The sequence below is a fragment of the Myodes glareolus genome, chromosome 13 (assembly GCF_982192425.1).
Source record: "Myodes glareolus chromosome 13, mMyoGla1.1, whole genome shotgun sequence".
Taxonomy (NCBI): domain Eukaryota; kingdom Metazoa; phylum Chordata; class Mammalia; order Rodentia; family Cricetidae; genus Myodes; species Myodes glareolus.
The window spans coordinates 66,727,175-66,871,353 of NC_142038.1; the positions used below are offsets into that span (position 1 = coordinate 66,727,175).

General features: G+C 41.2%; 2 protein-coding genes and 1 long non-coding RNA gene across 3 annotated transcripts; 1 reads left to right on the forward strand and 2 right to left on the reverse strand.

Annotated features, from left to right (window-relative positions):
• The first annotated feature begins 9,385 nt into the window (after positions 1 to 9,385).
• On the forward strand, positions 9,386 to 59,329 carry LOC146891822 (uncharacterized). The gene is made up of 2 exons (XR_015005430.2): positions 9,386 to 9,629; positions 58,893 to 59,329. It is a non-coding gene; the product is annotated as an uncharacterized LOC146891822 (long non-coding RNA).
• Dsg4 (desmoglein 4) lies at positions 14,685 to 38,639 on the reverse strand (the record flags this gene model as incomplete). Its single annotated transcript, XM_085676505.2, has 15 exons — positions 14,685 to 17,650; positions 20,451 to 20,659; positions 21,910 to 21,973; positions 22,112 to 22,251; positions 24,233 to 24,538; positions 25,259 to 25,477; positions 27,780 to 27,919; positions 29,143 to 29,414; positions 31,311 to 31,496; positions 32,266 to 32,400; positions 32,650 to 32,816; positions 34,649 to 34,793; positions 35,098 to 35,253; positions 37,071 to 37,202; positions 38,598 to 38,639. Coding segments are annotated over 15 exons (3,084 nt in total), but the record flags the coding sequence as incomplete, so codon positions are not given.
• Positions 59,330 to 64,966: 5,637 nt separating the features above from the next.
• On the reverse strand, positions 64,967 to 96,194 carry Dsg1 (desmoglein 1). The gene is made up of 15 exons (XM_048442347.3): positions 95,993 to 96,194; positions 86,759 to 86,794; positions 86,160 to 86,288; positions 84,789 to 84,944; positions 82,933 to 83,077; positions 81,115 to 81,281; positions 79,707 to 79,841; positions 79,222 to 79,407; positions 77,196 to 77,455; positions 76,726 to 76,865; positions 74,912 to 75,247; positions 72,410 to 72,546; positions 72,013 to 72,088; positions 70,037 to 70,245; positions 64,967 to 69,053 (listed from the first exon to the last, which is right to left on the reverse strand). Exons 1-15 carry the CDS (start codon positions 96,038 to 96,040, stop codon positions 67,971 to 67,973), a joined length of 3,243 nt encoding a protein of 1,080 aa, XP_048298304.3. The 5' UTR covers positions 96,041 to 96,194; the 3' UTR covers positions 64,967 to 67,970.
• Positions 96,195 to 144,179: the final 47,985 nt, after the last annotated feature.

Consider the following 144,179-nt stretch of genomic DNA (forward strand, 5'->3'; position numbering starts at 1 on the left):
GGTCAAGCCCTTGCCTAGTGTCCCTGGGGCCCTGGATTCCATCACATGTAGTAGGAAAAGACAAAGCTGTGTGACTTGATTTTTAAGTACTGCTAGATCCTCAGAGCCAGTGGTGTCCCCAGTCATTGATGAAGAAGGTTTGATGATTAGACTGCAGTATACACAGATAAGAACTACCAGAAAATATTAGTGAATCCTTCTAGCTTGCCATATTTGTATGGGGTAGTTGGTTGTGATTGTTATGAAAGTGATGGGTGTTCTTTCACATGTCCAAGCCATCCCCTCTCCCCTCATTATCCTCCTCCTTTTTCTTTGTTTTTGTTTTTGAAATAGAGTTTCTCTGTGTAATAACCCAGGCAGTCCTAAAACTTGCCTTGTAGATGAGGCTGGCCTTGAAGTTCCAGAGAGTCACCTGCCTCTGTCTCCTGAGTCCTAGGATTAAAGGTGTGCCACCACCACCTGTCCATCTTCTTTACTGAGGGGTAAAACCCAGTGTGCTAGCGTGGGTTTTCAGTTCCTGTCACAGCTGATTTTCTCTTGCCGACAACTCAGGGTGGATGAGACAGAGCATTTAGGTTTCCTAGGGCGGGGATTGGAAATGACAGAGCTAAGTTAGAGCATGACACCTACAAGCCGTGGAAGTCCTGTCTCCGTGCAGTGCACTACAGACCATGTAGAAATCTCCAGGTGGTTTAGATTTAGGATGAGGTCAGGCAGTAAGGGTTAATATAGGATGGGAGTCACATGATCATGTCGGATCATGTCCGTCATTGCCAAGGATGTACTTCACCCTATGAAGTTTACCTCTCAATCTAAGACATTTTACCCAAGTAGAGGATCTGAAGTTAGTTAGCCCAGGTTAGCCTGTACCTCGTTGTTTTTACTGTTTCTGTTCCAGGTGTTATGATTATAAATCTGGACCATTAATGCCCAGCTAGAGTTTCATTTCATCAATCAGCTCATGGCTTGCTACTGGGAGATGCTGGCGTGACAATGTAGTTTTAATTTTTCTCATGACATTTTTGGAGGATTTTTTTTTTCAGAATCTAAATTGTCAAAGGTAGCTTAGCGTTTTCTTAGAAAACTATATCCTACAATATTAGTCTTAGGGTTATACAATACACAGGAAGGGGGTAGGCACATCTGCAAACAGCAGAGTCTGCATCAACTTCATTCAAAAAACAGTAAGTTTTGCAGCCACCAAAACAGCCTGGGCCAGCTTTAGCCTTGATGCAGGGCTGTCTGTTCAATTAGTTCACCATAGTGAGAAAGTCTATATGAAGGTTCAAGAATATTATGTGTATACTGAACTCACAGACTTGGTCTAGAACTTTAAAGAAAACTGGAATTTTAAAGTTAAAAATTATGTCATTCTTGTCATTACGTCTGTGGGTGTAAACTGCTATCAGCAACATCTGGGACTGCCTTGCTATGCTCATGTTGTATGGTAGATGTGTTATAGATGCTGCACACACTTCTGTGCATAGTCTTTGAAAATTTAGCTTTGACAGAAATAATGTAAAGTACATAGGAACTGTGTGTATGGAAACATAAATCATCATTATTATAATATGAAAGAGCTGGGGAGACCTCATTGCCTACTCCCAGGAGGAAAGAGTCCTTAAGATGGTTGTTATAAAGAAGGCTTAATGTCAGAGGTAAGTGCGAGCTTGTATACACAATAATCCCAATTTAAAAGACACAGTTGAGGTGGATATTAAATGTAGTGACAAAGTTTCATTTTATAGGGACAACCTGCCTTCTGAAGGGTAAAGTCGTGCCAGCATTGGTTGAGAAAGCTACCTTAAACACTTAGACGTTTCTAGGTGCTGGGATATGATGTCCACTCTGTCCTTACATGTCTTAGCTATAATAAGCATATATTGTACAAGCAGGATGATCAATAACTACTAGAGAGGAAAATAGCCTGAAGTCTCAGCTGTGTTTTCTTTTAACTTCTATGATCATTAGAAGGAGAATGGACCCCTAGGTTCATATATTTGAATTCTTGGTTCTCAGTTGGTGGAACTGTTTGGGAAGGTTTGAGAGTGTCAGGTCCAAAAGAAATCCAGGACAGATAAATAGTTAACAGTGGTATTTATTAGCATATTAAAGCCTATGTTGGTCTCCAGGTTCTCTCAGAAATTGAGTCAAATAAATTTGTTTAGGGGAGTGTGGTAGCTTAATGTAGAACAATTAGTTCCCATAAGCCCACAGGCAGTGGCACTATTAGGAGGTGTGGCTTTGTGGAGTAGTTATGGTCTTTTTGGAGAAAGTGTGTCACTGTTGGGGTAGACTTTCAGGTCTCCTATGCTGTGACCTGCAAATCAAGATGTAGAACTCCCAGCTACTTCTGCATCACCATGTCTGCCTGCATGCCACCATGTTGTACCATGATGATAATGGACTAAACCTCTGAAAATGTAAGCCACCCCAATTAAATGTTTAATATATTTTGATCATATTCACCTCTCCACTACCCTCTTTTGTTCCCTTCTTTTCTCATATGTGACACCTGATTCTTGCTGTATAGTCATCTGATTAGGTTCCTTGTATGGTGGAAAATGTGCCAACCACTTTGAGTCTATCTGATTTTTCTTAACATAATGAAAACCAACTGTGTTAATTTTTTTTTTGAAAATGACATTACTTGGTTCTTCAAGGATAGATCCTATGGAGTCTAAATGTCTCCTTTTCCTTATCCATTCATCTGTTGCTGGGTATGTAAGCTGATTTTATGACTGTTGTAGATACTGTAATACTAGACCTGTTTGTGCAGGTATATCTGTTTTACAATGGCTTTGATTGCTTCAGATGTGTACCAGGAGTAGCATAGCTGGGTCACATGGTCAATCTAGTCTTAATTTTTTGGTGGATCTCATCAAAGGTGTTTGTAATAACTGTATTAATATAGATTTCTACCCAGCATCTTGGAAGGAGTATTCCACACTCTCAGCATCCCTTTTCCCAATAGCTATCTATTTTTCTATTTCAGATTAATATAGACTTATCATAGCATATCACAACAAATTCAGACTTCTGAGTATTTTTCATCTGTTTTATTTATTAATTTTTAAATTAATTAATAAAACCTAAAATCTATCTTTTCTCATTTTACAGAACAGTCTCAGTTCTCGCTCCCTTCCTTCCTCTTGCTTCCTCTATCTTTCTCCCCACCCTGACCCCCATAGTGATCCAATAAGATACAGGGGATACTCCAACTTTTTTGGTATCTGTTCAGATTTGCTTTGCTACCAAGTATGTGGTCCAGTTTTAGAGGTGGTTCCCTGAAGAGCTGAGAAGAAGGTATACTCTTTTTGTGTTTGGGTGAAATGGTCTATAGATGTCTGTTAAATCCATTTGAGTCATGACATCTGTTAGTGTTGACAGAGGTTGCTCATTTGTTTCCCAGCCACCCAGACCAGAAATAATAAATAATAAATAAAACTTTATTAATTGCAACACTGCTTGGCCAATGACTATAGTATATTCCTAGCTACCACTTACATCTTAAATTAAACCATTTTTATTATTTTATATTTGACTGTGAGGCTTGTAGTTTATTGGTACTCGTCCATGGGCATCTTTCTCCTCCAGTGGCTACACGGTTTCTCATTGACTCTGCCTACTCTTTCATCCTTTATCTGCTTGAAATTCCTGCCTTGCCCTATTCTGCTAAGCCATTGGCTGAAACAGCTTATTCATTAATTAATAAAAGCAACATGTATGCAAAAGGATTTCTCACACCATTTTCCCTATTCCATTAAAATAAAAAGGAAAGTTTTAATTTTAACATAGTAAAATTACATATAACAAAACAGGTATTAAGCGAGAATTGCAGTTACAAAATTTATATCTACTTTATCTTTTATCATAACTAAGGAAAACTATAACTATTCCTCAACTCCATCAAAGACTCCAGAAGGATATAATATTACCTAAGTAAACAGGAAGTGCATTGTAAACAGCTTCCAAAACTCTAAAATTAACAGAGACATCTTTCTGCCTAGACAGTCACCCAAAGTTCTTCTATAACATTGGGGCACCCATCTCCAGCCTACAGGCCCATGGTATTGGGCAGACTTTTCCATGAGGCAGGAAATTTTAAAGACAGTTCTGTCTATATTGACAGCTTGTCTGTCACTTTCTTTTGTGTCCTGCAGAATGTCTGGCAGACTCTTTCATGAAGCAGTCTAATCTTTAGGGACGTTTAGCAGTCATTTTTCTGTGGGTCCTGCATGTTCAGTTCATACAGCACAACATCAAGCAGTCCAAGAAAGAGCAGTTTATTGCCCAAATGGCTAGAAAACTTCATAAGGAGCCTCTGTAGTGTCCATCATCCTCTTGAAGTAGATTAGTGCTGCTGGGAGCAGATGTGTCTCATTGTCATGAAAAGTCACAAGTTCTTAAACATTTCAAATGTTGTGTTCTGTTAATCTTTGAAAGGTTTGAAGAATGACTATCTATCTGAAATACATCTCTGTACATTTATAAAACCTAACTAACGTGACTACAAGTTTGATTATTATAGATGACTATTATTCCATATTTTTAGTAATATATTATATTTTTAAAGGAGATACACAAACACAATACCTTAATCAAGAGCAGAAATATACATATAACAAAATTGACCTTAAAATTTTATCAATAGACCAAAATCCATACCAATGCCAAGTATTCATCTCTACATCATATACTCCTTTAAATGTAAACAAACATTTATAAACAATATTTGGGAATTTGGGCATAGTTCTCTCCAAACTACTTTTTGCTTTTTGTTGGGCAAAGTAATTTTAGGGGTTTGTTCCATCAAATCACTATTAGTCTGGAAGGAATTCACAAGTTTTCATCATCTGTAGAAACAAAAACAGAACCTCTTTTCCAAAGCAACATATCCTTAGACCCAAATTTTGAAGTCAAGATACCTTTAAAACATATGTGTTGGTTTAGCTTAGCAGTATGTACAATGAAATGTCTCTCTGTACTTAGCTCATTCACAGCCAAAAAATTCAAAGAAAACACAATAATATACATAGTCCAGACTTTCTATGTATATTTCATCTTTATATGACTTATTCTTTTACTCCTTTAATCTACAGCTGTCTGTACTCTGTCTCTTTAAGAACTTTGTTTTATTTTTTCTATATTCTTTTTCTTCTCTCTCTCAAGCTTACATACATTACAACGCTGTGACTCATATAGAGATCTTTTTCATCTGAATCTCTCTTTATTATGTATCTGTAATCCTTTCCTGACCAGGACCACTTCTTAAAATGCTAAGTGGTATGGTTAGGACTAGGGCTGCTTTGCCTTTTGGCTCCACCCAGTCCAACATGGTGGATGGCTGTTCAGTGCCAGCTCTGCGAGTCATGCTCACAGCCCTATTTTCAGGCTCTCAGTAGGTCTATGTTGCCATTAAGCAAGTTGTAGCACTCTGCTCACAAACCCCATTCAAATGCTCAGTCTCCTGAAAGAGCCAGAGCTGTTCATGCAACTAGCACAAACCAGGAAGCCCACCCCTAAGAAGCTGCACAGCTTTTTGTTGCTGATGCTGAGTCACAAAGACCTCTCTTAAAGGAGCTGTGGTGCCCCTGATTGATACCAGCAAACAGAGTCCATTTGAAAAAAAATGCTGGCTACCAAGAAGCTATGCTTAACTCTGTTCTTTTGTGTCTAGAATTCCTTTCCAACCTTTCTCAGGTTTGACGTGGATGTAGTCGGTCCCATGTTGGCATGCCATGTTAGTTCTTTTATTTCTCTGCTAAGTTTCTGTCTGGAAGGCCTTTCCATTGGTGAGAGTCAGGTGTTGATGTCTGCTACTATTAGTGTGAGTGGTTTGACGTGCAATTAAGCCTAAATTTTTCTTTTACATATATAGGTGCTCTTGTATTTGGGGGCATAGATGTTCAGAATTGAGACTTCGTTTTGATGGATTTTTCCTGTGATGAGTATGAAGTGGCCTTCTCCATCTCTTATGATTGATTTTAGTTTGAAGTCTATTTTTTTTAGATATTAGAATAACTGCACCCACTTGTTTCTTAGGTTCATTTGATTGGAAAAATCTTTTCCCAATCTTTTACTTTGAGGTAGTGTCTATCTTTAAGGTAGAGGTGTGTTTCTTGTATGCAGAAGGATGGACCCTGTTTTCATATCCAGTCTGTTAGCCTGTGTCTTTTAATAGATGAATTAAGTACATTGATATTAAGATATATTAATGGCCAGTGATTGTTAATTCCTGTCTTTTTTTTCTGGTGGTAGTGTTTATGTTTCTTTTTCTTTGATGTTTGTGGGTGTCATATTATCTGTTGCCTATGGTTTTGAGGGTATAGTTGGCTTCCTTAAGTTAGAGTTGTCCTTCTAATATTTTTGTAGGACTGGATTTGTGGATAGGTATTGTTTAAATCTGGGTTTATCATGGAATATCTTATTTTCTCCATCAATGTTTATTAAAAGCTTTGCCAGTATAGCACTCTGGGCTTGCATCTGTAGACTCTTAGTGTCTGCAGCAATCTGTCCAGGATCTATTGGCTTTCAGGGTTTCCATTGGGAAGTCAGATGTAATTCTGATAGATCTGCCTTTATATGTTACTTGACCTTTTTCCTTTGAAGCTCTTACTTTATTCTTCAATTCTTTTCTTTTCTTTTATTTATTTTATTTTATTCTTTATTCTGTAAGCTTAGTGTTTTAATTATTATATGGTGAGGGGACTTTTTTTGGTTTAGTGTATTTGCTGTTCTGTAAACTTTTTGTACCTTCATAGGCATTTTTTTCTTTTTAGATTGGGAATGTTTTCTTCTATGATTTTGTTGAATACATTTTCTGTGCCTTTGATCTGGAGTTCTTCTCTTCTGTCCCTATTTTTCTTAGGTTTGATCTTTTCATGGTGTCTCAGATTTCCTGGATGTTTGGTGTTAAGGATTCATTGGATTTAACATTTTCCTTGACAGATAAATCTATTTCCTTTACCATATATATCTTCAACTCCTGAGATTCTCTCTTCCATCTCTTGTAATGTTGGTTATGTTGGCATCTGTAGTTCTTGTTTGTTTACCCAGATTTTCTATTTCCAGAATTTCCTCAGTTTATGTTTTCTTTATTGCTTCTATTTCAGTTTTCAAGTCTTAAACTGTTTGAACTGTTTGCTTCACATGTTAGGTTGTTTTTTTTCTTGGTTTTCTTGCCTTTCTTTAAGAGATTTACTGATTTATTCCATTTTTGTTTGTCTTTTCCCTCTATTTCTTTAAGAGAAATTTTCATTTCCTCTTTAATGGTCTCTATCATCTTCAGAAAGTTATATTTAAGAACTTTTTTCTGCTTCTTCTGGGTTAGGATGGTCAGGTTTTCCTTTTGTAGGACCACGAGGTTCAAATGTTTCCCTATTGCTCTTTAGGTTGTTGAATATATTCTTACATTGGTGCCTGCCCATCTCTTCCTCCAAGGGGTGCAGTTGGGGGTTGTGCTTCAGGGGGTCTCTCTTCCTCCAGTTGGTACAGGTGGGGCCTGTGGTTTAGGTTGTCACTCTTCCTCCTGGTGAAGATAGGGCTGTGCCTCTGGTAGTCACTGATGTGGCTCTGGGGGCTCCTCTCCAGGTGCATTCAGGGTCAAAGCTCCAGTGGTTGTAAGTGCAGTGTGGGGGATGGTTGCAGTTGTGGTGAAGCTTCCCTGGGGTCTCTGGGGTTTTGGTGTGAGAGGTCCTTTTGTCTAAGTGTTGATTTTATTGGTTCATGAATAAAGAAACTGTCTTGGCCTGTTGATAGGGCAGAACTTAAGTAGGTGGAGAAAACTGGACTGAATGCTGGGAGAAGGAAGGTGGAGAGAGAGATGCTATGGAGCTGTGGCCAGAGTCAGACATGCCAAAGCTTTGCTGGTAAGCCACTGTCATGTAGTGATACACAGATTAATGGAGATGGTTTAAATTAATATGTAAGAGTTGGCCAATAAGAAACTAGAGCTAATGGGCCAAGTGGTGATTTAATTAATACAGTTTTCTGTGTGGTTATTTTGGTTCTGGGTGACAGGGATGAACAAGTGGCCTCTATGCAACAAATTGGCATCCTTGCAACAGAGTTTGGTGGTTGAGGGTTGGGCATGGGATGTTCTTCTGTGGGTTAGGGCCTGGGGAGCAGGGCTATCCAACCTGGGACTCAGATACTCACTTCTCCAGGGGCAATCAGGGGCAAGGCTCCAGTGGTCAGAGATGCAGTGGGGGATGGCTGCAGGTGTGAAGAGACTGGTCCCAGGTCTCTGGGTCTTCACTGTGTGGATTTGGGGCATGGAATGTACCACTGTGGGCTAGGGTCAAGATCACTGGGCCCTTCAGCTATAAACTCAGACTTTCACCTCTCCAGGGGCAGCCTGGGCCAAGGCTCCAGTGGTCAGAGATGACCCTGTTTTATGTTTTAAGAGAATGTTTCATATAGTCCAGGGTAGTGTCAAATTTACTATATAGCCACACTATGCTATTTCTGATCCTCTTGCTTCTATCTTCTGAATAGTTACAGATGTATACTAAAGCAATTGGTTTTATGTAGTGGTGAATATTGAACCTAGGGCTTTATTTGAGCATGCCTGGCAAACACTCTACCAACTGTCTGTTTCCTGCCTGCATGAGCTGGGCAGCTCTGCTCAACAACATGGTCTTCATGGCAATCCTCTGCTCTGCCACTGACCCAGAAGCATGGAGCCCTGTGACTGCCGCCAAAGTAAATCTCTCCTTCTTTTAAGTAGCTATGGCAGGTGTTATGTTGCTATGATGACACAGCGACTAACACAGTTACAGCCGGAGTCAAAGGTCATTCTTCAAGTTGTTTTTCTCAGGTGCACATGGCTGAAAATGACTGGATTCTGCTTCTTTACTGCCCCCTGCAGTAAAGAAGGCCTTGATGTCTAATTCAATTTATTTTTCTGTCTCTGGCAATTGGTTCACAGACAACTAACGGCAATACTAAACAAATGAAAAACCCAACCAATGGCAATGTGAAAGCACATGATTATTGGGACTTCTCATGGTCACAGTGCTTCTCATAACAATTTTATCTTTCTTAACCTCCTTCATTCATAAAGGAAAATTATAAGCGATTTAAAGAGGGAATTTTGAGAAGTGGTTAGCATACCATGACACACAAAACAACAAATTCTTGGTTTTGCTACTCTGCTTTTTATAACTTTACCTTTTCTCATGTTCCTCACACCTGGTGACACACACCTCACTGATACCAAAGTCTCCACCCAGTCAGTGCCTCCCTATTAAACTCATAATGAAGTTGTCCTAGTCAATATGTATTTGATGATCACATGCTTGCACTGTGACCTTTGCCCTAACACTCACTGTGACTCACTAGAGATATATACCACCTCTCTTAAACACACTCAGCATCTCTCTCACCGAGAAACCAGTCATCTGGTGCTCACAGGGTGGGCCAGCCTATGGATTTCTAACCAAAGTATGATCTTACTTAAAAACTTTTTATTTTAAAAATATTTTTATTCAGTTTTAAAATTATGTGTATGCATGTGTGTCTGTGTGTGGGCCTTTATAGGCACATGAGTTCAGTGTCTATGAAGATTAGAAGAGAACATCAGACACCCTGAAGCTGGAGGTATGGGTGGTTGTGAGCTACCTGAGGTGAGTCCTGGAAACTGAAATTGCCCCCTGTATCGTGCTCTTACCCACTGAACCTCTCTCTCCAGCCCACATCAACCTTTTTAATGCTTTGAGTTGATGTTTCAAGGCAACAACAGCACATACAGATAGGCTTCAAATTTAATGTTCTATTTCCATGAAACTAGCTTTAGTCTCATAATTTGTTGGCCTTTCTTTGCTACTTCTTACAATTTATGTATAGCATATTCCCTGTGGCCTCATGTGTTCGGATACCTAGTCCCCAGCTAATAGTACTGTTTGGGGAGGTTGTGAAACCTCTAGGAGGTAGGGTCTAGCTGTAAGTAGATTTCTGGGATGTGGGGCTGAGGGGACTGAGATATAGAGCTTGGCATATTTTTTTAGAACTACGTTATTTGGTAAATTCTTATCCAAATACAATCAATAGAGATCATATCCACTTCCCCCTATTCCTCTGATTCCTTTCAGTTTCCTCCTGGCATTCTCCTCCCAACTTCACGTCTCTTTTTCCTCCTCCTTCTTTCACAATCCATGGAGTACCATTACCAGTACCATTACATGGCATAGGGCCAGCCTCTGGAGGATGGGCAACCTACCAGGGACCACAGCATGAAAGAAAACTGGCTTTCCCTTCCCCAACAGCTATTACTGGCCAGACGCTTATCAGTCAGAGCAGGGTCTACCCTATTCAAACTGGAGTATTGACTGGCTTTATCTTGTGCAGATCATTTAATTTTTTTCTGGTTATAAACTGATTGGCCTAGTAGCTCAAACTTCTTATTAACTCTTATAACTTATATTAGCCCATTATTCTTCTCTATGTTAGCCACGTGGCTTGGTACCTTATTCAGCAAGGCAGTCACATCTTGCTTCTTCTGTGTCTGGGTCATGACTGCAGACCAAGCTTTTCTCTTTCCAGAATTCTTCTGTTCTTGTTGCCCTGCCTCTACTTCCTGCCTGATTGTCCCACCTATACTTCCTGCCTGGCTACTGGCCAATCAGCATTTTATTAAAATACAATTGACAGGGTACAAACCATTGTCCCATAGCACTTCCTCCCTTTTCTTTAAAACAACAACAACAACAACAACCAAGAACTCTGAACCTAATATTCTTTGTTTAGCTTTTCTTCTGACCATTATTTATAACAACTTATAACCAACATTCTAAACAAAGGAAAATAACCATAGTCCATTTGGGGGGGGGAAATGTGGGTATAGTTTTCCAGGCTACTTTCAGCTGGTTGGGGGCACTGATAATCTTATGGGGACCTAAAGAAAATTTAGAATTATGATCAAGTCCTGACTGGAGTATCCTGTGAGTCTTGATCATCTCAGGCAACAGTCTTGAATCTGTTCTGGATGTAGAACTCAGACATCTGGGCCATCTGTTCCTACCAGAGATTTCTCAGGTGGTCTTCCTTGATCAAACCTAATTTTTCTTAACTCAGAATGAATCCACAGCCTCTCATTTCCTGTGGAAACAAAAGCAGATTCTCTTCTCCAAAGTAACATACTTTTGACTTCAGTTTTGAAGTCAAGGTATTTTCAAAGTACTATGCGTTCCAAGAGTTCTATGTCTCTGAGTTGCTTTCTTTATCATATTTATTTTATTTGTCTATACCTTAAGTTGCTTTAAAAAGCATTAGAAGTTATTTTTCATAGCTTTATCATTTTTTTTTTCTTGCCTGAGGGTCAGCTTCTCCTGAGATATAGTTGATGTTGCGAGCTGTGGATATATGGCTTCTTGGTAAGAGTGACCTTGATGCAGGAAGATCATTCCAAAGGGTGCCATCTAGAGGCAGCACAGGTGAACTGCAGACACTTGCTTTTAGAAAGAACTGGACTGTGTTATAAAATTAATGATTGCAGGTGGTATACTAGACATACAACACTGGAGATACAGAAAACAAGAAGAGCATTGTCTTTGTTTTCTATCAGCACACAGGCTAACAGATATAGGCAAGGCAATGTGGTTAGTTAGATATAGGCAAGGGAACACAGAAGGAGAACTGGGTAAGCAAGGAGACAGGACAGTGATTTCCCTTCTTTTTAAATTATAGTTATCCTTCTTTTCCTCCTCCTTTTCTTTTTCTTCTCTCCCTCCCCCCTCCTCTTTTGCATTTTGATATAATGTCTGACGCAGCTTGAACTGACTTCAAAGTCCATTTGTAGCTGAGGATGACTCTGAACTCCTAATCTTTCTGCCTCCGCCTCCCAAGTGCTAGGATTATGAGCATGTACCACTATGCCTAGCTGATATCACCACTAAGGTGAGTATATCCATTTGACAGTCCAACATGGATACGCTCACCTCAGCTATGATCTAAAGGATGTCCTAAGATTGAAACGTTGCCTTATCAGGTCCCAATCACCTCAGAAATAATCACCAGCCTGTCTGCCGAGTAATCCAATCATGCGATTGTCTCTGTATTAAGGTATCAAGGGCACACCAACTATCACAATGAATTTAGAAGACTGTCCAGGGTCATCTCGTCAAACAAGACTAGGTCACTGCGTGGCACATGAATGCCACTGGCTGTCTGTGTTTTCACTGAGTTAAACCCAGCCCCACATTGAGATACCAGGACCTCTTTGATCTGCCTTTCAAATATCTTTCCAGAATTAGGGTCACAATGTGAATAAAGTATCAGGAGAAAAGATGACCTAGGTTTGCTGTAACTTAAACTCATTCATGAAAAGAACATTTTTTCCTAGTTTTAAGTTATTCATCCATGACACTGATATAAATCATGCCACACAGTGTTGTTTCGCTATTCAAATAAGATAATGTATTTTGAGTAATTGGTATACTAATTATAATTAAAAATGACTGCTGATGTGATAATTTATAATCCCTGCACTGATTCACACTTCACCTTTGTATTTGTCGTTGGGAATATTCTGTGGTTCAGGCTCATGTACTTTCTTGATTCTTGTTAGGCAAAATTCCACTTGTCCTCATCATATTTGATTATCTTTATGAATCCTTTCTCCATAGCCAATGAGATTATTTATTCTTTACTAGTCTGTTGCAGAAGTAAGAGTGGTAATTTTGTTTTATTTTTTAAAAGGGATGTGAAGAAATGGTACTTAACTGTCTCTTCAGGGTCACAGCAGTTTATCTTTTTTTCTGTTGACTTGTTACTTTGTACTGGCCATTCATAAACAAAACGGTGATTCTATTGATGTTAATTATTCAGAATAATAATAACACGTGTTCGCCATGTCCTGAACATAACACTTGATGGTAAAGAGAAGCATTGCCTGTTTACTGTCATTACACAACAGTAAAGAGTTTCAGGATGCTTATCTGCATTCATGTGTGAATACTACCTACACCAACAGTCAAATAAAACACTTTCATTCTTTCAGTTCATATGCTTTTATTGAAGAAAAATACAAAAATAAGCATATTTAGTACTGTGTTGTGATCAGAAATATCTACTCCCAAAGGGAATTTTTTGAAATAAGTTTTTGAATAAATTTATAAATATTGTCATATTCTAAGTGAGTTCTTTTTTTTCCCAATTTTTTTTACAAAAGAGCCCATTTACTAATTAGTAATTCTATCTCCTCAAGCACTGTCAAACAGATGTTCTTATGCTTATTTATCAAAATGTATTGCTTAAACTTTCCTGTTTTTTTGTCAGGCCTTAATGTGAATGTGATAGCAAGTTCACCTCCTAAGCAAATGCTCCAACTGTTACCTTGCTTTATCCTTTTCATTTGCCTGAGATCTTCTAAAGAGCCCTATTTCAGAAATTTGAGTTGTGTGTGATAGGATTTGACTACCTCAGTGTGGCAAATGGCTTTCAACTGGCCGATAGTGCAGAGAGAGCAAGGGAGATGCTGTGGATCTTGAATCGCAGGCAGTGTGGCATGGAGGAAGGACCAGCACAGGCTGCATCTCCTCTTTTGGAAGCGCGCTGGTAAAGTGAAAGAAGGAAACAGGCACAGAGACATTCTCTCTTCGTGATGGGGTCTATTTTGTTTTTACTCCTCAAATTTCATAGCTGAATGAAAAAAAAAGGAAATAAAAAAGAGGATATGACTGCTCCTAGTGTGATGGAGGAGAAAGTTTCTTGTGGATAAAAGGCAGAGCATAGCCAGAGGCAAGGACATCTGGGAGAGTGCAGAGTGGATGTGACCAGAAAGAGCTGGGCCCTGTGTGTGTGTGTGTGTGGGGGGGGGGGGGGGTTGGGGAGTGAGCGCAACCAGGACACCAAGAGACCAAAAAGGCATAAAGAAGAAAAAGAACTGGCATAGTCAAAATGTCTACATTATATAGGGAAAAACAGCTGAGTGGAGAGCATCCCAACCCCTGGGCCAGAGAGTTCGGGGTAGAGGGTAGGGTATTCCATTTATACCTTATAACAGGTAGTGGGGGGACACTGGGAGAATCTGGCAACCAGGTACACTTTGATATGTTATATAGGTGCCTCAATTAGCAATTTGTCCCAGTTTGTAAAGTAGTGTTTTGAATGTTAGCTTTATATTTAGCTATTCACTAGTTGTTTTTTGATTTATAGAATCTTTGACTCAGTAGGATGCAAGCATCAAGAGAAAAATACCCATGTTGGGATGTGCCTCAAAACTTAGCACATGGGAGCCACTCTGTGGTCAGCTACCACCTGGGCATTACCCATAAGAGGGCTACGCAATTCAAGCTTCTGGACTGCTCCACAGAGCGCACAAAAATATAGAATAGTAGCCAAATCTTTGATGGAAATAACTCGATGGTTATCCCAGTATGCGATGTTTGAAAACAATTATAAAATAGTGGAGGGGCATAACTACCTAGTAATGGGGGAAGACTTCCGCTACCATGGTGTGTTAGCGACGCTGCACTTCAGCTGTATGAATTCTGGAGCCTGTCCTGGAACTAGCTCTTGTAGACCAGGCTGGCCTTGAACTCACAGAGATATGCTTGCCTCTGCCCCGCTGAGTGCTGGGATTAAAGGGGTGCACCACCACCGCCTAGCTTGAATCCTGCCTTTTAAAGAAAGCTTTTTTATGCTCTCGTTAATAAACAGCAAAGTTCATAGAATAGACAAAATTGGAATTTCTCCATTCTTTTAATTTTTATTAAACATTTGCTTTGTGCATATGGAGGTCAGAGGCTAACTTTCGGGAGCTGGTTCTCTCCTTCCACCGTGTGGGCTCTGGAGCTTGGACTTAGCTCATCAGTTCTGGTGGCATGTACTTTCACCTGTGGTGCCATCGCACCAGCCCCAGATGATCTTCCACTCTGATGTAGTTAGAGTATCAGAGCACCGGCCAGGGGATCTGCGCGACGGGATCAGTGTTTTACACCAAAACTAACAGGCTTTGGCTACTCTACCTCTCCATTTCTCTTTTCTATACAAAATTAAGTAAAAGCTCATGGCAGATACTTCAAATACAATAATTTTTAAATAAATGAAAAGCTGAAAAGCAAGAAAGTCTCCACTATTTCCTTCTAAAAGGAATAAGCCCTGAAAAGAAGTTTATTTCATTTACATTGTCTTTCCAGTCATAGTATAGTTTCCACTGTATAGTTTACATATTTTACAGAGTTAAATAAAACTACCATGATAATTTCTTCTTAAGTCAGATGAATGCATACTGACTACGAGAAATCTGCGTCAGTGTTTCCATTTCATTCGTTCAGCATCGTGAGCAATATTAGCAAGAGAAACACAGTTTAATGGATGGGCTGTTCTCTAATTATTCTTGGAGGCATTCAAAATAATACCTTTAAGTTTTCCCGTTAACTCTAGAAACAAACGCAAAGCTTGAGGCAAGCATGTCTGTGCTCTTTACTTCCACATTCACAGAACCAAGAGAGCTGAGACAAACGCTCCAAACCTAGCAGTTCCCAAATAAATATCGCTAAAAACATAATAGTTATATATGTGTGTCTGGAGAACTTCTGATGGTCAAATGATTCCGTGACTCAGGCCTAAGAAACTGCTTAAAATAATACGTCATTTTTTTTTGTTGACATTATTAGCAAAAGTAAGGAAAAATTCCTTGTAATGGGAAAATACTAATACATCCTCAAAAATCAGTTTCTATTAAGAGTTGTCATTTTTGTGTGATTTTAAATTAATTTGCAATTAATATAAATCAATAAACTACAATAAAATTTATATATAAATATACTGTATATATTTATATATATCCTTTTGAGGAGTGATTCCATTAACACACTCCTTTCTCTTCCTTCCTTCCTTCCTTCCTTCCTTCCTTCCTTCCTTCCTTCCTTCCTTCCTTCCTTCTCTCTCTCTCTCTCTCTCTCTCTCTCTTTCTCTCTCTCTCTCTTTCTCTCTCTCTCTCTCTCTCTCTCTCTCTCTCTCTTTCTCTCTCTCTCTCTTTCTCTTCCTCCCTCTCATAGTTTTATTTTATGTGTCTGAGTGTTTTACCCGAATTTGTGTATGTGTACCATATGCATTCTTGGTGCCCAATGAGATCAGAAGCGATCTTACTGAACTGGAGGTACAGATGGTTGTGAGTCACCATGTGAATGCTGGGAAATAAGCCTGGATTCTCTGCAAAAGCAGCAAATGCTCTTAATCTCAAACTCTGATCTCATATAAGGAATACTTAATGTTATGATAATGCTTAATGTTGTTTCTTGCAAAACTCTTTGAAAACACAAATGAGTTCCTATCTGTTCACACATGCTCCACATTCCTTTTCACTTTCCTTTCAGAAGTTTATGTGTCTTTTGGGTCAGTTAAATTTTATCTCTGGTGCTGGGGATTAAATCTACAGCTTTATGCATGCTAGACTCAGCAAGTACTCTACCACTGAACTACACCTGCGGTCCTGAAGTAATTTTTTGAGACAGGGTCTCACTATATAGCCCTGACCTGAATTTTAAAAAATAATCAAAATGTTTCTTTAAAGGAAATTATGGGAAGAAGATGCAGATAAAATTTCACAACATCTTTCCAAAGTTTTTGATTCTGTCATGGAACTTACAGGATTGGCCCCATGAGCTGTGTGCTACTTGTTAGACAACACCTACAGGATATAGCACCTTTAATTCTAGGGGTATTTTTGGCCCATACTGAGAACCCGAAAGAACTAAAGAGGCTTATATAAAGTGTATATTTATATTTATCCTCCAAAAGCTGTCATCAAAGAGCCCTGTTGAACCTAGAATGTGTGAATGTTGACTGAATGTTAAAATATTGAATACAGCACATTAAATATCTTTGATGTGTAGGTTGCTAGTTATTAAAGCACAAAATCTCCATGAAGGACTCACTGTTGGGAGTAATGTATGTTGCTGTACCTTGTTACTCGATGTTGTGACGTCACTGGGGAGCTGGAGCCTATGGTTTGACTTATGTGAATGTCTGGGCTCACCATTTGCGTCACTTGAATTTCTGGCCCTACCAAAATCCCTCCGCTCATCATTGGTCCCATACACGCTTCAGTCATGTTACTGTTGCCCATGTCAGGCACACCAGGGCTAGCCACCACTCTCTCAGCATAGTATACATTGTGTGTGTTGGCTATCTCAGCAGGCACACAAATGTTCCCTTGAACATCATAGACAGGTGCCATTACAGTTTCGGTCACGACTACATTGGGTGGAAGCTGAGAATCAAAAACAATCGTTGTTGGCTGTACACAGGGATCAGCAGTGGTATAGGTCTCAGTCACGATGATGTCTCCATGAATCATGGGTTCAGAGGCTGCTTCCATTTCTGCTTGGAATTCAGCCTCCAAGAGAGTCATTCCTGAAGATTCGTTGACAAAGTAATTAGGCCCGAGCAAGGGGAGGTCAGTACTGATGGGTATACAGGCCTGGTGTGAAGGGAACGGCTCGATTTCTGTGTCCAAGCAGATTTCGGCTAGAGTCCTGAATTTTGGATCTAAAGTCTCCATGTAGCTTTCATCTAAGTCATCCACAATCCAGCTGCAGCAGCCAATGGAGCCCACGGGAGACTCCACTCCCTCGTGATCGTATATGAGCAGGCAGTCGTTGGCCGGCCGGCCTTCGTCTTCATCCGCGTAAGCATATGCTTTCTGAGAGGGGAGGAGAGATAGGAAATTAGAGATTTCTTTCCTTTACAACAACCAATGAAGAACAACGGCAATGTGCCAGAGACTTCTGAACCAAACGTTCTGTGGACTAAATTGAGGAATAAAACAATACTTGGATGTATTACTAAATTATTGTGTTTTTGACTGGAGATCATTGTTTGTGTTAATGGGGCATAGAATTTGAGGAATATGTGTGAATCTCTCTAATTGGAAAACTAATAAATGCTGTGTTTTGAATCAGATGATATACACATCTTTTGGATTTATAGTTCTTTGCTTCTGAGGTGACATAGAAATAAAATGTATTTAATTATGTTCAAAGTATTTATTTGTTTATTTTTAAATCTTTATTTATTTATTTATTTATTATGTATACAATATTCTGTCTGTGTGTATGTCTGCAGGCCAGAAGAGGGCACCAGGCCTCATTACAGATGGTTGTGAGCCACCATGTGGTTGCCGGAAATTGAACTCAGGACCTTTGGAAGAGCAGGCAATGCTCTTAACCACTGAGCCATCTCTCCAGCCCCAAAGTATTTATTTTTAAATGTTTTTACACTTATACATTTATTTTGTACATTTATTTGTTTGCATGCATGTGTGTGGCCATAGAACTCATATGGAGGTCAGAGGATGACTTTCCTACTGACCTGCAGATCCTGGGAACGAACTCAGGTTGTCAGGCTTGTCACCAAACACCCTTACATGCTGGCTCAGTTTGCTGGTCTCCAGATATTTACGTGAAGAGAGAGACATTAGATGAATTTGGAGCAAATACATATACAAAGATAGAAATCTCTCTAAATGCCGGACTTTCTCAGAATGTTCTTGAAGTTCTGTGTAACTTAGCCATTCAAAGATGATGTCAGGTTTGAGTGATGGCCCTTGTGGCATTTTTCAAATTACTCTTATTGAGACAGTCTCACTGTGGAGCTCCATTCTCCCACTAAGTGAATGAGTGTATATCATCAGCCCTCAGATGATCCGGACTTGCCTGGATGACTAGGCAGCGACTGCAGTGTACGGTCTTTAATATATAGTTAGGACTTTCTGAATGACCTAAAATATTTCTGGATCCATATAAGTTGAGCCTACTTATTGACTAAATTGATTAGCAGTATTGATCCATTATTAATAATCAGTATATTTATATATAATTTATATGAATTTTACAATAATATTTAATCACTACATTTTTTGCTTATTTTGATAATTTCATACATGTGTACCAAGTATTATGATTGTTTGCCCTCATTCCTCTCTCTAATCCCATCCAACTGCCTCTGAATCCCCTTGTCTTCCTAACTAGTCTCTTTGCTGCTTTCATGACTTTTTTTTCATTTACTGAGTTTGGGTTGCTTGCATCAAGCACGGGTAATGACAGTGCTATTTACTGGAGTGCAGACTACTCACTGGTGAGTCCATAACTGAGGAAAATGTCCATTTTCCCCTCTGCTGGCGGCCATTAACTGCCAACAGTTCTTCAAGTGTGGGTGGGGCCATGAGGGTACCTCCCTGTTTGTCCATGATGGAATGTTGAAGGGCCTGGCCCTGTGCACAGATGCACAGGTGCTGTGTGTAGGTTAAACTACAGCATCCTTGGACATTTTCTTTCAAAGAGCAAAGGAGAAATTCATGTACTAGCATTTGAGGAATACGTTGGTCGAATGGAGATAATAAAAAAATGTATTGCTAATCAAACAAAATAAAGTTTCTCAATATGAAAAATTATTTACTCTTTTAAAATTTTTTCTCAGTTTTTTAAATGAGCATTTTGCCTGCATGTGTATCTGTGTACTGTGCATGTGCCTGGTGTCAGAATAGGGTGTCAGAAACCCTGGAACTGGAATTAGGGATGCTTGTGAGTCTCCATGTGGATTCTGGGAATTGAACTCAGATCCTCTGGAAGAGCAGTCAATTCTTTTAACTTCTGATCAAGCTCTTTAGCCCCAAATTATTTACTACTTATGGTACCCTATTAGATCAACATAGTTTCTTGGAGCATTTCTTTGGCATTCTGGTATAAATATATGGGCCCTAGACTGAGAAGAGGAACCCTGGGTTCTTATCTGTTAGCTTTAATCTATCACCAAGTTGAGATAACGCATAATCGAGCTTTAAATCCCTTTGTTTCCAGTCTTGTCATAACAATAATACTAACAATGGTAATAACAACAACTGCTATTTTTTATATTCTTATTATTATCATTATTCTGAGACAGGTTCTATCTCAGGCTGACTTAGTACTATGAGGTTGAGGGTGACCTCAAACTTCTGATCCTCCTGCCTCCACCTCCTAAATGTTAGGATTACAGGTGTGCATCACAAAGTCTGGTTTGTGATGGGAATTGAACCCAGGGCCTGTGTGTATTAGGCAGATCTCTACTAACTAAGCGGTATCACTGCCCTGTCCTGTCTGTTCCCTCTTTTCATTGGCTCCACTTGGAGAACAAGAAAGGCATCCTAGAAGACATTAATTCAATTTTGATTTTCTTTCTCAGCATCCTTTTGTTCTGTTGTTGCTATGGCAACAAAATGGAGAAATCAGAAGAAAACAGAAGGGAAGATGTTAAGGAAAGGGAAGCAAGGGATGATGGGGATGTTAGTCTTTTCACAATAGTTAAATGTGAAACACTATTGCAAATTGATTTTGTGTCTTTTAAGAGTTGGAAGTTTTTAGAATTCAAGATTGTAATAGGGTTAAAAAGCAGCTGAATGTATTTTTAGTCCTAAAGCGATGCCTTTTAAGTCTGTGTGTAAACTGCCTGTGTGTAAGGCTTACCTCGGAGAAGTAGCTGTCCAGGAAGGCCATGTTCATGCCCGTGTCTTGGTATTCCCGAAGCGTTCCAATGGTTGAGCTTCTCTTCCTCAGGGTCCCTGCTGCTGCTCCAGCCACCAGGCCTGCGGCTGTCCCAATGCCTGTATTGAGCTCCACTCCTGACACACCCCCTTCCACTGTTCCTCCACCAGCATAAGTATTGGTGTAGATTTCTGAAAAGACAGGGTGTTTCCATGACAATGCCCAAATTACCTGGATGGCTTATCTTACAACCTCTTCCCCACCACCAACACAGCACAGAAGTGGTTCTAGAAGGACAGGCAATGAGTGGCCACTTGCGGAATTTTCCAGACTTGATAAGAGTTAGTGATACTGGAGAAGACAGCTGTGGCACACGGCTCATTCTCATGCACACAACCTTGGCCTGGGTATTTAAAGATACAGAATGCAGAGCCAGCTGCTGGGTTTGTCTGTGCAGGCACAGGAATTCCTATGCCCTTGCCCACTTAAGAGGACACAACCCATGTCCTGAAGCAAGAACTAGGCTGCTCCCAGAAGCCAAATCTCTGATCCTCATTTGCACATGTGCTGGAGAGCTGGCTCACTTGGGGACAGCGTGCATTCTTTACATGGAAGTACCAGGCTTTGGGTACAAAGGAATCATCTCTGAAAAGTCTCACATCTGCTCTACAGCTGGACAACCCCTGTTTGGTTCAGTCCTTCCCAACTGTGAAGTACTTCCAAGTACCCTGAGCTGCGTGGGCCTGCCGATGTAAGGATGGTGTAAGATGCTGGTGTGGGGAAAGTTCATGTGAACTACAAGGACGTTCTTCAGCTTGTTGTTCAAAGAACACATTTGCTGCTGTTCTTCTCTTCCCTTTTCTCTAAATAACTTTTATTATAGATAATCACTGCAGCAACCTGCACCCCTTTCCAGGCACTATCCAAGTCATATACATTGTAGCACACAGGAAAATACATACATATGCACACACATCACACTTATTACCTGCATGTATATATATTCTATATAACATGTGTGTGGTTTTAAAGAGATCTTTAAATCAATGCTGCGTAAAGAATTTTTAAAGAAATCTTATTATATAGAATTACAATTATAGTATCAGTTGTTATGTAACCGTTGTCTTAAGGAGAAGGACCTACGTCCAGAGAGGCTGGGTCTATTAGAGACTTCTTACTAGTAAGTGGCAGAACTAGGAAGAAAATCGCAAGGATGCTTTCCGGCTCTGACTGTTAAGTTGCAGCATTTTGAGTTATTTATCCGTAACTTCAGATAGAAAAGTTGAGTGGTCACCCCAGACACGTTATTTACCCTCTGAATGTATTCTCAGGCAATGAGATTCACATGTACGCTAATGTGTAAGGTATTTTCACTTGAGATTGGTTTGATAGAATAATTTTGTAAATCATAGAAAGGAAAGCAGAACTGATGTCAACTGACCGGAGGAATCAATGCGGTCTTGGGTGTTAGAGGCTGTCATGGGTACGCATATATTGGACACATCCTGAAAGAAAAAAAGATTTTAAAATAAATGTTTTATGTTCTTCATTTAAAAGCCGAGACTTTGTTTTTGCCTTGTATGGAATTGTCGGGGCTGACTGAATTCCCACTGAAACCCTGCACTTCTGTAGAAAGCACTCACCCTGTCTTCGGGGTGGGCTCCCTCTATCCGCCAGGGCTGCATCACTCCTTCGCCTCCCTCGGGCACAGGGGCAAACCTGGTCCCCAGGCCTTCTGGCTGTCTTCTCTTGCAGCAACACATAAGCAGTAAAAGAGGAGACACTGGCCAAGAAAGGGATGAGAGTCAACCTCAACTGCCCCGTTAGGAAATCACATTTTTTTTTTTGTGATACTATAATTGGAATGGGGTAAATATAAGGGCAACAATATATCAGATGTCCCCTCATCAGAGAAACAGTGTCAAACACAATTGTCCATGTTTATAGATACAAACACCAAACCACAGGGAACCTGAGACTGGAAGGGGAGAGGCTGTGGGGCTCTGCAATCCAGACTTTACCAAATGATTTGAAGGAAGAACCAGTTCTCTCTGGAGTCCAGGCTTTCTGAACCAACTGATGACTCGGTTCTCTGACTCCTAGTCTCCCATATGCACACATGAAAATCTGTATGTCTATGGGTACTATGCAACTCCTGACTGAGTATACACATGGATGACCCTCAACTTATGACAGATTCCCATGTGACATCTCAACGTTAGGAGCTTTCAGGAATATTATAGAGCCAATAGAAAATGCATTTCGAAATTTGAGTTTGGACTTTTTCCCAGGGTATGTAACCTGATGCAAATGATGTTGATAGTGGATTTTAAAACCTAGATAGTGAGGGCCTAAGGTGCCAACTTGGGTTCCATCTTGGGTTATAACTCAGATACGAAACCCTGCAAAGACCTCTTGGTAATTCTTGTGTGTGTGTGTGTGTGTGTGTGTGTGTGTGTGTGTGTGTATGTAGTTGATAACTACAGATTTGAAGTAGTTTATTACAACTGCAAAGATTCCATAGGTCAGTTAAGATGCCTTAGGTCAGGTAAGATGCTTTAGGTCAGGTAAGATGCCTTAGGTCAGGTAATATACCATAGGTCAGGTAAGATGCCACAGGTCAGGTAAGATATCATAGGTCAATTAAGACGCCAAAGATCAAGTTCTGGGACATTCCCAAAGGCATTTTGAGAATCATTCAAGATTTTTGTGTAACCTTGCAAATTCATAGATCATTTAAAGAAAATCTGTCAAACACCAGATGTTATTTTCTTATATTTCCAAATGAAAATGTTTTAGTTTGTTCTTATTCACAGATACATGTCAACAGCCCAATTCAATGAGCTTAATCATGTTGATTTAAGAATCCAGTGTTGGATTCCCAATGAGTATAAATACTTTAGGGGCAAAACAAAATACATAATTGAATTCTCTTTTGAAGAACTTTTGAAGAAATAAAGCACAGGGGAAGACGAGCCTCCTTTTGAGAGTTTGGCTCAGTGGCTTTGCCATCCCTATAGGACCAGGGTCTTTGGGTAGATTCTGCGGCTTCTTAAACTGCTTCTCCCTGGACCCTAACTTACCAGAGGGAGCAGCTCACCTGAGGGCTCAGTAAACATAGATTCCCTCATTGCCTGTGACCAGAGGAACACTTAATGCTCCAGGCATGTTACACAGGTGCCTCCACACCAGCCCTCAGCCTACTGCTTAGCCTCTCTACTTCTCTGTCCTTCATGTGCTAAGCCTTCAGTGTTGCCCCCTCAACCTATTGTTTGTTGTTTTCTTAGTGCTGAAGACTGAACTCAAGGTCCTACTTATTAGTGACTTGCCACTAGTGACTTGCTCCACCTCCATCTCTTCTGTGTTAACTTGGGCTGCTTCTTTGTCCTCAATTGCCTTTTAGATTTACTCTCATGCAACATCATTCTGAGAAAATCCTCAACTTTCAGGGCCCAGCTCAAATGCACCTCTATAAAATTTTCCACAACTCCCCTCTTTTGAGTTTCTTGTTCTTGCTTTTCTGCTTTGAAGCATTTTTGGTGGGGTTTCTGTTATAGGATTTATTTTATATGCTTGTAGATTCTGGTTAATGATTTGCATATGTTTCCAGTTTGTAGGAAGGCCACTAACTCTTGGTCTTTGTGGTTATCATTATCAAACAGGTGCAAGCCTTTGTCAACCCCAAGATGGCTGCAGATACCAGTAAGCAATGGCCAAATGAAATTAGTTCCTGTGTGTCCACAGAGACTATTTATAGTACTTACGGAGAAGCAGTAAGAGGCCCATAACAATCATGCCAATCCCCGCGGGTCCAAGTCTGACATTCGACTGTCCAACCCCATCGTCAGTGACAGTCCCATAGGTGTCATCCGTCACCCAGGTGCTGTCCCCATTGTAGATGCCTGTGGTGCTGGAGTGTAAACACACATGGTGGTCATCACAAAAGCAGGCATCTAGCAGAATAGTCTGCGGCAACTCACAGGCTCTGTTGTGACTGTCCGTCACAAGGATGGGGATTTGGTGTGTTCCTGGAGATAGAGTCTGTTCAGTCATAAGGATTGCAGAGGTTTCTGAAGAACAAGGAAGACACAGCAAACACATTAGAACTCCTTGGGAGCAACCTGCTCTGTCACTGACAGCAGATTCAGCTCCTCTCTCGAAGTTATGCTTCTAATCCAGAGCTGAAGGCTGTGCGTATGGGTCAGGGCCAAATTTCAGAGTTGTCTCCCTTTGGATCAGTTACCCTTGTCCCCAACCGTAGCATGCTCTGTCACAAGAGCATCTCACCTTAATAACATGTCTCACAGTCTGCTCAACCGTTTCTGCAATATTTGGCAATTTGGATTTCAACTTTTATCCTCACAAATAAAAATGACCTCACAGCTCATTATAGAAACACTTTCATTGGTGAAGAGAAAGCAGGTGATTTTCTATGGGACACGAGGATTTCAGAGACATTTGTGTATTTGCCTAGATTTATTAAATGCAGGGAGTTGTGACCGTTGCTGAATTAGTCAAATAATCTATTTATCTCAAGTGATCAAATGTTGATTTACTGCCCACTTGATGATGATTAATTAGCTGGTGTTTACACACTATGGATTATTACTGCACTATTGAAATATTTTAACTTTTTTTCCAGGCTAATTTCCCCCGAAATGTCTAGTATAAATTCATTTTTCTTTAATGAGACTATGCCGTAGAAAGAGCCAGACATCTGTGTTTGACTACCTGACTAGCTAGTTGGTCACTGCTTGGGCTTCAAGGGGAGCAACTTTCACTCCACTTACCATTGATAGATCGGATATTCCATATGTTAGCTGTGTCTGATGTCTCATCAACTACACAAAAGGTGAAGGGAGACCCGAAAGAATGATCACTGACGTAGATCCTGACAGACGAAGCATCGACGCAGACACTTCTTCTTTCAGTGTGAATGACTGGACAGTAATCATTGGCGTCGGGAACCTCAATGCATATGGTTCCCGTAGCTGTTCTCCCCGAGCCATCTGAAGAGGAGAGCATCATGGGAGTTAGGGTAAGCGATGTGGGGGGGGGGATGATTTCATTTCCCATCCTACAACGATGCCTCAGGAAGTATGAACAGTGCGAGTGACGTGCGAGGTGGGATGGTTTGTGCCTGCTTGGGTCTCTCCGGTCACTGTGGCCCCTCCAGCATCCTTTCAGCCTTTCTCGTCTCTGTAAGCTCTGTTCACTCTCCCGAAGATGGAGATGGGAACTGGCATGTCCTTCAAAGAACGTTCATCCTTTGCTCCTCTCATCCTGCCCTAAGGAGGCGGACTCCACAGTTGTGGTCAGTCTCCCTCCTCAGGGTCCGACTGACTCTGTGCGTGTGTATTAAGAACTATGGTGGGGGAGGGGTTGAATAACTGCTTGTATACTTTTTATTCTGCTTTCTTTGTTGTTGAGAATTTTAGTTTATTTCTCTCTGTAATGACATTTCTAGGGAAAAATATCAATTTCCTCTCTAATCTACTTGAAACAAAGTATTGGTCAGTATAATACATTAGAAAAAGTAGAGGACCAAAATTGGGGTCTGAGTGCAGGCCACATCCTACTTTAAGCTGCGTTCTAGTGAATAAAGTATTGTTTCCATACTGCAAGGAGCTGTCATTTTCTCATTTGAAATTTTAGATATTACCCTTTCTAGGTTAACCAGATAAATCATTTTATGCTAGTAAGCTTATTTTAAAGGCAATATTCTGCTGCATTTATTTATTTGCCTGTGATAGAAATCAGGCCATCAGACTTGGTGGCAAGCACCTCTACTCACTGAGCCATCTTGCCTGCCCCAAAGATGTTTTTGTATACTTGAGTGATGATAAGTCCAGAGCCTGTCTTTTAGCCCATGTGAATATGATCACCCCAGAACTTTCTAAAGTGTCTTTTGTTAGAGGCACATTATATTCTCCCACAGTTGGCTCTATTTGCCGTTCTCTGGAGCCGACTTGTGGCCTTGTGATTTGCCACCAGAACTGAAGCTGTTGTTCGGAAAACTTGCCCTCCAGTGCTTCTGTCTCCTCCCTTGCTGTCTACACGACCTGATTCAAAGCAAACCACAGGAAGAGGAGGCTCTGTGCCTACATGGATCCGTGCTTAGGTGAGAAACACCAATCTTTGGCACATTTTGCTATCATGTTTTCTCTTCATTCTTGTGCTGTAATTTAATTATCTTTTTATTCTACTTATTGCACATTTTCATACATGACCAAGGTATGATCAACATGCTTAGATTCTGTTTCAAAACAACAACAACAATCTCTTCCAGAAGATTGACTTAAATAAGAAGAGAATGTTAGGTATGTAACAGACCTGAATGTTAAGAGACATTCTTAGGATGAGACTAAAATGTGTGACTCATTTCTTAGATCTTATCATGCTCTTGGGTTTTGAGCTTGCCTTTGCTCAATCACCTTTCCCTCTGGACACCGTGAAGGCCAGATGCCGCCACTCACTAACCTACCACCTCTGACTTCACCTAGGCCTCCATTGGGGTGTTTACCTGGCTTCTTTCCTACTGACTTCACTCTGTTTTCTCTGTGGCATCTGGCTTCCTAGGCACTGTTCTCGAAAATCATTGATTGTCGACAAATAAACAGATCCCTGTTGTGAGTCACCAAAAGGAACATGTCATAGATTTTCCCATCAGAGAAGTGGCCAAATTACAAATTAATACCATGCAACCTTTGCATAAAGGTGGTATAATATGAATCATCTCGACATTTTTTGCCAAGAGCGTCTTACAGTGGACAGTGTAATATATTTTTTTAAGTAACAGGCTGGTTTCTCATCAAGGCTCAATTCTGGTGACTCTGAAGTAAATATACTCACTCTCAGGCACACCGCCTCCCACCAAGGTGCCCTGTGATGAACTTTGGCACAGCTTGTAGTACTGCCTGTGAAGGAAACATTCCTAGCATACTTCACTTAGTGACATTTGCCATACTCAAGCTATGTGGTCATAAATAGAAGCAAACTTTTATTTAATACATATCCAACTTTTATACTTTATACTATAGACCATATAAGATTTTGTTTTGGGACTAAGTGAGATAAATTGTGGCTTAAATATAAATTATATAAATTATGGGTACAAGTGTAAATGAATCCTGTCTATTTTTTTAGATTTGATAAGTTTACCTCTTAATCTAACATGTCTAGAACTTTCTGCAAGTTTTAATATACCAGAAAGTAATAGTTTTTGATTCACAGAACAGATTTTGGCTCAACATTAGAATAGTTGTATTCATAATACTTCATATAATAGTAAAATATTGAAAAAATTCTTACCATCTATAGCCAGGATTTCTGCTGCATAGATCCCATCAGTAATGTATTTTGACTTTGCATCAAATTCCCGAGAAAACTGGATCTCACCAGTCCTTGAATCAACTTTTAACCAGCTGCCTGCATCATGTCCTATGATATACCTGTTTTTAAACAAACAAGTTCATCGTTACACTTCTATGAAAGTTAGCACTTTTAAATCACACGAGAACTGCAGTGCAATGGGCCCACATTGTGTTTGTTTGATTCATCATTGTCTTAGCTTCCAAAATGTGACTCTGTGTGTGTGTGTGTGTGTGTGTGTGTGTATCTATTCCACTGAGAATCCAGTATTAAATATATTGTGTTAGGTTGACAACAAATTTCATTATTCTTCTAGATTTTTGGTTATACAGTAAAATGTATGGGTATATCTCAAGCCCATTTATTAATTAATGATACCGAGTTATAGCAAATATAATTTCTCTAGTTTGAAAAGCAGAAATAATTTCTTTTCAGGCATGGCAGACTACTTGCTGACTGTGGGCTTGGGGTAGGCTGGTTTCAGATTGTCTGTCTGCTCAGGGGCTTGTAGTAACCCTTATCCACCTCTCTCTCTGGAGATGGATCCGAAGGACTTGATCTGAGACGAAGAACATTTGGGTCTCTAGCAGCTGAGATCACATACCTTCACTTCCTTCATCTGATCCCTGCCGCTTCCCTGTGCAAGCAAACTTCAGAAGTTTACCACAGATATCTGTTCACTCTGAAAGTGCTGAGGAGGAGGAGGAGGAGGAGGACTAGCTAGAGACGAGAGGGGGAGGAGAAGACCGTTTCTAGTGATTTCTAGGATCTCTTGCTCTTGTGTGTAGTCCCTGTGCCCAGTGTCCCTATTGTGTTCAATTTTCCTGCTTTGTCTCCTGATGCTCCCCACATTTCTGAAACATGTGTGTTCCGGTTTCTTCCACTTTTTTTTTCTTTTAGATCAAACAGAGAGTTGAAACTCATCTCAAAGATAGCCCCAGGTTCTCTGGGAGCAGGCGGTGACTCACTCTTTATGGTGTGTAACTGCCTACAATATGACCTAAACCGACTTAGTTCAGGGTAGTACAGCCGACCTCAAAGGATCAAAGAGACTCTCCTGGCAACACTGGAAGCTCTTTAATGTTGCAGCCACTCCCCAGACGCACTTATGCTATAACCAGCTCGAGCTCCCATTGCCACTAATATGTTCTTCAGTTCCAAGAAAACTCCAAATGCTGTCATAGTCCCCTAAAACAAGCAACAGGAGAAAAACCTCCATCCCCCGAGTGCTACACAAATTCTCTACCACACTCCACATGGATGAACAATGGCCACACAAGCGGGAGGAAAGTACTTGTCATACCTGACGTTTGTTGCAGTGTTCCCTGTGTCCGTATCTATGGCTGTGTATGTGCCAAGGACATAGTTCATTAAGGAGTCTCCCCGTGTTCCTTCTCGTAGACTAAACGTCATGGAATTTGGGCGAAAGGTGGGTCCTTCACGCACATTGAGAACCTGGATTCTCACAGGGGTGGAGTGCATTTGGAATTGAGACGCCACTGAGTGGTGAAATTCAGCTTTGTTTCTAACTCCAATGCTGAGGTAAATATTAGGTACTTCTTCATAATCCAGCATCTGAAATGATGGACAGAAACATCATTTTTGAACAGTTTTGAACTAGCAAAAGGCTCTCTCTATAGGAGGATGTGTGTATAGTTTACATAGATGCATTTAAGTGTTATTTTCATGGGTGGCATAGGTACACATGCATGGTGCATGTGGAGGCCTGAGGTGATATTGAATGTTTTCCTCCATGGCTATCCACCTTATATACTAAGGTAGGGTTTCTCTCTGAGCTTGAAACTTTGGCTAGCCTGGCTAACCAGCTTGCCTCGAGATCCCCAATCTCTGTGTCCTGTGGTTTTGGATACAGGTGGTCATCCTTGCCCAAATGACTCTTTCGTGAGTTCTGAAGATTTGAACTCTGGTCCTCATGTTTTAACTGCAAGTGCTTAACCAGCGGTGCCATCTCCCTAGCCCAGTGCTCCCTTAAGCTAGAATAAGAAACATGATGAGGAGGCTATAGATTAGAACAAAGTCCTGTAACTGTGCAATTCTGACCCTTACATTGAATAATCTTAGTTACATAGTGTGTTTTATGCATGTGATCACTTAAGACTTTCGCACATGTGTAGGTCAGCTAAGTTTATAGGGTCATTTGTTATTTGTTTCTCTTTGTTCTCTATGGTGCTGGGAACAGAACCCAGGGCCTCGAACATGCCAGATGGGTGTGCTACCACTGAGTTGAAACTACATCCTTAAGTCTGTGATTTAAAATTGAGATTAGAGTTTGAAGTTTTCAACTTTTTACATGAAAAAAATCTTAAAATGAAAATGACACCTCTTTTTATAAGAATTAAAAAGTAAGTCTGGAATGGATCAAAATTCACCCAAACTACTGATTGAGTAATTAAGTCCCAGAACTCCTTTGTGAATTCACATCTGAGACTCTCTTTAAAGTAGCAATGGCAGAATAGAGGAGACAGTATGTATGATCTAAGCAAACATATGAGTTTAGATGATGCAAACAATTCCAAAAACGTCATGCTATTACAATCAGCCTGATGCTATAACTTAGTTGCACTTGGTCTGGTAGACCAGATGACTCCTTTATTAGCCTCATTGAAATCAGTAAATGCCACACCCTGAGAAAAGCCACCTTTAAGCGAGTTTTCTGCATGAAAGGTGAACGCAGTCTTTTGATCCAGACTGACTGATGTGGGAACATGAAAGTTTACAAGAGAAGAAGCTGTTGTAGAAGCAGGATGTGCTGGGCAGTATTTGTGAAGACTGTTCTAGAAGCTAAAGTAAGCAACTTGGGCTCTTTCTTGAATCCTGGTTTACCGTCTCCAGGCTGGGATCCTACAAATCTGTTTGGATTCTGCCCTTAACAAGTGCCACCCAGGAAAAACAAGACAATTTGATCTTGATTTTCTTTCAATTTTTACAAATTTTCTGCCCAGAGTGGTGAGGGTTAGATTATATCATTATATCTGGAGTAGAATATTGTAATGCTTAATAAAGACTAGTGTTTGCTATTTCCATTATATCATAGAAATCCCACTGAGAGGAACCCCAGAGCCTTTGCTCCCTGAATGAAACCTTTTTAGACCAAACTGGTTGAGAAGAACCTCACCTTTTCAACTCTCACCAGCACCTCATGTTTACCCCACCCCGACTGGGCCTTACATCCTACCCAAGCGTCACTTTTGTTCTGCGAATGGATATGCTGTTTACTTAGAGGGCACTTTCTTATTTTCTCAGTGTCACTGAGTGCTATGAGAACAAGGTAGCCCTAGTTTTCTTACTAACAGATATTGTGTTGCTAGCCTGGAAGCCTCCTCCATCACAGTCAGGAAACTCATGGGTACGAACAAACAGCATTCAGATTCTGAGCTTTTTGAAAGCATAATCGGTCTAAGAATCACTTCGAGCTTCTTTGGAAGGAAACCGTAGGAATCTCATACTTACCTTGACCACTTTCAAAATGCCTTCATTGGTTCGTGGATCTGTTTGGATTTCAAACCAGTTCCCATCATTGCCAGAGAGGATTGAGTATTTTGCTAACCAGTTATCAGTGCCCTCTTCATCAAGATCAATTGCTTGTAATCGTATCAGTTCTGAGCTCAAACAATTTTCTTCAATAGTTGCTGAGTACTGGAATAAAAGGGTCAAGTCTATGACATGAATTTTTAAAGGCATAAAGAGATTTACATAGGACTATCCTTTAAAATATTATGCCAGTGATTTTTATAACATTTTAAGTGGCATCTGTTCAGTAGCAAATATAAGAATTACATGGTTATAAGATAATAAAATTCATTTACAAATGCTAGGCAACCATTCGGCCAATAGGACTACCTTTCTAGTTCTGATTTTGTGAAACTTTATGATAAAGATGAGAATGGGAATAGAGAATGTTTGGGACTCTAATACAATTAATTCATCAAGTATAAGGTCTATACAAAAATATTGTTATTGTTTCATTGGATCAACAAATTTCCCACATGTGGAGTATACTGTTTTTACAGAGGAGATTGGCTTGGAAGACTGAGTCAGAGATAACTATACAGAGACAGGTAAGGTAGCTCAGTGGGTAGAGCCACTTGCTACCAAGACTATCTGAGTTTGAACCTTGGCATCTATATGGTAGAAGAGGAACCAACTCGTGAAAGCTGTCCTCTGACCTCCACATGTGTGCCGTGGCACCTGTGTGTGGACACATAACACACACACGCACATACACACACATAAAATAAGTAAATAAAATGAAAAAGATTAATATGTAGGAATGCTACCATACAGAAGAAATGCTAAGGTTTGTGTAATAAAGCTGGGTATCTCTATATTGTAGCAGCCAGACTTCTGAATAAACATGAAGGCAAACTACTGTCAAAGGAAAAAGATGATTAAAATAATGACTTACTGAAGTTTTCTCTAAGATGGGGAAATTATCATTGACATCCAAAATCTTGATTCTGCAGTCACACTCGGAGGACAGCCCATCTGTGGCTCCGTCCCGATCCGAGCCCCTCACGAGCAGATTGTACATACTGTGTTGCTTAATCAGAATGAAAGAGAGCCATAAGGCTTAGGTACTGTGACTCCAACACAATCCAATGCCATTATTTGTTTTTTAATAGATGCATAACATTAAACATTTATCAGTGATCATTTAATTTTTGTTAAAATTGGCTCAAGTATTTTTCCTTCCCTCCTGTGCAGTGGACTATGGTCATGCACAAATCATTTTATCTCTGTTTATTCAAAACCAAACCCTCTGTTATCAGTCCTTCATAGAAGGCTTTACCTCTCTGTCAAGGAAATTGGACATCGTGCGGACTTCTCCGGTGTACCTGTTCACCATGAACATGGGTGCACCAGCAGGTTCCTGGGAGATGATCTTGTAGGCGATTTTAGAGTTCAAGTGATTGTCTTCGTCTGCATCTGTGGCACATAACTTTACCACTAGTGCATCTGTGAGTAGGGTGAAAGTGGAGAATGGTTGGGATTCTAATCCATCAAGTCATTAGGCATAAAAAGAGAGGTAGGTCTTTCCTTGGCTTTCCCTAAGTATTCCTCGAGAGTATGTTACTGTGGTTTACACCAGGGAGTCTCATCACTCACAGAGGTGGATTCAGAAATAGCAGTAGTTCACATATGAAACTCTTGACTGTTTATCCTTTTTTTCTATTAATGGTAACTGAGTAGTAAACTAGTGGTCTTTAACATGTGAAAAAGTTTAGCAGACTATCCTAAAAGCCAAAGGAAGTGATTTTATCAGATTTGTTTTTACCATGGTCTTATGAAATTATTTTATATTGTTTAATTAAGAAGATGATGGCTTAGTTAAATTCAATATTGTAACCATTTATTACTTATATGAATGATTTCTCTCTACAGAACCCTGGTTGTCCTGGAACTCACTATACAGACCAGCCTGACCTCGAACTCACAGATCTGCTTACCTTTGCCTCTTGAGTGCTGGAAGCAAAGGTGTGTACCACGACACCTGGCAAATATGTATAGTGTTAATTGTCACTTGTAACTGAATTATGACTGTTTGCACTAGAAGATAATTTATCAAAATAAAAGTTATACAGTTGTGAAAATGAATAATTGATCAGAGAAATATAAGAAGTTCTTAATTATTCATGCAGGAAAAGAATGGGCCTTGCGGCCACTTCCCCCTGTCATCATCCATCCAGAGGGCTGACTTTTCCAGGACTGGCAGATAGTTTGCCTCCCAGACCTCAAAGTGAAGACCCCACTGCAGAGAATCTTGGTGCCCTTGAACAGGAAAGGCAGGGGCACCAGGACTTCAGAGTTTATGAAGGTGTGTCTGGTCTTGTAGGTTATTGTCTGGAAGCTACGTTCACAGGAGGAGGAGGTAGTGATACTGGACTGGCTGTGTTTTTCTCTTCTTCCTTCACTAAGGCTGCTCTGAGGAAGTTAATAAGGAAGCTAAAGCCAGAGTCCCTACTGCCCCCTCTTGTGCCCCTTAGTGAAATCGTTCTGCCTTTCCGTGCCTTCTTATTCTGTATGTTCAAAACTCTTGTGTTTATCTACCTTTCTCCCCAGCTTTGCTAATATATCCTCTGGAAATCTTTTTGAGGTATAATGTCAGGTGCAGAATTGAAAGGTTAAGGAATATTAGAGGGTTGGGAAGAGGTGGAAGTAGGTAGCGTGGGAGGAGAGGAAGTAGCAACATCAGGAAAGTATTAAAGTAAGAAAAAAACGAAAGACAAAGAAAGCTAGGGGAGGCACTAGACTTGGAATTACACAGGATGAAAAGACATGGGAGAAAAAGGTAGAAGGGGAGGAAGCGAGAGACAGAGACAGGAAGGGAGGAAGAGAGAGAGAGAGAGAGAGAGAGAGAGAGAGAGAGAGAGAGAGAGCAGAATATCACTTGCTGCCTGAAGACATGAATACTCTCCATCGTGGCTCTGATGGAGACAGCACCCGCATCCCTGCTCTCTAGTGTGGTTCGGCTATGCCCTCTCCAGGCATAGATCAGAATGGAGTCTGTTCTCGTTTTATGTTTCTTCAGCTTTTCTCACTCAGATTAAGTCAGTTCACCCATTTCTGAGAATGACACTGAGCCCTGGCTCAGCTGCAGGTGTAAGAGTCGTCTATGAATAAGAGGCTATCTAGCATTTTAACCATATATGTTTGCATTTGAGTTGTGTTAGAATGTTTGGGGTTGGCTTTTCCTGACTTGTGAGGAAGCTGGTGTTTCCATCTTTCAAAGCCCTTGCGTAGAGGAAGTGAGCAGATGCAGTGCAGTAAAGAGGTGGCGCTCCACTCACTGGCGTCGCTGTTTTCTTCAATGGTGGCTGTGTACACGTTCTGAGTGAAGACCGGCGGGTTATCGTTCACATCCATGACTTTGACTCTGAGTTCCAGAGGCCTCTCTAAGTCTTCCCCTCGTGAGTTCAGAGCGCGACAATGGATCTGTGCAAGGTCAGAGAAAAACTGTCCTTCTCCACCAAGGCAAATTAAGCAACATGCTTGCAAACACATGAAGAAATGTGCCAAGAAATAACATTTTCCTCCAAATTCAGAGTATACTGGAGCCTAGCAATTGAAATATCACTTGTTCATAAGCAGGTGTAATATATGGGACAGCAGCTTGGCTCTCAGATTCCTTATTCCTTCAAGTCCTTCACTTGTTTCATTCTATTTTCTGTTTATCCACCGACTTGATTAACTCTTTTTTTTAAAAATAGCACAAACAAATAAAAGCTCTGGGACTCACCAGGAACAGTGGGGTTATCTCTCTGTCCACCACTGAAGTAATGTTTATTTCCCCAGTCCGAGGGTTGATGGTGAACACTCCATAAGGCGGTCGATCAATCCCTGCTCCAGAGATTCGGTATGTTATCCTCTGGTTCACTTCACAGTCTGATCTAATCTAGAAGAGAAATGGCGATGATTGGGATCTAATTTGGGCGTAGTGTAGCTTGAGACGGACCATCAAGGCTAGTGCCAGGGCTCTCTGTAAATGTGCTTGCTACCAAGCCTGGTGAGCTGAATTTGATCACAAAGTCACCTGGTGGAAGGAGAGACTCCTACAAGTTGTCCTTTGGCATTCTTTCTCTCTCTCTGTCTCTCTCTTCTCTCTCTCTCTCTCTCTCTCTCTCTCTCTCTCTCTCTCTCTCTCTGTCTGTCTCTGTCTCTCTGTCTCTGTCTCTGTCTCTCTCTCTCTCTCACACACACACACACATGCACACATACTTTCCCAAATACACACCTACCCTCTCTCACACACACTCATCTACACTTTCTCTCATGAATACCCTTTTCTAACACACACTCTCATACACACATACTCAATTTCTCTCTCTCTCTCTCTCTCTCTCTCTCTCTCTCTCTCTTTCACATACACACACAAATGTAATTAAAATTTCTCTGTAAAAAGACTCTTAGTGTTAGGACTTAGAGATTTGATTTGCATCAAATTTTCCTTTCTTATTTCTAAAACTAACCAGTATGAAAAATCCTTGACATTTGGAGTAGGTCTCACACTGTGATAAATAGAGGGGAACATACAGAGGGAACAATGGTCAGAACTCAGTAGATGGAATCTGTCCACTCATGGTGGCGATCCCTGTCTGTCTTTCAGACTGGCTTACCACGGACCTTCTGCTGTGTATCAGTCCCCATCTTGGGGTAGTTAATAGTGTTCTGGGTTGGCAATTTGTCCCAGTCAGTAAAGTGCTTGATTGTTACGCATGAGGACTAGTGTTTGATGCCCAGAACCCACATTGAAGAAGTTTGGACATAAATGGCATGTACTTGTAATTCTGGTGCACAGCAACTGGAGACAGGTAGATTTCTGAGGTTCGCTGGCCACCCAGCCTAGCCTAATTGGTGAGCTCCAGGTCATTGAGAACACGCTGACCATCACTGAGGAACACGACTGAGACCATCTAATGGCCTTCATAAACACATCCACACATATGCATGTGTACCCATACACACGAGTGCATCTGCACACATTCCTCATTCCACACACATTAAAAAAATAACGTTTGGACAACATAAGTCAACGACAGTGTACCATTCCTTTAAAACTCTTTGGGCGGCAGAAGCTGCAAATCCTTGAAATATTCCAGAGCTTTCCAACTAACTACAAATGCTTCCGTGTTAGGAGGCTTTTCTGGCTGGTCAGTGATTCCAGTTGGTGGCCTGGCAGCTTTTTTCAATGCTTGGGGACATGGGGACTCCCCCCTCCTGATTCTTGGTGAAACTTCCTGCTCTCTACCTGCCTTTATCTGGAAAATGTCCCAGTGCAGGGAGGATTGACCTTATCTGAAAGCTGTTTCGAAGCCTGGATGCCTGAATTATCTCTAGGGTGACCCTTGGCACAGTTTCCTGCTAGAAGCCTCCCCTGCTGTATTCCTGTAACTAAGACTTGTGCTAGGAGCTTTGCTATAGGACCCTGCTGCCACATACAAAGTCTTAGGTCAGGAGCTTGCCACTTAATGCAAATTAGGGTTTATCCCAAGGATTCCCAAACCTAAATTCCTTATACTCTGGAGTAAAGTTGAGCAGATTTCCTGAATCTGTCTCCACGAGAGCTGTCTCCTACCCAAAGCTGTCTGAGCTCTGTTTCCAGCTTCTGCTCCCTCCACCCTTGTGGACCAATGCAGTCAACAATCCCAAGGAAGAAGCAGAGTCACACTTCCCCTAGGAGCTCTGGCTACCCCTGCTTGCTCCATCACTCACTCTGGCAATTGGGTTCCTCTTGGAGTTGTCCTCTCCCTCCCGACAGGCAGCGGCAAACTTGATCCACTCCCGCTTTTGTCTCCTGACGGTCTGCCAGGTTGTGGTGCCGTTTTCAACGTCTAATTCTTTTACCTAAAGCAAAAACGATGGATGTTTCTCATAGTGTTTGGGTACCTTGTGCTTAGATAACTTATTGACATTGTAAGATGTGCCCAGGAGAAATGCTAAATTGAGGAACAAAGGAACCGATTCTCTCATGGATAATTCTGGACATAAACCTGCCGGTGCTAGATACAGAATGATCTCATGTTTCTAGAAGATCCTATGGGAACAGGTCTCCTTAGCTGTGCTTGATGCTCTGCTCCTGTACTGTGCCATGTGTGCACATGTGTGCACCTCTTCTTCAGTGCATCTCCCTCCCTAGGTAAAGACCTTGCCCGCCCCGCCCTTCCTTGATCTCTGACTGGGTTCTTCCCATCCCTGTCACTGCTCCAGGTGAATGTGATTCATACAAAACAAAGGAAAGGATTCTTCTCTTCTGTTGATAAGCAGTTTGCTGTAGTTGAGATCCGTGGGTGGTATTGTAAATTAGAAAGCTTCTAAGCAGCATGCCCAGCTCTGGTGACCATCCTATGTGCAGCTCTGTCATTTCCTGAAGAATATTTTTGCTGTATCTTGCTGGATGCTTGTCCTTTCATGAATTAATGTTGCTGTTGTCCACAGATTCGCCAAGAATTTGACAGTACCAAAGACGCTAACAATTCTATGTTAATTATGAACACACATATAAGCATGTGTAAAGGTATAAAATGTGTATTTATTTCTCAAAGTCTTAATGTCCTTATTGGTTCATAGACAATCGTGTTTATTCAAGGCTTTGAATGCTGCTCTTGGAGAAAGCAGATGCCCACAAGACTGGAGTTTATCATTTCAAGAACAAACGAGTTTGCACCTCCCCCATTTTAATCCCATTGTCTGGAATGTCCCATGTATCTATTTTTTGTCAATGTCCCTTAGACATGACTTTACTTTCTCCAGTGACTTGAGATAATCCTGGTGAAGATTTCTCGATGGTGACGGGTTCAGGAGGTACAGGCCATTAGGCTGACTTGGCTTCCGCCCCACTCTGAATAGAAGTAGATTCTCTGCCAGTCTGTTGAGCTGCGATTTAGGAATTTTTAACTTTGCAACTTTCTTTCATTTACAGGACATCAGTGGAACCTTCTCACTGACATTCCTCTTCCTTCTTCAAGGGCTTCTCTGCTTCGCTTGCTTTGCTGTAGGTTGAGAAATCTGCAAATAAGCTGCTAGCATAGTTGGATGAGAGGAGGTGCAACGACCTGAAGCTCTGGAAACCATGTCTTATAAGCACAGTTGTCAGGATCTAGGGCTTTCCTACTGTGATTTCAGGTCAACTCAGGTTCTGTGTTCTACCTTTTGTCAAGGAAACTATAGTTGCTAATATTTTAATACATAGTGCATCTTAACATCCAATTTCCTTTTCATTTAAGTACATGCATACATTACCTCAACGATAAATTCACTGTTCACTCCCAGTACCACCTGGAACAGAGGACAAGAGGTTAGCGTACATTTGTATAATTTATAGGAAACAGAATTGTAAGATTATGATATTCTTTCATCATTTAAAAATGTATCTGCAATCAATAATGTAAAATACAATTGACAGTGGAAGAAAAGCAATGCAGAGCTGCTTTCTTATCTTTAAAAGTCTTCTGAGTTTTACAAGAGTACAAAAAAAAAAACAAAAAACCTCCTGAGCTGAGGAGATGACTCAGTAGGTAAAATGGTTTCTGTTCAAGGATGAGGCCCTAAGTTCAGAGTCCCCCTACTTTCTGTAAAAGCTAGACACAGTAACAAAGACCTGTAACACCAGTCTTAGGGAGGTAGGAGTACATTCCTGGGCTTGTAGGCCATCCAGTCTAGCCAAAAGGGAGAACCACAGCTACCGTGAGAGAGACTGTCTTGAAAAATAATTATGTTGACACCTAATTTCCATATGTGATTGCATGAGTTAATGTACACACACACACACACACACACACACACACACACACACTTCAGTCAAACATACATTCACACACACTTTTGTCTCCAACATGTTGAGTTGGGAAACTAGCTTCACCAGAAACCCTAACAAAGACAAATAAAAAATAGGAAACTGCGATTTGTACAAAGAGTATTATTATTCAGAGTTGAAGGAAATGTGAAATGTAAAATGACGTGGTTTGAGAAAACAGAAGAGCACAGTTGTAACTGTGAGCTATCGTTCCAGATCGTGGGAGGCTAGCGGGGCTGTGTGAAGTCCTGTGTCAGAAAAGAAGATAAAGGAAGGCAGAGATCAGAACCTGTGCTGAATGTATCTCTTCTTATTTTGGTGCAAGGAATACAAAGGCAGTGCTGAGAGCAGAGGGAGGGGGGAGGGGCTGATGCAGGAACAGAAGGGAAGCAGAGTGGGGAGAAGCTAGGCCAAGCAGAGATATTTAATGACCTTGGGTCGGAAGGAAGTCAAGGAGAATGGGAACTGGGAAGATCTCAGGCTGTTGAGGGAGGAGGCCCTTGTTAACTTCTGTACATGGTGTGTGTCACTTTGCAAGAGTCAGCAAAATGTTACTGAGGAGGGGAAGTTGCAATAGTGGATTAGAATTTCAACAAGTTGTCAGGTAAACGAGACTTGGGCAGTTCACAGGTTAATTAGATGGGAGATTTTGTTGTTGTTGTTTTTGTTGTAAAACCAAGACCAAATATGCAGTCAATAAGGACAGGAGAAGGGTGCAGAGGAGAAATAATGATAGGAAGAGGAGGAGGGGTGGCGAGAAATAAACGGAAGAGCAGCTAGAGACATGAGGAAAGAAAGTGGGCCAGCTCCTGCTCTGTGTGCTTTTGATGACCTGGTTTTCGTCTGTGACATCGTAAAGAAAGCCAAAACCAGTGTGAAATGTGCAGATAAAACAGATACTTGATTATGAGAGCCAACATCTATCTGGAATGGAAAAATCAACATACATGATGTATATATGGCATACTATGTTATAATGCTGCATACATACATGTCATATAAATATGCTATTGTTTTGGGGATATAACTCAGTCATTTGATTGCTAGTCCTAGCACCATAGGAAACTGAGTGTGCTGGTCACACTTGTAATCCGAGTGCTCAGGAGATGGACACGGGAGAATTGGAAACTAAAAGAAGGAGAGAGGCCTTTTTGACATTCTTGAATTGGAAAACATTTGAGTTCAAAAACTTGGAAATAAGAATGGGGCTATATCTCAGTGTTAGAATATTTAACATCTAATATCTTTAGGACCACAGGTTTAGTTTCTAGTAAACACACACACACACACACACACACACACACACACACACACGGGAAGGAGAAAGACAACCACTATCCATAGCTGATGAAGAGTCACAAATGAAGAACAGAATGAACAGAATGAGGAGTTCTTTGGTGTTTTGTCCAGAACTCGGCAATCTATGAGGGGCTGTGGAGACTTTGGGGTATGGCAAGCTGCTGTCATCAGCTGCAGCTAGAGGAGGAACTCAGGAACTGGAAAAGGGGGGCAGCTGACATGGACACAGCAGATTCTGACAGGCGGGAGCGAGTGCAGGCGGAACAGAGCACAGTGGGGCTTGGGATGGCAGAGTCCAGAAGGCAGCAGCAGAGGTTAGAAATCGGCCAGTGCGGCACCGAGTGTCCTCTTCACTCCCATTCTCCTGCTCACAGGGCTCATTAGACACTGGGGAGAGTCCAGGCCTGTGGCGGAAGACAGTATTTAGTGGAAGATGCCATGGGTTAGCTGCAGAGAATGGTCTATCTTGTCACATGATCTTGACTCAAGGTTAGAGCTTTTTGTTAGCAAAGCAGATCATTCTGGAAGGTATAAGGAAAAATCAAGCAGAATCTTACTATTCAGAGAGCAACAATTTCCCTTTGGTTTTTTTTCAAACACATAATTATACAATCATAGTTGTTTCGATTAGAAGAAAGTATACATACAATTTGCTATTTTTTACTCAGTGACTGCTGTGGTAAGGGCCTGTGTCATTGAATACTGTAGGCATCTGTCTCGTGGCTGCCTTAGAGCTCACAGTAGCTATTTGTTCATTTTGGTGGCTGGGGAATCAGGGTATCTAAGAACCACCCCCCACTGTGAGAACTGCATGCTAAATCTCATACCCAATTCCCACCTTGGTAATATTAGATCACTGACCTCAGTATGTGAGATTATTACCTAGAAAATTTGGGGGAGATGGATTTGTGTCTAAGTCTCTTGCCTCCCAAGTATGAGAATCTGTGTTTAATTCCTTGTCAAAATCAGTGTTACAAGTCAGGTGTGGTGACGTAGGCTTGTGATCCTGTGGGTGGGTACATGGGTCCTAGAGACAGATGGAGCCCTAGAAGCTTATTGGTTAGCTAGTCTAGCTACGTGTGGATTCCAGGCCAGGGAAAGATTTTGTCTCTTAAAAAGTGGCAGGCATCAAAGAAACAGCACCTGGAGTTGTCTTCTAACTTCCATGTTCACACACACACACACACACACACACACACACACACTCACACACTCACACACACAGTAACCTCTCACACAAACACATACATGTGAACACACACATGTACACATGTAACCCCCACCAACCCTCCCATGTGCTATCCCTGCACACACACACGTAGTCCTCACACACATACATGAACGCACACACATCACCACACATGTAATCACTCCTCACATGTGAAAGCTTCTGTTGTCATCTTGAGCCGCACACTCGTCTCTTGTCTTCTCCCTTTCTCCCTGTGCTCTTCCCTTGGACGTTTCCCTCTTCCCTTCCTGACACCGTCTCAGGCCTGACAGCCACAGCAGCATCATTGCCTTGCGTCCCCACCCACCTTTGGTGAAGACAAGCGGAGCTGGGCGCTTCAGAGCTATAATCAACCAGTCGTCTAATTGAACTTGAAAGCAGTGAGAGTGAGTCTTAGCTGGGTCCTGCTTATAAATCAAGTAGAGATTTGCCAGGCAATTTTCACTCCGCAGTGAAGACAACCTCATCCTGGTTTCTGCCTGCCTCCAAGCCTGCAAGGCTAGCATTGCATTATCTATGCAGTGCTAGGACAGCAAGTGAATGCGGTCCTGTTCTGCCGCTGCTGGCTTTTCTTCAACACCTAAAGATGATTTTGAATTATCTAGTATCATTTTATGAAGTTACTGTAATTCTCCTGAATTTGGCGACATCTATTTATGCCCCAGCCGTCTCTCAGTGTTGTGCTGACTGCTTGCGATCTCTTGCAGCTGTCCATTGCAGCCTTTAGTCATGGAATCCTAATAGTATTTGAAATGAAAGATGTGCTTCCTCCGTTCTTTCTAAAGTGACTAACAGCTAAAGTCTGTCCTTGTACGATCACACGGTTGCAAAGGGTAAACTCTCACATGTTATAAATGCTGAAAGCTTCAAATAAAAGTATATCATTTTAAGGGTGGGCAACTGGAATCTAAATGTCTCTGTCACTTGATGCTCACTGTTATTCATTAGAAAAACCACAGAGGACTAAATGCTTTACAAGTTGGAATTTGTTCACATTCTGTCTTTTCCTGAACGCTAGTATCTTGTTTCTACTGATGAACCAACTGATGGGATCAGCTTTATCATTAGAAAGAGCAGCACAATTAGCAGACAACACCCAAATATGGAGATCTGAACGTGAAAGAAGCAAATGTAGAAAGCAAAAGTTGATCAGAAATGTGTTGCTAAAGATGGCTGGAGTTTTCCAAAATTCATTTTGGATAAGCCTATTAGAATTAGCAAGGTTTGCACTGTGCTTTACTTGGCTTCATCCCTTACCTGTATGTGTTCTAGAGAACTAGCTTGCATTAGGGTGTAGACAGCAGCCCTGGAACTTTCTCTTGGAAAGCTCATTAGATTCTCTTCTCATCACTGAAGACTGACAGCTGGGCCTTGTGCCCACGAGACAAGTGTTCAGACCAGAGCTTAGATGGTCCTTCTATTTATTTATACTCCTCCAGCCTCAGTTTCCTGAGTAGCTAGGAGTGCAAGCTTGTGCCTAGATAATTCCTTAAACATATTCTGTTTTATATGAATTAAATCTTCAAAATAATCTATCCTTGAAATCTTCTCACAGTGATTTATTAGCTGATGAGTCTTGTACACTGCCTAGTTTAGTTGACCTGCTCAAAATCACTTTATTTCCAAAGGGTTCTGCAAGAGCTATCGGGTCAATGCCACCACCACATCTGGGATTATTTCCCAGTCTGTTTTCTCAGGCAGTTTTACAATGTATTGTAATGCATCTTAGTTCTTTCTGCTAAGGGTGAATGGTTGATGTGAATGGTTGAAAGGTAGAAATTATTTTCAAGGGGGAATTTTGGGTAGAAGAACTTCTTGGAAGCTCAAGTTCAAAGGCATTCTCAGGCATGTTGACTTGGAGAAATGATGTGTGTGCATATATGTTCCCCGAATGCATGTGTATATCTAAAAATGCAGGAAAGCTAAGGATCTAAAAAAACATTCTCTTTAAAAATAATCCTGCCCTTAGAACATCTAACATGATTCTGCACTTTATCAAAACACTTTCTTGAACTGACAACTGTTATTATGACTGCAACCAAGTGACTACCCAGTCTCTTAGATCAGTATAGATTTAAAGAATTGGTATTTCACAGTGGGTGATGCACCTTAAATTGTAGTTTGGCCTGATACAAAGCACTATAGTTAGAGACTAATTCCTGAAACTTGGAGACAGGACAACAGAACCCGTGTCTTGGTTTTGCTCTGCTACAAGGTGTCTTTAGACAGTCCCCAGTTCTTCTTGCTTTAGGCTCTCATCTAAATACAGTCAAGATGTGGAAAGCACAGATACAGTGGATGTTAGGCACATCTGTGAAGAGGAAGGGAGAACGAAAGAGGCCTTCTGCTTGGAGAGTGTGGCTGTGGTTTTCCTGATACGCAAAAACGCTGGTTAATCATTTCCAAAGAGCCGAAATTTCCCGCATTAGTCAGACATGGAATTTATTTCAAAGAGATTGCGAAGTGGTTCTTGTCCTCTTCACGGATGTCAGCTCAACTAGCAAACGTCCCACAGCCAGGGCAGCCCCAGGAATCTTTGCCCATAACCTTCACATCCCTACTCTCCCATTGACCTTTGCATTTTAGAGTCAGGACGTCTGCAATGCCAGGTCTCTGGGTAGATGTGTTATCTAGCAATACTCACGCAATGCCCGATGGATGCCTCTGCGGTACCCTCTGGCTCTCTGTCCAGGTAGCATCATTAATGATAGCCATAGTAGCCAAACCCTCCATCTGGATCCCATCACTGAGGTTCAGGTCTCCCTGAAAGATCTCATCATGTGTGACTGTGAGCCTAAGCCTTGTCACCTCGCTGTCCAGGGAAACATCTGTGAATGGGTGCTTTGGAAGAAGAGCTAAATGAGCAGCCTGTCAAGTTCTATCACATAGCATGGCTGCATGGTCAAAGCTGTGAAGAACAGCGCTGGCTCCCAGAGAGCTGGAGAAATCCCTTGCCTGGGAAAATCACCTTTTCAGAGCATATGTGGGCCAGGCATTCTCTTCTGATGTGGCTTGGCTGGAAGGCTTGCCTCAAAGACTCCCACTTAGCAAGGGAACTGGCTGAACCAGTTGTCAGGATGACAGTAGAATGCTCGAAAATGGAATTAGAGGCACCTGCTGTTGACAGAGCACAATAACCCGGAGAAATGTGGATTTTCTAACTGAGGTAGTGTCTGGGGGCCCCAGCCAGCCGTCAGCTTTTCATTTGCTCCTCTTTCCTGGGTGTCCTTATTTTAGACTAAATCGTATTTATGGAAGCAAAGAGTTCACACAATGTGATGGTGTCTCCCACATATCTGTGCTAATTTGGAAGAATGCAGTGAAAAGTCAGGTCAAGGGGGCAATGGGGGAAAGTCAGGCAAGGGGGTAATGGGGGCACCTGGAGTGTGTTAGATACCATAAACTCAGCATATTCGCGGCCGGAAATGGACCCAAAGTGTGGAAGGCGTGGACTTTAGTGCAACTGACAGAATTTTAGTCTGGTAGTATCGGATTCAACCTTAGACAGTCTGAATTATAAGTTCTGACTTTTTTGTTTCTCCAAGTCTTACTTTAGTCCCAATATAGGAAAACATGCATTTACTTTTCAGATTATGTTAATACCACTTTATTAACTGCACAATGCTTTGCTGCTGTGACGTGACAGAATGGCAACACCATGGCAGACATTGCCCCAGAAACCAACTCCTCTTTGTCTCAGTTTAAGGCATCCAAACTCCTTTGACAATGAGACAAAACTCATTGTCTGTATAAAAGCCACCTCTCAGCGAGAGGGTGGGAAATATGCTAATGTTATGTGCTAGGATGCATGTTAGAAATTGAATCTAGTCATTCACTGAATCTAGTCATTTCGTTGACAAAAATAAATGACAGGCAATATCTTTTGTATGCATTGTAAGTTCTAATGTAAACTCCAAAAGAATAGTACAATATAAAGTATGCCATTCTTACCTAGTTTTAGCAAATACCAGAAACTTTTCCTGGCTTTATGTTTTCTTTTAATGCTTGTTCCCAGACTATCTGGTGATTTTCATCAGCATTATTACCTGGGCTCATTGCAATATTAAAATATGCTATTCCCTTATGCTTTGTGTTTTGTATTTTATTGAAATAATAGTTACAGAGTAAGGATTTTACCCCTTCTCTATGACTTGTCTTTTGAAGTCAGTTTTGGAGTCATTGGCACATCCAGAACCAACTGATTAATGAGCAGTTCTTCCTCAAATAATGCTCATAAAAATTATTGAGTAAAGCAGTTACCCTCTTCCTAGGCGTATGTTCCAGATGCCAAGTTCAAGCCTAATTATACTACTTTTGTTTGTAATTGAAGGTATATCAAGTACTGGCCTTTTTGTTTGTAAGCCATGTAATTTTCTATGTAGAAAGGAAGGGCAAACATTTCTCATGCAAGTAATGTTCCAAGGCTTTATGCTGGTCACTCCCGCCTCAAAGCCTATCATCAGAACTGGTCTGTGTCAGTGGGGGAATTCCAGATGCAATAGCACCTGGGAACAGGAAGGAAACATGACCACATCCCAGTCAACGGTTATGAAGTACTTTTCCCTGGATACTAGGCTTAAGGAAGGATCCATAAAACTAGATATTTAGTATGCAGAATGTTCTTAAAGGAAGAGGATTATCTTTCAAAAATAAAAAGCTTCTTAGTCTAAAAAGTCGTGAAATATTTTTGGAGCTGGATTATGTGGTGTGTGTGTGTGTATGTGTGTGTGTGTGTGTGTGTATCTGTGTGTATCATGTGTTTATGTGTGTGTGCTGTGTGTGCATCTCTCTCTCTGTGTATCCTATGTTTATGTGTGTGAGAGCATGCATCTCTCTCTGTGTGTATCCTGTGTTTATGTATGTGTGCACACAGTATATTCATGGGGGTGTGAGTGCATGTGCACAGAGGCCAGAGGTCAACCTTGGATTTTGTTCCTTGCTTGTTCCATTCCCTTGCTTTCTGAGTCTTCCAGGTGGCCTGGGCCTCACTCATTCAGAATGACTGCCTGGCCAGTGTGCCCAAGGGGCAAGGGGAAGATTTTTATCCTGCAACTCCATCTCTAGATAGATATTATTGAAAAAGCTGTGCTCAAGTTAGAGATTACAGTATAGTAGTAACACTGGGTATCTTTTAGGATATAAAAATTATTTTAAGTAAAATTCCTGCCATGAAAATGCAATAATTTGAAGGTGAAAACATGAAATCGTCCAGATGGTTTATAAAACATATGCACTATATACAAGTCTCTAGTCATTTGCACCATCATCGCTGCCATCTGCACCGGAGTAATAGATCAGATTTCATTCCGGATGGCTTGACGAGGAGATTAATAGCCTCTGTAATAGCCAGGATGAAGCCAATCATTTAATGCTTTCTAGGGTTGGCTGTCTAGTACAAAGGAAAATTCAGACAATGAGTTTTTCCACCTATTATTGTACTTCTGAAAGTTTGTTTGCCATTTTTTTAAAAGATCAATTGGGTTCTGTGAATCAAAACAAAGTTGTTCCCTGTGAGGACAAAATTAATGAGGCTGGGTTAGTTCTAACGATGCCTTTGCATTTTAATGCCTGTTTTCAACTTAAGGTAAGATAGCACCATCCGTGTCATCACCAGCCTATTTTACTTTCCAAGAACCAGGGTATTTGATTGGAATGTCTACATCTCATTTGCAGCATGATTGGTCATCATGGGGGGGGGTAAAAATTCTTATCTGATCGTTGGCTGTTTTTATTATCTTATTAGCTCTATAAAGTATAGACCTTATTTGGTTAATAACTGTCCAGCTTCTGGTGATTCCTGACTAATAAAATGTATACAACCTATAACATTGCCCATCTCTTTCGATTCTCCAGGATATCTGGGAAAACCAAATTCCATAGCAGGGCATGAACTTCTACTGTATAAGTCACCAGTCGCAGCAATTAGTGAGTTTCAGAGTTTCTATTGTGGAAGTAACTTAGTGACATCATGTCTAAGTTCACAGTCTCCATGGGGCACAACGAGGCCCTGGAAGAACAGAACCCTTTGCCAAAGCTACCCAGTCTCCTTGAAGGGAACCATGACTCAAACCTCAGGCAGCCGAGTCTCCATCAGTGTCAATTGTTCCTCACCTCCCCGTCCGGTTTATGGCAGAAGGACATGATGACTATCCTTAGGAGGAAAACAGCAATGAACCCTGGTACTGAAGTGAAACATCCCACTGAGTACCTTTAATTGGCTGTCCATCAAAACCTTATCATAAGGACTTCTTGTGGTGGAGAAGTAGCTGGCACAAAGTGCCAGTAACTCTGAGAGGTTGTCACACCCTCCTAAGTGTAAGCTACAGTGATGCCCTAGACAGTCTTTGATTTACTTAGTGAGAAAAGGGGCAGAGCTTAAGGGACGAAACTAAAGACGAACAGGAAGAACACCTGTGTTCATATAATCCCATGCAGACTCTCGTCAGTTCTTCGCGCTTGTCTGTCTTACATGCTAGAGATCTACTCCCCTGCTGCAGACACTAGCAACTGGTATCTTAAGGAGCCGTAGCAAACGCTTAAGAGCTTCTATCGTCCGCAGTCACCATGAAAGCCAAACAAAAGCTTCAGTCTTGGTGACAGCTGAAGAAGAATGAAGCCTCAGTGACCATTAAGATTACCAGGGAGAAATGGGTTAGCACTGCCCAGGTGAGATCCTGAGAACCCGAATGATGATGTTCATTTCAGATCAAAGAAATGAATGAACTCTTCAATTAAACAATTTTATCATTAAACATGCCTGTCCAGAAAGCAATGAGCTGGATTGAATGCTTATTCGTTACCTTTAAAATCTTGACAGGTGCAATTTCTCATGCCAAAAAAAAAAAAAAAAGTATACTCCAGTGAAAGTAGGAAATCAGCCCACAGAACTGCAGCAAGAGAGATGTTCTGACACTCTGACTCTAGCTGGGAAGCACATAGTAGCCTCTGGAATCTTCTTTCAGTCCCCTTTTAATCTTTTTATTATTTTTTTCCTTACTGGCTATTGCAACAAGGCATTGCACTAATACCTGGCATTTTCTAGAATAATTTTTTAAAGAAACGTCTTCATAACCCGTTTCCTAAATGGAGGCTGGGATGTTCTACCACTGTTACCATCCTCATTCAAGCTTGGGCGGTGCCCTTGGGCAGTGTTGGCACCTGTGTGGTCTTGGCAGACCACTGCAAGGCAAACTCCAGAACGATTTACAGTGCTACCTGGTCAGTGATGTGTTCACTTCATTCCCGGCCCTGCCCGGAAGCCCCGACTGCTGAAAACATGCTCCCTTGAACCTGGATAACACCACTTGCCTGAGAACAGCATGCGTGCCGCTCTGCAAGCTTCTATAGTGCACACATGTGAACGTTTCTGAGAGACTGATAGACAGCCAGGCATTTGATGGTCTTTGACGAAAGAGCTTTCTGCCCTATCTATCGTTATCTTACTTTAAGATATACTTAGGCTGACTTGCTCTGTCACTTGATCACCAGTTGACTTAAATCTGAAATCTGATCCAGTCTAAAGTGTCTTAATTGATTCTTCAAACAAAATTTCTAATTGGCCATAGTTTGATACCTCGTCCATCCCAATCTTGGCTTTCTTACAGGAATGGAATTAGAAGTAACTGTCATCCTCTGTCAAGGTTCAGATGCTGACTCTGTTATGACATGGTGGGATGTGTTCCACACCTGAGCCCCCGTAGAGAGGGATGGAAGCGAGTCTATCCTCAAAGCACAGTCTACTTTAAATAAACAGATCTATTAAATGTTTTCTTGCTAGCCTGTGGGACTGCTTTTATAGTTTAACTTAAAATATTTCATAAGAAGTTGCAACATAATTTTGACATAATTGGTAATCCTCTACTTTGCAAGAAACTCACAGGAAATGGGCTGGAGAGATGGCTCAGAGGTTAAGAGCACCAACCACTCTTTCAGAGGACTTGGGTTTAATTCCCAGCACCCATATGGCAGCTCATAATTCCAGTTCCAGGGTATCTAACACCCTCACAAAGACTTACATGCAGACAAAAAGCCAATGCACATAAAATAAGAATAAATTTATATAATATATAATTAATTATATAAATAAATAAAAACAAAAATATATAAATAAATATGTATAAATAGAAAAATTCTCTCTCTCTCTCTCTCTCTCTCTCTATATATATATATATATATATATCCTGTTTCAAAACAAAAAGGAACTCACAGGCAAATAATTGGGCTTGATCAACTTTAGCTCCTTTCAAATTTCAAGCCCTTGAAATTTTTATAGCACTCTGTCTAATTTAAGTATAAATAAAAGAGAGTGGAAATTTTTTATGTCCACTTATGAACTTTAGAAATGGCGTTAACTCTGATTTGATGTCATGCTGAGGTTAGTCTAATTCAGCCCAGCCTTCACCCTGTTTCTCATCCCATCCAGTCTCCCCTGTCACAGAGCAGTCTTGGGGACCTGCAGAGACTGAGCTCCTTGCTTTGTCTTTGCATAAAGCAGATTAAAAATAAGAAAGTCCATGTAGAAAGCTGGAGGTGAACAGAGAAGAAGGAGCAAGACCTTTCTTTCAGACCTCGATTTTCACTTACCATGAGTAGCATCAGAAGACAAATGTTTCTGAAGAGAAGCCAATCCATTTCCTTGAGTCTCTCTTGCCCTTGAACCCCAGTGAGAGTCAGTTATAGTCCTGGTCTTGCAGCGGGGCGTGCTTGGAGGTGCTCTGTCAGGAGGGCATGGGTGATAACTGTGATGCTCTCTGGGCAGAGGGATGAAGATATTCTATAATGACCCTGTTTCTCCACCCCAAACTCCTGGGCTGGTCTGGGAGGCTGGCATTGTTTGGGTTCTGGGTAAGAACTTAGACACACCTTGATTCTTATTGCAATGAAACCCTTTGTTGGACACCAAAGAAAAATCTTACAGAGCGAGGGCAAGATTTATGGGGAAGATACCCAATGAATAATAAATTACTCACAACATGAAAAATAATTAAAATGCTAGGGCCTATCATCATGGTGAATAAAATTAGAAGGTTCCTTCTGACTGCCAACATTGTAAAAGCAAAATTACATAGACCAACAACACACACACACAGGTACACACAGACACACACGCACATGGGTGTGCGCAAGCACACACACACACACACACACACACACACACACACACACACACACACACATCATGTCCTCTACACAATCAGCTTCAAGCAACAGAACCTTGGCAGAGGGCACTGTGAGAAACCTTTAGCTGGAGACTCTGACAGGGAGAAAGAGTAATAAAATTCTTGGCATTCTGGGGAGTTCTGTTTTCTACTTAAGAAGCTCTGGGTTTGAAAGACAGTCTCAGCTTTAAGGATTTCATGGAACAGGCAGGTAAACTGAAGAAACTCTGACCTAACCGGCACCAGTATGCTCCTTTCCAAACTTGAGCCTCTGTGATACAACGTTCGTGAAATTTAGCTTTCTTACTGCTCGTAGAGTTTGTATGAGAAAATGGTGCCAATTTCAAGCCAACTAATTAAGTAAAAGTAAATAATACAGATGAGAAATGTGTTTTAAATCATCACACATATTTGCTAAGAAGCTGAACTTAGAAATTAGATTACTTAGGAGAAAACAAATCCCAAAGTAATATGCTAATGATTTTGATGTCATTTCCCTCTTTCAATTCCTCTCTTCCTCTTTGTGAGGATACGTCTTGAATGGAGTGAGGGTCTCTAATGAATAAGGAAAAGATGCAGTTTGCCAACCTCACCAACAAGCATAAAAAGAAAATGCAGTTAAATGTTCTCTGACTGTCAATCCACACTGACTGGAGAGTTTCACAGGCAAATTGCATTCAGAGTCCCCGTCACTGTAACTCATAGATTAGGCAGGCCACATTAATGGAGTGTTTCTAAAAGTGCCTGACCTCTTGAGAAACTTAGTTTAACACTTTTGGAGGCAGAGGACAGAGCACAGGCAATAAGAAGGCTGGTGTGCTGTGCCCGAAAGAAGAGAAATGAATTATAAGTTTGAAATGCGTATGAGAAATACAGAAGGGAGTTTTAGTTTTGCTCACATTGTGGGAAAAAGTAAGTAGTTACAAAGAGTCAATACTGGAAGATACCTATCAAAGTGAAGCTTTAATTTTTAGAGTATCTACCTAGTTCAAAGTTATGTAAGGTGTACAAGTAAATCAGGTATCAGTTTGAAAATACCTGATAGCAAAGTTATTTGGTGGTAGGTGTTATGGAGAACAAAACCTTTAAAAATGAATTTCTAATTAATTAATTAATTAATTAATTAATATGTGTGTGTGTGTGTGTGTGTGTGTGTGTGTGTACATATGTGTGTACCACGGCACCCATATGGATATCAGAGGACAGCCTGAGGATGTCAGGGCTGCCATGTAGGTCCCAGGATTAAAGCTTCGGTCATCATGTGTGGCTGGAAGTGCTTTTATCTGCTGAGCCTTCTTGCCGGGCTGTGAAAGACTCGATTGCCATAGAAACTGCGGTGGTTCTGCAGAAAGCCCATGCCACTACAGAATGCGAGGCACCAAGAAGAATTCTGTAGTGAACTCATGGCTACAGCCCATGGGCCAGCCAAAACAGAAGGGAACCAAGGGAACGGGGAAAAGGCAGCATCAGGGCCTCAGTGATGGTTTTCTCTTTGTGATGGTTCCAAGAAGACCCTGAGGTAGTCTGAACCACTGTGTCTCACTAACCTGCATCATCCAAATTTCCATTGTTCAGCCAGCTAATGTGGTAGTTTTGTTTTTTCACCAATGCAGTAATGAATTAAGATAATTCCATTTTCCTGAAAGAGTAATGCAACCAGTTTCTATCTTTGTACCACATTGGTTTTTTAATAATTGTTTTGTTATTGTTATCTACATGTCTAATGGACAGATGCATTTTACATGCTTTCTTTTTCTGAAAGATACATAAAGCTTTCTATCTTCACACACGCAATTAATAGAACAAGTATTTTTTTTTTAAAATCAAGCAACAGAAGTGCCAGATTTGTTTGATTGTGTTTCTGTATTTGTAACTCTTGAGTTTAGTGTCTCCTAAAACCTAAGCCTAGAGGTTTTTACTTATGACCATGTATCATTCTTTTGTTGCTGTTGTTGCTATAACAAAATGCCAAGGACTAAATACTGTAAAAAGTAAAGAGGTTATTTATTTATTTATATTACTTTTTTTGAAATTGAAAAGCACAAGATTGGATGAACCTATTGGTGTGGTTTCTGCTGAAGATCTCTGGTGACATCACAACATGGCCAATGGCATCATTGGCAGGGGGCACGTGCCATATAGAAAGATACAAAGCAAATAAGAGTCAGAGTTCAGCCTCGCTCATTCTATAACAACATATTCACTTGGGAACTAACTAGATCCCACAAGAACTGCAGTAACAGTTTCTGAGCTCAGATCCCCAGTGACAGTCCTGCAAGATGAAGTATGGCCATGGGTCTCAGCATAGACAGACAAAGAGCCACTCTTCTCTTTCTCCTGGGGACTTCCGGGCACAGTAGGAACAGAGCAAGAAATATTAGCGCCTGAGGTCCAATGGAGACCTTAGAATTCAGTCTCTCTTCTCTTCTTCTTCTAAGAACTTCATTTCATTGGCAGCTCAGACAGGCCAACGGTTCCATTTCCTGCTTCAGGGCCAGCACAGGTTTCTGAACACCAGCAACTTCTCAGTGTTAGCTGCCCATGTGAAGGTGACGGTGGCTGATAGCTGAGCGCTACAGCTCACACCTGACTTCCCCATACTTTAGTGTTTACTAAACTCTCGAGTTTGGTAGTTGTTCTTAAGAGCAGAATGATATTTTAGCTAGTCCTTTACTATATGCATATCTGGCATCACACTAGTGGTGTTTTGCCAGAAACGGGCTCCTTGAATTTTGAGGGTGCTCTAGCTAGTTCATCTTTGTTCATGCTTTATCTTCATGTTTCCAAAACAGCTGAGCACTCTCTGTCACACAACCATGGGAAACAGTGAGAATGTCTAACACTCGTGACTTTTAAAGTAACGATATGGAAAATTTTCAATGTGATTTTCCCCAGGACAAGTTCTCTTTGGGATATAAAAAGTACCAATAACATACACAGGCCAAGAGACTATGGCAAGAATGTAGAGTGAATATTTTTCCTCACATTATGACAGTATAGGGCTCTCAGAAAGTGCTATTTAGCCATCTACAGACCACTTTTCTTCTGAAAGCTGATGTTAGAGAGAAAAAGCCATTCAGAAATGTTTAAGTCATGAAATAGTTTGTCAAACATAATACAATAGCTTTAGAACTGATGCAGGTAGGGAGGATTTTATTAGCCTGGGCTGGGGAGATGGAGAATCATAAACAACTTTGTTTTTGTGTTGACCCAGAGTGGTAGCTGTGACGATGTGTCTGCTGGGTCACCTACAGCACCGAAGATAAACATTCTGTGCCCTCATTACAGCTAATATTGGTATGGTGACGAAAGACCAGCCACCAGGTTATTTAGTAAGTGTTAGAGATCATGGAGGTTAAATGTTAGTTTCCTGAGGAGTCATGTTAATACCACAAGGGTGATGCTAGTTTGCACCCTTAAACAATACGTGCACCCTAACTGAGGTGCACTGCTGATTTTCTCTGTCTGAGGGTGTATTCCAAACACATAGACACAGAATAGCTTGGCTTCTTCTGTATTAATTAAAGTGTGCCGCTTACATATTCACTACATACTAGACTGACAATGGCCTCTTCATTGGCTTCTGAATTCTGGTTTGGACAAAGGCACCCGTAGCTGTGTTATTATCATGTAGATGTCACTCTGACTTGCTCTGGGCCACTGACTGTGCCCTTCCTGTGACAAAGCTATACTAGGCATATTGTTCACCTTTGATATGTTAGCTCTGCATCTGGCCAAGTTAAATATAGGATCCGGGCAACTCAGTTTGAGAAAGAAATTCAGGAAGAGGATCTAAAAGTAGGTGTGGCTTTTGAAATGTATTTCTTAGATAATGTGGAAAAAAATGAAGATTTCTTGGCCTCTGGTCTACTGGATTAGAATATGGGGTGAGTCAAAGAATTATTAGTTGTTACATACTCCCAAGGTAATTTGGGGTTTGCTGGCTGGAGTTAAGAACTGTTGACTCATGGGTCCATGAGATAGTTTAGTAGGTAAATGAACCTGCCCCCAAGCTTGACAACTCGAGTTTCATGTTGTGGTGGGTTGAATGAGAATGTCCCCCATAAGACCAAGTGTTTGAAAACTTGGTCCTCAGCTGTTGGAACTCTTTGGGGGTGTAGCTTGTTGGAGGAAGAATGTCACTGCATGGGTTTTGAGAGTTTATAGCTTTATCCCATTTCCATTTTGCTCAGTGTGCATCACGTTTGGTGTTAAGAATATAATTGCTCAGATTCTTGCTCTGACTACTTCCTGCCATGCTTCTACCTTTGTAAGTGTAAGCCCAGGTAAACTCTTCCTTCATAAGATGTTCTTGATCATGGTATAGCAACTGGAAAACATCTTCAGAATCCACGTGGTGGAAGGAGAGAACTCATTCTCTAAACTGTCTTTGGCCCCTTCAAATACACCGTGCATATGCGTGCCCATTCCTGCATGCCTACACACACCATATGTGTGTTCATTCCTGCATGCCTATACACACCATATGTGTGCCCATTTCTGCATGCCTACACACACCATATGCGTGCCCATTCCTGCATGCCTACACACACCATATGTGTGTCCATTCCTGCATGCCTACACACACCATATGTGTGTCCATTCCTGCATGCCTACACACACCATATGTGTGTCCATTCCTGCATGCCTATACACGAAGTAAACAGCCTGAGATGAGAGCATTTTAAAGAACTCTTGATTCAGGGTCATCCTCTTAGTCTACGGACGGGCTCGGAGGAAAGACAGCATGCAAATAAGAACCTTATTGTCTTCTGCTTAAAACTATCATTTATTTATTTATTTATTTATTTATTTAGTGTATGTGTGTGTGCATGCCTATGTGTGGGAGCATCTTTATGTGCCACAGTGTACATGTAGAACACTGGATAACTTGTCAGAGTTGATTCTGGCTTTCTTTCTACTGTGTGGACCCTACTGAATTGAACTTAGGTCATCGGGCCTGGTAGATTAGTGTCATTACCCACTAAGCCATCTTGCTAGTCTGAGGACAGTTTTTCTAATGTAATTTAGTATATTTTAATATCTTTTCATGGAAGTAGGGAGTATTAGCCATTATTTATTTTTATATAGCAGCGTTGCTTCTTTTCCCCTTTATTCTATCTCGTTAATGATATAATTACTGCTAATTTATAAATATGTCAACTTATTTAGAAAAAAAGTGCAAGTGACATCTTCAGAGAGTCTGACCTTCCATGTTCCCTCCCCTGTCAATCAATGATGTGGACCCAGGTTTCCATTATCAGGTGATTTTATAGTTGCTGGATGTCCCTATGTTATGATGGATTTTGTCACCTTCAGAGAACACTATACTCCTGTCTTAGTTCATTAATATTGCTAAAACAAAAAGTCAGAGACTGGGGAGCTTATGCACATTTGCTTCTTATAGATCCAAAGGCTTAGTGGGCCAAGACCAAAGCACCGGCAGGTCCTGTGCATGTCAAGGGCTTGCTTCTGCCTCATCAGTGACACCTTGCTGTTCTCTTTCATGGTAGAAGAGGTGATAAACTTCTTTGGGTCTGTTTTTATCAGAGTGATAATCCCATCCATGGAGGCTCTGTACTATGCCTTAATTATTTCTTGAAAGTCTCACTCCTAATATTGTCGCCTCGGGTCTAGGATTAAATAAACCACTTTCCTTGTTGCTGTTACAAACACCTGACAAGAAGCAGCGTAAGTCAGGGGTGAAAGACTTAGTTCAGCTTGTAGTGGGGGGTACCATCCATCACGGTGAAGACGTCACAGCAAAGGTGCTCGATTGGCTCATTACATCTCGTCCACAATTAAGAAGCAGAGAGAGATGAACGCTGGTGCTCAGTGCCCTTTCTCCTTTTCCTTCGGTCCTGGACTGCAGCCCACGGAAAGGTGGAGCCCATAGTCGGGGTGGCTTTTCCCACCTGAGCTAACTTGCCCTCGGTAATCTGCCCTCACAGGTCAGGAGGCTTGTCTCCTTGTGGTTTTAGAACCTGCCAAGTTGACAATCAGTGTCAACCATCACAGAGGTTCCAGTGCCCCAGTTTGGAGGCAGACAGGCAATTAGACAGACCAATTCTGAAATACAGCTGGAAACGGAATAACTCTACTAGGTGCACTCAAAGTTGCACACGGCTGACGGTCACTACAAGTGTGGCCCAACTTACACCTCTAAACTTACTTGAAACATTATGAGGTTTAGGTGCAAGTGTCATTTATTTTTATTAGATTGCAGGGTCCTAGAGCTAGAACTTTGTTTTGCTTTTTGAGACAGGGTCTTTATGTAGCGTTGTCTAGGTTGGAACTGTTAAGTAGATCAGGCTGGCCTTGAACTTGTGGGAATACTCCTGCTTTTTCCTCCCAAGTGCTGAGATTGCAGGTGTGAGCCACCACACCGGGCTTCCAGGATTTGTAGATGACAGCATCAAAGGCTGGAATGGGGCTGGAAAATTGACTCAGCAGCTCTTGCTAGCTTGGAAGCCAGGGGGACTGGAATTGGGTCTGTGCATCCATATAACTAGCTGGAGAGCCACAAATTCCAGTAACTCCAGCTACTTGGGGTCTGATGCCCTCTTCTGGCCTCCACGAGCAATGGTGTACGCACCCACTGTGCATATACACCCACACAGACTCACACCCACACAGACTCACGTATATAGATAAAAATGTAAAAACCAAGAATTTGACTTAAAACAAACAAAAAGAATGGACATACCTGGGAGACCTTCCTAGATTGGATGTAGATCTTACTAGATTTATCAGACGTTCTTTGTGTTATATGTGGATTGGATTCAAGGATTAGTTACCATTTTCAAATTCCTCTAGGAGCGGGATGATGTTCCATTCTTATTTTCATCTGGCTTCCTGAAGCCTGGTAGAATAAAATACATGGACTCTGCCATTTTTTTTTCTTTTACTGAAAAGCCCCATTCCTTCATTTATCATTATTATCTGGCCTTGGTGCACAGGAGTTACAATGTGCTTACATATTTGAAGTCTATCCCAAACTGTGGATTCCAGTTTTCTGATGGCTCTCAAATTAGATCCTTATCTGAAGTTAAGTTAAATATGTCATGCCCGTGTGATAGCAGGAAACACAGGGCATTTAGATCTGTTTCCGCCACTGCTACTCACTTGCTGTTTCCCCCGCCTCCCCTTGCCTTAATTAATTTCTCTTAATTATAAATTTCGTCTTCTATTTCCTTTGGGAGTTAAATTAGGTATAATTATGTGACAAACTAGCTTATATTAGATTCTTTTAAAGCAGCAATTCTTTTCAACTTCCTAACATATCTAATCTTTAGCATTTGATACCTGTTAAGATTTATGGCACTAGGCATAGATATAAGCTGTTTTCTACATATTGATATGTTTTTAATGTTAATAACTAAATCTAGGTTTTATTTCTTATTTGTTATTCTTATTCATTAGCATTTCCTTCCTAATAATTTTCTCCTGTTATTTGAAATTTTATTCTGTTTTAGTATGTTCTTGTCTGTACTGACTTTTCAAGCACGTCATATATCTATCATATATCCTGAATATATGTAGCATGAGGGTCCGGCTTGTTGGGGTTTCTGTCCCGCCTGGTACCCACACAGCTGGCAAGTCCCAGAGAAAATCAATCACACAGAGATCTCTATAAGTTATAAAGCTGATTGGCCCATTAGGTCAGGCTTCTTGTTAACTCTTATAACTTATGTTACCCCATTATCCTTATCTACATTAGCCACATGGCTCAGTACCTTTCTCAGCTGGGCAAGTGGCATGCTGCCTCTTCGGTGGTCTGAGCAGGAATGGCGGAGGGAGCTTCCTGTTTCCCAGAATACTCCCAGTCTCTTTGCTCCACCCCTACTTCCTGTCTGGCTTTCCTACCTATACTGCCTGCCTGGCCAACCAGCGTTTTATTAAAATATGATTGACAGAATACAGACAATTCTCCCACACCAAATATATCTATCATATAATCTGGTCCATTCCCCTTGCTTCATAGAGGGAGGCTTGCGCTCTCCCTGTGAAAAGTTCCTGCAGGCTCATGTTTGTCCTTTTATTCATCCCGGAAGCAGCTCCTTTTGTTGGCAATGAAGTCTCGGCTCCCGCCGATAGAAGATGCTGCACAAAGAAGGGGTTACTCTGTTAACTGGTGTGGAATAACGCTGCCTGTGGATGAGAGCCATACCACTCCTGTCTTCTCTGCAAAGAATGACCTCTGCCTGCCCAGGTGACCAAGGGAACAGTCTGAACATTGCCTGGTCTTCACGAGCAGAACACAGATGGAGGGATATTTTGACATACATCATTGCAAAGGGACTGAACAATTATGTCATTTTTTTCTCTTACTGGAACCTCTCCATGGTCACCATATGAAGATGGCCAAAAGATCCCACAAAGTTGTCTTCTAGTCTCCACACATCTGCCATGGCCTACAAACCCAGAATCATATTACAGACACATACAAAAGAATTTTTTAAAATAAATATCTTTGTTGTTATATTATCTGGAATCAATAGATAATATGCTTTGAAGGCAGTGCACTTCAAGATGAAGTGACAAATGGAAAAGTCATGGGGACAGGAAGAAGGAAATAGAATAGTAAATAATATATACATATCTGTAGCACATCAAGCTATGCTTTGAGATATAGAGTTGATTGCTGATTATCCAGTTCTCTGTTGTTGTACATCTAAGTTGGTGCCATTACTTACTTGTGCATAGCGCTGTATTAAACATTGAGGTCTCTTTTAAAATAAGCTACCTGTAGAGTTCTGCTTCACATGGAGCACACTGGCATGACACTGTTAGCAACGTGTTGGAAGATGCTGGGATTATGGCTGCAGAGACAACTTTGATGAACCAGTTACCTTTATTTCTCACTATAAACAGATTCTCAAACACTCATCTATCCAGATCATTCCACAATAAACAAAGTCATGTATTAGAGGTGAGTGAGTGCCTGGGCTCTCAATAGAGGCAAGCATCTAATTGATGTAGGTGTTAGTGACAAGGGGGTCTTTACACCCTCTGGCTTTATTACTCAATACATCAGTACCTTGGATCAGGTCTCATCTTTATTTATAGACGGAATGCCCAAGTAAGTCCTGTCTCATCAGGATATCCCGAGTGTAGGTGACAGATGCCAGGTGACAGACAGAGGGTCTTGATAAAATACTCTCTGTGTTTTGTTCACATCCACCTATTCAAACAATTAGCACATGCATTTTTTTTTTTACTTCAGTGATGCCCAAGTTGCTATACCCACCTAGGTGGTAGGTGGCCTGGAAGCAGTTGGCATATAAATGTACAATCTCCTTACAGTTTGAATGCTCCTGCAGTGGACATGAGATTCACTGGCTCCCAGTTGTTGATCAGGCAGCCTGAACTTCGGTCGCCTGTGGTAATGATTGGTACTGTATTGTGACTTTCCTCAGCTGCCTCCCCTTCTGCTTCTCATTCCATGTCTTTCAGCGAGTATCTTTCACCAAAACCATCCCCAATTCTGTCTTGTGGTCCAGCTCTGAGTAAACCTAGAATAAGATCACAGCCCGGATTAACCGAGAGGCCCAAGCCTGCAATTGATCAGGGCATTTGTCTGAAAGGAATAGCTTACAAGTTGAATATGAAGGTGTTTTCCTGTGACAAAATGTGACATTTGCATCCTGGGTCGAAGCACATGTGAGTCCTGTTGAGAACAGGATCTGGCATTTTGATGTTCTGGGGGCAGAATCTCTTTCCCTGGGTTTTGTTTCTGTTTTTAAATATTTATTTATTTATTATATATACAATATTCTGTCTACATGCATGCCTGAAGAGGGCACCAGGCCTCATTACAGATGGTTGTGAGCCACCATGTGGTTGCTGGGAATTGAACTCAGGACCTTTGGAAGAACAGGCAATGCTCTTAACCACTGAGCCATCTCTCTAGCCCCTTTCCCTGGGTTTTGTATAAGAGAATCCCAAAGAACAGTTACCATTGGGAAACTGGGGTGCACAAACTGTGTTATTCAGACTGGGGTGCGTGGTTTGGGGTGTCCAGATGACTGGGGTACGCAGACTGGGTGCCAGATTAACAAAAGTCAGTCTCCTATGGTGTCAGAATTTGTCTTATTTGAATTCAGACACCAACTGTGTGGCAAGAACGTGGCACCATTAAAGGCGTGCACCACCACACTTGGCATTTCCATACTGTTCGATCCAAGAAATGTTCTTACTGTTCTGTTTTTCCTCAAGGCAATGCACAGTGTGATTTAAATCGAAGTGTGTGCACACCCTTCTCTCAGACATTCTTCCTGGGAATCTCCTAAGAGTAAACCTTGTTTACTAAGGCAATTCTCTTGCACACCTTGAGAGCTTGGATTTAGGTCTCAAACTGGAATAACATCTAATGATGGTCAGGAAATACCCTAAAATTTTCCCAAAGCATTTTCTCATTTTCCCAAAACACAAAGCGCTCCTAGATCCCCTCTGAGATGAAGCCTCCAACACCAGTGTCTCCAAAGACACTCAACTTCTCTTTCTTGAGAAATACGACACACTCGTGAGCCCTGGCTCTCCTATGAGAAGTCCCTACACACTCTTGGATTTCTCTTTCCTTTTTTTCTGAGCTCCTGTCCTTCTTTTAACCCCCATTTTGAAACCTGTTGAAAGTTTTCTGCTGAACTCCAGCTCTGCTTCATACCAGCTCATCCTGAAATTCTTTGCTGAGGCAAAACCAAGACTTCTGCTTTTGCTGATGGAGATCTTGGAAAAGCCCTGCTGGAGGCAGCAGGGGACAGTGTTTCTGCTGATGCCAACGTTGACATCGTTGTGGGTTTGTCCATCATCTATATGAAGCATTGTTGGGTGTTCTTCAGTGGCTGTTCAGGTGCACTGCCATGCTCTTTGCTTGCATGTCTCTGCTTTCTCCCAGAGACTCGTGTAATGTTCAATGAATGCCATTGACACCAAAAGAGAAATCCCCTCAGGGCTATCCATGCCATACTCCTGAATCAAATGAAACAGGACACAGATAGTCCTGAAGGGCATCATTATAAGGACTCTTCCACCAATATTCTAAAATACCCTTTTGCCTCCAAGAGACACGCAAGCATAGACATCATAGAGCGATACTTCATATATCCTCCGCTTCAGTGACAGGTCTGTAGAGGAAAGCTGCAGACACAGGGTGGAGCCTGCTCCTACACAGGGGTTATATGTGTGATAGGAGGCAGAGCTGAAAGGGAGGAGCTACCCTGGCCCTTTGGAGCCCAGACAATTCCATCATAAGCCTCAGATACTAGACAAGTAGAGCTACTTGACATCAGGTATAGGATGTGGTATTTGCTACGTTGTTTTGGTCCAATCTCTCCTTGCTGTGTCTCAACTTCTCATTGTTGGCACTAGGATTTTTACTCTGGGCTGTTGTGTATTGACAACATGTAACTTGTGATTTACCAACCCACAGACTTCGGGGGGTTGCCTTGAGAATGTAGTGCAGTTGGTGGACTGTTTAGTTAGCACACATAGAGACCTGGGTTCAATCCCCAGCCCACAGAAATTTAACATAGAGGACACGCTGTAATCCCGGCATGTCGGATGTGGATGAAGAAGGATCACAAGTTCAAACTCTTGGCTGCCTGGCAGGTTCCAGGGGAGCCTTGGGGAGGATGGGAGAGAAGAGATTGCCTTGGACCTTTGAGTGTCAGGACTGTTGGCTGTGGACTTCTGTGGTACAATGCAATTGAAATTGAAAGCTTGTTGCCGGCAGGTCCCAGGCCCTCGTGGAAAAGCTGCTGTTGTTTTGCCAAATGGTCATGACAGACCCATGGAATTATCCTCTACATAACTTGTTCACACCCAGAGGTTAGCGCTGTGTTAGCTTCGCTCAGAGCATCTCTTCTCTGCAGTCAATGCTGACTGTCAAGATTCACAGCTGGTGAAAGTACTGGGAGTGAGAAAGTGGTGGAGTCTTAGCCGTAAATGGGATGCCTGCATCACCACTTCGAGCTCAGGGAACATCGCAGAAGGCATGGAAAGAATGGAAGAGCTGGAGGGCGGGGGCTGGGGAGTGCTATAGAACAGTGGCTTCCAGACACACATAGCCATTGACCTCTTGAACTCCAGCAGCTGTGATTACATTGACAAGATCTGGACAGGACTGGGTCTGTCAACAATCCATCATGGAAGTGGGAGGGACTCACGAGGTCCCCTCCCTCCCTCGCCCTGAGGATTTATATACACTTGATAGTTGATGGGGGAGGGGGAGATGTTTTCTTCAGTGGTGTAGTCACTGGTAAAGTGCCCACGCTCCTGGAAACAAGCCTCCCCTGCGCTCATAGAGCCAAGCCTAATGAGACACACTGGGAGCCTCCCCCCACCACCACGAAGTATAAAGGAGGTAGAGAAGAGGAAGGAGACTGGTGAGAGTAGGACTGGGGCTAGAGAGGGAAATGGGAGGAGGGTTAAATATGATTGAAAAACGTTATTCATGTATATGAAAATACCATAATTAAACCCAATATTATGTATAATCAGTATACTTTAATAAGAGATACCAAAACCCAAACCAAGCAAACAGATGAGGACAGGCTATGGAGACTCGTGAGGCTGCAATGAAAGCATCCTCCTCTATGAGCTGGCCACCAGTCCACCGGGGCAGGAGCAGAATGGTCTGGTTTGAATGTAAAATGTTCCCAGGGATTCATCACATTGAGTAAAGCCCGATCATAATCTGAAGACGAGCCAGTATGAAGGGGAGTTGCCGTTTATCAAAGGGCATTTTTCACAGATCTAAGAACGTCAGTTCACAGACGGAGACACTGAGGGAAGGAATGAAGTGAGCCTGAGAGGATGACTGGGTCCTCAAAGGAGAACTGTACTCCATGGTCTTTACAACAGCAATAGGCAGGATTTGGGTCATTTACAAAGTTATTATCTCAAATGACTGCTAAGGAATTCCAATGAAATCCCGGGGTGGTTTCTGAGGGCCACCTCACGGGCTTGCAATTGCTGAGGTGAAAGTGCAGGCAGCAGGGTTGTAGGAAGCTAGGGTACCTTCACTGTCCACAAGGCTAATAGTCCCATTTGTGAAACTTCCAGAAAATGCCAGGGGTAAGGGGACGGTATCAAATGCACTTGGCCTCAATCGTGGTTTATTGTTGTTCTAATGCTCTTGTTTACAGAAATATTTCCATATAAAAGAAACACTGCCTCTTAAAAAGTTTAAATGCAAGCCTTATTATTGTTCTTCTGAGTGTGGTGGGTGCGCTGGTGATGGCTGCTCTGTGTGGTCACTACACAGTGTTGGGAATAAGACACCTACCAGTAGACACAGAATGAAAGGAAGCTAAAAAAAAAGAATGAGAAGATATGTAAATATTGTGACAGTAAAATAGTGATCTCCCTGAATATGAAATTAAAATAATAACTGGATTTGATACACTGTAATTATTTCTTCTAATCTAAAATCTCCCCAACCATATAATTTCAGGGAGAAATAGAGGCATATTAATCATTTGTTGTTGCAAATGCAACTGTTCAGGAATTACAAACTGTCTCAAAATAGTCAGCAGATGATGAAGCAGGAACTAGCACCCATCTCATCCCCAAGTGTTTACAGTGAAAGAAAGCACCTTGTCTCTAAAGACTGCAAAGGCTGGACAAGAGAATTTAGAAAGCTTGGAAAACGATGTAAGAAAAATGTGTTAAAGTAAGTACATTTTGGTCAGAATGTGTTTATGCAAATACAGCTAAAAGGAAGGGAATATAGAGAATTAAAAAACAAATTATTCATCATTTTAAAGTATTTGGTGGATGGTTGCATGATGTCCTTGAGCTTGGTCCTAACCGATAATGAGCAATCTGGAGGTGGTGGCAGACTGCGCTTCATGGATGTGAGGGCTGGACTGCGGCTACCCCAGGGCACTATGCAGTGGGGCTCCAGACACCAGAACTATCCCAAGGGCTGGGGCTAATTAAACACTTGAGGAAGTGTGCTAAGCACTTGGGAGTTTATCTGGATTTTCAATGTTTTTTTCAAAAGAGACTGTAATGTGTTTAAGGTTCTACTAAAGTCAGGCAAGTTGTACCGTGGTTGTCAACCAAATCTTGGCATGAATTCAGAAATAAATGGTATAAATGAAAACATCTACTCAATACAGAAGGGTGATTTTTGAAGATATATAATTAAAATTCTGTTAGCACATTACATTGAGGGAAACAGGACAGTAAAGTCTTTATACATAGTGTTGAACAGGTGTCCAGATGAACTTATATCAAGAATACTTTTTCTGTAAAATTTTCTGTGCAAACATAGTGCATCCAGCAACATTCATGGAAGAGGTAAACAGCACACAAGGACACTTCTGGAGGTATATATCAAAATCAGCTGAGCGTGTCATTTGGTTAATATTCAACAATAAGGAATTTGTGGCACACCTTTTTTTGTTCCTAGGGACCACCTTTTCAGAAAGCCAGATGTTGTATTATCATTTATTTTCAAACCACACATGAATAGTATTATGTTGCTATTTGCTTCTTTTTCCTTTGGTTGAAAGAAAGCAATGATTTTTTTTTTTTTTAAAAAAAAACTATTGTAAGATGCAGGGCCAAACAAAACATTGTTGTACAATCCTGAAAGTAGTTTGATCTGAAGTTAAGTTTCCTAGGAAGATGGGAGATAATTTCTCTATTTAAAATTTTATTTTCTCAGGTCTTATATAACTGATGAAAGCTAATCACATTTATTAAAGGTGGCCATATTGTCACTTGTTAGACACCCCTCCAAAATCTTTCAAATTCAGCAGATACCGAAGTAAAGATAGACGGGTGTCTTTAAGGTAACATTAAGACAATGAATACACTTTCTGTAGCTGTAGACCTTTCCTTTGGATGAAGTAAATACGTAAGTAAAAATATATTAGTTTTATCGGTTCAAACTTTCAAACTGAGGCATCCCAAGTATATTTTAGCAAATACCTTTTGAGTTTATTTCTTAAAAATGGCATATCGGGAGGAGAGGAGGGAGTAGAAATCGGGCTTGGTATGTAAAATGAAAATAGATTGCTTAAGAAAAGGAAAGGAAAAATGCCATATCCTCGGTGTATCAAGCTAAATGTTAGAAGAAAACGGAAGACCTCCCTGAGTGACTTTGTTTACACCTCTGCATTTTAGCTTACTTCCAGTTAGCAAAATTGTACCCGCTCTCTACAGTTGAAATTAGACACACGGTGACGTCTGCGGTAGTCACTGCATCTGCTCTGATGGAGAACAAAGCAGCTCATCAACAAGCTGGGCTCATCAATCACTCCTAGATATTTGACACGTGCTGGGAGTTGTATACAGATGGTGTGATTCTGTAGCAATGGAGAAATGAGTAGTAAAAGAAACACAAATCTTTAAAAGTTGCATGTAATTCACTACTCCAGGGCCATTGTTTTCACTGTCTTTATTTTGCCATATCCCGTTTCACTCTAGTGCCCTTATTTTAACATTGAGTTTAAAAACAAGAAAAGATTCCTCTACCTTGCCATAGTAAATGGACCTGTCTCTTAGAAGGCTTTGGTTCTTCTGAGAGATTTTAACTCAGGTAACACCATATGTCAAACACACAGAAATAACACATCATAAATAGCACATAACTAAATTTCAAAGCCAGAAAAATATACCGTACCATAGCTTGCAAACTGTCTTTAAGTCAGAACACTTAGAAGTCAAGAGATTATTGACAAGTCAAACGAAGAATTTCAAAGTCGTGTGCATGAAATTCTTAGTTAAGGAATGGGTTTGTCTAGCCACTTTCATTCTTCCCAAAATAGCATCTGCTCTGGGAAAGGGTCCTGGGTGATCACTCCCAGGATGACAGCAGAGGGCTGTCCGAAGAGAAGCACCAGTCTCAATTATCTCTAATAGTAGGATTTTCCTTTACTGAACAAACAATTCTGCTCTGACAGCCCACTCAAGACAGTTTTTATGTTCCAAAACCAATTAGGTTTTTCCCCCTCAGATCCCCTAAAAATTGTTGCCCTAAAGCTTAGCCACACTGCAGGCTCCCCTCCCTCCACCCCACCCCACAGCTCAGCTTTAGAAAACTATTTTATCTTTGAAACTGTGCACTAAAGAGCTGCATAGGAGCGAGTGTCACTTCCTGCTTAGACTGAGATTTAATACTGCCCCCTCTGCTTACTGAGGAGGTGACTTAACACCGGTGATGGCAGCCACATCATGGTCACTTGCTTTGGTCTAAGGTAAACTTGGCAACTTTCCTTTATTATTTATTCAGTATAGCGGCAAAGAGAAAAATGAGCATTTGCCCTACCACCTCCCCAGCAAGCAACACTCTTCAAAATCATACCCATGAAACATAACTGGAACCTGAGACACACCTGTGAAACCCAACCAGAGCCGGAAACACCACACTGTGAAACACAAACGGAAGCTGGGAAGTCCTTGTCCCACAGGAGACTTAATGAACTCAGTTTGGGCTAAATAAGTCTCGCCCTATTGTTACTGTCTGGATATCCTCGTAGGACATTATTTCTTAATTTGAAAATTATTCCATCAAGTACAGTTTAGATGTGGTCAAGGTAAGGATAACTGGGGTCTTCTACACTTAACTATGTAGCTACAATTTCATTAGCTTGGCCTGAATTTGTGGGAGGGTTTTTAGTTTGTATCGCCTGTGAAACAGACGAGGTACATGTGAAGAAAATGTCAGTCTTTCCTCGCCCACGCGAGAGCAGCCACACAGCGAAATCTTTCCGGTTACTTTCTGAACAGCAAGAAGAATTCCTGCAGTTGCCTCTGAAAGTCAGTGCTTTTACGTAGCCACATTTTATTCACTCAACATGCTGGTGACATCCTCCAGGGCACACATATTAAACAAATAAACAAACAAAACCAACCCTGTAGACCACATAGCCACAGATAAGACTGTGCCTCAAGTTCACCGTCATTATTTCATCGGTGTTAATATCAGAAAAGTTTACCAATGCCAGGGAGCACTCTGCCCCGTGCAATGTTTCCATTTGTTCTCACTGTGGCTCCTCACCTCACTCCACAGGTCTCCTATAACCTTCTTCTCTGTGTCATAAATTGCACTGTTAGATTTGGGGGGCAGGAATTGAATGTCAGTCACCACGATGGTGGTGATCATTACTCTGGGACCCTGACTACTTGGTATACTGTACCGTACTGTACTTTGTGATTCGACTCCGAGCCATGCTAGGGGAGGCAGACCCAACTGTCTGGCTAAAGTGGTGGTCAGAAGAGCTTCTCATGTGGCCTATAGTGGCTGTCCCGCCCATGCTGCTCATGCCCCCGCCTCCACTAAAGCTGGTCAGCCCGGTGCCTCCACCACCTACTCCAGCCCCACTCAGACCCCCGCCACCAGCACCCATGGTGCTAACCAGGCCGCTGCTGCCTATGCCTCCAACACCACCTATTCCCGTGGTGCCGCTAATGCCACTTACACCGGCACCGGAAACCACCCTCTCTGTCACAATCACGTTGTGGGCATTTGATAGCTCAGGGCTCATGCTCAGGTTGCCCACCATGCTGGAGGTTGGTTGGATCACCCTTTCTGTCACAACCACATTTGAAGACTCTCTAGGATTAGGGAGGGTCAGAGAGGTGGGTAGACTTGAGCCTGGGGCTATTACCCTTTCTGTCACTATAACGTTGGATCCATCTCTTAAGTCAGGGATCTCTAACATTCCGTGCAAATCAGCACCAGAGATGGGGCCCACTACCCTCTCTGTCACCACCACATTTGAAGCCTGTCGGTTATCATGAAAGTGGACAGAGGGCTTCAGAGTGCCAGAGGTGGTATATGACTCCATGACAGTGACATTACCATAGCCTAGAGGGTCAGAAATCTGCACAGGGTGCTGTACACCAGGGCCGGAGGGGTAGGTGTTCTCAGAAATTACTGTGGTAGTGCCATAATGTGGGGAGATGGGTGGGTGTCCGCTATTAAGGGGCTCTGTCTGCTGGGGGCACATCGGCTCAGAGCTCTGAGGAGGCCAAGATGGTTCAGGATCTGGATAGGAGTCTATTTCTTTTCCCAGGCTGATGTCTGCCAGTTTCTTAAACTTGGGCCCCAGGGTATCCAGGAAGCTTTCATCTAGATCTTCTCCGATGAAGCTGCAACAGCCCACGGAGCCTGCAGGGGAGCCTACACCTTCAATGTCGTAGATGAGCAAACAGTCATTGGATGGGCGTCCTTCATCTTCGTCGGCATAGGCGTAAGCTTTCTGAATTTGCACAGGAGAGAGAACATGAAACAAAGAGTAACAACAATTTTAGAGTTGAATGGATCTAAATTCTAATACTCACTAGAACTACTTTAAATATGATTTCCTGGATGCTTGAAAGAGTAATTCCAGGACATCTTGATCTATACAAATTTTTCTGTAGATGGACTTGCTCTTACTAGTGCACTTTGAACACAAAAATCACATTCAAATATCCATATGCTTATTTTTATCAATAACTTAAAGGAGGGACATAAAAATAGGGTGCACAAAAAAGTTAGTGGGAGGGATGGTTTTGGTCTAAAGGAATACTTACAGTTGACGGGTTCGCTTGGGGTTGCATCTTTTTTTATTTAGGCAAGATGAATGCAATGATTCTGGAAGCTAGTTTTGATATTTTTTGACAAAATGGAACAATTTGATTCTGGATTCAGGTTTTGTTGGCAACATCATGTAAATAATTCTTGGGTTGGAATTATAAAGATAGTAGCCATAAACTAACAAATTTTAGCAATGATAAATTATAAACTGTGTTAAAAAGAAAATACCACAAAGTGTGGAATAAAGGTGGATCCTGTTCTGGATGAAACAGTTCACTGCTCAAGACAACAGCAACAATAGCAAAAAACAAAACAAAACAAAATAATAGCAGCAACAACAACAACAGAAAACCATGATTGCAGAGTGGACTAGAGTGACCAGAGGCTCGAGGTGGGCAGTGGGCTGTGAACAAGGTAAGTGAGCTGAAGCTGAGGGGTAGATGCCGTTGTGAGGTGGCACCTGAATCATCAATTAGAAATTCATACTAGAGACAAAATAGAGCCCTTGGCAGGAGAGTAAAATGCTCTGGCCAGAGCTTCAGAAACATTCCACAACAAGAGGGGCTGCCGGGCATGAAGATTAGATTACTGCCACATCCCTGGGGAGTCGGTGGAAGCTTGGAAGATGATGGATGGAGAGAAGCTCATGACTGAAAGCCTTACCTGGCAGAAGTAGCTCTCCATGAAGTTCATGTTGAGACCTCCGTCTCTACATTCTCGCATTGAGCTTCTTCTTAACGTTCCTGAATAGTCTTGGCAGATCTCAGGTGCAGCGGATGTTTTAACTCCGTCCATCATTTCAAATCCTGTAGTTCTTTCTCCTCCTCCCAGATCTTGCATTTCTCTGCCACAATACTCATTTGTATAAACTCCTAAAAACATTGAAAACGTCAAATTCATTTTTCTAGTGTAATGTAAGCTAAAAACTAACTTATTATCATGAATAGTTTCTTCATTCAAGGCTGTATTTGTGAGTAGAGAGATGACGTGATGCACGAAGGATAGATAATTGTGATGTTTAATCCCAAATAATATTAATAAAACCTTAATAATAGTCGGTTTGCTAATTTTAGTTATCTGTTGGCAGACTTTTCTATATGATGCGCTGACAGACGTGCAATGAAGTAATAAACATTTGTGGACTGAATGATCTCAAACTGAATTACATTGAGTTAAGTAGTTCTAAATCTAAAAGTTAAATAAGGACATCAGGGTATTCCCAATGGGTTCCTGGGTGCACGTGGCATCCTGTAGAAGGCACAAGAGCCACTGGGTTTCCAAAAGAGGCCATAGTTACGATGAGAAGAAAGATTCCTGGAAGTATCTTGGATAAGCTCTTGGAAGTAGAGAGGAAAAGCATGTTACATGCTTGAGGGGTGAAATAAAACGTGACCAGAAGTGGGGGATCCACATTAGGATGCACACCCCATGACACAGCACTCTAACTTGAGTTTGGGGGAGACATACTTTTCATATTCCAATTATCCTGATGCCTTCCATGCTACTTTAGGAGCTGTATGAAAATTCAAAGACTTAATGAAAAATCAGTGCATAAATAAATATTGGTGATTTTGGTGAACTGATGGGTCCCGGGAACCAACTGGGGACTGGTGGGGTAGATGTGATCCAATGAGGACATATTGGCAACACTAGCAGAAATGGAGACATCAGGACGAGAAATGGGACTGGTGATCTATTGTATAGGAGATATACAGACTATTGAATCCAATTCTACAAAATAGAATCCTTTCTGGTGCCTTTTAGAGTGTTCAAAGAAGAAAAGTAATTTTTTAGGGGATGGAGAGATGGCTCATTGGTTAAAACCACTGGCTGCTCTTGCAGAGGGCCTGTGTTTGGTTCCTAGCCCCACATAGCGGCTCACAGCTGTCCAACTGTAGCTACAAAGTATCTGACGCCCTCTTCTGGCCTCTGAGGGCACTACACACACATTGTGCAAAGACATGAAAGGAGGCAAGCACTCATACATATAAAATAAAAATATCAAAATCTTTAAAAGGTAGTAATTTCTCAAAAGATTGAAAGAAAACTGATGGAATAAGTAGCATTTACTGTAAAAATTATAAAATAGTAATACTATTTCAAAAATATAAAATAGTAGGACTATGTCTAATGACAGAAGAAGTTATTTTAATTGTTCTTTTTATTACAGTAGTAGCTTCCTGGTTTCTGCTTGGGAATTAGTCTATAGATATTTGGTTCAAGATGAGTTGTAGATACCCAGTCTTAACTCTATGTAAAGAGGAACTTGCCCATGTGTGTACAACCTTAGCTGAAGGCTTTGAAAGGTTTTGAATGTGTTTTGTCTACTTGCTTTCAGTTTAATAAATGAAAAAATTATTTTATAGGTCAGTGTTTATACTAATGCCAATAATGGACATATTTTTTCTCTGAAAAAAAAAATGAGTAGGTAGCTGGGTGGTGGTAGCACATGCTTTAATCCCAGCACTTGGGAGGCAGATTTTCTGAGTTCGAGGCCTGCCTGTTCTATAAAACAAGTTCCAGGACAGCTAGGATTGTTACACAGAGAAACCCTGTCTTGAAAAATAAGGAAAACAAACAAATAAACAAAAAAAGATTAGGTAAAGTAAAACAAAACTGAACCACCCTCTTTTTCTTACCTGAGTTGTCAGGTATACATTCTATAATATTGGCATTACCAGGTAGCATTTGTGGCACACAGATGGTAGCTATGCCCTAAAAGACAAGAGACAACATTTTACTATTAATAATGAGTCTTTTCTTTCTCTACTTATGTCTTTTTTTAATTCTAAAATTGTCACAGAATTCCTAAAATAACACTATTTAGGAAGCTTTTGAATTCTTCTTAAAAGTCAAATCACTTGTTTAAGTCTTCCCTGGTGACTTCTGCCGAGTTTTGATGACCGCTCTTCTTCCTTATTCCCTACCCAAGAACCAAGACTCGTGTAGACTGAATGATTCCCACCATTTTAGACCATGTCTGGACCCTGGGGTCTAGTGAGCTCCCAAATTCCATTCTTACAGATAAGCACTTACATCGTGGGGTTCGGGCTGTGGGCCTTCTACTGCCCATGTGTGAATTGCTCCATCAGAACATTCTGGAACAGGCTCAAAACCAGCTCCACCACCAGGGGCACCTCCACAATCACAGCAAAGCAACAAGAATGGAACCACTGTGGAAGAGAGAGAAGTAAGGGGTTAGCACTGGGCTATGTTGAAAGAGAACAATCTGATCTCCAAGCATTAAATGAGAATATGACAAATGAATAATACCAGACCCCCAAATAAACATGAGCTTGGAAACACCAGACTGCAGTGGATTTTAATCTGTTTAGAGTATTAAAATTACAGATAAAATCATTTGATTAAAATGGTTGATTCTTTTTCCCACCATCCCTCAGGAAAACAAGAGAGACTAAAGAAAGTCAATTTCAGGCAGCCTTTTGGAACCTTTGTGCCTGTACTTACTATTCCAATGCACACATTTTTCTTTCTCCTTTTTTAAGAAAAACCTCATTCGATTACTCAGTTATCCTCACGAAGGTTATTGTTTCCCCCCATGGAGTCCTCTTTTTTTAAAAAAATATTTCACACATAAATAGACACGATCATACTTTGGCAATGTCTTCTCTTTCTTATCTGTTTGAGGTATCATTCGTGTATTTCCTATTGTCATAGAACCTTGCTAGATCTTTTTGAATGAATGGATACAAAGGAAAGGTGTGTCAATGGTAGAAGGGAATAAAGATGGACATAGGTAAGAGGGGAGGAGAGGAAGAAAAAGAAGGCAAAGAATTTGATGAGTCTTGCTTGTTTAGGATAGTTATAAAGCTCGGAGAAGCTTCTCGACACAAAGGCTTATGTATAACATTGAAAGTCTATTGGTCACATTATCTGACATTGGACAGTGATATTAGGGAAACTGAAAAAGAAAGTTAGCTATTATTTAGGGTGGTCACCATCAGCTCTTTGGTATTTAGTTTGTTTCAGTAAAGCAAAGACTGGACTAGAAATTGTGAGGATTATCTCAACCCTTGTCTACTTCACATTCACTCTGCATTCTTGCATCTTCCTTTATTTGTTTCATTTTGATGAAAAAATGTGTTTTTAAACTTGTTATCTTTCTCATTGTACTTTTCCTGGTTCTTATTTCCTTTTATTTCTATTTATTATGAGCCAATAGCAATGAATTTCTGTTACTTAACACAGAACGTTCATTTTATCTTAAACGTGTTTCAAACTCTAGGGACAGTGCTCAACTTTAAACTTCTCTCTCAGCATGCCCAAATTTCTCTGTGATTTAGATGGATCTATGTCAATGAAACATTATTTAAAGTCAGAGAAAGCCTGGTATCCATTTGTAGCCATTTGCTGCTTAAGAGAAATGAAGAACAATTAGGGAGGTGGCTCAGCAGCTAAGAGCTCTTGCTCTTGCAAAGGACCCAGGTTCTGTTACCAGGTTCTGCTCCTCTCCACAGCTTCAGTTCCAAGAGATTTGTGGCACTCTCTAAGGCCTCTGCAGGCACCAGGTCCACATGCCTCATGTTTGCATATGTGTAGGCAAAACATCCATATGCATAAAATAAGAACAAATATATCTTTTTGAAAGGTAGAAATGATGGCAGAACACTATTTTAAAATTTTGTATGTGAGTTATCTCAATGAACATTTTGTGAATAACTAGTTAAATAGGTGAGACATGTTTCACCACCAGTATTTTATGATTCTACACTTGAAATTGGCAATTTTCACATTTTTGTATTTATTTACTTGGAGTTTTGCTGTATATATCTCATGCTTGTTTCAAACTCATGATCCTCCTGTCTCCACCTCCCAATTGCCTGAATGGCAGATGTGTGCCAGCTCACACAGTTGCAAATGTCAACACTTGCATTAACTTAATGACAATGTGTAGGCTTCAAGATAGTACCCTCGTCCCTTTCCTCTCCAGCTCCCACCATAATCCAGGGCATTGGGAAAGTCCACCTGGGACACCCAATGGACTCTGTGTTTGTATTTCTGTCCAGAACTAAAGCTACTGTAGTGACCCCAGGACGTACCATGGCCTTCACGTGTGCCAGCTTCCCATCATCTAGTGGTGTTGTGAAGGAAGTAGCAGTAAGTATTTTGCAAGAACAACAGCAAAACTCATAACTGTTAGGTAATCTTTGGAAGACATGCTTGTTAAGTTGGACACCTGCCCTGTTTGGTTCTTTTCATTAAACTTTGCCACCCTGCATTGCATGCGATCCTCCAGGATCCAGCCTGGCTTTCTAGCTGATCCTTTACCACACAGACCCGCACAACTTTAAAGTCTTCACCCTGAGAGTTCTCTATATTAATGTGAAGCCTTTTGTGCTCTTGGCTTTTTATGTAGACCCTGCCGCCCCCAGTAAATTGAATACCAAGCACAGACATTTCTGGATGATTACACTCTGTAGGAGGATGTAAATTATATTTTATCAAGGAATGAAAATCCTATTTCTTTCCCCATCTTTTTTGAGAGGCCCATGCCAAAGGAAGTGTTGAAGCACTTACATCCTAGGATTAAGAACCCCATGACGAGCAGCCCGATGCCTGCAGGACCCAAGTGAACGTTGTCTCCAGTTCGTTGCCGGTCAACAGTACCATCATCACCATTATTGTAGTTATCTTCGTCACGACCGCCATTGTTGCCATTATCCCATGATCCTGTGTTGACTTGTGTTTCTTCAGTGGAAGTATTTCCACTTGTGCCACTTCCGGAACTGCCACTACCCCCTGTAGTGCCTCCTGTATTGTCGCCGCCACCTGAATTGTCCTGTGTGCTTGTCTCATATCCGGAGCCACTAAGCTCGATGATGATTGTTCCAGTGCAGGTCCTTTGAAGATGATCTGTAACAAGGTTACAGTGGAACAGCCGTCTGTACACAGCCTAGTCATCGTCAGAAACACAGAGCCCTTTTCTTTTCCCACCTCAGCTTGTTTCTGTCTTTAGTCCCATCCACTCAGTAACTTCCCTCAGTCGGTGTGCTGTCATGCTTGCGTGGCTGTATGAGGCTGGGGGATAGCCTCAAGTGTGGATCCACCAGGGTTACCTACTTCTTGTTTGATTGTATAGGGGTCCTTAGCAGCCTGAAACTCTTGCAGTAAGGCTAGGCTGACTGGCCAGCAAAAGACTCAGCCCGAGGGTCACCTCCCCATTGCCACTGAGATTACAAGTGGTGACAGACATGCCCAGCTTTTTGTACAGGTTCTGGAGACTTCACCAACTGATCTGTCTCCTTTGTCCTTCTACTCAGATTTTAAACCAGTCGATGACTGTATTATTTTAACTAACTTAGTCATTATTACCAGTGATATTGTTTACTGGCTAGTTTATAGTGTTGTTAGTTAGATATTACATCTAAACTGAATAATGTAAAAACACAAGCAGATGTGAGTCGAAACCCATAGCGTCAGTACATCAGGATAACTTTGTAGATGCTGTCATGATCAGTTGTCCTTATGATAAATCTCAAGTTGCTTATTTAAGTGCATTGCTTGACCTTGTGTTCCATCTTACTTTGAATGGGATTTGAAGGTTGTTTTTTAAACTTTAAGCTGCACACACTCTTTCATGTTTAAGTACTCATTTGATTAACATAATTTCTGATGGGTACATAATTTTGTATCAAATGGACGACAGTTTTTTTCCTCAGATACCTGTGCATATTGCTTTCAATATCCCCTTGGGGAGACAGGGCTGTCAGCATCTCCGTGCAATCAGCCTTCTATATTTAGCTCTTCCCCAAAGATTACTGGAAATGGGATCATCAGAGAGGAATCAGGACATGAGTTGAGCTTGGGTTGTGCTATTGCAAGGCACTGATATGAGTCTTACTTTCACTGACAGAGTCCCAGAGCCTGGCACAAAAGTCGAAATGTATTCAGTTAAGACTCAGTCTATACTTTCTGAAGAAAAGAATTAAATCTCTGGAGATGTGCAGCAGGCATAGTTCTAAGGCCACTTATCTGACCTTAAAGGCTATCCCACGCATTCTATGACATTCATGCTATTGTTATACGATTTGCTATTTTTATCATTATCGGCATATATTGTTATTGAGCCATTTTATAGATATCTGGGTGCAGATGGGTGAGATGGCTTATATAAGATGTAGGAATCAGTAGATGATAAGACATGACAGCCACCCAGTCTCACCTCAGACTTCAGTCTTACCCTCATGCTAGTGACAATTTGAACACACATTGCTCAACATGACAACTTTTATTTAAAAGGGGATTTCTTTAAAATAGAATAGTAATTTTTAAATCATACGAGAATATTTAAGCTTGGTTTACCCTGGAAGGAAGTTAAATTGATTTCTTACCATCTATTGACAATATTGTTCCCTCGTATCTTCCATTAAGCATGTCGTATTGTTCCTTAGTAACTCTGTTTCTTAAAGTTATTATGCCTGATCTTGAGCCAATATCCAGCAGGTTGGCTGGGTTATTTCCCATTACATATCTGTAGTCAAAAGAATACAATAAAAGTTAAAGCTACCTTTTAAAAAGAAATTTTGTAAAATTAATTTTTAAGGTTAGTATAAAATAATAGGTTTATTGATTGTGTCTTTTCATAAGTGAGTGTCACATACTTGGTTCTCCTTCATCCTTCTTTCTGCTCCCACCTCTCACCCTGCCATCCTCTGACAGTTCCCCTTCCTTCTCCCAGCAGCTCTTGCTTTCATATCACATGCAGTCTGTTGCCCACCCCTTCCCCGCTCCCTTAAGGTTGCTTCTTCCCTTCTCACGATCCCCTAAGATTATAACTTTTAGCTGGAAAACACCAGCTTACCTAACATTTGTTGAGATTTGGTTCGTGTCCAGGTCGGTAGCTACAAACTCTCCCACCTTGTAGTTTGCGCCCATCTGGCTGTTTATTACAAATGTCTTTGAGCCTGGCCGGAACACGGAGCCTTCCACTACGTTCCTCACAGCTACAGTGATCATAGTCGCTGTGATTCTGTACTGAGAAATGATGGACTGGTGGAACTCAGCGACGTTTCGAACACCAATACTAAGTTGCAGATTCTGCATGGCTTCATAATCTAGTGGCTAGAAAACACAAGAAGAGTTAGTTCTCCTGTGAAAATTCCCTTCAGAGAACAGAGATACCCTTTGAGACTAGACTAGTCAAAGTAATTTATGGTGCTCGTCTTTCGGTTATAAAATTGAACATAAATCCATTTGATGTACCTAGTCTACTTTTATTTGGTGGGTATTTAGTTCAAGATAGACACATGCAAATGTAGTAAGGGAAAAATCGAGTTGTCTTGAATCTTTTGTTGAAAAGATTAAAAGCACAGGACATGAATCCTAGTCGCTCAAAAAAGCAGTTAAATACTTAAATTCAACATATGATTCAATTCATGCATTTGTCGTACAAAGGCCATCTATGTTAGCTGACAGCATTGCATGTTTCCGAGAAAGTAGCTCTTTTTATAATAAAATATGAGTCAAATATATCAGAAAACTGATCATTTAACTAGTTTTATCCTGGTAGAGTTATTTTTAAAAATTGACTTCAATGTGACTTTTTAAATGTCAATGTATATACACATACATATATGTATGTGTGGGTATATATATATATACCCACATATATATATGAAGAAATATTTATTTTCTTCAGTATGTTCTAAAAATTATTTCATACTGTAAAATAATCAAGCAATAAGTTTCTTATGGAAATTGATACCCAAATCCACAATTCATAAAATTTGCCAAATACCTGATGTGTTCCCCATATACCAAATATATTTTTTCTGAATGTTTATTGTTATTTTAAATAAAAATATTCATAAACTGAGCTCTTCTATTCATCTAGAATTTTATGTGAAATAATTAGTTTTATTTACAACTTAAAATACCAATTAAAGCACATATGTGTGTTCAGCAAGAATGCATATATATATACACACCATAATTATATTACCTCTCTATAATTATAATAAAGGATTTAAAATATACTATCATATTTGGGAGAACTATTCTAGTTTTAACATAGAGCTATTAAGAACAAATAAGGTAAATAATTTTTAGAGTAATATAAAATTGAAGTGAAATAGATTAAAGATTATTTCCCTAGTATCCAGTCCTAGATAATATCTCTATACTCATGTGCACACACCCCAAAGAGATATAGGGACACACACATGCAATTAAAAATGATAAAAATAAATCTTTAAATAAATACAAATAAAACCTTAAATTTAAAGGTTAATCATAATTGGTTGTTTGAAAACCCATTGTTTACAAATTATCCCGATGTCGGTGAAAGTTATGGAACCTTCCTTAGACTTGTGCGTAAACATACTAATTCCCACTTAAGGGTATAACTTCAGAACATCTCTTCATGATCCCAGAATCCCCTATAATTGTGGAGGGCCATAAAAATCCCCAAAATCCCAGCACTGAGGAGAAGTGGACACAAAGAAGCTATTTATAACTGATACCAGCTTGGAAAGCGAAAACAGTTTTCTCCAGCGGACTGAGGCTAGACACATCAGCTACACACAAGGACAGGGCCCATGTCCGGGACTAGCTGCTCACCACAAAGCAGACATCTATTTTTGTGTGTGTATGTGAATCTTTGGAGGACTGTATTGAAAAAAAGGGGTTCAGATTTTTAATGATTATTTTCCTGAAGCAATATAAGCACATACATTCATATTAAAGATATTTGTATTTTATATAATTTTAAAGCACAGCAAATTTATCATTTCATAGACTCATTAATAAAACATTGATATCACTTTAACTTTGATATTTTGAAAAAGAAAAGACCACAAAGCAAGTTATTTAGAATAATTATGCCATACCTTGACAACCTTCAGAATGCCTACATTTGTTCTTTCATTCATTTCTATTTCAAACCAATTTCCCTCATTTCCGGAGATGAAGAAAATGACCGCCTTCCAGTTGTCTGAGAACTCCTCGTCCAGATCAATGACTCTGATCTGCGCCAGCTGCGAGTGCAGTGCGTTTTCTTCAATTTCGATGTTATACTGAAACAAGAGGCAGATATCCGAAATATCAGAACGCCAAAAGCAGGGGAGAGAACCCGTACCAGGCTGTCCACAGCTTGCTGTCTATTCATAAGCAGCAACCTCGCTTATAAGTGCACACTTCATCGCCCAAACCCGCTTTCCTACTGTAGAAACAATCTAAGGAAAGCGTGTGTCTACACCGGTGCTGTAGACAGCAAATGTAGCGAGCACACCTGAAAACTGAAGGGGCGCCTATAGGAACTGGAATGCCATGAATGTAGAGTCATTAAACCTAGTTCCCAAGAGCAAATGCTTACAGATGACTGCTCCAAGTATGGGATGTTGTCATTGACGTCCAGGATTTTGATGACGCACTCACATTCTGCAGACATGCCGTCTGCCCCACCATCACGGTCGGAGCCTCTCACCGCAAGCGAATACTGGCTGTATTGCTGAAAAAGACACGTTACAGGCGATGGCACACTAGGCATGGACAGGCTGTCCTATGCAGAGGTCTTCTAAAACACTGGCTCAACATTTACATACGTCCACGATGGAAGACAAGGTAACAGAGATGAAACTAGAGACCTCACATCACTCAGGACTGTATTGGTCCCTTCCATTTCCAGTGAGTTATCCAGCATAATCTCAAAGGAGCAATAGTTTTGTTAAAGATTTCATTTCTTGCTCATGGAATGTCCAGAGGAAGGAGAAGGTTCTAAAGGGTGAGACAGGCCAGAATGTTCAAAACAAGAAAGATATGATCCATCAAGGATACATGTTATGAAAATTCCGCACTATGAACAAAAATTCACTGAGAGCTCAAGGTAAATAAAGAGTATCTAGTGGCAGGTGGAGAAGGGGGGAAATGAAGTCGCTGATGATGTTTCTATTTTTGGTTCTATTCAGAAGTGCGTCTACACTTAGAAGTCGGTGAAAGTTATGGAACCTTCCTTTGACTTGTGTGTAAACTTACTAATTCCCACTTAGGGGTATAACTTCAGAACATCTCTTCATGATCCCAGAATCCCCTATAATTGTGGAGGGCCATAAAAATCCCCAAAATCCCAGCACTGAGGAGAAGTGGACACAGAGAAGCTATTTATAACTGATACCAGCTTGGAAAGCGAAAACAGTTTTCTACTTGGACTGACGCTAGACACATCAGCTACACACAAGGACAGGGCCCATGTCCAGGACTAGCTGCTCACCACAAAACAGACACCCATTTTTGTGTGTGTATGTGAATCTTTTATTTTGATACTTTTGCCTTATTATTTTGTTTGAATTTGCTCTGATCTTTGTTTTCTTTTGAGAGAGAGAAAGAATAAAATTGGGAGGGTAGGGAGGTAAGGAATCTAGGAAGATTTGGAAGAGGGAAAAGAATATAGTAAAAATATATTATGCACAAAACATTTAAATTAAAAATTTGATATAAAAGTAGGACTAGTGAGATGGCTCAGCAGACAAACATAGTTCCTACAGCGCCTGACAGCTTGAGAGCCATCCCATATGCTTGAAGGAGAGACACAGCCCTTACAAGTTGTCCTCCTATCCTCACAAGCATGCCACTGTTGGACATGACCACGTTCCCCCCAAATAAAGAAATAAATATAATACAAATATGCAGTAATTGAACACATTCTTTTAGCTTTTTTCTTTAAGTACTTTTACCTTTATAACCATGACCTTTTGAATAAAAATCTTTTAAAGATGAAGAATTACCTCTCTGTCTAGAAAATTATTCATTGTTCGTATTTCTCCAGTTTTTCTGTTGATGATGAACATTGGTGACTCTGAAGGTTCCTGTCTTATGATCTTGAAAGCTATCTGTGAGTTCAAGTTATTTGGCTCATCTGCATCGGTAGCGTCGAGTTTCATGACCAACGTGTCTAGAAATCAAGGGCAATTGCCACGTTTGGACAATGAACATTATTATGGTCCAATATGTTATCTGTGATTATGCAGTGTGCATTCAACTTCCTTTGAATTGTACAACATCAACATACCAATATATTAACTCCTTTCGTTCCTTTTGTCCTGATAAAAAGACCATATTTGAATAGGAACCTAGACATTATTGAAGGGAAATTGAGTCTTTTATTCTGACTCTATTTTTTTATTCTAATATAACTTCATTGAAACAAAATGCTTATGGTGAAGTAAAGTAACATTAAAACTCAGTTAATGCTTTCCCAACTGTGCTATGAGACCTTATTTCTACTGTGTGATTCCATCCTTACTTCCCGTCGTTATAAATGAGAATTGTAGTAACACCACACTCGTGAGAATTCAATAGCAAATGAAAATACTGACTGATGCGTCTACTGAGTAATGCACTTTTGATGAATATTATTGTCCATTTTGGGCATTTAATAAGTGGCATTGTTGTTTAGGTTGGAATTGACTCTTGTGTAGGTGCTGTGTATCTAGGAGCTTACATGAAATAATTGTTTAATCACATACACAGCCCTGTCCTTGCCTTCTTTCTTAATCTAGTAAAGAGTTCGATAAATGATATTAGTGGGCATAAAAAACTGCAAGCATTCATTTATTAATTGGAATTCTGCTCCACTTTCTAAATTGTTTCCAAAATAATTGCTAAAATTCTAGGACATCCATCCCTTCCCTTTTCTCCTCTTTCCCCCCTCACCTCTCCCTTAGAGATCCACACCACTTGAATAATCTTCAATGGTGTGCAAGTGGCTAATATCCATTGCAGTCAGCTAGAAATAATTTAAAACCCACGGAGGCATGTATGTGAGTTATATGCAAACAAGACATCATTTGTAAAAGGATGCGAACTTCATAGATCTCTTTATGTTTAGGGTTCCTGGAGCCAAACCCAATAGATAAGAAATGAAGACTGCATTCATTGTAGCTTAAACGGGAAGGGGAAAGATTTATTTCTTAGCCTTTATTTGTTGTTAATTAATAAATGTTCTTAGCATCACAAGAGACGACTTGGAGCAGATGTCTTCGAGTGACACTAAGATAATAAACTTCTTTCTCTTTCCATTACTCACTGCTCCCCAGTCTCTGCTGGCCACTCTTCCCTTCATCCTTCTGCAAGGGTGCTTTGGAAATGAGTGAGAACACATGATACTTGTCTTTCTGTGCCTGCTTGGCTTTTGTAAAAACAATGGCCATTAAAAAGCTCAGCGGGGTGACCAAAGTTACAATGTATCAGCTCTTTGGGGTTGTTCTTCAGTCGAATAGGGTAATCAATCATTCATATCAGAATGATTACGAAAGATGAATATGGAATTCTTCCGTGCTTACTGGTTATAGACACAGAAATCTCTTGATTGTTATTTGATTATTACGCATTGTATTGAATAATGGACTCCCAGAAACAGGTACACTTCTTATGTCTGAGTAAACAACAACTTTGAAGTAAGGGTGATGACCACATGTGAGTGGAATTGCTCTCTACAGCTTCTCTCCCAGTTCATGTTTACCTGGACACAGCTCAGCCCAGTTGCCTAGCAACAGTAACTTAGTCATCGACACATTGTTTCTTTAGTAGTGCAGGTGACTCACTTGCATTAGAATTTTCTTCTATTTGTCCTGTAAATGTAGTCATGGAAAACACGGGAGGGTTGTCGTTTATATCCATAACCCTGACTCTGAGCTCCAGTGGGTTCTCCAAATCTTGGCCTTGGGCATTCAGTGCTCGGCAGTAGATCTAGTCATGGAAGAAATATCTCTGGTGAGGTATTGCATTTGTAAGTTCTTACAGAATGAAGGTACTGCCCTGGTACCACAGAAGATTAAGGGGCACCATATTATTATTTCCCACTAAAATATAGACATGAGCAAAACATATAACGAATAAGAAAAGGCAAAGAAGAGCATAAGGTGCCCGTTTAAAAAGGTAACTTGATACACTGGGCAGAGGAAATACTGCGGATTCTCTGTTTAAAATCAAGAAAAAAGAGTAGCAGGGAAAGGGCTCTGGAGAGTGTGGTCAGGGAGGGTCAGGGGAGCGCTTCCAAAGCACTGTGGCATTCTAAAGTGATGGGGTAACCGTGTGGCTTCTTATTCATCATTACTCCTTCCCTTGTGAAGACGTGTAACGTGCATTACAGAGGTCATCTGTTCTGTGGAACAACGCATTGTGCCTTAACGTGGACTGCTTTACTGATTAGCTGGATTTGTAGGGAGACACAGTGGTGGGAAGAAGTCAAGAATACGTGTTTGGATGTGGAGGCTGAGGAATTAAAGTGATTCTAGAAATGCAGATGAGCAGTGTGAATGAAAACGGCAAGGACTGAAGGATATTTGGAGGTAGTTTGGAATATTAGTTTTTTTTTCAGGGCTGGGAAATGAACCCAGGTTTTCACCAACAATAAGCAAATACTTGGTACTGAGGCTACTTACGTTGCATTCTCAGACCTTTAATGGGATTTTAATACAAGAGATTAGCATCATTGAAAAGATTGTTTTTATATTATTATTATTATTGTTGTTTGTTGCTGTTGTTTTTGAGACAGGGTTTCTCTGTGTAGTTCTGGTTGACCTGTAACTGGCATTGTAGACCAGGCTGGCTTCCAACTTACAAAGCTCTGCCGGATTCCATGTCCCAGGTGCTGGGATTAAAGGCATACATCACCAATGCCCCGCTTATTTTATTTTGTTTTTTGATTAAGAAGTGTTAACCATGATGACAAATGGAAATGGTGGCAGCCAATGGCTAAGAAGAACACAAAAGAAAAAGTAGCTGACAGGATAAGGCTCTTCAAGACGTCATGGAGCAAGAGCCAGGAGAACAGACTGCTGATCGTGTTTTCAAACTCAGCGACGAATGTGTCTCAGCAGAAGACAGAGGGCTATATGTGTGTCTGGGAGGTGTAGCGATAGGTGGCTTGTTTTTGGGGTGAGCTGCTTAAAGAGAAATGAGGCGGAGCCTTCGAAGAGAGGCTGTGTAAGCTATGTGACAACTTCTACAAGAAATGTGTGAGAGAGAGATTGAGGATGAGCGAGTTTCCAAAGTTTCTTTGGAGCTCAGATGATCTTGACCAGTGTAGACTTATGATTGATTATGTTCATATGGAACCCAGAGCCTCGAGGAGCTCCAGGCTCATAACTTGGCAGTGGAGTGAAAAGGAAGAATTAATTTCCACTGATTTTTTGTTTTAAGATAGAGTAAAAGTTTGCCCTTCTAGACAAATACTCTAATTTGTCATGGAGCTGATGTTAACTGGCATTTTTGGGAACATATAAGGGAAAAGTTTCTGTATTAATTTTTTTCTCATCTTATTGGGGTACCTGTGAATTAAGAAAGATCTCAGAAAGCCTGATTTGAGGACTCTTGAAATCAAGTTTGGTATGGTCTAAGATTTTTTTCCAAGAATAATTTATACCCACATACAAATATCAAGACAAAGTCCACTTACAATGAAAAAAGGGGTGACTTCACGGTCAACGATGGATGTTATATTGATTTCACCGGTTTTTTGATTAATAACAAAAATTCCATAAGGTGGCTGGTCAATCCCGACTCCAGAGATGCGGTATGTCACTTGCTGGTTTGCGGCACAGTCAGAATGAATCTGTACAGAGACACAGGTTAAGACATTACAGCGTCCTTGTGGACTTCTACATGTGCTATATGACAACCGTTTTCCCTGAGAACTGTTGAATGTGCTGTCTGTGACATCACTTGAGAAGTTTTGAAAACAGGGAAATATACTTGTGGTAGGTCCATGGTCAGTGTTGTAGTATTAATGGCAATTAGCAACGGAATAAAATAATTTCATTTCTATGTCTTTTTTTTTAATTTTCGTTTTTGTTTTTTCCAGATAGGGTTTCTTTGTGTAACAGTCCTGGCTGTCCTTGAACTCATAGAGATCTGTCTGTCTCTGCCTCAAGAAACAAGTATCACCCTAAGAAGTCTTTATAGGTGTCATGCATAGACGCCATAATCATTAAGAATTTATAGCTTTGCTTTTGTATTAATTTTGAACTCCATGCTAGCTCTTTGTCTACAGTAGGCTATTTCTTACATTCTTAGAGAGTTTTATAATGTTGTTATCACATAATGTTGATCTTTAAATTAAAGAACTACTTTAAAAAAACACAAAGATTCAGAAAAAATATTTAAACAGATTTTTATAGTAACAAATTATTTGAAGGTTTTAATTCTGAAACCAGTAAAGAAAAGGAAAGAGCCCACTCCAAAAAATGATCAAAGTCTGGCTTTGGTCCAAATAAATATTGTATGAGCACAAGCCAATCTTACAAAGGCGTTGCCAAATCTCTCTGTACGAATGGTTGTGCTTGCATCTGTGCGTCTATATGTCTATGGCTGTGAATCTGTGTGCATAGAGGAAGTGGTTTCCTGAGTTTGTGCTTTTGTGTACAAAGAAAGGGTGCAGGGAAATGATAGAAATTTGAGATTATGAATGAGGCATACTTTGAAGGCTTACAGACAAGTAGGGGTTAAGCTCTAATAGGTTACAAAGTAGAGAGCGTCCACACACTGAGCAACTTGAATTCTAAATCCATCTGTAAACTATGGTCTTATGGGAGTCTAGTGTAACAAGTACTCATGAGCATCACTTCTGTCAATGAGAAGAAACAGTGTCTGTTTACCCAAATGCCCAACTTCAGTGGTTTAAACCTTTAGGAATTTCAGTTTTCATAGTTTAAATGGGGAGGAGCTGTTAGGTCATATGTGTGCACAAAGCATATAAAATCTGGCCCTTCCAGAACTGTGACCCTATCCACTGGGCTGTTTGGATTCATGCTTTGGGGTTCATACTTACTTTGGCAATCGGGTTTCTCTTTGAGTTGTCTTCACCTTCCCGACAAGCTGCAGCGAACTTGATCCATTCACGTTTCTGCCTTTTGATGGTATACCACTTGGTACCATTTTTGACATTATAGTCTCTTGCCTTGAATAGACAGAGTAAAATAAAGTGTCTATTAACAATTACTTATTATTGATATTCCACTGGAGATTTGGGAGAAAGAGTAATCATGTCAGGAAGAGAAGATGGTTAAATGGAAAATTAAGAATTCTGATGATTTTAGCATTTGCAATAGTAACATTGCAATAATTTTATATGTAGAAGAATGCGATTTTTCTTGAGTATAAGTTGTTATTGCTAATCTGTCTTTCCCTTTGTTCTGCTCTCTCTCTCCCTTTATCCCTTGCCCCCCTTTCCTCTTTCTTGATTTTATTTTGTACTGTGTGTTTATTATATGATTTTGAGACAGGATTTCTTTATGTATCTCAGGTTGGCTTCTAATCCACAATCTTCAAGCCTCAGCCTTGGGAATTTGGGAATTAGACGCAAGCACTAATATACCTGGCCCTTTTATTTTTTATTTTGAAAAAAAAAATAGATTTGTTTTTCCTTACCTGGATTTGAAATTCACTGTTAACTTCAAGCACCACCTGCAAAAAGCAGTCACAATAGTTTATTTTTAATGAATGTGTTCAATTCTAGGTTAACCTATAACTAAAAACACATAACAATAAAACCAAATGATGCATGTGTGAGCTAAGTTTAATGGCAGTAGATGCTCCTTAGCTGTTTTATTCCTGACTGGGGAACTTCTCTCTGCACTAAAGCATGTACTATTGAACAGAGTTCTGCTGAAGTTTCAACTTTTGAGGTTGCACAGAACTTGTGCTGAAGTATCAGGATATATTACATTGCTTTTAATCTAAAAATTGCAGTAATTTCTTAAAACACCAATATTCACATATCAAAGTAATGTGTCTGTATACTTGTTTAAGACATGGAAAATGTATATTTAAAAGTTGATTTTTTTGCATTTGTTGTTTTAAATTGCATTGAGTATCATTTAATACCAGTGTACACCTTTAAACTTTGTAAATATCTTTTCACATAAGAGGTAGGGAACTTCTAATTGAGTTTTTTCATAACAGCAAAACCTGAAACCCATGCACATGATCAGATGTTAGCACTGGTATTAAAAGCTACAGTGTGCATTAAAAATATGAATATTAATAATTTTAAACATAATGATTAGTTTCTCACATCTGGTTTTAGTTTCATTCTTAAGGAATATATAAATTTCAGTTTCCAAGAAGAAGTTTTGAAAACAATGTCAAAACAAAAAAGTTAAACAAACAAACGTATATTTATGGTCAACGTGAGCAGCATGAGGAGAATTTTTACCCATGATGCTGTGCCAGTCACTTCAGTTATTACTGTTGCCATTAAGTTGATGACCACTAAGTGCAAGGCAGTGTGGCCAGAGAACTCTGTCTATCTACCTTCATCCCAAACCCAGTAATGGCCATTATTATTAGTTCCTTTATACAGAAGAGGTAACTGAGGCCTCGCAAGTAACTTATGCCAAAATGCAATCCCATACAGTTCAGTCTAAATACGTGTTTATTTTACAGTCAATTATAAGATAGTCTGTTTTCTCAAATAAATTATTAAGTAAAACGTTACCAAGAATTGATATTATATCAATTGATACTATATTGAAATTGAGAATTTCAAAGTTACTGTTTTGGTCTGGCCTCACAGTATTCTTATTAATTCCTTTTTTGTTGTTTTTGCTCTGTGTGTGTATTTGTGTCTGTGCGTGTGCATGTTTGTATATGTGCGTGCATGTGCAGGTGTGGTTATGTGTGTGCATGTGTGAGTGTGTGAGTGTTTCTGTGAGACTGTGCTTGTATGTGAGTGTGTGTGTGCGAGTGTGTGTGCATGTGTGAGTGTGTTTGTGTGTATGTGTGTATATTTGTGTGTGTGTATGTGCGTGTGTGTGTATGTGTGTGTGTATGTACGTGTGTGTATGTGTGTGTGTATGTGTGAGTGTGTCTGTTGTTGAGCACATGTGTTTTCAAGTGAAGGCCTGTGCACATGTGCAGAGCCGAGAGAATGACATTGAGTGTTCTGATCCTAATACTCTCAACCTTATTCTCTTGAATCAAGGCCTCTCAGTGAACCCAGAGAGAGGCTGGTGGCCATCCAGCACCAGCAATCCTGCTGTCCCCACCCCCACAGCAGTAGGGTCACAGGCATTTGTGGCCATGCCAGCTTTTCATGTAGATGCCGGGACCTCAGATCCTCACGGGTGAGTAGCAGCCCTACTCTCACGCCCCGGGCCATCTCCCCAGCCTCACGGGTGCTGCTCATCTAGAAAGAGCAGTTGCAGCAACAACAGTGATACACGGCCACAAAGGAGTCCAGGCAGCTTAATGGTTAGGGTGTCCAGCTGCGGTGTTGTCTATGGAGCCGAGCGTGGCTACAGAACTCCCCTATTCCAGAGAGTTCTCGCTGCTGTGGGATTTGGGGCCCTTTTCTCAAGCTCTTGCTTGTGGGTGGGGCAGGGCTGCAGGGCTGCCTTATCGCTGCCTTTCTAGGGAAGGGAAGGCCTTTCTTCACAGCTGCAGCTCCTGTTCTCTTGTTTACTCGTCTGCTGCCTGGTATTGCGCGCCCCTTCCCGGAGTGAAGCGCTGGTGCCTACTGCTTTGGGTAACTGGCCAGATGACTAAGAACTCTTCACAACTTTATGAAGCCAGGTCATCCTCTTTCCCATGAGAAGCAGCTTAGGCAAAAGACCAAGTAGGTTTCACCACAGTGTCAGACTCACAATTGGATGGGTAATTAAAAAACCGCCTAGTCTGCTTTTTAAATGTGGTGGGTTGATGAGAGCTGTTTTTTTTTTTTTTTTTTTTTTTTGTCAGAGCGTGGAATAAATTCAGATACAAAGTATCAGGTTTTTACAGACAAAACAATGACATGGAAAAATAAAAATTATTGGGTAGTCAGAAAAGGATATATATAATGATTCTCCGAGCTTTGTCTCATTTGAGATGTGTGTGGACAGACCGCACACAAATACTTTTTTCAGGTATAACACCAAATCCTTGTGTGCCGTAGAAGGATACTGAAGAATTTTGGTCATGGGAAGGGCATGCTGAAATTACAGGTTAGAAAGATTACTTGGACAATAATCTGTAGGGGCAATGGGAAGACTTAAAAATTACAGGCTGAAGGCTGTTGGGTCTTCTGCACCAATCAAAGCAGAGGTGAGGAAGAGCTAAGTAGATGCAGAGGCAGTGAAAACCACAGGGAAAGATCAAGGGGGAGATTCTGGAAAGACAGGATCCACAAGGTGAGGGAACAGATGGGATGAGAGATAAAAAGAAGGAGTGATCCCCAGAGCTAGCAGTACAAAAGAGGCCAGAGGTAGGACAATGTTTGAGGTGCTGGAGGAACGCCACCATTGAGGAAAAACCTAGCTTGGCTATATGTCCAGGTGCATCTTCTCTGGTAGAGCTGTTGAAATCATGGGAGAATTAGATGCCTGTAAAGCGCAGGATGCAGCTAAGAAACAGCCCGTGGGTGCAGGTGACACAGGGAACTCCTGCCTTTGTTTAACTGGGAATCAGTGGAAAGTAGGGGTGTGGAGAGGTGGGGCGTGGCCTGGTGGTGGTGGTTTTGAAAGATAAAGAAGGAGGGAGAGAGGGAGAGAGATACAGAGAGAAAGAGAGGAAGGAGGAGAGGACAGGAAGAAGGCAGAGAGGAAGAGGGAAAGGAAGAAAGGCAGGAACGAAAGTGTGTCCTACGGATCGGAGGAAGTAAAATGATGCACAGACGGACCAGAAGGGGCACTGAAAGACTGATGCGACTTGAACGTTCCCTGATCTTAAAACACTGAACTACGTGAAATTTGAGGAAATCCCAGGGTGTCAAGTCCCTTCAGAGAACATTTTCAGCTAGATAAGGCAAAGACTGGCCCTACCAAAAGAGAACACGGGCTGGGGAGGAAAGGAAGACATACAGTTTCTTTCCTAGGAATTTTGTTGATGAAAGAGAAGAGAAAGACAAAGTGAGTTTTAGGCGTGGGAATTAGTGAAAATTTTCTGTCCAAGCCCTGGCACAGGCATGGCTTTTGTGTGTGTGATGATGGAGTAACTTGGGCTGAGAAACAACCTGGATTTTGTGCAGTGTTCACAGCAATGGCTATTCCCCCTAGAGACAGGGCTTATCACGGTGTTTAAAAAGACCCTGATCTCTTGCCCACTGGAAACTTAATCTGTCTGTGCCACAGTATTGTCACAAACATTGAAAATAAATTCTCTTGGAGCCCAAAAGTTTTGTAGCAACAGTAAATAAAACTCATCTCAATGAGCTTTTCCAGTCACGCCGGCTCCATAGCCAATCAAAATATGTTTATTTAAAAGGCATAGGATTACATTCTTGACACTTTTAATGATTATCCAGCTAAAGTGAATTTCAACAAGTCTGTTGAAGTTAAAATTTGTCTTTTTCATATCCTAAATTTTGACTGGAAGGGTAATTTTTATGAGGAAAATTTAATATAATATTTATATTTTTATAATATATATTTTATATTTTATAATATGTATATTTTATAATATATGTAATATACAGATAAATATTATAATATTTAATAATAGTGAGATAGTGTCAATTTGTGAACAAAATGTTAACTATTAGGTATATCACAGGGATAAGCTACAAAAAACACATAAAATAGAATTTGTTTCTTTACAAAAAATAAACAAAACAAGAACAAAAAACCCTGTTTTGTCTTTCTTTTGGATTTCTCTGACAAAGGATATGATGTTTGGAATGGCCATAACTCAATGGGTTGATTTCTCATATTTATTCATGAGTTGCTCATTTCTTTGACAAATGTGTGTTACAAATTCTGAGACATCATGATGGCATTAAAGGAGTGGTTCTCAACCTACTGGTTATAACCCCTTGGGGTTGAATGACCCTTGAAATAGTCTGTGAACAGAGTTCACATATCCGATATCCTGCATATAAGATATTTACATTATTACTCCTAACAGTAGCAAAATTACAGTTACGAAGTATCAGTGGAATGGTTTTAAGGTTGGGGGTCACAGCAACAGGAGGGGCTGCATTAAAGGAACGTGACATTAGGAAGAATGAGATCCTGAAAGTTCTGGTGAGCCTAGAATGAAGTGTCAAGTGGGTGCAACACTATGCCTCAAACCATTAGTGAAAGGCAACGTGGTTATTTCCACACTGAATACCTGGAGAGGATAAATTTTCAAATGTGTATGGGAAAAGGATTTCGAGCTATCCCCCATTTCCCTTTTGGTGTTCCTGTTCTGTGCAGTGAGACACTGTGGATCAACCTTGCGTTGAGTCTTTTGGTTGAGAGAACCGTGAATGATACAAAGGTTCGTCAGACATGGAATTTGCTTTCAAATGGCTTAGAGTCAAAGAGTTGCTTAAGCAGCAATCAGCTGTTAATTTGTAGGGATGTGATTCTAATTAGACAAGTCTAAAAGACTGTACTCCATGCTCGTAGAGCAATTAAGAGCCTGGATCGCCAGTCATTGGCATGAAAACAGTTGGACCTGTCTAGGTCCATTACAAGAGTTTACACGCCAAACATAACTAGTATGGGCAGCATGACCCAGCACCCTGGAGGGTGTTAACTCAGCTGAAGGAGCAGAAGAAATCCAACCACAATGCCCAGAAGATCAAGCTTCTGCTTGTACATTGGACAATGTCTCTTGTGACACCTGGATGTTCGTCACAGAGTCCTTGTTGACTGCAGAGTAGAGAAACATCAGAAAGTAAGAGATGTACGCAGGGATCCAAGTGTCCTTTGTCTGCATTCTCTTGCTTTTTCCAAGATACGCGTCTTGATTCATCCCCACAGCATGCACGTTTCTTCTCTTGTCACCGAACGGCCGTCTTTCACACTGTGACGGCCGACTTCAGTGGCGATGGGTGTGGCTCCCCACTTTTGCAAAGTTGGAGGACAATTTTACTCCTCAATTTTCAGTGAATAAAGAAAACTTTCACACATACCACATCTGTAGAGACAACCCTGATTAACTTCAGTTTCTCTCACTAACCAGAGGAATAAACACTGATTTCATTCTCTATAAAATATTGGGCTCAAATGTTATCCTCTGCAATACATAGCAATTTAATATAAGTATAGAAAAACATCAAAGTCTCTCATGAATTGTCTTCTGTTTGGTCTATACTAGCTGTTTACTACTTTTTTAGTGTCAATGAACTTTAGTACTTTCTTTTTTGGTGTCAGTGAACATAAATTAAATAACTTGCATTATCAGGTTCAAATAAGTTCATTAACTAAGCCATAAATGAGTACCATTTTAACCCCTGCATGTATTCTTAAAAAGTTTAACAAAGCTCAAATTGTAGGGTTAGTTTATTGGGTGTTAGTTAATTGAATGAAATAGTAATCCCATAAAATTCTCATAAAAAGAGTAGACCAGAGCCTGGTCTAGTGGTGCATGCCTATAACCCAAGCATTTAGGAGGTTGAGACAGGGAGACATGGAACTTAAGACCAACTTGGGCTACATAGTGAATATGGAGCTAGCCTGAATTGCAGAGTAAGATTCTGAATCAAAAATTTGAAATCAATCAAAATCCAAAGCTATGATTAGCATTATTTTTGTTAAGAGATAAAGGAGATTTTCTCTGTTCTTTTGAGCTCAATCTGCTTCTGTTACCTCTATAGAAAAGGATGCCTTTGGATTTGTATTCAGGTTTAGCAGAGTAATCAGATGTGGCAAATTTGCAGGTGATTTTTCCCACAATCACTGGAGTTCTCAGATCTTGCTGTCCTCCTTCTCAAGGAGGCTGTGCGTTCCCTTTCTTAAGCGTCACAACCATCTGCACAGATTTTATTTCTGTTTGGTGCATAGGTATAACAGTGTTCTCTGTCAGGAAAGGATTATAACTACTCCCTCTAGGTAGACAGACAGACAGACAGAGAGATAAATAGATAAATAGAGAGATACATGCATATATAAATACATACATACACACATACAGCTAAATACATACATACATACATGAATGATAGATGGATGGATATACAGACAGATGGACAGATTGACAGATAGCTAGCTAGCTAGCTAGATACATACATTCATACATACATACACAGACAGATAGATACATACATACATACATATATACATGGATGGATGGATAGATAGATAGTAGACAGATAGATAGATAGATAGACAGACAGACAGACAGATAGATAGATAGATGAAGGAAGAGGATGATGAGGAAGGGGTGGAGAAGGAAGAGGAGGGAGAAAATCAACCCATGCCTTCAGCTTGTAGTACTGTAACAGATGTGAGCTACCATCTATCCAGGAGACATCTGAATTGGTAGAAAACTCACATAGCAGCCTTGTTCCCTTTAGGAACAGCTTCTCTGCTTTAGTCTCTCTGGTCTAACTTACTAATTTGGGCAAGGATTAAAGCATCTACTTCCACATGTGCTGAGCAAGTCCTGCAATATACCACACATAGTTGCCAAGTTCTATAAGTAGCTTTATATGAAAAGACTATCAATTTAAACATCTTAAATATATTTGTATTTTTCTAAATGTATTTTTAACATCTAACATGGATTTTAATTTATTTACTTTGAGCAGCAAAGAATACAAAGACCTTTTTTTCACCTTTTCCTTTGGTAAATCAAACACTCAATGAGGCTAGGAACAGAAGGCTGGAATTGCAAAATCATCTTCTAAAATTAGTAGTGAAAACAGGACCTTCAAAGCATTCAAAAATGAAACATTTTAGGAAAAAATATTCTATTAACCTGAAAATAAAGCGTTCTAATTAATTATAGTAAAAGTTTCTAAAAAAAAAAAAAGTGGGGGCTGTCAAGATGACATAGAGGTAAAGGGCATGTACTCCTTTTCCAGAGGACCTGAGTTCAGATCCTGGCATGCACATTCACTGAGTCACCATCCTATAGCTCCAGCTCCAAGGCACCCACACACCTGTTGCACACATTTACACAGACTCACACGTGCAAGTGAAAATAAAGATACATATTGTAAGGCACCTGAGAAATTTATGTTAGATTCCACAGTAAATATAGTAACAGACTCTCCCTCTTCCCAAGATCAATTCATAGGTGTGCATGCATGTGTGCACGCACATGTGCACACACACACACACACACACACACTCTGTCCAAGCTTAGAGAGTAAAGTACAGATTTTCAGAATTTTCTCTCTCCAGGCAGACAATTCCAAGAGAACTTTGATAGAATGATATATTTTGTTAATAAATGACTCACCAGGAAATAGGTGTTTGGAGGAATTTCGTAAGATGTGATTAATTAGAAATAATCATATAAATCAAGAAATAAAGAATTACTTATAAATTCAATGAAAATTAGCACATAGGTACTGGAACTGCATTAGTGAATGGAAACACTACAATAAGCCTTAAAGAGTCAAATTTATATGAAATTTAAAATTAAAGTAGTTCATTATTTAGCAATAGACACATATTCCTGTGGTCAAATGACATGCTATATAACACTCACTTCCATAGTCCAGGTTGTGACATCAACTGAACCTAAGAACCCATTAAAAAGCCCATTGAATAAAAGTCACATTTGAAGGGCAGCTTAGAACTAAGACTATTGAGAGTTACTGCTCACCATCTCCCTGGCCTTCTATGGCTCATTTCTGGGACCTGAACCCAGGACCTCACGCATGCCAGGCAAGTGCTCCACCACTGAGCAACACCCTCAACCCTATGACCCGTCTTGACAAATAAACGGAAATCAAATTAGCTAGCATAGAGCAAACCAAAACTCTAACTTGTTGCAATACGCGTCCAACATTCCAGTTCAAAAATTAAGCAAGTGAAAACAAATAAGAACCACATCCTGCCAAAGCTGGAGGGGGATTTACCTGGACTTGCCTTTTAAGATTACATTTATCCTCCTGTGAACTTTGAGAGACCTTTATTGCTGAGCATGAAATTGATATATCGGTGTGGCACATTTATCAACTCTAAGAGAAACTGAATGACCCTTGGGGGGGCAACAATAAATAATTGCACTGCGTGGTCTGACCACTGATGGTCACAGTACACAACTTCTGTGCGATTTCCTTACTGAAGGACAAGGGCAGCGCCAGTTACACTTACCCCTTAATTATCCTCGTCCCCTCACCTGCTATATTAGCTATAAATCTCCTGGACTTGCAGTTTTCGAAATTAGCAATGACATTTTAATTCAAGTTGTAAACAAGATGGGGGTTTTGGTGTTAGTTGGATGGAGTCTGACAACATCTGGAAGGATTGAGAGCGCTAGGATGGCGGGGCTCGTTGCTCACAGCTGCAATTCTAGTGTATATAAATCCTTTCATGGCTGTAGAACACACCATCAGCCTGTCAGTCAAACTACCCAAAGAAGGGGAAAGTGTTTAGATTGAAACCCAGACACCTGGAATATTTAGTTCCAAAGCCCCATCCCCACCAATGAGAGCTTGAACAAGCAAATCCAGCAACTTGAGGACTTCCTTAACTTTCAATATTTTCCCAGAGTGACCAAGCGGTGTCTGGAATGTCAGAGATATGATATGATGAGTGGACACTGGGACATTAATATGATCTGGAGTCTTCAATTAAAAAGAGAAACACCGCTTAAAATCCCGGTTCATAAAAACCACCTTGTCATTAACATAAACTTTTAGTGGTTTAGCATAGAAGTGCCTGCAAACAGCCCTCTCTGGCAAGCCAGTTCGGTTATGCTGAGGCTAGAGGGTGAAGGGCGCTTTCCGGAGAATCAGCTTACCTGGAAAATGAGCAGCGCCGCAGCTATGCTGAAGGAGTGCCAGTCCATCGCTGCCACTGGCTTCGGTTACATCCACGACCAAGGGAGTTTTGTTTGTACTTCTCTGCTCTTTTCCTTTCTCCCACTCAGCTGGTGTCTGATTAAAATAATTTCCCAGTAGATGTTCTTACTTGCAGGCTTTGAGGTGTTTCTGCCTTCCACTGGGAGAAGGAGGGAAGGTACGTATAACCAGTCTGGATCCCCACCCTAAAAACTTGGGCTGGTCTCAGTGAAATGCTTGACAAGATCATCATTGCTCCCAGGTAAAAACTCAGGGACACACCCTTCTGCCAGCCGAAAAGCTGCTCTCTATGGGGGTAGGATGTGCCTCTCCTCCACGGAAGGCAGGGAGTCAAAGTGAACACAATATGGGGGCTACTGTTCATACTGAGGGCTTCTTGGCTGTTTAGAGGTTAGCTCCTTGTCAGATTAATAGGGCAAGTATGTTTAGAGTGTCTGCATCATTCATCGGCTTGTACAGTTTATGTTCAGGGCCAAACCCTCAGGTCACAGTAGAAAATTATAAGCTTTTCATTTTAGTAGATGTTAGGAAAGATGCAGCGATTTCCTAAGTTGTTAAGAGAAAAAAATTGCTAATGATCAGTGAGGTTTTTTTTTTATAGCATTTCTGAACAGACAAGATATAACTCTTACCGTCATTTGGTTCTCTGTGACCTATCTAAGTCCGGGGAGGCCTCCATTTTCCCTCTATGAATTTTTTTACTCACTCTTTAACTTTCTCCTCTTTGAGAGCCTGTCCTCTGAAAACACAGTAAAACAAACTTGAAAATTTAGCCAAGGTAAATTTAAAGGAAACAACCACAGCCCCCCGTCAAAATGCTGTTGAAGTTCAGTGTTGAAATTGTAATGAGAACACGGAAGATGCACTACAGGTAGGTGGGTTAAAAGTCAGGCATGATTCCCAAGCACAGGGCCAAGGCTCTGCACAGCGAGCCAATTAGAACACAGGGAAAAGCTGCCCACACATGCAGAGCTGCAAGAGCCGGAGCTTAGCAAGAATGTTGACCCATACAAGGCAACGTTCAAAGACTCTCTTGGGAGATCTTCACTTAACTACTGTCTCAGGAACCCTGCTGGAGCTGGATATCTTCGGGGTTTGCTATGGGACTCTGAAGCATGATCTGTGAGATAGTATGTAGATTATTGTCAGAGCGTGCTAAACGTGTCCCAGAAAAGAGAGAGCTCTCTGGGGGCCAGTCTACAGAATGCTGTCATTTTGCTCTTGGTATGTGGCAACAGTTACTTGGTGGCGGTTTGAAATGTCACATGGCTTTCTGTATCACTCAGAGGGGTGGATAAAGGGGTTCTGTGTTTGCAGTGAGGAAAGATGTTTGTGGTAGGGATTGTTGGTGTGTATCAACAACATAGGAGAGGAGCCGACCCAATTCCTTATTAGCAAATGAGAATGAGTTCATCTGTGACACTTCAGACTGTGACTTAGTGTGAAGACGGCATTAGGAGGTGGATCACGTGGTGGCGATGACAGAACCTTCACTGGACACCCAGGACAGGAGGCCTGGCTCTAGGAGGCTGTCAATGACAAGGGAATGTTCTTCCACCTGGAATTCTGGGCTCGATGCCAGGGAGTGCACGGACCTTCTTCATCCCTTGAATTATCTTTTCCTGAGCCCATCCCTGGCTCCACCTTAACTTAAGGCCCTATTCCAACAATGCCAACCAACCAGATGGTTTGGGGGACAGCAACTTATCTGGCAGCTTTCTGGGGAGGAGGTAGGGTGGAGCCCCAATCTTTCTGAGTGGTGGCAGTCTAAACAGGAGAGCTAGCTACCTCAAGCAGAGTGGGGAGAGCGCTTACGAGTCATCATTTCTCTTCCTTTGCCTCTTTCCTTGTCTTTTCACCAAAATTTCTGTATGTCTAAGTTTCTACAATGCAGAGCTATTCTCCGCCCTGTACAAAACAGTGGCTACTGACTGTTAACTGCCTACTGAGCGTTTGAAATGGGACCAGTGCAAGTGAGGAAGTGCGTTGATTTACTTAGTACACGCTGTAGATAAGCCTTTGTATGTGTGTGCTACTTTTGTTGCGATTCCAACTAGCAAAGCTTCTTTACATAGCCCAAGATGGCCTTGAACTTAGTGTCTCCTCACCACAGCTTCCCGAGAACGGGGCTTTGCGGCTTTCTTCCACCATATCTGCTTACCCTTTGGTTGCTCTTCCTTCCAGGAGTTCCATGAATCATGGGCCCAGACCCCTTTCCTGACTGTGTACTGCTCCTGTGTCCTGAGGTGGAGGAGAGAAAATATCTTGAAGCGGACTGTGTGGTTCTTCTTTCCTCTCTTTATGTGTTTCCAGTCCCCTCAAACGGCCCCTTCTCTGCAGCCCCTTCCTCACTGTGGTGGAACCCTTACTAACTTGCACCTGTCCTTAACACGCTCCAAATTTCCCCTCAATATTGGTGACTATGTAGGGGTATTTCATTTCATAGAAATTTTATAAAATTTGGCAGGGGGAGAGGGTATTTTTGGGTTGGAGTTTCCCAAGTGAGCTGACCAAGTTCATCAATGGTATCAGAATTCTGGAGAAGGGATTTCTCTTTTTCTTGATAACACACTGTAAACCTTAGAATGCTACCTAAAGGGACATTTCTGCATCTCAGCAAACTTGGGACAGCATAACCCTTTTTTGGAATACACACACACACACACACACACACACACACACACACACACACACACACACAAATCCTTAAGGATAATAGAGTTTAATGATCTTGAATTCTGTTGGCATAGTTAATGGAATCCCCTGCTTTTCTAACCTCGTTTTCAAAGTGCCCACAGCAGGCATCACATTTAAGAGAAACCTTTGAGAATTTGCTATTCGACATATGTAAACCTCTGGCTTCAATATGTGTCAAAATTACCCTGCCCAGCCCAACACATTGTCTTAAATAAGACGGCAGATGAGGGTATTTCAACCACAGCGCTGCATGAACACAGGCAGCAGTGGAGGCCTGTCACTCTGAGACTCAGGAGGGACAATCAGGACAGATGTTCTGTCATCCTCAGCTACACCGTGAATTTGAGGCCCATTCATAGGATTGTTTTTACATCTGTCCCAACTTTCCAGTGATAATAGTGTTTCGTAGCTCCCACAATGAGTTAGCGTCACACACAAAGATGTCTGAGACAGGTGTCTCTACCTTAGATGAAAAGGGCTTCATACATATATGAAAAATAAAGTGAAATTTTATGCTTAATCAGATTACTGGTTCAACAAAGCAGCTCTGGTAGTAGCTATGGGGATGTTCAGGGAAGTTTGAACAGGATTAGTAGAGAAATAGTGTAAGGGTTATTAGGGTAGGTCATGTTACATATTTATTTATACACCCATGTAGAAATCATATATGCTTAGTTATGAGAGGAACTCTTGTGATAATGTAAATTCCTTCTGGTCATTCAATGATTAAAATAAATGAAATAAATACAGTAAAATCTTAGCAACTATTAATGCTCAATGATAGCATAAGGTGTTCTCCGTTATTTTTGTTTATTTGAAACTTTTCATAGTAAGATAAAAATAGTAGAGTAGGCATGAAAACTTATAAATTTAGATCAAATCTGGCTCTCTGCCTGTTTTCTCTATAGTTGGAATGCACCAGACTCATGGGGTCTTCCACAGGGTCTATGGTAGTATCATTCTGCACAGGCAGAATGAGTTTGGTAGACATCCAGTAGTCTGAGAAACTTAAAAATAACCATCTACTCTTTATAGAAAGTGGTGACTGATGCTTGCCCAGAACAGTTCCATTAAGGGCTTCAGGACAGTCCGTGAACAGTAAACAATTTACTGCAGAAATTGTTACCTTTGCTGTGTTTTAAAAACTCAGTTCCCACAGCACTTCTTCAGGATTACAGTAGTTGTGGCGGAGATAAACAGAGAGCACAAAACTTCCCATTTATTTACCGCGGGTTGGAGTGTGAACTGGTGCCGCTTCTGTGGAAATCGGGGCAGAGGTTTCTCGAAACCCTAGAAGGAGATGGACTGTCTGACCCATATATACCATTTCTGTGCAGATCCAGCTCTGGAGCTGCTTCTCGTTCATGTTTATTGCTGCTATATTCCCAACAACCAGGAAATGGAAACAGCCTCGGTGTCCATCAGCTGATAAGTGCGTAATGAAAATGGGATACATAAACACAATGGAATCTTACTCAGCTGTAATAAAAAGTTTAAATTGTGAAATTTGTAGCTAGATGGATGGAGCTGGAAATATCAGAGTGAAGTAATCCAGACCCCGAAAAGACAAAAACCTCATGTTCTCTCTCGTACATGGATGCCAGCTTTGACTCTTTAGATGTATGTGTTTAAATTGGAGTACATACAGAAGTCAGGAAATTAGCGAGGCCCACGGGAGGTGGATTTTGTGGGAGAGGGCTAGGACACAGGTACTATGAAGAGGAAATGAGAATAATAGGCAAGGGAGGCCTAAATGGAGTTGGGGTGGGAGAGCAGGTTAGAGGATGGAGTTTGGGAAAGTTTTAACATTTAAAACCTTTGAAAAATTCCTATGAAACTCTACTGTTTTGGAAACTTCACAAAATATAGCTCTATACTGAGGTACCTGTAACTAAGACAGTGACAGATCACTTTATTACTGGATTTAAAATTTACTCCATAAGATGGGACTCATGTTGGTACCATTAACTGAACCAAAAACCTGTGACTGGCAAGGTCCATAGGTCATAAACCCTAATGCTATTATTCTGCTAAATGGTTATAGTAATAAACTGTCCTCCTAAGTTTTTACCTTTATACACATTTATTAGTACATCTCTCAACCTTCATCAAAGCATCTTCCTTTTACAGTAGATGGCCATTAGCACAGACACACAGAATTGGTCCTATGTTGAGAATCAGAAACTGTGGAGTTCTCATCTCTGAGTGGAACATTTATATCACAACCCTCTTCCCAAGTTGATGAGGGCCCAGCATGAAAGTCCTTGAGCTCACAGATCTCCAGAGAAACAAAGAATGCTAAGCATACAGGAAACAACAGGAAAGGTGAAAACTATTTTTCTATCCAGAAAGCTGGGAATAGGAAGTGATTAATAGCCTGATGATCTTTGTTATTTGTTGGGCCGGGCCTTATTAAGCCTTTCCAACCAAGACTGGAGGTGGCTAGTAACCTAAACATCCCTCACAGTAAGGGATTCCCCAAGGTCCTACAAGCAGGGCTGGGGATGGCTAATAAGCCCAAATGACCTCTACACAATCTGTAGGATTGAGACCAGACCAGACCCTTATGCTCTTAAGCTGGTACAGGCATCCTAGCTCTAGAACCCATCTTCTTGGAAGAAAGGCAATGTACCCTGAATTGAGTTTCAATGAATTAGGCTTATTTGTGCACCAGGTATTATATTATACCAGGAAACTTAATTTTCTTTTTCAAATTAGAAGTCATGATGAAGTCAATCTTATCCAGGTTTTCTTTCTTTCTTTCTTTCTTTCTTTCTTCCTTCCTTCCTTCCTTCCTTCCTTCCTTCCTTCCTTCCTTCCTTTCTTTCTTTCTTTCTTTCTTTCTTTCTTTCTTTTTCGAGACAGGGTTTCTTTGTGTAGCTTTGGTGCCTGTTCTGGAACTAGCTCTTACAGACCAGGATGGCCTTGAACTCACAGAGATCAGCCTGCTTCTGACTCCTGAATCCTGGGATTAAAAGCACGTGCCACCATCAGCTGGCTCTGACGCAGGTTTTCATTCTCATGTCTTTGCTGTTCACTTCTTTGCTTGACACCTGCAGAGACCCCCTCCCCCACCCCGTCACCAAGTCACAGAAATTATCAGGGAAAAAGGAGTAGAAATGTAAGATCCAGAGGTCGACATCTTCAGTGAAACAGTGTCTTCCAGATGTTACAGGACTTATTGCACACATCAGCTCCCAGTGGCCAGGACTGCAAGGCCTGAAATGATCAAGCCAGCCACAATCCCAGCATGGATGGGGGGGGTTCATGAAGTCCCACCCCAGGCTGAGGACCTATTGACAACTGGTGACTGCTAGGGAAGGGAAGAATCTGCTTTTTCCTAGAACACAGTCCCAGGGAGGCTGCTTATGCTCAAGCAGAGGGTCTTAGACTCATGAACATGTAGGAATCACCAAGTGGACTCAGTGGATTAAAAACCAAAACAAAATGAAAACATAAGAAGCTAGGAGGGCTACGTGATAATATAATAGAGGAGGAGTTGGAGGGGAGGGAAGGGATGAGGATTTGATGAAAACGTTATAAGCATGTATGAAATTCTCAAAACAATAAAAACAAATTTTGCAAGGTTCTCATCACAAAGATGGTGATAATTTGTCTAGATCTTAAGAGGTTCAGGGGCATAGTTTCCATATGAAGGAAATTAGCGGAAGAAATTTGCAGGGGAGATTTGGGGTTTTCCGTGATGACTCACAAGAAATGAAGAACAAAGGCAGAAAGAAATGTTATTTCCCAGGCCATAAATTATGAGAGGTAGCAGGGTTGTCAAGGGGGCAGAGCAGAGACCAACTCTGAAGGCTTTGACAGTTGAGGAAACGTACGTGATAGTCTATGGCATGGCGAGCCACTGTGAGGTGTTAGCCTGGTAACATTATGTTTTATGAGCTTGTCCAGGAAGCTTTGTGAGGAACAGTTAGGAAAGGGACACTAGGGAGCAACATTGGAAGCAATCATAACAGTAAAGGCAATGAACCTGAGCCAGGAAAGGATGCTGGAGACGTGATGGAGTTGATATAGATGGTCCAAATGGAGGTTCCATGGGAGTAGAGGAGAGGGGAAACGAGGGCACGGGGGAAAACTTTTGTTCTTTAGAAACTAGATTGACAAATAAAAGAAAGAAACTGGATTGAAAGGGAAGATAAGTGATTTCAAGTATATTAACATTAGTCTTGCTGTCTGTCTGTCTCTTTCTCCACATATATATTTCTTGTTTTGATTTTGTTAAAAGATTTGACTATAAGTTGAGGGTAGCATGTCACTTCAATTCCAAGTGCTATACTTTGTATCTTTTAATAACAGACTTTTGCTGCATAATGATAGCCTAAGTGTCTTTGATCCAAGAAGTATCAAAAGAAAACTGATGCTTATCACCCCTGGTACATTGACTGAAAAAAGAATTCGCAAGATCCATGAACTCATAGGGCTCTTGGATGAAAGTGGTGAAGGAAAGCGAGCTCTCACTCAGAGATGACTGCCGGCTGAGAAAGAAGGGGAAGCAGACTTAGAAAACGTTGACACTGTTCTTCATTTTAATATGAAAAGCTGGAGGGTAAATAAATAGTATGGTCAGCAAACTAAAACTTTTGTACCATAAAAGCAACATTGCTGGTGTCACATTATTCAAGTGGAGGAGAAAGAATTCAGTTATTAGATACAGCGTATAAGGAAAGAAGTACATGCCACTGAAGGACCAATTGGAAGAGCAACCTGCTTCGTGGGGAAGCTAAGAAGAATGGGAAGCTCATGTAATAAAACTTGAAAATCTCCTCAGGGACATGAAGGCAACATAGATTTTAAAAGCTTGCTTTGATGCAGAGAAACTCAATATTGCAAACAAACTCTAAGTGCGTGCGTGCGTGCATGTGGTGTGTGTGTGTGTGTGTGTGTGTGTGTGTGTGTGTTAAGAAATGATCTCCTGTCTAAAACAAGGACTTCTTGTTAGTGCTGAGAAGCATGGTGAGGCTCTTAGAAGGAAATTAGGTTGTTCCTTATACCACAGAAATCTCCAGCACAGTAAAGGCTTTGCTGAACTAGAAGCACACACTAAATTCCCTGTGGAAGCTCAAGCCAGACTAAGTCCCAGCATGGAGAGGGGAGGTGGCCATGAGGTCTCACTCCTAGCTGAGGAGGTATTGACAACTGACAGCAGCTGGAGGCAGAGAGTCGGGTTTCTTTTCCTGTCTAGTCCCAGGTAAGCTGCTGTACTCAGTGGCAGCACAAATTTGTACTTGATGGGTAAAAAGACATCAAAATAAGAGGATACAATGTTGAGTGGGTAGGGAAATGGGGTGGATCAGGAGGAGTTGGGGGAGGGCTGAGTACGTTGAAAACATACAAAGTTATCAAAGAATGAATAATGTTTTTTTTAAAAAAATAAAAAAGAAATGTATTGTAGAGAAAATAACTGAGTGAAGATTTAAGTACTTTGAAATGCGGATTACCTATGGAAACCCAGAACCCAGAAAGTAAAAGCCTGGCGACTTTTACCAACATAAAAGTTGAAAGTCTATTTGGAAAGTAAACATTAGACCAGAAGAAAAGTAGTAAATTAGGGCAAGATCATTTACATGTGTAAAATACAAAGGCCCCGTTTCCGTAAAACAAAATGAGCATTTGCAAGCCACCCAGGACGTCGGCGACTCAATCACAGGCAGGAGATGTAACTAGAGATGCCACTCAACAGGATGCACAATGAGTAACAGGCAAAAGGAAAGATATTTGACCTCAGTTAGAAACATAAAAATAACACCGACACCGAAACAAATAAGAAGTGTTTCACCAATCGGATGAGCCTTTGACATCAAAACATTAGACAATACCTTCGCGGAAGAGGCTAGGAAAACCGGGAAGTACCTACCTCTCTGTAAGTGAGAATTAGTGTTGGTTTAGTATGTTGGGCTGGAAATTTGACAAAGTCTAACAAAAATTAAAAGCGCACAAACTCTTTGTTGCAACAAGCTTTCAAGTTATAGTTTACTGTTTTCTCTCTCTCTCTCTCTCTCTCTCTCTCTCTCTCTCTCTCTCTCTCTGTGTGTGTGTGTGTGTGTGTGTGTGAACGTGCACCGAAACCAAAGTGTCAGATGCCCCTGAAGCTGCTCAGTGTGGGTCCTGATAACCTAACTGAGGTCTCCTGATGCAGCAATTTTCATGCCTTGAATTTACCCGCAAGTGTAGCAATTCACAGTTTATAAATCGCAAATGAGGACATTGCTGCATTGCTGATCAAATAGTGAAAAATTATAACAACTTACATGCCAATCACAACAGAGTTGGCAAAATAAACTGTTGAATGTTTACATAATGGAAAAATCTAGGAGACGTATCTAGTTACCAATAGAGGAAGATGTTGATGTCATAGTAAGTGTGGAAACTGAGACAAGACGGGAATGAAAAATATGTTATGGATACATATTTATATATGCCCAAATTTTTTCTGGAACGTTTCACATAAATCTTCATGTAAGACAAGGGAATGTTTAATTTTATACCCTTTCAAGCTATTTTAATAGGTGACAACACTCTTATTTTATAAGAAATAATGGAAGTATTTTATATTTCTTGGTTATCATTCTAGTGTGGTGTAAGCAGACAGTCATGTTGAATGCCCATCTGCCACAGAGAAGTCTTAGAAGATTGCCAGTTGAAACGTGCTAGTGAAGTTGCAGAGAGGAAGAACCCATCGAAAGAGGACCTAGAGAGAGGCAGAAGATGGTACCTGAGGGGAAACTCCTGCTTACACTTGCTTAGAGAAAAAAATCAGCAAAGAAGACAGAAAAGTTGCTGCCAAAGAGTGCTCACCTGCTTAGTCCAGCCTAACTTAAATCACAGGGCTATAACACAACGGTTTCTAGAAGAGTTCAGAAGATCAGAGGATCATGAGAATGGAGCCGCCCCCTCAATGTGTGTGTGTGTGTGTGTCTGTGTGTGTGTGTGCGCGCGTGCACCTGTGCAGGCTGCATGTGTTGGGAAGGAGGCCAGAGATCCATGTTCATTTTCTCCTACTGCCCTTCTCCCTATTATTTGAGACAGGATCGCTCACTGAGCTAGAACTCGCATGCTTACTCTATTGGCTGGCTCAGAAGGCCCAGGAATCTGTGTGTCTGCTCCCTGCACCATCCCCAGCACAGGGATTACAGAACTGGGCCACTACGCTATGATTTTGTGTGGTTGCTAGGAATGGAACTTAGACCGTCATGTTTGCGCCACCACCATTTTATCCCCTGAGCCCTCTACGCAGGCCCTCAAGCATGAGCATTTTCCTTCTGAACTTTAGCTGTTTACTTTTTGTTTCTCTGCTCTTATATTTTCCATTAACCAAGCATCCAACGTGTCCTCTAAGGATTTGTTCCCTCTCCACTCATATTTTCCCCTAAAAGTGATCTCTCTCAAAACCAACCTGTAGGAGCTGCATTTAGAGCAGGCCTTTCCCCACACAGCAAACGGCTACATCCACAAGCCTTCTTGATAATTCTCTTAGAATTTGCAAATATAATCTGAACTCAGTGGGTCCAAAAGTCAGGTTTCCGTCATCACCACTGTGAAGATGGGGGATGAAGATTACCATCCAACTATTTGTTCAAGTCAGAAGCTTAGAAAGCATGAATATTTCTTTCCTTACCCTTTCATTTTGATCCATTACCGAGGTCTACTGATTTTTCATCTAAAACATCTCAAGTCATAACCCTTCTCTCCAGTTTGGTGTCTTAACTAAGTGATTGTGTTCCCGCCCCTGGGTTGTTAATATAACACATTAACAGGTCTGCTTCCGTTGTGGTTAGTTCACCACACTAGTGACTGCAAGCAATGTCAAAGAGTAACCCTGAGACTTCCAGTGAAGAAACTATCAATTTAAAAAACTCACAGACCTTTAGAATAAAGGGAAACAAGAACTTTGGTTTGAGGTATGTGGTGTGTGATTTCCTAGCACCTTCCTGACTTCCAGGCTCAATTTATAATTCATCCTTATATCAAGTCAAAGTGACCATGCCTTGGTACAATTTATTTTTGCAATTAACATAGCAAATAAGAAAGTTATATGTGTGATTTCTTAGTGTCTATGGTTGCTACTGAACTGTTATGCCCGGTTTCTGGAAACAAAACAAATCATATTGTTTTATAAATACTTTTGAACTAATTGACAAACGAACAAAAATAAAGTGAGGGTTCATGAATAAAACTTGTGTGTTTCAAATTTTATTGAGAAATATAAGCAGGTGAATTTGAGTACCTAGCAGCAACAACTGAATTTATCCAATTCTAGAATCATCTCGAATAATAAGAGGGTGGGCTTTGGAAAGTGCCCCACTGCTGGACTAAGGGCTGCTCTGGAAGGCAAAGGCAATGGAGGTGGGAACGGTCTGTTGAGTGTTGATTAAAAAGCAGAAGACATGAGGTCTCCAGGGGTAAAAAGGGACATTAGATGTGAATGAGACTCCAGGACAGGAGACTGCAGCCCCCAAACCGTCGCTTAGTGCTTACATGCTTAGAAGTCAGATCTCAGAAGGTATAGGGTGTGACTCTGAGAACCCGTGTTTATGGAGGCATGGATTATGTTCTGGAGCTGTGTGTGTGCTCCCTGAAGTGACAAGGTCCTCGGAGAAGCTCCTTCCTTCCCTCGACTTGTCTTGCTTGCATAGAAACCCAGTAAGTGTGCAAAACATATCAGTTAAATTAAGTCCCATATTTTAGAAATTGATATCAAGTTCTTGTATTTACTTCAACTCTGCCTCGTGGTAACCTCTACACAATTTAACCTCTTTACAGTTTCTTGAATGAATAAATGAATAACTGGTGTTTATTAAATCATCTGTTTTCTCATTACTTGGTCTCAAACAACAAGATGGGTATGTCTAATGTGTGTATATATATACATTAGTATTATATATCACTTTTTTACTATTGATGACTTGAAGGATTCAGGTGTCGTTGCAGCACGTGAACAGGGAGTAGAGTCTAGCAATTATGACAAGGGTTATAGCAAGAAATCAGAGAACAGGTTTTAAAACATGTTTCTGGTTTGGCAGAAGGTTTTTTTTTTTTTTTCCCGGACTCAAGCTACTGCAAACATCATCAAAATTCCATGATACCATCAACCGGGCGCTTTGAAACGCTGATGACTCACCTCTGCAAACTCACATGCAAGCCGCCCAGCTTGTATCTTCTGAGTCACCGAGTGGTGGAACCCAGGCAGTGAGAAGACACCCAGTGGAATCTGCATGTGGTCCTTGACGGTGGGACAGCAACGCCCAAGTCTATCCGGAACCTTGGGTCTACGTTTGCTATCAGCTGTAACTCAAATCAAACTCTAACCAAATCCAAGCTATACTGATCACTGGAGATATGGTAATAAATGTCTTGTATAAAAAGCACATAGTAACTGCTTCTGAAAATATACTGAAAATGCAGATTTTGGGGTGGGAGTAGATTTTACATCATTCAATTCATCTTTTGAGAGAATGGGACCAGAAGACTATTTAGATGCACTTTCCATAAAGAAATAGGTATCTTTTCAAATGTGAAGACCTTTGATGCAGGAACCAGGTTGTTAGTAAGATGTGCACCATGATGTCCTGACATATCAGAAATATGAGAAAAACGAGCAGAGACTGCTGACTCCGGGAAAGTCTCTGTGTGAGACTGGTCAGTTTACAGGATTTTCCACAGTGTGGCTGCTGCTGTTGATTAGAGGGAATCATCAGGTTCAGAGGAAAAACTGAGAGTTTGAATCACATGGAGCTGAGCTCCAGCCCGGGCCTTCTGTGAGGCTTTGGTCAAATCAATGGATGCATCTCGGTTTCCTTATTTGAAATGTGGACATTAATACCATGTTTAGCAGGCAAGTGAGGACTCACGGGGATTAGAGGAGGGGGTGAGAAACCATGATGAATTTGGGTAGCTTTACGCAGTCTGTTGAGCTGAGCTGAAACATGAAAGAAAGTGAGAAGAGGGAAACCCATAGATGTGGTTATGATTGCTTTTAGAGCCAAAGGGACGCCTTGAACTTGATGATAGGTTCCCAAATCCCAAGCTGCTCTTATGGTCTTTATCTTACTAGAGCTCTCCAGAGCTGTGCTGTGTCCTTGAACAAACTCAGCCCCGTTTAACCTTAGCCTCCTTACCTGAGAATCTAGAAAAGGAGGCAGCAGCAGGGGAGGAGGGGGCTAGGGGAGGAAGAGAATCATAGATGGGGAAAGATTTGGTAGAGTAAAGGTTGCCCTTGACCCCCCTGAGCTCTGCCAGCGAAAGGTGCCTGGGGTCACTGCACTTCTGGGAGCAGTGTGTGTGATCTGCTATTTATAAAACACACTGAGCTAAGATCTTAGGATCAAAGTGAGGCCCATGGCCTCATTCACACAATCTGTTGGGGAAATACATGAGCGTCAAAGAGAATTAAAATGTTATGTGGCAAATTTTGTTTCTTGTTTTGGTTGTTGTTTTCAAGACTGGGTCTCTCTATGCATCGCTGCTTCCCTGGAAGTCACTCTGTAGACCAGGTTGGCGTTGGACTCTCGGAGATCTGCCTGCCTTTGCCTCCCGAGTACCGGGAATAAGGGTGTGCTGGCACTGTGCTGGTACTATGCCTGGCAAATTCCGTGATAGAAGTTTGCATCGAATTATGTAGGAAAAGGCAAGGGGGCCACTAGCCAGGGAGAAAACCTCCATGCCTCCCCAGAGGACTGGATATTTGAGCCATGTCAAAAGGGAAGGGGAGTAGTTCTGTAGACAGACCTGGATGGGAGGGGGAGAATGTGTCACCCTGGAGAGAACAGTTGTACCAAGCCTGGCTAATTGGGAGAGACAGACTGGATGCTTGTTGGGATTAACTTTGCTGTAAAGGGCCCTGCCTTCTTTATTCCACTGACACTCACAAGTGAACTTCCTTTTCCAGCCAAAGAGTGGGCTGCAGAAGCCTCACAGGGATGGCATGCCGCGTGGGCTGCACTCTTCTCTTCTCCATTTCCTCACCCAGATTGGTCCCTACAGGTGGCTTTGGAATCACCAGCAGTCGCTCACTGCAGCCCACATCAGTTAGTTTTCTGCAGGCCAAGTATAACTTTCCTGATGCTTGTTCAACAGTTGCTCTTTGTTCATTCGCTAGGCATCTTGGGACTCTCTATGACAAGCATTTCCTCTTTAGCTCAGGTCGATGTGTATGTTTAAATGGATGGGAGTGTGGATAAAGCCTAAAAATTTAGAAAGGAGACCAAGAGAGGGTTAAAGCAGCTTATGAGGAAGCATGTGGCTTGGGCAAAGGGACATGAAAAGAGAAAAGGACACTTGGCGGCTATAAGTGGGGGTCAGAGGTGCAGACAGAGGAGACACCTCATGGTGTGAGGGGCAGCACAGGTACTGTGTCAGCTTCGGAGTGAAGGCAGGTGCTCACCGTCACACTCTGCTCTTGGGAACGTGCACTTGGAGCAAGAATCTTTGTAGGTTATGGAAACGGTAAGGAGAACGTAACAGCAGAGTAGTTTAAAGAAGTGGTAGGTTTGTAGACTTGCCAGTTTGTGAAACTGGTCATTTATTGAGTCAGGAAGAAGCTAAATTCCTATTGTCAGGTGCCATGCTCTGTGTTGGGATTCGGTGTTCTTATGAGGAACTCACAGTCTAGAGAGCATTGTTTCATATTTATATTAGGATCATTTGTTTAATAAGGTTTATAAATCTAATCATTAAACTGGAAATTTGATGGACTGAATTGATTGTAAGGAGCCTTTGCTATCTTATGCTGCTCCATCATCAGAATCTAAATCATTGTTAGATGCAGATTTGAACGTCGCCAGCTCACGATTTGGAAGAAAACATCTCAGAAACACTCCCGAGTATTTTCAGAGTGTGCCCTCCTTGTAAAGTCCTATAAAATTAATAAAATACTAATTAAATCAATTAGTTAAAACTTTAGTCATTGAGAATTTGCTTGATAGATGTTATTGTAATTTGTGCTACCATAAAAACTTTTATACAACTATAATGCCTATAATAATTATAAGAGAATTTTTATACATTAAAATGTGCAACTTCCTGAGAACCAATAACCCCAGAACTTTGAAAGTAAATGGAGGGAACATATGGATTTAAGTCAGTTGATGAGGGCAGGGGATGCAGTTCAGTGGGGAAGCGGCTCCCCAGTTCACACAGTTTCCTGGGTTTGACCACATACACAACATAAGCTGACTGTAGGGCTTGTAATCTCAGCCCTTGGATGTTAGAGGCAGGAGGATGAGAAAGTTAAAGTCATCTTTGTCTACATAATGAGTTTGAAGCTGGTCTGGGATACATAACACTATGTATCAATTAAAAATAATAGGATTTATTTTATTATTTAAAATAATAATCAAGGGTGAGTAATTCATTATTATTATATTTATTCATTTCATGGATATTAGTTTGGTACCTACACCTCAATGCTCACGTACTACAGAACACTCTATGGAATTTGATGCGTATGAAAGTAATAAGCTACTTAACAAAATACACAAATAAATTAATTTCTCCTTCATTTTAGACAAAGTTGTTAGTATTGAGCTAAAATGTTATCAATCATGGTAGAAATATTATCAGGTAAGAGTTTGGGAAACAGTGGCTGAAACACCAGTGTTTTTGTTGAGAAAAACTAGAAGTTTAGATTTCCTCTGATTTTCTCTTTCACTCGATGTCTTAACTACCCTCTCCTAACACAACCATTTCGGGAAATTATAAAACTATTAAGCTTTCCAGTATGGGACACCTTTCCTGTATAAGTGTGGCTACCAGTCCTCATCACCAAAGCTTTACTGCAGTGAAGAGCATCCCAGAAAACCACAACTGAACACGATGCGGAGATCAACGGATTGTGGGGACTCCTGCCCCAGTAGACGCAACCGCACCATAATTACTGCATCGGGGACATCGCAGAAGAGGAACAGAAAGATGGTAAGAGCCAGAATGCGAAGAAGGCTGCTGTGGAACGGATGTCCTAGAAATGCTGCATCAATAAGACCAGGACACAGGCAACATCAACAGACATGCTGTTGTGGGAGGGGAAATCTCATGGGGTCCCACCTCTAACTAAGAACTACAGATGCCTAAAGACTGCTGGGAAAAGAGTTAGCCTCTTCCAGGGATGAGGGCTAGTTGTTCAGTACAGAGTGGTCGGCCTTGGAATCACATACACACAAACAACAAAAATTGACTCAGCAACTTACATTTATAAATACATATTTGTGCAGATGCATATGTATATGTATACAACAAATAACAGTTGAAAAAACTGACTGTTAATTTGAGAGAGAGGGTATAAGATGGGTTTGAGGGAGGGAAATGGGAAATGATCTAATTCTTTTTCAGTTAAACTTGCTTTAATTTAAAAAATGGAAAAATTATCAAACTTTTTAAAATTAAAAAAATCCACAAATATGTTGAAAATTACTTACTATCATTGTTTTATATCTAAAATAAATATATGTTCTGAAAGAGTATAAAATCATTAATATATCACATATATTTTGCTATACTATTGTGATAAAAAGATTTTCAAACTGAATGAAAATACTTGAGAAACCTCCTTAACTTTTAAATTGCTGTATATTTTGCATAAAATGCTTGCTTTCTTTGTAATCATTTTGAAGAGAAATAGTCACCTCCTTTTGAAGCCTTTTTTAAAAAGGACATTCTACATAGTTTAGTTAACAACTCTTGAATTTCAGGAAGCTGTGGGACTTGATAGTAAATTCTGGCTGCTTTTATGTTCCAGGACCCATCTAGAAGCAGCCAGCACATGGTAGCTATGAAGAAATTAGCTGACTGTGACATCCTTGCCCATCTTCTCCACACAACCTGAGTGCTTCTTACTTTCTTGAGGCTCCAGAGATATCAATAGTGTTTGCGGAATCTAGCCAGGCAGTGACCCCCCCACCCCAGATCCTGAGGAAATTGTTGAACTGTGGAGGTGATACATTATAGAATTTTCTAGAACCCTACTTGTAAGCAGTATTGAGATAAAAAGGTGATCCATGGTTACCAAACTCTCTAAGCTGGGATGACTATTTGGTTAAAATATTAAGCCATTCATCTCAGAGTGATTTGCTTTTAGAGATATTAGTAGAAACCAAGTCGTTGTCTTCCGTTTCCTGCCTAACGACACGTTCAGTCCTTTGGTGACAACTCTCAGGTAGGACCACAAGTACAAAGCAGACACCTCCCACTGGCGTAATGGTGCATGTTCGTGTTGAAGTGGAACAAGCCTTGCATAACTCGGGAGGTTTTCCCACTGTTTTACAGCCGTTGGTATCTTATCCTACTGGCTACAACAGTTGCTTACATTAATATTACTATTATTTTTCTAAATTAATAGGTCTGGCTCAGGGTGTGCTCAACAAGAACGTGTTAGACTCGTTTTTTCTTTGCATGGGTGTGCCCTGCTCACGGAGCTTTCCACTCTACCGGCTCTCTCTTGAGCAACTGTGAGGCACATGAAGCAGATCACAGTTCGGGGGATGAAGGGTTTCAAGCGTTTACACGTACAGAAGCATTAAGAAGCTAAGCCAGTTTTTTCTCAGTCTCACAATATTGGGGCATTAAGGAGCAGGAATTTCCTTGGTGATCTTTAAAGAACTTGTGCATAATTCTTATCAAGCCTCGCTGCCATTTAACTTAAAATGAATTATGCTTAAGTCATATCGACCCATCTCTGAATTGCAGAGTTCTTTCCTCCAAAGCTAATTGTTTTATTGGACAAAGTAGGGCTGCTCCTAGCCATAGCAATGCGAGAGTCCAGAAAAGAAGTGCCCACAATAAGTACATTTTCTTCTAATTTCAGAGGAAAAAAAATAAAACATTGGAATTGTGTTCATCAGTGTGGCTCTTAACACAGTCATTAATTACCTGGTGCTTTTTGCATGCTGAAAATTTTGGTCTGGCATAAGAGCAATTTCTTGCTTTTATAAACACTAGTGAGTTTGTATGACCCAGTGTGTATTCTGTATATTTGAAAAAGAACTAAATCTGGGCTTGGGAACAGCTATTGCTTTAATGTAGTGTTGCCCCTTTACAGAAGACACTTAGAGACTTGATAGGACAAGAAAAACTTAGTCCTAGGTTGACTGAAGTCCATTGACTCTCGTCAAGCAGGCTGCCACACAGGGGCCATCTCTCAATTCATTATTTCATAGATGTGGCACTTTGGCTTGGGAAAGTATAATTCAGAGCTAGTGAGACTGATATCAGGGCTACCTAACGATGGTCAGAATGATGAACTCACTTGTGGGCACCCTCCAAAGGAACAGAGACCCAGGTATAACTGTTAGCTTCACAGTTAGACTAAGGGAACCACAGTTAATAGTTAAAATTGAGGACAAAATTTACAGAATCGGAGCTTGATTGTTTTTCTTAACATGTGGAAAACACTTCTGTTCAGTTTGCTAATCCTCTGGATTTTTGTTAATCCTCTCGAATTTTAAAAATGCTTTTATTTAACTTTTGAGAATTTCATACAAATATTTTGATAGTATTCTTTCCTCCCTCTTAGTTCCTTTCTGATGCTTCCCCATGTCTACACGCCCAAACTCATGCTCTTTCTCTCATTAATAATAGACAAAAATATGCCCCAAACAAAATAAAACTGAACAAACTAACAAACCATGGATTCTGGCTTGTGTGGGACAACTATGCCTGAGCATGGGGCCTTCCCTGGGGTGTGGCTGATAACCCAGTGTCACCCCATTGAACAAATAGATGTTCCCCCTACCAGTAGCTATCAGTTTTAAAGAGGTTCTTAGATGGAGTGTGGATAAGGCTCTTGACTTTAAGATTGTGGGAAAACGGGTAAAGCCTCATTTTTAGGAAATTTTTATTGCCATTCAAGTTACAGCAGTTTTACTAATACCTACCTTGTCCCCTTTAAAGAGTAATAGAAAAATAACTGCAGACTTAGCTTAGAGTCTTTTGGGTCCTACTTGTAAAATCCATCTGTCCAAGCAGTTCGATATGTGATTAACTAAAAATGTGTTTTATATTTAACAGAAAATAGTGTATTGTTACAACAATTTGTTGTATAAAGATGATCACATCATTTCGAAATTTTACAAGAAAATGTCAACATAAGGATTCCCTGTGAGTAGGGCATTGACTCAGAATAGTTTCAATCATAAAAACTGTGAAAACCCTCAAATTACCCTAACTAGCAATAGACTTCATTGTATGAGCTAATCTTAGGCAGTGTTGTCAATCCGCCCATATCTGATACCAGGGCCAGGGCTCCAGCTGAAGACTGTTTCAGCGTGGGTTCCGATCCCGCGCCAGCCGCTTCCCACCTGAGTGACTATGCTGTGTAATCTTTCCGTTTCTCAGGTTCTAATAGAAAACAGAGCAAATCCTCATGCCTACTTCATACCTGAGAAGATTGTGCAGTTTAGCACATTCTCCAGACTCAAGCAAGTGCTGAGCAAAATTGCTACTATTGCAGTACAGAAACATATATAATGCATACAATTAATGAAAATCACACACCCAATTTTAATTTCTGTTGTTTTAAAACATGTAGATGAGTTCGTTGGAGTTAGTGTATTTACTATTATGTACATTCAGTTATTTCTTCTTTTGTGTTGATTTAATTTTTATCTTTTTCTCTGTTCCTCTCTCTGTCTCTGTCTGTCTGTCTGTCTCTCTCTGTCTGTGTGTGTGTGTGTGTGTGTGTGTGTGTGTGAGAGAGAGAGAGAGAGAGAGAGAGAGAGAGAGAGAGAGAGAGAGCGAGCAAACATGTGCGCTGGGGCAGAGTGGAAAGGATTAAAGTGGAAAAAGTTTTCCTTGAGACGAGCTATAGCGAAGAAGAAAAGACCTGAAGGCTGCTGTCCTAAGAACTCCAGCTCCTCCGGGACTCAGCCCCTCCGGAGGGACTGAGTGATCCTCAGTGGTTTCCACCCTCTGGTGAATAATGAGCAGTAAAACTCGCTGGGGGTGGGTGGGGAGGGCAGTAACTAGCTTGGGAGGGCAGGTGAGCACCTCTGGGTGTAGGTGGGGGTGGCGGGTGGAGAGAGATGACAGGGTGTGGCTGGAGAGGATCCCAGAGCAAGCAGCAGCCTGCTGTCAGACTCTGGGCTGGGCTTGGGATTTACTGAGGGCTGGGGAGGCTTTGCTGAGATTAGGCATGTTTGGGCCTCACAAGGATGGGATGGTGGCTGAGAGAAAGGAGAAAAACACGGGAAAGTTTGCCAAAACTCGCAGGGTATAGGACGCAGTTCTGTGGAGGGTGCTGTTGAAAACCCGGGTAGGGAAAAGACCGAGGGAGAGACGGGGCGGGGCGGATGGTGAGACAGAAGGGATAAACTGAGGAAAGCTTGGCACCAACTGAATAAAGCTGTGGAGGCTGCAGACTCCACATGACTCAAGGCGGAGCATTAGACTGGGCTCCTAAAGCCAATTAAGAGCTGAGTGGAACAATGGCCACTAACGCCATGCTGCTGTGTGTGATTTGACTGGATCAGAGAGGCCGGCGAGAAGACAGCTGCTGCCTGCAACCGCAAAGTCTGAATTCGGTTTCTGTACCAATGATGAGTTGAATCTAACTGTGGAGGTCCTAACGAACTCACGCCGAAGCTTAGTGTTCCAGTTTTTGATGGGATCTGTTTAGGAGATATTGAGTCACATGGGAAGCTAGCTAAGGATTTATGTATCTACTTATTAAAAATGATAAACTGGGGCTAGCAAGAGGGTTCCATGAATAAAAAGCAAACAAACAAATAATGTAAGGAAAATTGTAAGCTGTAGAGAATCAGGAAATCTTGATTTGTGGGTGAAGGGTGAGCAAATAGCTCTGGCACTTCCGTTATGGATCTCTTCCGGTAGAGGGAGTACTCCAGACTGCCACAATGACCACCCTTTAACACCCTGTCCAACCATGTCTGGAGGACTTCAAGCAAGTGATCAGGAGCAGAGCTGGCCAGAAGCCATGTATTGGACAGATGGCCCTTCCCCAGACAGTGGACCTTCTTCTATTGGGAAAACAGCCCAAGATACAGCTGTCTGAGGAGGCCCTGATTTTATTGTATAAAGAATCTTCATTTTGCTTCTGAAAATGAAGGGTTATGGACAAATTTGGTGATCCATGCCTTTGCTTCCAGTATTTGAGAGATAGAGACAGGTAGATCTCTGCAAGTCTGAGGCTAGCCTGATATACACAGAGAAGTCAGCTAGGGCTATGGAGTGAGATCCTGTTTTGCATAAATAAATATTTTTTAATGAAGGGTTTGGAGCACTGTCTACCCAAATCTCAGGCATAAGGGGAGCAGGAGGTGCTCTGTTGCTGTCCAATGCTGTGTGCTCCATGGGCTCCATCCTCTCAGAATCCAGACTCTGCTGCTGGACCGAGCTCTGCCTGTCTCTTCCTTTAGGACGAGGCCTCTGCCTGACTTCAGGGCCGCATGTTGGTTGCTTGACCTCTTGACTATAACTTCACCTAAGCCAAAGATGGACCAGTGCTCATGGGAAGGGCTTTTGTATCCTTGACTGACTGAAAGAGAAAATACAAGAATCAGTTTAAAACATCTGTATTCTCTAATTCTTGCCTAACATTTTGAGTGGGGACATTGACTGTGTGTCTTTTTAAAAATAGTGTTTCCTCTAGGGCTTGAAATGATTTGTCAGGGAAATTTGGTAAAGACATTTCAAATAAAAGTTACTTAAATGAAAAAGGAGTTACTTTTTTTCTCCCCCTCTAATTCTAAGCCATTGAGTAAAAGCTGATATAAGTAGATTCTTGGCCACATGGCCAAACGAACATCAAGGATTGTTTTCCAGTGTAGTAGATTCTACACTTGCAAAGCAGAACATGGTTGCTTTTTAGATAACATTGTTTTGATTCTTATTAAAGTATCTAAAGCTGGTATGGTTGCATGGTGTGGGGAATTAGACTAATGAATGTGTGTGTGTGTGTAGTTTGATACATTTTGACACAAACTAAAGTCATTCTGGAAGAAAGAACCGTGAGAAAATGCTCCCAGTGTACCAGCGTGTTGGCAAACCTGTGGTACACTTTCTTGACTAATGATTGATGTGGGAGAGACCAGCTCACTGTGGTGGTGCCATCCCTAGTCTGGTAGTCCTGGTTGCCATAAGAAAGGAGGCTGAACAAGCCATGAGGGGCAAGCCAGTAAGCAGCACTCCTCAATGGCCTCCACATCAATTCCTTAAATTCCTGCCCCAACTGACAGGCTTGAGATATGTAAGATGGAATAAATCCCTTCCTCCCCAAGATGATTTTGATCATGGTGTTTTATCATGGAAATAGAAACCTTAACTAAGACATAGGCTACATGTATTTCTGAAATCTTCTAGCAAGCTATTAGTTCCCTATTCATTATACATGTGGTCCAGAGGAATCTAATCCTCTTCCTAGTTCAGTATTAGGGCCAGAGAGAGTACCTGCTTGAATTATGTCAACAGCAGTGATAAACAAAGAGTATATATATGGGAAGATAGTGAAGCGGGGAGAAAAAACAAAAGGAGAAGAAAGAGAGATTGATCATATACTGATGGCACCATTGGACATCCTTGGACAGAATCAAATTAGCTCATAGATATTTCTTATTATAAGTCTAAAAATTTTATTCAAAATAACCCAGTCTCCTATTCAATAGGTTTACAAATTTGAAATGTAAATTAGAGTCAAGAATCTTATAGCCTGTCTGTGGACAGCCAGTGAGTGAGCTAGAGGAAGCTAGATATTCTCTGTGAGTTTATATCTTTAATAAGAAGGAGAGAGCGATGTCAATAATTCACTTTCTCTACTTTTCCTTTTCCCACACTAGTTTCCCTTAAAACACCTTAACTAACCCCCCCCACACAAACATACACATGGGGGAAGAGAGAGAGAGAGAGAGAGAGAGAGAGAGAGAGAGAGAGAGAGAGAGAGAGAGATCAAGGCAAAAGGAAACCAGAACAAAGAACTCTGAAAAACAGGAATCATTTATTTAGAAGTGGCACATTTTAAATATTTATTCTAAATCCATGGGATTATAAAATGTATCTTTGAATGTATAAATGAGCATGGAGTTCCAAACTTTGATACTTTGCAAGTTTTGAGTTTTGGGCAATTGCAGGAAGTAGGACCATAAAATCTTGCAACTGTAAAGGAATTCTGGGGTCATTAAATGAAGATCTACACTATTGCTCTCTGCATTCAGTGTACCTAGAGAAGAGAAATGATTATCTTATCTTGGCATCAAAATTGAGAGAGTGTTATCTTACCCTTTCAAGTACTCTATTCATTACTCTGTAGAACATTTCAGAAGAGAATTACCCACAAGAGGTGATATGTAGCTAGACACTTGACTTGTTAAGCAATCTCAAATATATTATTAATTACAAGTACATAATATGAATGCTAGATTGAAATTCCTCTGGCAATCAATGTTAGGAATTGCTGTGTTAGGTGTGGGGCACCATTCACTGGAGAAAGAGAAGCACTGCCTAGGTACTTGACTTAAATACTCTCTGCACATTGTAAATGGTTTCTTAGACTCTAATATCACTACCATGTTTAGCCAAGGAGGCTGAATTAAAGGGATTAATATTCCATGGGCTCTTAGTTAACTACTTTAGTTGAGCAAACACAGCAGAAATGTCATAAAATATTTAAGTATTTGTTGAATAATAAAGTAGTGTATATGGCATTGAAATCAAATTATAAGATTGATTGATTTCAACATGCATGCCTCATGGACTCTGATCTCTGATTTGAACAAAGATTGCTAACGATGAACAGAGGACCTGTGTGCCGTGTGCTGTCTCTGAGAAGCAAGACCTCATGTAAGCCTTTCTCTTGATAGGGAAATGACTGTGTGTTTTAGCCAAATACAAACTCACCAAATTCTGCTGTCAAGAAATCATACTATAAATTGAATCATCAACAAAAATTGAGAAATAATATATCGTTTTGCTACTCCTCTACAAAATAGCCCCCCTATACATAGATGTTGTCCTATGCCAACCACCTGGTCCCAAATAAATACACAGAGGTGTATATATGAATAGATATGCTTGGCCAATAGCTCAGACTTATTAATAACTAACTCTTACATTTAAATAAACCCATTTCCTTTAATCTATGTATTGCTACTTGGCTTGTGGTTTTACCTGTCTTCTAGCATCTTGTTTCTTGGGTGATTTGCTGGCAACTCTCTTGACTCTACCCTTCTTCATTCCAGTCCTCAGTTTGATTGTCCCACCTAACTTTATCCTGCCTTGTTATAGGCCAATCAGCTTTATTATTAACCAATGAGAGTAATACATAGTCATAGCATACAGAATGACTATCCCACAGCAGCTCCCCTCCCAAATCAAAAAATATTTTTAAAAAAGCTGAGTGCTAAAAGTATTTAGGGATACTAACATAAAATCATTCTAGAGCCAAGGATGAGATTTGGTAGTTGTCATTACCTCTAAAGTTTGGTATGCAGATTCTTTGACAGAAATAGAGTACAGCACTTTCTCATTGCAGGATAAAACCCCCAAATGTCCCCAGAACAGCCCAAGTGCTTGCTGCCAGTTATAAGAGAAGACCAAGACAGAAATGTCTTCTGTTCTTTGGAACTACAGACTTAGAGTATAGTGTGGCATGTGAAACCCACAGCTGAAGGTGTTATGCTATACACAAATTTATAAGAATAATGCATACCTGTAATTGCAGCATGGGGAGGTGGAGGCAGAAAGATTAGGGGTTCAAGGTCTTCCTCAGGTACACAGAAAGTTCAAGAGAAGACACCCTGTCTAAAGACAACAATAACAGCAGCAGTAGTACCATCAAACTGAGCCTAAATCTGACAGGACGTCTACAAGGCAGGTAACAGGTTGTACAAGTGAGCGAGCAACTGGTCACTCGCATGATGCTGCTCTCAGTGGTCAGACCTATTCACCACGAAAGGGCTCAAGCTTATTTCTTTTCTTTCTACGATAAGCTAACTTTAGATTTTGGGATATCATAAATAAAGTTGCAATTGTGTGATAAACACTGAAGCCTAATTTGGGGTTTGAAAGTAGACTTGAAGCAATGAGCTGTGCAGACCCTGAAGTGTAACGAAGGCAATCATTCTCAGATCTATTCATTCAACATCTGACCCTCAGTTTCCATTGTGTGCAAAGACCCATTGCAGGCCTTTGGAATGGATGGAAAATATCCCTGCATCCCTGAGTTACTGGAGTTTATTGTGGTCTTGTGGAGGGAAGCAAACAAATATAATAAAATAAATAGTTTGACAGGTAAGAATGTGTGAACCACTTTGGGAAAAAGTAAATTGAGGAAGGGGAATATAAAAGTGGAACTTCTTATGGTTAAATAAGGGGAATAAGTTAAGTTGTATTGAGTCCATGATTGTTGAGTGGAACTTTTAATAAAAATGGGGCTGTCCATGCAGGTACCTGGGAAATACATATTTCATCTGGATGAAAGAGTCAAGCAATTATCTTTGTTCTTTTCTTTATTTAAGACAGTGTCTTCTATAGCCCAGGCTAGTTCCAAACCTACTATGTAGTCTCCACCACCCAGTCCTAGGATTACAGAATACCTGTATCTGGTGATACAGGTGAGGGCCAGAGGACTCACTGGTGTGTTGAACATGGGCATGGAAGGAAAGGAGAAATGTATAATGTTGTCACCATTCATGATGGAGAGATGGAGTTATAAATAATGACTGTATTATTCCTGTGTGGGAAAACTCTGGGTGCAGTAGTTTCATGACATATGAGTGCATATGTAAAGAATTTAGTTGAAATGTTAAGCTTGATATTCTGGTGAAGTTTCCAAGAGAAGATACCAAATTCTCAGTTGGATAAATCCATTTACACTCAGAAAGACTGGGCTGGATACAATACCCTGATAGTCACTGCTGTCTATACAATTTTTCAGACCACGAGTCAAGAGAATGCCTACAGCGTGTAGGGAGAAAGAAGAGAAACGGGACTCGGTCGGGTGAGTTCAACAAACAAACAAACGAAGAACCCAAGAGTTCAGGAAGGGGAGACAGAGCTAGGCAATGAGTGTAGAACTTGGTAAACAAGGAAGGAGGAAACAGGAAGTGTGCACACTAGGACCACACACTTCCTATATTGAACACTGTTGCATCATACTGAGCATGAGAAAGTGACTATTAGTTGGTTTCAATTTTTGAGAAACTGAGGGATGGGAAGTTGGATGGAGGAGGGTTTAAGGGGAAACAGGAGTGAGAGAGAATACAGAGAACTAACTCTTCAGTTTAGTTTGCCTAAAACTAAAGAATAATAGAGAGGGGCTGAGAATGTGGCTCAGCTGGTATAGTGCTTGAATACAGCATGAAAAGAGGTCCAGGACTTGTCTTCAGCAACAGCGTAAACCATGGCACACACCTATACACTCGCTGAGCTGTGGAGGCGGAGGCAGGAGGATGAAAGTTTAAGGTCAACTTTACCTACATAGTTGAGGTTATCCTGGGCTACACATGTACATAGGATCTTTTCTCCTACCACAAAAAAAGGATTTTTTGGATTTGAGAAAGGAGTATTCATTTGTGTGGTCGGGGGAATGATTTGGTCTAAAGAGAAAGTTTTTAAAATATTTATTTTTATTTTACATGTGTAAGTGTTTGACTTCATGTATGTGCACCATGTGCATACAGTACCCTTGAAGGCCAAAAGAGGGCGTTGGATTCCCAAGACCTGGAGTTATAGATATTTATGAGCAACAATGTGTGTGCTGGGAACTGAATCCTTATCTTTTGCAAGTGCTTTTAACCACTGAACCACTTTTCCAACTGTGTGTGTGTGTGTGTGTGTGTGTGTGTGTGTGTGTGTGTGTGATTTAAAACCAATCTGTGGCAATGCCTCTCCATTACATGAAGGGAGATTCAGGATAAATATTAGAAACAGCCTCCTGGCCATCTGGTGGTGAGCCCAGCATACACAATCACAGGAAACTACCTAAAGTTATCCATCCACCAATGATCAAAAGATAAGATTGCAACACAACAGATGACTTTGAATGTTCCCAGTGCCAAGTGAGCTACCAAACCCACAATGGTCAGCGACACTCAGGCTTTTGTTTGCAGGACGTCTTCATAGAAGATTGGCTACGAGTCTGTACCCTGTGGCCAGTCTGGCTGGCATAGGTGCAGCTCTGCTGCAGGAGTTATTAGCTATGTGGTCAGCAGCAGGCTACCTAAACTCTCTCTGTCCAAGTTTACATAGCTGTAAAATGATAATAAAGTAAGTGTTCCCTCTGCCAGCTCTGAGAACTAAAGAGAATGATGTAGTTTGACAATGTGTGCTACAGAGCAAGTGTTCTCTGTAGATCTTTATGAGCAGTGACGACTCCTGTCTTGTGTGTGCTTGTTTAATTCAGATAGGTCTAGAGCACAGGGCAGTCAAGAAAAGACTTGTTTATTTAGTACTTCAAACATTCTTATTACATGTAGTTATTTTGTGAGTGTGTGTATTTATAGGTGAGGATTTGTGGAAAATTATTTTAACTTGGCAAAGATGTGTTGCATTTGTTTATGCTGCAGGATACTACTTTAACCATGTAAAGGTGTGTTACATTTGTTTATGCTGTGTTTATTTAATGATATAAAGACGTTTGTTTAATTATGTAAGGATGTGCTGCTTTTGTTTCACCTTGACTGCCTAAGGCACCTGATTGGTCTGATAAAAAGCTGAACAGCCAATAGCTAGGCAGGAGATAGACATGTAGGGCTGCTGGGCAGAAAAAATAAATAGGAGGAGAAATCTAGACTCAGAAGAAAGAAAAGAAGAACAAAAGAAGAAGGATGAAGAAAGAGCTAGGAACACACCGGGGCAAGAAGTCAGGCAGACATAGAGAAGCAATAAAAGTAAGATATACAGAAGTAAGAACTGTGGTAAATCTCTAGGCAAAAGGTAGATAAAGAGAAACAGGTGAGTTTAAGTTAAAAGAGTTAGCCGGAAAAGAGCTAAGCTAGGTCGAGCATTCAAAACTAATAATAAGTCTCTGTGTCATGATTTGGGAGCTGGTTGATAACCCAGGAAAAGCCTGGGGAAAGGTGTGGTAGCCCATGCTTTTAATCCCAGCACTCACTTAGGAGGCAGAGACAGGAGGATCTCTGTGATTTCAAGGCCAGCCTTGTCTACAGAGTGTGTTCTAGGACAGCCAGGACCATTGCACAGAGAAACCCTGTCTCAAAAGAACAAAACAAAACAAAAAGAAAAAGAAAAAAAAAGAAAATACCTGGAAGCTGGGGAGCCTGAGAGCCTGGGACACACAGCATGTGTGTACGCCATGATGGGGATGTGGAGGTCATAGGTCACCTTTTAGGAATGGATTCTCTCAGTCAAGGGAGTCCCAGGGATTAAACTGGAGTTATCTGGCTTGGCTACAACGACTTTAAGGGCCTTTAGAGTTGTTTATTTTCATGTTGGGATTATCAGGAGGTGCAGAGTGTTGTCATAGAAGTAGTATTTAAAGGAACCCACAGAAAATGTCAGACTTGGCCTGCTGAAGCTAAACAGAGATTCTGTAAGGAAAAGCCAGGGTTTGCAAGTGTACCATGGTGAACTCCCAAATGGAGCTGGAGTTGTCTGGGCTGGTGTTGGATTGGTGGCTGGAAACAGAGTCCTGTGCTGCGTTTTACACTTGCTCTTTCTGCAGGGAGCCATGGCAGTGCCCAGACTCACTGGACCTTGTAAAACCTGAGTCAATACGGAGCACTAAACATGCCAACGGGAAGCTGACCTCCTTTCCCTCATTGCCGTGAGTTCACCCCACTTTACCTCTGCTTTCTCCTGTCCAGGCACACCTGTCAATCAGCTGCAGAGTCTCGCTTTCGCATTGTCTCCTTGCTTTTGTTACTTCTGCTTCTTGTCCTCAGGGCCATCTTGAGCCAAGCTCTGGGGCATTCCTTGATTTCTTTAGGCAGGCAGTATGGCATTCCCAGCCCCTCCAAAGTGCTCTAGGTTCTCCCAAGGGAACGTTAATCCAGCTTTTTTCCGTTTTCGTTTTTTAGCATACAGTGAGCAGGAAGATGACCCGCAACACCAGGAATGCTTGTGAAATGTCTTAAATTCCCCCACAATTCCTGGAGCACAGCATGCTGTCACATATGCTGAAAACCAATAATTGAAAGTATTTGCGTTTTTAATTATGTAGAAAACAAGCTATCAAGCCTGGCATGGTGTCGTATGCCTGTGGTCCCAGCACTTGGAACGTGGAGCTAGGAAGGCTCAAGATTATCCTCAGCTATACTCCACCCCCCTGAAATTAAAACCTTAAAAATTATACATTTGTTAAAGATGGCTCAATGCCTATTCCCTGATTAAAACATCATTGATCATGAAGAGGTGGAAAGTTTTGGGCTCAGGGTTATTTATCTTGTCTTATCTTTAGCTTCCGAAATAGATATTTATTAACCACCTCTGTGTTTGACTTAATATCCTTGTGATTTTTCAATTAGAAATCCCCTTTTCTGGAATGCATAAACAGATGCGCTCACTTCCAGCAACCCGAAGGCTGAGAACACTATCAGATGACATTTGAGGCTGTAACAGAAACCTCTCTGCTTTGCCCTCACTTCACCCTCCCATCTTTCTCCCACTGAACTTTGACTCCACCAATGCCTTGGTTGCTAACTTTCTTTGTTCCATTTTTATAAAACCTTTTGAAATGGCTGCTGCATTGGAACAAACTGCTGCTGCATTGGAACATGCCATTTGGGCCGCCTGAACCTGGCTCCTGGTGCACAGGCGTTGCTCTTCCTTGCCAGGATAATTGACCTCTTCTTTCATTTGAAATGGGAGTTGTGTTTTGTATAAGCAAAAACCTTCCTGGATGTTTGAGACTTGGCTTCATTAAAGAAAGAAAGGAAGAAGAAAAGTGGCCAGAAAATGAGGAGAAGGTGGTACTGAAAAGCTGTAAAATGGTTTGAAGAGAAGGCCTCAGGGCTCACCAAAGAGTCAGTCAGTTCCTGGGCCATTATTTTATGTTCTCTGAATTCATTGTTAGCTATTTTATCTTTGGTTAATTTTTATTATGTTTACTGATTAAATAAATGAATATTTGAAAGCATATGAACATAAAGGCTCAAACTGAGACCCAGATACCATATTCGTAAGATCTGAAGTAAACGTTAACTTTCAACAAGGGAGGAGAGTGCTCGCTCAAGAGGCTGGCCTCTTCCTTACAGATTCAATCCTTCTTATGAGGGACCATGTGCATCCCAGGACACACTTGACAAGACGTGTGAGCATCATGTCAACCCTGGGAGACAGGCAGGAGGCTGGTCATTTCCCTTATGGACAGTGGCCCCACCCTAGCCCTCAGCTCAGCTTCTGCAGAGAGTACCTCCTCTACTCTGCCCGTCATAGTGGCACCAGTACCCACTCATGGGGAAGATATTGCCATCCATGTACCTTTTGGATATGTTCTTATAATCTTACAAACCTCCTCCTCATTCTGACTTGAATTGCAGTTGGTTGTTTATGTAATGCCCCTGCTTGCTTACTGTGCTCTGTTACATATACACTCACACCCACGCATACCTCACCCCCACTCCACACACTCCCATCCCCATACTCACACATACCCCGCACCTACCCACACACATACTCATCCCTCCATACTCCATATCCACACCCAGCCACACAGCCACACCTACACACATACACACTCACATAACCCCCACACACAGATACCCCACATCTACCTACACACATACTTACCCCTCCATACCCAATATCCACACCCAGCCACATACACACACACTCACACACAGTCACACCTACACACCTACACACGCTCATACCCACCCACATATTCATGCCTAGTCACCCAGCCACCACACACACGCTCACACCCAGCCACCCAGCCACACCCACACACATACACATGCTCACACCCACCCACTCGCTCACACCCACCCACACCACCACCTCCCACACACACCCAGTTACACAACCACACCTACACACCTACACACACTTACATCCAGCCTCACACACTCCTATCCAGCCACACACCCAGCCACACACACATACACACACACAAACTCACACTCAGCCACATAGCCACACCTACACACGCACACACAGTCACATCCAGCCACACACCCAGGCACACACACACTCACACCCAGCCACAGAGCCACACCACACTCTCCATATAACCTCCCATAAGACAGGGCATGTGCCCATCTCAGGTTTCACAGGGCCTTTCCCCTGTACTTGCTGTTTGAAGGAGGGAGAAAACAGTTTGGGAGAATAAATAAACAAAAGTGCTGTGTAAATGCCCCTTGACCATTTCCACATAGCAAAGAGATACACAAAAGAAAGAAAGAAAGGAAGAACATTCAAATGAAAGAAAGAAACACCGAGGAATTAGGACATCCTGCTTACCTTGTATTAAAAGATGCAATTAAGTGGCACCATTTCTAAAGCCTTTAATTGAGGTGTGAGAAAGGAACGCTTATATGTCCCTTTTAATAAAGCATTTACTTCAAGAAGGGCATGAAACAAAGGAAGGAAAGAGAATGTGGTTGCAGAATCTGTTCTGTGGTTTTAGAGGCTGTCGCTGAGCTGCCTCTATAAACAGGGTGTGTTGCAGGAGACCTGGCGAGGCGCAAGCTTGAACTTGCTGAATTCTGTGGGAAATAAAATAGAAACATACTGGTGTGGCTGTGATCTTGATGCAGCACAAGAAAGGGGACAGATACTTCGTTTCTTCTTAATATAACATCTCATGAAATCTTTGAGAATTTTCAACATATTTTCACCGCACTCGCCCTCCATTTCTCCCCTATTCCTCTCACATCTATGTTACCCTTCTCAATCTTCTGTCTTCTTTTCTTTATAGCCCAGAAAGTACCTTTTGGGCTGTCTGTAGATCTGTGCATGTCGGGCTACCCACGAGAGCTTGTTCAACCACGAACTACAGCCTTCAGGAAAAGCGACTATCGCTGCCCCGGAAGCCATTTGCTGTCCAGAGCTGTCAGTGAGGGCTGGGAGCTAGTGACCCCCTTCCTCCTCCAGGCTGGAATGTGGACTGTTTTGCTCTTGTGCAGGCAACCCCAGGAACCATGAGCACATGAAGGGAGCAGCCCTGTCCTCTCCACCCTCTGGATATTACGGTCTTTCTGTCTCTTCTTCCATGATGGTACCTGGGTCTAGCGGGAGGAGATGCGATCGTGTGATCCGATGTCTGTATTTGCCCAGCTGTAAGATTCTGTGTTCTGCCTTTTCCTACACAACAAAACTTCTACGATGAGGTCAGAGATCTTCATAGGCCTAATTTTTTTAAACTGACTTTTTATAAAATGTGGGGGATTCTCAGAAAAGGAGGGCCAGGTGTTTACTTCTTTTCTGATCTAGATGCCAGCTAGTGGGTACGAGCAGGCAGACATTTAGGCAGCAACATTGTGCCCGCCTCTGAGAGAATAGGAACAGCATCGCTATTTCCTTATGTTTTCACTTAAGCCATGATTGCCATGGTTGACAAAGTTCTTCACTTTCAGGATGTGAACTTTCAGATCCTTCTGGAAGATGGGGATGTTTTCAAAGTTCTGCTTATGATTAATTTCCTAAAGCCATTCTCTTGGTGCTTACTGTTCTCTGAAGTTCTTCATCTAAGCAACTCAGTGGCTGAACACCCAGCGCATCCATTGCTTTTTGGTGCTGAAGAAAGAAGACAAAATCTTGTAGTTGAGGGGCCGGAGAGAAGAAAGCTCAGTGGCTAAGAGAACTGACTTTTTCCAGACCTGGGTTTGACTTCCAGAACCTTCATGGTGGCTCACAATCAACTGAAACTCCAGTCCCAAGAAATCTGGCTTCTCTTGGCCACTTAGGCACTGCATACACATGTTGCACATACATACACGCAGACAAAACACCCATACATATAAAACTGAAAAACATCCCACTGTGAAAATCCTCTCAAAGCTACATGGCAAAATCTCTATTGTTAGCTAGTGAGTCTGAAGCCTCCCTGGGGTGCTCTTCCATCCCGCACTGCAGCCATCACTCTGAGGGGAGTGGTGGCTCCGTCACCAAAAAAAGCGTGGGACTTCCTGGGCACAGGTTTAGTGAGGATATGGGGACTCTAGAACCTTCCTCTTGTGCCCTCATTGTTCCACGACAAGATTGTTCCATCTTACTTTAGAATATCAGTAAGATTGTTCCATCTTACTTTAGAATATCAGTTTGCTCATGAAAACACCCCATTGCCTCCTAATGAGGGCCCAGTTGACATTGTCCTAAAGTGACCAGATCATCAACACAGAAGCTTTCTTCGAGCATTTGGGGAAGTTCAGAAATCGTCCAGGCCTCAGATAATACATAATTCTGAACTTCTACATCCAGAAGGGCAAATAACTATGCAAAACGTTCTGTGCCATGATTTCAGGATTTCTTTTTTGAAACTGTTGCATGAATATTTACCCCCAAGGAGAAAGGGCTGGCAGAGAAACCTGCAATGCAGAACAGCAGAAATAGGATTGCATCAGAAAATGTATACTTTAATTTTGGAAGGGTAGAGATAAAAAAAAAAAAACAGAAATGGACTGAAAAAAAGAATTTCATGTGGCAAATAACACAAATTGAGATTTTCAAAGCTAACAATAAAGACAATAAGTTCCAATAAAGATGCTATTTATGGGGAATAAAAAGCATAACAGCATCTCATATTCAACTGTGTTGACTTGAACCAACAAGCAACTTCATTTAAAGACGCAAACTAAGTGAAAAGTCTGATTCGGCGGCTGGCTCACCGGAAGGATTATTTTTTGACTCGGTCCTTAGCAGGGTGTAGAAGGACAATTTTCTCTGACGGCTGGATGCTTGGCCAAGAGCCAAAATGAGCACCCATGAGCACCCAAAACAATTAGAAAGAGACTCATTCGGAGTCAGCAGGTGTCTGTGAATAGGAGGATTTGTCAATCTGTCCTGATTAAAATGCCTAAAACACAGGCTTGGAACTGGAAAAGCCACTGAGCAGGGGAGAACACAGTCAGAGTCAACTAGATGTCCAAGTACTCAGAGCACAGATATCCACAGGAATTGGAGTTCAGTAATACCTCATGGCTTTTTTTATTTTACCATTTTAAGAGAAAAGTTTGAGTGATATAATTTTCTGATTGACAGCTTTTAAATTTTAAGTAAAATCTAATTACATCATTTCTCAACTTCCCTTTCCTTCTTCCAGTGCCTCCCATGGCCTTTCCCCCCCTTTGATTATTATTGTTACACATATCTATATGTAAGCACACATATACAAATTCAACCTGATGAGTCCTTTTGGTGTTGCTTGTGTAAACATGATTTCAGGGCTGCCCACTTTGTGTCGGATAACCGTAGGGTATCCCTGGCAGAGGCTAATGCTCAACGCTGTGAAGTTATTTGTTGTCTGTAGTCTTTGTCTGGGATTGTGACTCCTGAGGTTCCCCCTTCTGCATATGTGTTTCCACTGATGGTGTCATTGCTGATGTGCCCATATCACTGAGATATCTTTTATCACACAAACTTGACATTGTAAAACTACAGAAAAAAATAACTTACATCTATTTGATATTTGATACAAAATTATGTCTATTTGATATTCTGCATACCTTTTTTAAGACTCATTCTTCAGTTTCCAATTTGGCCTGAAAAACCAAATAAATATTTGGAGAAGACAAGTTATATTTTAAAATTAAAAATCCTTCTTGAGGACTGGACAGAAAGCTCAGCAAGTAAGAGCACCTGCTGCTTTTACAGTGGCCCTGTGATTGCTTTCCAGTATCCACATGGTAGCTCACGATCATCTGTAACTCCAAAGTCAGCGCATCGGGCACTAAACATGCACATGGCGCACATACAGAGAAAAGCTCACACTCATGAAGCAAAAATACATGAAAAAATTAAAAGTCCTTTTCGCTCAAAAATAAAGCTTTCTTATGCAGTTTTATGGAGTTAGAGGTTGCTATGGGAAAGGTGGAGTCTGTATGGACTTTCTTTTAAACAGTAGTACTTCAGAGCTGGAATCAACCTAAGTCACTACTATAGGCAACCATGTGACGTAGATACAGGGCATTAGTTTTCAGAACTGTGGTCAAGGGATCAGGTTCATTACTTTGTTGGTATAGCTACAAATAGCTTTGAGGGAGAGGGGGCACGATCCAGGCTCTGTTATTTATTTCTGTTATTTATTTCACAAGTGCAATTAGCTGTAAGTGTTTCTACTGTGATTCATGAAGCCTTGGCATATTGTTTCGTCTAATGATAGTCAGGTATACACTGGGAAACTGATGAGATTACAGTATACTTCTCGAAGCTATTTTTCTTTGACTTTCTTGATTTTGAGAACATTTTGAGGTCAGATTTTGAAAATGAAAAACTCCTAGATTTTGTTTTTCCTCAGAAAATGTTTTACTTTTATTAATTTATTTCCAGAATTTGCCATGTCTCCATGAGGCAAAAGAAAGTCCCAATGTCTATAAGACATATTATCAAAGCAGAAACTGATCTCTGCTGAGAAGGCGTGTCTCACAGCCAGAGTCTGACAGATAAAGAGAAAGCGACTTGTAAAAGTGTGAGCAGAGGCCATGCAGCCCACTGGAAATCACCGCTGACTGGAGAGACCTTTGCTCCTGTTTCCTGCAAACGCCCATTGTTTAAATAATTGTACTTCCTTTATTTCTCACCTAGGGAATACAAGATAGCCAGCAACCACGGCCTCTCACTGGACAAAAATCCTGTAGTGAGGGCTTGGGTTAGTCCTTCTGCTGACATTCCATTTCTTTTCCCTCTTTCTTCTTGAAAGCTCTGCCTCACTGTAAAATGTCTCTCTGAGTCATTCTTCCAACGTCCCAACCTCACCTTCCGAGTTCATCTCCTAACTCATTTCCTGCATAAAACTTAGCCTTTGTTTCTGTTTTATTGTAGTTGCATGTTTGTGTTTGGGTGGATTTGCGTATGAGGATGGCTATGTGTGAGTGTGTGTGTGTGTGAGTGTGTGTGAGTGTGTATGTGAGTGTGTGTGATAGTGTGTGTATGAATATGTGAGTGTGAGTGTGTGTGAGAGTGTGTGTGAGTGTGTGAGTGTGTATGTACATAGGTCAAAGATAAACCACAAGTGTCATTCCTTAGTTATCATCAACCAGCTTTATCTCTTATCCCTCTCCCTCCCTCCCTCCCTCCCTCCCTCCCTCCCTCCCTCCCTCCCTTCCTCCCTCCCTCTCTCCCTCCCTCCCTCCCTTCTTTCCTTTCTGTCCAGGGCTGAAGTGGAGGAACAACAGGTGGATTCCTGGGTCTGGTTAGTCAACCAGCCTTACCTAATTGGTAAATTCTAGGCCAATAAGGAGGAGGCCTTGTCTATAAAATAAAATGAATATTTTAAAATGACACTAGAGGTTGATCTCTAACTTTCACATACAGATACATGCATGCATAAGTGTGCCTACATAGACGAAAACACCAAATACACATACATGAACACACACACACACACACACACAAGCAAGCACACACACATGCATACACGCATGCACACACATATGCACAGAGTATGGACATCTGCATTTCTAAGACTGAGTGGGAACCTTTAGAACTGCTTGGGGAACAAACAAGCAAATCTACCATGGGGCTGCTAGGATCAAGGCTGTGTGCCCATGAGCACCCCCATCACTCCTCTCCAGCCTGAAGAGTAACTCCAAGTATGAGTTCCTAGAGTGTGAAAAGTAGAGTCACAGGAGAACCTGGTCAGGAGTCCCTGCTTCCTCTCTGCCTGGGGAGCCTGACTGTGGGAGTGGAGATCCTTTGATAGGGCACAGTTGCATTCACCAAATGCAAGCACGGTGACTCGCATAAGACAACTTCAGCATGGACTATTACCTCCAAATTGTGGAAACCAAGTTTGCCTTGTCCTCTTGCCTCACCTGTTCTAGAAGTCCAGGGCTGAGTCACCCTAATGAGAAGCGTGGAACCGGGTGAAGGGGGATGTGAGGCCATTGGTGCTCCCAGCCTGGTAAAGCTCCGTGAAAGGCTAAGGAAAGCATGTGTGTGTGTGTGTGTGTGTGTGTGTGTGTGTGTGTCTGCCCAGCCTCTCCTTTCTCTTTTTGCTTTGGCAACGAACTGAATGTGTGCCCTTTTGCTTCAGAGGAGGGATCAGGACACACAGAAACTCAGCTTCAATGTAACCTGAAATTTTCCAGGTGGCTGAACGCTGAATTATGTACTCAAATCCCTGCTGCTCACTTCAGTGTCTGAGCATCAGAAATCAGCTTGATGCTGCACATGGTTCACTGGTCATCACACCCTGAGACTGAGGAATGAAACCAGTGAGCACTGGGGGGTGAAGCACCTCTGCCCTCAGTGATGACTGAGCCTTGTGACGTGCTCTTGCTAGGGTAGGACTCTGTGTTTACTTGGCCTAGTTCACGGCGGTGCACTCCCTGGGATCCCTTTGTCTCTGGACTCTAAGTCATCCCCACTGGCAGGTGCTCTCACACTAGCCCTCCATTCTGGGCAAGCCTGCTCCTTTCTTGAGATTACAAATACTTTCTTCTGGCTTTTAGGTCATTTTCTATCCTTTACCTTTGGGGTCACTTTCAACATTATAAACCCACTTGTCTTTTTTCTTTCTTGCCCAAGTTATTTGATTTCCCTCTGGGATAATTATTGATTGCATAAGCCCTTCCACTGTTTCCGAAGCCTGAACTTGAAATTGTGCCATCTCTTTCGAGTTCCTCACCAGTCTTAATGGCCTCTTTATGAGACTCTTCTCCATATCACTTGCGCATAAGCAGTCCTGTTCCCTGCTGAAAACAGCTCGTGGGCTCTTGTTCCTAATCTCTTAATGTCTAATATCTGCTAAGCTGTCAAACAGAAAAGGCAAAGACGAGGACAGAGGAAAAAAAGGAAGGGAAGAAAGAAGGAAGAGAGGGAAGGAAGGAAGAAAAGAGGGAGGGAGGGCAGGAAAGAGGGAAGGAATTAGGAAGGGAGAGAGAAGGAAGAAGGGAAGGAGAGAAATGACATTTGGAAGAGGAAGCAAAGAAATAGAAAGAAAAAGGATAGAAGAATGCAGTGGGGGGAGAAAATCAGGCCTGGGGAAAACTTTACAAATTAATTCATGTGGTGTATGTGTGCATCATGGGAACTTGCTCTGAGGTGACCAGCATAGGCATCTGTGGGTCTGCTGGCTTCCAAGTCGCGAGTGTACAAAGTATCATGTCTCTGAAGCTATGACACAAAAAGGTACAAGGTCTTCTAAGAAAATTCAATTACATAGCAGTCTAATTGGTATATACACAATGACAACCAGGTGTTCATCTTTGGATAGGAACTCGTCAACAAACTCCAGAATGCGGCTATGTGCGTTTTTGGTAGTGGCCTAAGCAGGAATTGAGAATTGGGGCCTCACACCTCAGAGGACAGGTGCTCAGCCTTGCAGAAACTGGACAAGGGGACCAGTGAGAGACAGATGTCTGCACTGTCTGAGGCTGGCGTTCTCGTCAGAGATGCGTGAGCGTAGAAAATGTAGGTGGAACTTGTTTGGACAACAAGAAATATCTGTTTCAGCTGTCTCTTAGATACCAAATACATTTCCGTAAGGGGATTTTGATCTCAGCAGGGATCACAGTGATCACCGCGATCACAGTGATCACCGCGGTCACAGTGAGGAGGGCAGATTAGAACATTTCCCTTTTAAAACAGTAATAGCAGTCATAGCCTGGCGAGTAATGGCATTGTTAAAGTACATCAACAAGCAATACTTAACTGGCAAACAAGAAGACACATGGGACTTCACTTAAAACGAACTGTGAGAAGAATAAGTGCAGACAAAGTTAACCAGGGGTGAAGGGAAGGATCTGTGTTTGAATTTATTGAGATTATGATTTGTTTCCTGATTTGTGGGGTCATTCTTTGTTTCAATGATCATGATCCTAGAATTCAACACCAGTGTTTTTCCCATACTCTGAGAAATTTATAGAAAGAATTGGCATCCAGTTATTTCCCTCTAAGTAGATATAAATTCCTTCAGAGAGGAAATGGGGAACCATCAGAAATTCCCACAGGCGTCAGAGGCCTTGACAAAGATGTCTGTATTGAGTTGAACCTATCTGTAAATATAGACTATAGTTTAGAAATCTTGGCAATGATGTCCTTAGGTTGAGTGCTGGGACACTTCACACTCAGGGGCGGCGTGTCTTGTTGGCAGTCACTTTCACCAGCTGTGTAATCGGACTTCACAAGTGAGACAGCTTTCTGCAGAGGCTGGGGATGCACAGCCTCAGAATGCCGCCACCTTTGGGTAAGCCTTCTGTACAGTGATGTGTGCCTGTGATGTTGGGGAACACGTCTGCTTAAAGAAATGTGGAATTTGTTCTTTGCCTGCTTCAGAGGGTCAAATGTGCTGTGGATAATTACCTTTCTGTATGGAATAAACTTGTGAAATGGGTTGTTATTTCATTAAGAAAATAACAATAAAAACAGAATGTGAATGTAATGTACTTTTTAAAAACAATTTTCAAATTGATTCTTTGGGGATTTCACATCATGCACTCCAATTCCACTCATTTCCCAGACCTTCCACATCTGCCCTCTACACTCGTGACCTCCCACCCAAAGATAAGAAAGAGAGGAGAAGAGAAGAGAAGAGAAGAGAAGAGAAGAGAAGAGAAGAGAAGAGAAGAGAGAAGAAAAGAGAAGAAAAGAGAAGAACAAAAGCCATCTGGCCGCCCCTCTGGGCAAGACGGGCTCTACTGTCAGCTGCAGGCTCCTCTTACCCCTGTCCCAACTGTCTTATCTCCAGTTCTGCTGCACATGTGCCACCCCACCCTCCATCTTTCCAGCCTCTCTCTTCTCCATCACCTCTTCATCCACCTCAGTGTCTTCGGATGCTGCAGTGGCTCATGCAGTAGACTCTTCTGTCCAAACAACTTTACTTGCTGTTACATGTTCACTGCAATGTGTTGTTGGTCTGCTTCAAGGCTTCTGGCTTCTGCTACACCATCAGTACACCAAGTCACCAAGACTCTCAGATATCCTGCTGTCGCCCCAGTTATGGAGATCCTGTGGCTCTGGTTCCACAGCACCAGTCCCTTCATGAAATCCAGCAACTCATAGTTGGGGTAGATGTTGAGGTGTGCCAACTCAAAGCCCTGGATCTGGGATTGGGTAGTGGCTGAGTTGGTCAGCCCCGGTTTCCACTGGATCTCCACAACATAGCCGGGGGCAGCTCTCCCACTCCTATGCCATTGGGGCCAGCTATCTTGGACTACTGGGTGAGGGGTTGGGGCAGCACTCCCATTGCCAGTGAGGGGCAGGGCCAGTTCAGCAGCAAACAGAAATCAACACAGCTTCAGGTGGCAGTCCAGACCACTGCCATTTGCATGACCTTTGGCGGCAACACGGCTCACAGATCTCAATACAGACCTTGACTGCAGTAGGACCAGGGACCCAGACATGCCCCTCAGTGGCAGTATGGCTCCCAGACTTCAGCATGACCTCGGGGTGGCAGCCCTGGACATCTGAATGACCTTTGGTGGCAACAGGGGCCATGGACATCAACACAGAAGTTGACTGTGGTAAAGCCACAAACCAGACGTGTCCTTCAGCGGAAGTCCAGGCTGGACATTACCACAGCCTCAGGTGACAGGCAGCCCAGGGCCTTCACATCAGTCTCTCACTCCTGTCACAGCCCCAGGTCCACCTTTCTCCACAGCACACAAACTGCTCGGTTTCTCCCTCTCCCATCTCTTCAGCACACACACTAGCTTTCCCATCTCCCCATTACGTATTTGTTTACTGTAGTAGCATCTGCCATACAGGCCTGAGGCCCAGGCTGGCTGTTTGGGTGTCTTCCAGTTGCCCCTGAATGTATTGTACGTTCAAACATTTTATCTGACATAGCTGATTAAAGTTGAGGAAATATTAACCAACTTATCTTCTTGGAAGGGATTAGATAATACAGTCCCTTATAGTTTCTCAGTCATCACTCAGCTAGAGATATGTTATACTTTATGCCATAGACTATTTTCATGAACAGTTTGGTTTTGTTTTGAAAAAATCATTTTTCTTTAACATTAGGTGGAAATATTGCTGATTATGTTGACGCTGATTCAAGGTCATGGGTGATTACCAAGGTAGCTCTACCTAAAACTAAAAATTAATGTGCTTTGGAATTGACAATCACATCTTCAAGTTTCCTCGATTCTCATCATGACTTGAATACTTCTTTCATAGATGTGTAATAATTAGAAATCACTTTCTTTTGCAAAGAAGAGCTCATGTTTTCACAGAAGCAATGTTCTAAAGTGTACACATACTACAGTGGCAGATTTTTCATGTGGAGACGTGCGGTCATTTTACAAGATTACACAATAATTCTTTCCATGTGTCTCTGACACCTAGGTTCTTTCCACACTTGCAAGGGTCTTTGAGGAATGGAATAGGGGAATGTGCCTGCATCTACATGTCCTTTATCCCACACCCTGTCTAAATCCTCTTTACTTACCAATTTGAAGGTGAAAGTTTCATCATATTTGTAGTACAAGCGAGAGTTTCTCTGACTTCAATGAAATGCAGGCTTTGAAGGTTTTTATTTGTCATTTAGTCTTTTCTGTGACTCCGGATTCCTGGTTCACAGGCGTCCTCACCTCCTCTCACTGGCAGCTGTTGCATTTGAGGGAGAGTTCTCCTTCTGAGCCTGTAGCCCTTTTGAAGTTGAGGGATCCTGTCCCATGGGCTGCTGGGATACTTCCATGAAAACTGCATATTTTATAGGAAGGTAATAGTTGACAAGTAGAAAAATAAAACATTTTATTGTTTACTGGATCTTTATTGAAGTCATTGTGTCCATATATATGTGTGTGTGTGTGTGTGTGTGTGTGTGTGTGTGTGTGTGTATTAACTTGGGCTCCTATCACACTGCTCTGACATGGTCTAAGAATGTGATTCATAGCTGAGACACTTGGGCACATTCACTTGGGCAACTCACCTCTGCACTTGTGGGATGGTAAGGAAGGAGATGGAGAATACTTACATGTATGAGACTGTCATCTATTTCAGTGGAGGTGGGGGTTATATGAGAAAAAGAATGTCTACCCCATCAGACGTGCAGTAGAAGCCCAGCCTCTTGTCACTGCAGCAACACTTTGGCTTGCCAGGTTTTTGCTGGAGACCTGTGCAGTAGAGCTACAAAGGACAAAAATATCTTCATAATGCTTTCAGTTTATCATTGTGTGTCGAACTACTTTTTAGTTGTTCTTGGTCAAACGCTGCCTGTGGGCCATGGGTTGAGCACACATGGTATTACACAAAAACACTCCAAAATGTATTCTTACAATTGTCTATATTCATTTGTGGTTTTGGAGAAAAGCAAACTGTCTGAAAATTTAGCTTTTACCTGATTTCATTTGTTCCGGACCTGCCTCTATTTCATATGTACAGTTATATTGTGTTAATTCATTCTAAACACAAAGTACATGTATATGCCTGCACACACGTGTGAGTGAGCACACATGCATGCACGCACGCGCACGCGCATACACACACACACACACACACACACACACTCTAAGATGCAGAGGTAGTTCTTATCTATGATATTAGTCTTTTCTGTTGTTAAAACTACTTAAGTGTTTTCATTTGAGTCTTTGCTCGCAAGACAAGCTCCTTTCTGGAAAAAAAATCCTGTCAAATAAGTAAAACAAACATGAGTTACTTTAGTTAAACATTAAATAGAGTACAAGGTACCAGGCCCTGATAAGAGAAGAATGCGGATCTGGCTTTCCAGTGAGAAGCGTTAAGGAGATCCAGCTTGTTTTTGTAAATAGCAACCAGTATCAGCACGTGTGCTAAAATACAATGGCAGGCTGCTCTGGCTTCTAACAAACTTCTATTTCTATTTTATTTAATTCAAATTTTCATAGGAACCAGCTTTAGAAGGGTAAATGTAAAAGAATATTCAGTTGTTTAAAGCAGATAAATAGGCAGACTAGATAAATAAGGATTTAAATATTTAAACATTAAAAATTAACTAGATAAATAAATAAGGGTTTAAATATTCTCCTGAAGCTATCTCTTAACCATCTGCATGGACTTACATGTGAATGAGAAACTGTCGTTTTCTTTACCCTGGTGGACAACCCAGGCTCTAGCGCTCTTGGTTTCTGAGCATGTGCAGTCACCCTCTTCCATTGGCCGTGAGTTGTACACAGCTCACATGCTGAGACCTCACATTTGGATGCATCTAGAAGCCTAGGAAAGTCAGAGAAGTCTTTGAAATTATCTATCAGTCTTGCCTGAGGAAATTTCCCGTTTATGAATCAATAGGAGCCTTCCTCTTCCTGGGTCTCCAAAGAGTTCGCTTAAGTCAAGCAAAAGGGGGGAATGTTAGGATTCAGCCTTATGCTGTCCCCTGTCAGCTGGCAGGTCGCACACAGGCAGTACCCTGGCCAGCCCAGGGTCCTATGGTCGCTACATCACTACGGAGTCTGTATGCAGATACAAAGGTTCTGTTAAGAGACGAGCTCTACCTACTCCCGGTTTTCTCTTTTCCCGCTGCTCTTTTGAAGAAGCAGGCTAGCTATTGCCTCTTCTCCCTCTTCCTCTTTCTTTCTGTATTTCTCTTTCTCTCTTCCCTCCTCTGTTCCCTTTATCTCAATAAAACTCCCACATCATCTCTGCCTGCATGGCGTGTCTGTCCCTCTGTCACCCACTGTGTGGCCCTTGGCCTGTTAAGGTCCACCGCATACCATTTTACAGCAGTGGGTCTATGTGAATCCTGACATAGGAAGGTCCGAGGTGTCAAACCGTACTAGTGTCCATCTCCGTGTACCAAGAGTGTATTGCCAGAATGTTATTTTCTATCTAACGGCACATAGTTTTAACTTGGAACAGAGCAGACTGGGGCTGTAGTTCAGTGGTAGAGTGCTTGTCTAGCATGGATACATTTTCTACATTGTCTACCCTGGAACAAAATAGCTGTTTTCAATATCATACCTCACAACTCTCCACATGAGTTTCCAAGTATGGTCCTGTTTTAAAGGAAATAGTTCAAGTCTGCCTTCTGTCAAGACCTTAGGCATAGCCTTCCTGAGTATTTTTCAACATGCCTGTCTCACTGTTTCAGGATTTTGCTCAGTCGTCCACACTTGGTTTAATCTGTAAAAAAGAACGTGTCCACAGCCATCACGTTATATTAACTTCCTCTGCTACATTTTCTTTATAAGACACATGAATTCAGAAGGTGACAATATTTAACTCTTTGTGTATGTGTGGTTGGCCCTGTGCTTCGTCCCAGAGCTTAGAACAATCTCTGGCACGTGGTAAGTATTCTATAAATATTAGAGCATGAAAGAACCCAGCAGATGGTGAGTTCGGGTGGAGCAGAACCCGTTTCAAACATCATTTTATCTCTTTGTCGAGTGGCTGTAGATCTAGCTATTCCAGAAGCAATAAATGAAAAAAAGAATAAATGAAATCCAGGATGAGTCCTCTTAGGCCGAAATAAAACCCAGTTTTGCAATGGTTGAGGACTTTGCCTAGCTAGAGAAAAGTGACTTTCTCATTAGAGCTCTTCATGCATGATGAAATGTGGTTTCTTTCCTCCACCAGGGATGGCAGAACCCAAGTTGCAGGCTCCAAAGATGTGTGCTCCCTTCCTCGAAGGTCTGGGCGGTGCCAGATGAGCGGGTTCCCTGTGTGGTTAAAGGTGGAGGAGTTCCCCTTCCCCCACGGTCAAGGGTAATGTCAGCTTGCAGTCGGTATGAAATTCCTTGCAGGCTGACCGCCCTTCTCCTTCCTTATGATTAATAAACATTCAAGAAAATAAGGCATATAATTTTACATCTTATCTATGAATAACATATCTAGGATTCTATTGATTTTTCTTAGAGTAGTATGAAAAGAGATGAACATTCAAACAAATGGGCCTGTTTCTGATGGCACAGTAAGCATGGGCAGGCTCTAAGACTAGACACCTGGTTAGCAGTCGTGCGGGTGGGATGGCCGTGCTGGCACTTCACATCTCTCTGTAGAAGGAGTCCACACTTAGTATATATGCACATATACATACTTAAATGTTTATATTTTTCCAGTGTGAGTTTCTTGGTCAAGTCATTTATATAAAATATCTGTTAAACATATAGAAAGAACACACAATGAGGTTTAAGAAAGTCCTGGCTAAAATCGGCCTTTACTGCCCAGTGTAATGTTTTTCAGGGTGTGTTCTGGGAGGTGTCCTTTCAGTCAGCAGTCTTGGAAAAGCTAGGGGTGTAGCTGCCCTTAAGCTGAAGGCGAGACGCAGCCTGGTGTTTGTGTGAGCCTTAGTGTGGCGTCCCACTGAAAGACTCAAATAAACTGGATGAGTGAATATATAAAATATGGTTCAGAATAAGGAAAATCTCAGTGTAGGACACACACACACACACATATACACACACATGCACACATACACGCACACACAGTAGGAGGTGCCAAGGTGATTCAATTTACATGCATGTGAGTATTCTTATGTTTAGTTAAAGTTACATCAAAACTTTAACTACTTTGAATTATCAGCAGTGTTATTAGCTGACTTTTGGAACGCTTAACTGTATTTCTGTTCTACTATTTTGATACCAATTCTAGGGTTTGGTTTCATAAGGGTCTAAGGGTTATTACTGGTCAACAGTAATAGCACAATTTAAAAAAAATGGGCAGAAGATGCAAATAGATATTTCCTAAAAGGAGGCATCTGAATGGCTAGTGATACAGTAAAAAGGAATCCTACGCCATTCCATCAAGGCAATGAGAATCACGAAGGTGTCACTTCACACCTCTTAGGACGGCTATCATCAAAACAACTTGATAAATGTTGGTGAGAATGGAGAGGAGAAGAGTCATCCAATACTGTGGGCGGGATCCAGATAGTCACAGCTCTAGTAGGCGACACAGAGACCCTTCACACAAGGTAAAGCAGGGCCAGAGACACGTACAGTTAAGTGGGTGCAGGCAGTCAGTACAAATCCTAATGATAGGCTATATCCCCGGAACCCACATAGTAGAAGGAAAAATCTACCTTTTAAAGGTTGTTTTCTGACCTCTGTATCTGTTGCCCACCCCAAATAAGAAAACACAAAAAAAATTTAAAAATAGAGCTGATGTGGTGGCACATGGCCAGAATTTCAGCACTTGAGAGGCTGAGGTGTTCATTACAAGTTTTACATTCAAGGTTTAAATCCGAATTTAAAGCTATTCTGGGCTCCCTATGATTTTGTCCAAAATAAAAAGATAAATAATTGAAGAAATAGTAAAACTACCAACTGACTCAGCAGTCTTGCTACCAAGCATATGTCTAGATGAAACAAGATTTCAATGAAATATCTATGCTTTCTTGTTTGTTTCTGTGTTGTTCATAACAGCAAGATATAGAAATAATACCTGCTAACAGATGAATGGTACAGTGTGTGTGTGTGTGTGTGTGTGTGTGTGTGTGTGTGTGTGTCTGAATACTGTTTAGTCATTAAAAAGAGAGATTTTTTTTTCCAGAGAACTCAGACAACAATGAGGGCACTAAGAACTAATCTACATGGGAAGTAGAAAAGGACAAGATCTCCTGAATAAATTGGGAGCATGGGGACCTTGGGGAGGATTGCAGGGGTGAGAGACGAGGTAGGGAGGGGAGCAGAAATAAATGTAGAGCTCAATAAAAATCAATAAAAAAGAGGGATTTTTTCCCCATTTTTTTTTTACAGCATAAATGAATCCGGAGGACACTGTGCTAAGTGAAATAAGCTAGTCATACGAAGACAGACATTCCTGTGTGAAGCCTAAAGTTTGAAAGTAGAATGGTAGTTGCCATTTGTTTAATCTGTTTTTCTTAATGGACTTGTTTACTGATTTTCACTTAATTTTTATTCTAAATAAACATTATTTTAATTGCACATGTTTGTAGCGCACAGTGTAGTAGTTCTATTTTTATATATAATGCACTCATCAGTCAGGATGACTGATGTTTCCACCTCCTCATTTTATTTTCAGAATCTTTAGCCTCTTCTGGTAATTTCTATGATTCATAGAAGGTTATTATGAATTGCAGCCAGTGCACGGTGTTGTAGAAAATGGTGCTGTTCCTTCTGTCTCCTAAACTTTCTTTACTGGTAACTCACACTTGAAATGTTAGCTTCTAAGTTGAAACTACATCCTGTGATTTGTGTATTATCTTAAAATACAAAAAATGCACATTCTCCTAATCTTGAGAGGCAGGACATAATTGTGGCCACTGAATACATTTTAAAAGGATTGTGAATACTAAAAATTTCAATTGTACTTTGATTTAGTCAAAAAACAATCAAACAGTAACTTAATTTTCATGTGAATGATCGCTTTAATAGAACAGATGAAAAATGCTAGCTTAAGAGTCACCACATTAAGGGAAATCATCTAATTTCCCATCCCAAATGGTAGTGGTCTAAGTGTTAATTTTGTATTTTCTAAGTTTATGAGCAAAGTCTGTAAGAAAGTATCTCTGGGCATAAACAAAGATAACATGTGATCTCGTTAAACATCACTCAGCACAGAAAAGCTGACGGCATGTGGCCTATAGTGTCTGAAATTGTTTCATGAGAAAGCAACATTTGTAGAATTTGATGTTCTCTGACTATTAACATTAGAAAGCAATTATTTGGATGTAAATGAATGCACTCTTTACTAAGAGCAGGATTGCACAGATAGCTTTTTACAAAGTACCAAGAACAAAGAGGAAGATGCTTTTCTTGCATTCCTCTATCCCTTGTTAGATGGCTAATAGATGAGCAAATCTTACTGCTGTTACCCACTCCCTATCCCCACCACTGTGCTGCCAATCCAAGGTCCTATCTCTTCCCCCTTGGACCACTTTACGGAAGCCCTCTAGTCATCCTCTTACTCCTACTACTAAGTCTCTTGATCAATTTTTATTATAGCAGTTGGAATGACCATTCAAAATAGTTAACCAAATCATACCTTCGTAGAAGTACTTAATTTAAAAAGTGTACATTATTTATTTAGTGTGGTAAATGAGCCACAGTGCGTTTAGAGATCAGAGATCAACTTTTGGAAGGTGGTCTCTCCTAGTGTGTGTTTCCAGGGATTGACTTAGTCAGTGGGCTTGATGCACACATACTTTTACTCATCTGTAGAGCCATCCCTCCAGCCCTCACAGTGTTTAAATACCTCCCCACAGTAGTATGTAACAGAAATGTGTACATGTCTGAATCCTCCTGTGACCCCACTTCTGCCTGCCAGTCTGACTTCATATCACTTTACCTGACCACCCTTGATATCCAGCCCAGCCACTTCCTCAAAGGCACCATCTTCATACGCTAGCATTCTTTGCCAATTACCCACAGATCACTCATTTCTAGTGGGTATCGGGCATGTGTGTCTGTTCCATTATATGGCAAACACAGCCTATGGTAACTTCTCGTTTTTCACCTTCTGATACCCATG

Coding starts and splice junctions, on each gene's coding strand:
- Dsg1 (XM_048442347.3), bottom strand. CDS start 96,040: ATGGACTGGCACTCCTTCAGCATAGCTGCGGCGCTGCTCATTTTCCAG. Junction 84,945..86,159: donor AGAGAAACCCGATTGCCAAA/GTAAGTATGAAC, acceptor GTCTCTGTACAG/ATTCATTCTGACTGTGCCGC. Junction 77,456..79,221: donor GCATTCTGAAGGTTGTCAAG/GTATGGCATAAT, acceptor TGTGTTTTCTAG/CCACTAGATTATGAAGCCAT.